This window comes from Balaenoptera acutorostrata, chromosome 4 (genome assembly GCF_949987535.1).
Source record: "Balaenoptera acutorostrata chromosome 4, mBalAcu1.1, whole genome shotgun sequence".
In the NCBI taxonomy this organism is placed as follows: Eukaryota; Metazoa; Chordata; class Mammalia; order Artiodactyla; family Balaenopteridae; genus Balaenoptera; species Balaenoptera acutorostrata.
Window position 1 is genome coordinate 140,937,687 of NC_080067.1, and position 144,179 is coordinate 141,081,865.

General features: G+C 41.3%; 2 protein-coding genes across 8 annotated transcripts; both read left to right on the plus strand.

Moving 5' to 3' along the window:
* The first annotated feature begins 12,096 nt into the window (after window positions 1-12,096).
* On the plus strand, window positions 12,097-46,238 carry SLC5A3 (solute carrier family 5 member 3). 6 transcript variants are annotated; one of them, XM_057545617.1, is made up of 2 exons: window positions 12,097-12,337; window positions 34,618-46,238. In XM_057545617.1, exon 2 carries the CDS (start codon window positions 34,957-34,959, stop codon window positions 37,111-37,113), a length of 2,157 nt encoding a protein of 718 aa, XP_057401600.1. In that variant the 5' UTR covers window positions 12,097-12,337; window positions 34,618-34,956; the 3' UTR covers window positions 37,114-46,238. The 6 variants fall into 6 exon arrangements, with proteins under 6 accessions (XP_057401600.1, XP_057401599.1, XP_057401602.1 ...); XM_057545616.1 differs by lacking the exon at window positions 12,097-12,337 and adding an exon at window positions 12,639-12,777; XM_057545619.1 differs by lacking the exon at window positions 12,097-12,337 and adding an exon at window positions 13,559-13,581.
* MRPS6 (mitochondrial ribosomal protein S6) lies at window positions 12,643-76,375 on the plus strand. 2 transcript variants are annotated; one of them, XM_057545621.1, is made up of 3 exons: window positions 12,643-12,777; window positions 61,046-61,185; window positions 75,796-76,375. In XM_057545621.1, exons 1-3 carry the CDS (start codon window positions 12,733-12,735, stop codon window positions 75,983-75,985), a joined length of 375 nt encoding a protein of 124 aa, XP_057401604.1. In that variant the 5' UTR covers window positions 12,643-12,732; the 3' UTR covers window positions 75,986-76,375. The 2 variants fall into 2 exon arrangements, with proteins under 2 accessions (XP_057401604.1, XP_057401603.1); XM_057545620.1 differs by lacking the exon at window positions 12,643-12,777 and adding an exon at window positions 13,213-13,627.
* Window positions 76,376-144,179: the final 67,804 nt, after the last annotated feature.

The window sequence follows — 144,179 nt, forward strand, 5'->3', positions numbered from 1 at the left end:
ACATATTTAAAGTGATGAAAGGGAAAAACCTATAACCAAGATTACTCTATGCAGCAAGGATCTCATTCAGATTTGACGGAGAAATTAAAACCTTTACAGACAAGCAAAAGCTAAGAGAATTCAGCACCACCAAACCAGCTTTACAACAAATGCTAAAGGAACTTTTCTAGGAAGGAAACACAAAAGAAGGAAAAGACCTACAATAACAAACCCAAAAGAATTAAGAAAATGGTAATAGGAACATACATATTGATAATTACCTTAAATTTAAATGGATTAAATGCTCCAACCAAAAGACAGAGACTGGCTGAATGGATACAAAAACAAGACCTGTATATATGTTGTCTACAAGAGACCCACTTCAGACCTAGTGACACATACAGAGTGAAAGTGAAGGAATGGAAAAAGATATTCCATGCAAATGGAAATCAAAAGAAAGCTGGAGTAGCAATACTCATATCAGACAAAACAGACTTTAAAACAAAGACTATTACAAGAGACAAAGAAGGACACTACATAATGATCAAGGGATCAATCCAAGAAGGAGATATAACAATTGTAAATATTTATGCACCCAACATAGGAGCACCTCAATACATAAGGCAAATGCTAACAGTCATAAAAGGGGAAATCAACAGTAACACAGTCATAGTAGGGGACTTTAACACCCCACTTTCACCAATGGACAGATCATCCAAAATGAAAATAAATAAGGAAACACAAGCTTTAAATGATACATTAAACAAGATGGACTTAATTGATATTTATAGGACATTCCATCCAAAAACAACAGAATACAGTTTCTTCTCAAGTGCTCATGGAACATTCTCCAGGATAGATAATATCTTGGGTCACAAATCAAGCCTTGGGAAATTTAAGAAAATTGAAATCATATCAAGTATCTTTTCCGACCACAACGCTATGAGACTAGATATCAATTACAGGAAAAAATCTGTAAAAAATACAAACACATGGAGGTTAAACAATACACTACTAAATAACCAAGAGATCACTGAAGAAATCAAAGAGGAAATAAAAAAATACCTAGAAACAAATGACAATGAAAACACGACGACCCAAAACCTATGGGATGCAGCAAATGCAGTTCTAACAGGGAAGTTTACAGCAATACAATCCTACCTCAAGAAATACGCAACATCTCAAATAAACAACTTAACCTTACAACTAAAGCAATTAGAGAAAGAAGAGCAAAAATATCCCAAAGTTAACAGAAGGAAAGAAATTATAAAGATCAGATCAGAAATAAATGAAAAAGAAATGAAGGAAACAATAGCAAAGATCAATAAAAATTAAAGCTGGCTCTTTGAGAAGATAAACAAAATTGAGAAACCATTAGCTAGACTCATCAAGAAGAAAAGGGAGAAGACTCAAATCAATAGAATTAGAAATGAAAAAGGAGAAGTAACAACTGACACTGCAGAAAAACAAACGATCATGAGAGATTACTACAAGCAACTATATGCCAATAAATGGACAACCTGGAAGAAATGGACAAATTCTTAGAAAAGGACAACCTTCCGAGACTGAACCAGGAAGAAATAGAAAATTTGAGCAGACCAATCACAAGCACTGAAATTGAGACTGTGATTTAAAATCTTCCAAAGAACAAAAGCCAAGGACCAGATGGCTTCACAGGTGAATTCCATCAAACATTTAGAGAAGAGCTAACACCTGTCCTTCTCAAACCCTTCCAAAATATAGCAGAGGGAGGAACATTCCCAAACTCATTCTACGAAGCCACCATCACCCTGATATCAAAACCAAAGATGTCACACAGAAAGAAAACTACAGGCCAATATCACTGATGAACATAGATGCAAAAATCCTCAACAAAATACTAGCAAACAGAATCCAATAGCAGATTAAAAGGATCATACACCATGATCAAGTGAGGTTTATGCCAGGAATGCAAGGATTCTTTAATATACGCAAATCAATCAATGTGATAAACCATATTAACAAACTGAAGGAGAAAAACCATATGATCATCTCAATAGATGCAGAAAAAGCTTTCGACAAAATTCAAAACCAATTTATGATAAAAACCCTCCAGAACGTAGGCATAGAGGGAACTTATTGCAACATAATAAAGGCCATATATGACAAACCCACAGCAAACAACGTTCTCAATGGTGAAAAACTGAAACCATTTCCTCTAAGATCAGGATCAAGACAAGGTTGTCCACTCTCACCACTATTATTCAACATAGTTTTGGAAGTTTTAGCCACAGCAATCAGATAAGAAAAAGAAATAAAAGGAATCCAAATCGAAAAGAAGAAGTAAAGCTGTCACTGTTTGCAGATGACATGGTACTATACTTAGAGAATCCTAAGGATGCCACCAGAAAACTACTTGAGTTAATCAATGAATTTGGTAAAGTTGCAGGATACAAAATTAATGCACAGAAATCTCTTGTATTCCTATACACTAGTGAGGAAAAATCTGAAAGAGAAATTAAGGGAACACTCGCATTTACCATTGCAACAAAAAGAATAAAATACCTAGGAATAAACCTACCTAAGGAGACAAAAGACCTGTATGCAGAAAACTATAAGTCACTGATGAAAGAAATTAAAGATGATACAAACAGATGGAGAGATATACCATGTTCTTGGATTAGAAGAATCAACATTGTGAAATTGACTATACTACCCAAGGCAATCTACAGATTCAGTGCAATCACTATCAAACTACAACTGGCTTTTTTCACAGAACTAGAACAAAAAATTTCACAATTTCTATGGAAACACAAAAGACCCCGAATAGCCAAAGCAATCTTGAGAAAGTAAAACAGAGCTGGAGGAATCAGGCTCCTGGACTTCAGACTATACTACAAAGCTACAGTAATCAAGACAGTATGGTACTGGCACAAAAACAGAAATATAGATCAATGGAACAGAATTGAAAGCTCAGTGGTAAACCCAGACACATATGGTCACCTTATTTTTGATAAAGGAGGCAAGAATATATAATGGAGAAAAGACAGCCTCTTCAATAAGTGGTGCTGGGAAAACTGGACAGCTACATGTAAAGGAATGAAATTAGAACACTCCCTAAAACCATACAGAAAAATAAACTCAAAATGTTTTAAAGACCTAAATGTAAGGCCAGACACTATAAAACTCTTAGAGGAAAACATAGGCAGAACACTCTATGACATAAATCACAGCAAGATCCTTTTGGACCTACTTCCTAGAGAAATGGAAATAATAACAAAAATAAACAAATGGGACCTAATGAAACTTAAAAGCTTTTGGACAGCGAAGGAAAATGTAAACAAGATGAAAAGACAACCCTCAGAATGGGAGAAAATATTTGCAAATGAAGCAACTGACAAAGGATTAATCTCCAAAATATACAAGCAGCTCATGCAGCTCAATATCCAACAAACAAAAAACCCAATCCAAAAATGGGCAGAAGACCTAAATAGACATTTCTCCAAAGAAGATATACAGATTGCCAACAAACACATGAAAGAATGCTCAACATCACTAATCATTAGAGAAATGCAAATCAAAACTACAATGAGGTATCACCTCACACCGGTCAGAATGGCCATCATCAAAAAATCTAGAAACAATAAATGCTGGAGAGGGTGTGGAGAAAAGGGAACCCTCTTACACTGTTGGTGGGAATGTAAATTGATACAGCCACTATGGAGAACAGTATGGAGGTTCCTTAAAAAACTAAAAATGGAACTACCATATGACCCAGCAATCCCACTACTGGCATATACCCAGAGAAAAGCATAATTCAAAGAGTCATGTACCACAATGTTCAGTGCAGCTCCATTTACTATAGCCAGGACATGGAAGCAACCTAAGTGTCCATCGACAGATGAATGGATAAAGAAGATGTGGCACATATATACAATGGAATATTACTCAGCCATAAAAAGTAACAAAATTGAGTTATTTGTAGTGAGGTGGATGGATCTAGAGTGTGTCATACGGAGTGAAGTAAGTCAGAAAGAGAAAAACAAATACTGTATGCTAACACATATATATGGAATCTAAAAGAAAAAAGAAAAAAAACGGTTCTGAAGAACATAGAGGCAGGACAGGAATAAAGACACAGATGTAGAGAATGGACTTGAGGACACAGGGAGGGGAAAGGGTAAGCTGGGACGACGTGAGAGAGTGCCATGGACTTATATATACTACCAAATGTAAAATAGATAGCTAGTGGGAAGCATCTGCATAACACAGGGAAATCTGCTCAGTACTTTGTGACCACCTAAAGGGTGGGATAGGGAGGGTGGGAGGGAGACGCACGAGGGAGGAGATATGTGGATATATGTATATGTAGAGCTGATTCACTTTGTTATAAAGCAGAAACTAACACACCATTTTAAAGCAATTATACTCCAATAAAGATGTTAAAAAAAAAAAAGGAGAATACCTGTGGGCCTGCAATAGGCAGTTGGGGATACTTCACAATAATGTTAGAGGAAAAACTAACTGCTTCTGTAAGTGGAGATGCAGGAAGTAGTTTGTCTTTTTAAAGTCATAAAGTTAAAAAATACATTAAGCATTTCTTTCCTAAAAAAAAGATATTGTGCTAAGGAGAACATCTCCCACAAACATCCCATAATTCATTTGCAGGCGAGGGTAGGCAAGGGTGCAAGTAAGAGAACATTCCATTTTAGGCAAACTTTACTTTATCTTTTTTTTTTTCTTATAAGTGGAGTCCAAATTTGAGCTGCCCCCAAAAACCCCTTATTTTTTCAAGATTAAAAAAATAACTTGTAAATTGGGGAATTAAAAGAGAGGAAAATGTTTAGGGAACTCCCCAAATGCCTGACCTAACAATATATGTAGCACACAGGATTTCATTCTGCAAGGCACACAACCAATAGCACATGCAAGCTGACGGGGTGAGAGAGGTAAAGATTAGTCTAGATATTTCCTAGAGGCTTGCTGAGAAGACAGAAAGAATCACAGGTAAATCAACAAGGCTGAAAGGATCTAAAAGGGTGGGCAAGGCTGTGGGTAGGGGGTTTAGGAAATACCACCGGTACACTGGTAAATCATTTAAAAACAAAATAAGTGTGAAATGTTGTCACTTGGGTGTGGGCCATCGGATGAGGAACAAAGGTACATATTGAGCAGCCAGGCAGAGAAACAGGATTTTACAGGTCCATGTTCCCGGAGCAATTAGCGATGGAACAATCTCAGGTGTTAGTGAAGTAAGATACAGGATGGGGAGCTCACATTTGCCAGAAATGGTGGCTCCCTTTCATCAGCGAGAAGATGATAGGCTGATGAGAGTGATGATTGACAGCCTTAAATATGACTTGATTCCACCATGGGATTATTTTCTCCGTTGATTGAAAACATTCACATTTCTCCACTTTCTGAGGGTTGTATTTAGAGACACAGGACTCTTTTTGAGATATCTTCGAGAATTAATGATCTACTGTGACTCAAGGTCAAGTCTCATTATACAGTAATATAAAATAAAAGGGTAAAGGTGATTAAACTGACGTAGGGCATAAGCTGAGGTTACTTTTTTGAAATAGGATCAGATTTTGACTTCTTATTTTTTCTTTTCTATTCCCTCTCATAAAAACTTACTTGAAAATGTATTATAATTTCTGGCTAATCAAATCTTAAACGTATACCATATCAAATCTTCAGGAGACTCTAAATTACAGAGTATTTTTTTTTTCTTATAGAACTGAAACTGTGCTCTTTGACTAACTAATACCTCCTCTTTCCCCTGCTTCTCCCAGCTCCTCCCAATCACTATTCGACTCTCTGCTTCTATGCGTTTGACTATTTTAGATGCCTTGTATAAGTGGTATCACATAGTATTTGTCTTTCTGTGTCTGGATTATTTCACTTACATAACGTCCTCCAGGTTCACCCATGTTGTCACAAATGGCAAAATTTCCTTCTTTTTAAAGGCTGAATAATGTCCCATTTACCACATCTTCTTTATCCACTCATGGACATTTAGACTGCTTTCCTGTCTTGGCTGTTATGAATAATGCTACAATGAACATGGGAGTGCAGATATCTCACTAACATCTTGATTTCAATTCCTTTAGATATATAATCAGAAGAAGGATTGCTGGATCATATGGGAGTTTTATTTTTAATCTTTTGAGGAGCCTCCATACCATTTTCTATAGTGGCTGCACCAATTTACATTCTCACCAATTGTGTACAGGGTTCCCTTTTCTCCACACCCTCGCGATACTTGTTGTCTCTTGACTTTTCGGTAACAGTTATTCTAACAGGTGTGAGGTGATATCTCATTGCGGCTTTGATTTGCATTTCCTAGATGATTAGTGATGTCAAGCTCCTCTTCATGTACTTGTTGGTCATTTGCATGCCTTCTGCAGAGAAATGTCTATTAAGTTCTTTTGCCCATTTTAAAATCAGGTTATTATTTATTTATTTAGTGCTGTGAATAGTATGAGTTTCTTATATATTTGGATATTAACATCTTATTAGATATACAGTTTGCAAATATTTGCTCCCATTCTGTAGGTTTCTTTTTCATTTTGTTGATTATTTCCTTTGCTGTGCAGAGGCTTTTTAGTTTAATGTAATCCCATTTGTCTATCTTTGCTCTTGGTGTCATACCCAAGAAATTATTACCAAGGCCAATGTCAAGGAGCTTCTTCCCTATGTTTTCTTCTAGGAGTTTTATGGTTTCAACTTTATATGTACATCTTTAACCTATTTTGAGTTGATTTGTGTGTGTGTGTGTGTGTGTGTGTGTGTGTGTGTGTGTGTGGTGTAAGACAAGTCCAATTTTATTCCTTTGCAAGTGAATATCCTGTTTTTCCAGCACTATATGTAAAGAGACTATCCTTTTCCCATTGTGTAGTTTTAGACCCTTGTTGAAGATCATCCATTGACCTTATATGTGTGGGTTTATTTGTGTGCTCTCTATTCTGTTCCATTGGTCTGTATGTCTGTTTTTATGCTAGTACTGTTTTGATTACTATAACTTTGTAATACAGTTTGAAATCAGGAATTATAATACCTCCAGCTTTGTTCTTCTTGCTCAAAATTGCTTTGGCTATTCAGGGTTTTTTTGAAATTCCACATGAATTTTAGGATTCTTTTAAAGAAATTCTCTAAAAATTGTCATTGAGATTTTGACAGGGATTGCACTGAATCTGTAGATTGCTTTGGGAACTATTGGCATTTTAACAATATTAATTCTTCCAACCCATGAACATGGATATCTTTCCATTTATTTGTGTCTGCTTTAATTTGTTTCATCAGTGTTTTGTAGTTTTCAGTATACAGATATTTCACCTTTTTGGTTAAGCTTATTCTTAAGAATCAGAGCAATTTTTAAAATTTATACATGGATACTGAAGAAATATTTTATAATTCTCAATGATGACTATACATTGCACAAAAATTTTTTTTGGTGAATTTACATTTATAGTTACAGTAGGAAGACACTAAATTTGCAGCAGCATTCTCTATGATTTTATTATTATTTTTAAATGAACACACCAGCATTCTGCAGCTGTGCTTAAAAAAAAAAAAAGTTGAAGGGGTGTAAAGTTTATTAACAACAACGAAAGATGGAACAGTAAACAGCTACTGAACATGGGATACTTCCTTATCTACAAGTTTCGTTGCAGAAGGCCTGTTTTAATCAGCATTTCAAATAATCAAAGGAAAGTTCCCTCTATGCCTACTTTCTGCAGGGCTTTTATCAAAAATGGGTGTTGAATTTTGTCAAAAGCTTTCTCTGCCATCTATTGAGATGATCATATGGTTTTTCTCCTTCAATTTGTTAATATGATGTATCACGTTGATTGATTTGCGTATATTGAAGAATCTTTGCATTCCTGGGATAAACCCCACTTGATCATGGTGTATGATCTTTTTAATGTGCTGTTGGATTCTGTTTGCTCGTATTTTGTTGAGGATTTTTGCATCTATGTTCATCAGTGATATTGGCCTGTAGTTTTCTTTCTTTGTGACATCTTTGTCTGGTTTTGGTATCAGGGTGATGGTGGCCTCGTAGAATGAGTTGGAGAGTGTTCCTCCCTCTGCAATATTTTGGAAGAGTTTGAGAAGGATAGGTGTTAGCTCTTCTCTAAATGTTTGATAGAATTCACCTGTGAAGCCATCTGGTCCTGGGGTTTTGTTTGTTGGAAGATTAGAGGGAACTTTCCTCAACATAATAAAGGCCATATATGACAAACCCACAGCCAACATTGTCCTCAATGGTAAAAAACTGAAACCATTTCCACTAAGATCAGGAACAAGACAAGGCTGCCCACTCTCACCACTATTATTCAACATAGTTTTGGAAGTGTTAGCCACAGCAATCAGAGAAGAAAAAGAAATAAAATGAATCCAAATCGGAAAAGAAGAAGTAAAGCTGTCACTGTTTGCAGATGACATGATACTATACATAGAGAATCCTAAAGATGCTACCAGAAAACTACTAGAGCTAATCAACGAATTTGGTAAAGTAGCAGGATACAAAATTAATGCACAGAAATCTCTTGCATTCCTATACACCAATGATGAAAAATCTGAAAGTGAAATTAAGAAAACACTCCCGTTTACCATTGCAACAAAAAGAATAAAATATCTAGGAAAAAACCTACCTAAGGAGACAAAAGACCTGTATGCAGAAAATTATAAGACACTGATGAAAGAAATTAAAGATGATACAAATAGATGGAGAGATATACCATGTTCTTGGATTGGAAGAATCAACATTGTGAAAATGACTATACTACCCAAAGCAATCTACAGATTCAATGCAATCCCTATCAAACTACCACTGGCATTTTTCACAGAACTAGAACAAAAAATTTCACAATTTGTATGGAAACACAAAAGACCCCGAATAGCCAAAGCAATCTTGAGAACGAAAAATGGAGCTGGAGGAATCAGGCTCCCTGACTTCAGACTATATTACAAAGCTACAGTAATCAAGACAGTTTGGTACTGGCACAAAAACAGAAACATAGATCAATGGAACAGGATAGAAAGCCCAGAGATAAACCCACGCACATATGGTCACCTTATCTTTGATAAAGGAGGCAAGCATATACAGTGGAGAAAAGACAGCCTCTTCAATAAGTGGTGCTGGGAAAACTGGACAGGTACATGTAAAAGTATGAAATTAGAACACTCCCTGACACCATACACAAAAATAAACTCAAAATGGATTAAAGACCTAAGTGTAAGGCCAGACACTATCAAACTCTTAGAGGAAAACATAGGCAGAACACTCCATGACATAAATCACGCAAGATCCTTTTTGACCCAACTCCTAGAGAAATGGAAATAAAAACACAAATAAACAAATGGGACCTAATGAAACTTAAAAGCTTTTGCACAGCAAAGGAAACCATAAACAAGACCAAAAGACAACCCTCAGAATGGGAGAAAATATTTGCAAGTGAAGCAACTGACAGAGGATTAATCTCCAAGATTTACAAGCAGCTCATGCAGCTCAATAACAAAAAAACAAACAACCCAATCCAAAAATGGGCAGAAGACCTAAATAGACATTTCTCCAAAGAAGATATACAGATTGCCAACAAACACTTCAAAGAATGCTCAACATCATTAATCATTAGAGAAATGCAAAGCAAAACTACAATGAGATATCATCTCACACCGGTCAGAATGGCCATCATCAAAAAATCTAGAAACAATAAATGCTGGAGAGGGTGTGGAGAAAAGGGAACACTCTTGCACTGTTGGTGGAAATGTAAATTGATACAGCCACTATGGAGAACAATATGGAGGTTCCTTAAAAAACTAAAAATAGAACTACCATACGACCCAGCAATCCCACTACTAGGCACATACCCTGAGAAAACCGTAATTCAAAAAGAGTCATGTACCAAAATGTTCATTGCAGCTCTATTTACAATAGCCAGGACATGGAAGCAACCTAAGTGTCCATCAAGAGATGAATGGATAAAGAAGATGTGGCACATATATACAATGGAATATTACTCGGCCATAAAAAGAAATGAAATGGAGGTATTTGTAGTGAGGTGGATGGAGTTAGAGTCTGTCATGCAGAGTGAAGTAAGTCAGAAAGAGAAAAACAAATATAGTATGCTAACACATATATATGGAATCTAAGAAAAAAAAAAAAAAGGTCATGAAGAACCTAGTGGCAAGACGGGAATAAAGACACAGACCTACTAGAGAATGGACTTGAGGATATGGGGAGGGGGAGGGGTAAGATGTGACAGGGTGATAGAGTGGCATGGACATATATACACTACCAAACATAAAATAGCTAGCTAGTGGGAAGCAGCCACATAGCACAGGGAGATCAGCTCGGTGCTTTGTGACCACCTAGAGGGGTGGGACAGGGAGGGTGGGAGGGAGGGAGACGCAAGAGGGAGGAGATATGGGAACATATGTATATGTATAACTGATTCACTTTGTTATAAAGCAGAAACTAACACACCATTGTAAAGCAATTATACTCCAATAAAGATGTTTTTTAAAAAAACAAAACAAAAACAAATAAACAAAGGAGTACGATGATGTTCCTTTTTCTGCTTTTCAGAAGAAATGGAATGAGCCCTCAGGCAGCCACCAGCTTGGGAGAGTTGGGGGTGCTGACTGTGTTGAAGCATTAGGCAATCAGGCTAATTTCCTTGTGCTACTTCTCAGGTTAGAGGGAGGAGGAGAAGCAGCAGCCAGATTCTCACTCGCCCCTGGGCACCGGGGGAAACTGTGGCGCTTCCCAGGTGGAATCCTAAAAGTTGAAGTCAGCTCATGGTATTGCCCTGGTCTTTGGCTCAGCATATTCCTTTGGGGTCCACATTTTCTCATTCAAATGGGGACATGTGATTGATGACAGGAGGGACAGTTGAAGTAGGGACCATCCTGGGAAACCTGTAACTCACTTCTGAAGGTCCAGAAAATTCCTTACTTCCTTATTTTATTTATTTACAATATTCTACTCTTTATATCCAAAGGCGAAATTACACTAACCAGGTAATTTGTATTAATACTTCTATGGTTTCTCTTCGGAAGAATACGTGTGGTGGAGTAGTCCACGAAAGGAAAATGTTAAAATCCAGGTATCACAGAAGAGTCTGTGTTCAAACCATCCTTATCTCTGGTGATGGATGGGAGGTTGGGGATGAGAAATAGTAAGGTGTCTGGATAAGGTGACAAAGGGACTCATTCTTGGTTCACCCAGAGTACATCTACTGACTAAGAGTATGAGCTCAGTCTCCATATAGTCTGGATCCAAACTTTGTCTCTATTGCTATCATAACCTTTGCGTGCCTGTATTTCTAAATCCCTAAAGTGGGGTTAATAATAGTTCTTGCCTCATTGCAATGTAAAAATCGTAGCGTGGTGCCTGATCCATAGTTAGTGCTAAGTTTCACCTATTATTAAAGCACTTAAAAGTTGACAGACATTTCGCCTACAGACCCTTTTAATGGGGCAAGCATGGGCAGAGGCTACAGTTGCAGGGGATTCCATCTCTAAAGAGTGCAGCTGGAGAAAAATGCATTTAGTACAACTCCTGCCAGGGAGAGTACAGCCAACGGCTGGAGGGAGGTGAGCTCTGCGTTCGTGCTTGCAGGGGTGAGGGGTACGCAGGATGAGGCTCCTCTCCTTCCAGGGCACGCACGATCCCGGACAGTTACTAAGTGGCTTTCCAAGCATTCAGCTGGTTCTCTAAATGAACGCCCAGTACACATTTGGGCCAAAGTCTTAGCCTATCCTTAGCAACAACACGTGGGTCAGACCGTGCTCATAAAACAACAAATGCCGGTCTGTGCAGGCATCGCTCTCAGCGGTTGAAGAGCATCAACTCACTCAGACGCATCACAGCCCTGTGAAGTAGGTGCCCTTCACATCCCCTTTTTGTAGGAGCCTGCTCAAGGTCAGGCAGCCGGCGAGGGATGGGCACGATCCGAACCCGGCGGCCCACCGCCTGCGCCTGGCGCCCACTTCGCCGGGGAAGGGGCCCCGGGAAGCCGCGCCAGCAGCCGCACTGGAACGGAGAACTGTGGGCAAGGGCGCGAGGGCTAGCCGGCCCCCCCGCCCCCGCTATCCCGGGCGGAGTGCGGGTGGGGGACGCAGACCGAAGCGGGAACGTTCTGGAACCCGGGTGCGCGGCCGGGGGCGGGGAGAGCCCCTGGTCCGGCCGAGATCCCGCAAGGAGCAGCGTAGCCACGGAGCAGGCCCCTCGCACAGAGAAGTCGAGGGGTAGAGGCGCGCGCACGAGCCAGACCGCACCGCAGCGCACGCGCACACGGGGGCGCAGGCTCGCCCGCCGCCCAGGATGAGACGGAAGGCATGGAAAATTCCAGCTGGTTCGAGAACTGTACGTAGCAAGCGCGGCGGCTGCGGCGGCGACAGGGTCGGAGGGGGCGTGCGGCTGCCGCTGGAGGCTCTTGGCCGAACCCGCGGTGCCTCCTCCCCCGCGCAGCACCTGCGGAGCCGCGGTGGGGGTCCCGGCGGGGGCCGCGGGCGGCGTGGAGCGCGGCTGTGGAGGGGGGCGGCGCAGCCGCCTTACGGAGGGGGCGTGGCTCGCCGAGGGGGCGTGGCGGCTCGTCTGCGCAGCTGCCAGAGCCTTTAAGCCCGGGCTCGCTCGGTCGGAGCGTGCTTTCGCCGCCTGGGAGCCTTCCGGCCCAGCTGCCTGTCCGGTTCCCCGCGGTCCCAGCCCTCCTGCGTCCCGGGAGCCGGCTCGGTTCGGAGCCGAGAGCTGTGCGTTCGGGCATGCCCCGCTACGAGCTGGCTTTGATCCTGAAAGCCATGCAGCGGGTAAGTGACCTTCCCCTCAGAGCCCGCCTTCCCGCGCGGGCGCCCTCGCAGCCGCTAGGCCGCCGCCCCCCGCCCTCCTCGCCCTCCCCGCGCGGCCGGAGGGGGCCGGGGCCGCGGGCGGCGGGCGGCGGGCGTCCGCGCTGAGGGGGCGCGTGGGGCCGACCGGCCCGGCGAGGCCGCGTGCGCGCGGCCGCGGGAGGGTGTGCCTCGCACGCGGCCGCCGGGCGGTCTGGCGGGCGGGCGGGGGACGGGGGGCGGGGCGGCCCGCGGGAGTCCAGTGGAAGGTCCGCGGGAGGACACGCGCCAGCGCCCGGCCCCGGCCCGGGTCCCGCTCCCGCCGTCGCGAAGCTGCCTCGTCGCCGGCCCCGCCGCTGCCGCCCGCTCCGGCCCCGCTCCGGCCCAGCTCCGCCGCCCACCCGCCTCCGCCTCGCCTCCGCCGGCCGCCCCGGAACCGTCCGCGCTCAATAAAACCTCCAAAGCGTGTTTGTGCGATTGTCTGGACCACGGTCGCGTAGAACCGGCTCTCACGTGAAAAAAAAAATCTTTGACTTCTCGTTTTCTGACTTCAGCGACAATCCTGCTCCGGGTGCCCTTAGCCCAGTTTCATTCATCCAAGTTGTGGCCTTTTTTGCGCCTTCCGGAAGAAATTTGGCTCCCTCTGCTTTTGATTGCTGTTGAGGTAGAGGATTTCAGGTTTGGAGGGATGTTAAGCGATCCTGCAGTCCGTTCACTCCAGGTAACGCTGTGGCCGAGGACAGGGACCCGCGGCCCGGAGGCAGCTCTTCGTTCTCTGTTCTGGGTCAGGTACTCCTCAAGCCGTCGCCGAAATCCCCATTCTTCCGTGAATTCGGTAACGTAGAGTGTGGTGTGTGCTTTTTTTCCTCCCCCCGCCTTCCCTTCCAGGTATAATGATAAAAATGATAATAATTCGATGTTCGAACTTTGGGAAGATAGCGTCCTACAGCGCCAGAGGCTTGGGCACATTCTATGTTTTGGGTCAGTTTTGAAAAGGAGCTGTTAGGAAGTTAAGCCTGGGGTCTTGGTCCAAGCGCTGTTGAAACGCTGCCAATCACAGAGCATTAGAAAATCGTTCCGTTCTTTGCACACTGTAAAGTGGAAAAGACACCAGTGTCTCTTGATCAGGTCTGGAGAGTCTGGTCAGGCATGCCATTGTGTCCCCAAGCTTGTTCTCCCTGAATTTGGGGGAAGGTAAGATTGCATTGTTCAGCCTCCTGAGTATTGCCGCTTTCTTGGCCCTCTTCCCTCTATACTGAAATACACTGCTTAAAGAGAATGGGAACAATGAAGAAAAGAAAAGCACAGTGTTAAAAAGGAAACATTTAAAATTATGTGGCAGTTGTTTAAGTCCTCCCTTTAAGTTACGTGTTTTAGGAGCTATCAGAACCTGGGAAATGGAGATACTGAAATTTCTTTTGTTTCACCTTGTTTTAGGGAGAAAACAAGTATCATTAAACAATGTATTTGAGTCAACGTATAGACATAGTATTTGTTCATTCCATAAACCTTTGGAATGAAAATTCAGAACTCTTCTTTGTCTTTAGCATAGCTGCCAAGTACTGTACATTTGTTAACAGAGCTTCAAGTATGTTAGTTAAATGTATTTCCTCTGTGTTCCATTTTTTTTTTTTTGGTATCCTGTAACAACCAGGATTCACAATCTTTGGTGTGGATCATACATTTCTTACTCCAGTTCAGATAAGCCACATAGTACAGTTTGGTTAAAATAATAATTCAATGAACCTTCCTTGAAATCCTGGCGAAGCTGGGCAGGGGCCCTTTGCAAATAATCAAGGTGAACTCCTCCCTGGAGGCGGAGGCCTCCATGGCTACAGATAAGGATATTGTAACAATGATGAAGTTGTGTTGAAGAGATCCTTGACCTAAATAAAGTAAGATTAAACAACAACAAATTTCTCTTTTTGTATTGTTCATAAAACCTGTTTTTGAGTAGGTTGTCAATGGGTAACGAACACAGAGACTTACTGGTTTTGAACAGTTTTGCTTGCTTTCCATTTGGGGAAATTGGATCCTAAAATAAGATCCATACTTCGGGGGAAATGAATGAAAAATGCCACCATGAGCTTGTATATCTCTGACAGGCTTTGGGGAAGCCTTCCTTCTAATATGCAGTGGTTTGCAGTTCCGCCTGCAGGTAGCCTATTCTATGTAACTCCTCAACTTTAAGATGCATATCTTTTATATTTTTAGATTCTGAAATGTATACCTCTTACGGTGTACCCCTTGATGACTTATTTTCCTTTCCCACCTTCCTCAGATCATTTATGTATCTTGGAATTGAGGAAATATTCTATGTTAGACAATTCTTGTAAAAGATGTGGAAGTTGCAGTTTTTTCTTGGATTCCCAGAGAGGTTTTCCTGTTTCTTTTTTGTGGTACTCTGTAGGCCTGAAGAGCATTCCTCCTCTCTTTAGGGTGAAAACTGAGCATAGAAGAGATTTTAAATTTAAGATGCAGGTACTGTGTTGAGGCTCTCACAGCATTTCTTGTGTTAAAGACCCACTGCATTGTAGCACAGACTCTTGTGGGAGTCCCCATTGGAAGATTTCAGGGTGTAGTATATAGAATGAATCTTTATTGAACTATATACAATTGTGTGTTAGTCACTTAGAAGTTTCAGTGCTGTCTTTTTCTCAGTTTGCAATTGGGAGTCCATTATAATGAATCGCTGCTTGTGTTGCGTTCTCAAGTTTGTGTACTTACGAATGTAGTTACCAGACCTCCAAAGAAGAAATTTATTTGCAGGTACCATTTAGCTTGAATTTTATTAAAACGTGTGTATGTAAAGTTGTCTTTCTGTATTCCCCCTATTTTTAGTTTAGCGTGAAAAGTAGATAAATGTGGTTAATTCTGAAAGTTGACGCGGTAGAGTAATGGATGTTGTGAAACCAGACTTTTAAAGGTGATGACTAAAGCTATTTGAAAAGGTGGTTGCTTAGACCAGTTGTAGATCGTTAGGTAGAAGTGCCTCCAGAATAAAAAGGTATTGAAAATTCTTGTCATAGGTCAGCATCGTAAGAGTTTTATTCCTTTCTGGCAAACACGGTTTTCAAGGCTGTAGTATGGAAGGACATAGCTGTAGAGGAAAGATCACAAGCTGTAGGGTTCCAGGCAGTCTCAATTCAGCATATGGAAAACCTTTTCTAACAACTGAAAAAGTAACGAATTGCCTGTGAGATGGTGAGTTTTCTCTCCACCTCTACCCTGACCTCTTGCAGTGGGAATGTTTAGGTAGGTAGAGGAAGAGGGCTCATGCATTTGGTAGGTGAGATATGACACTGATTTCTGAGGTCCCCTGAGAGTTTGAGAAATGGCTTTTGTCCTTTGATTTCACTTTGAAATTTGATTTAACACATTGGTATTTCATTTCAGCTAGGTAAAAGATGGATTGAATTGACAATTTTTGAATTTTAAAGCCACATACTGTGTTGAAAAGCTGTGTGAACTTCGTAGAAAATTTTGTTTGGGATAGGCTCAGGAAGAGGAATTTTGAGGTTAAAAAAAGATCTATGTAGGACATTTATATATTTTGGTTACTTAGTTTAGGAACACTTTATCATGTCTTAGCACATTTGCCCAGAGGATGATCACAATTGGCATATTTAGAGTTGTGAAAGCCCTGGGAAAATATTTTTTCCTGAAGTCTTCTCATTGCTACTTAGGAATTTTTAGGAATTAAAGGTTAATGGTTTAAATAATAATTAGTTTAATTCTAAGTGAATATAGGTGTGTACAATAAAATAGCATTTATATATCCTCTTGCATAATTTTTCAAATAGGAATAAAAGTAGATAGCTACTTAGGAAATCAAATTCTTTTTCATTAAAAGAGATTTCGCAAGTTATTTTATGTTTAATATCCTTCATTTTTAATTTCATTGAAAATCAGATTATATTTTAAATTTTACGATAACATTGAAATAGTTGTTTGTAAGTAAAGAGTTTTACGATGTACTGAGTTTAATTTATGACCTGGGTTTTATAAGTTTAGAAATAGAAGTGTAGTGATATTCCTAAAACTGTACAAAGCAGTAGGTTTTCTGATAATGCAGTGAAGAGTCTCTTCTATTTCTCCTCAGTCAAGCCTTTTCGGTTAGAAAACCTGGCAAAAGTTGTGTACTCTAGAGTTGTATCCCAGGTTTAGGATCTTGTGAAAGTAATTGCTACAAAATGTTTGCATTTTAGATACTTTTTGGAGGCATAGGGTCTAATAATGAACTCAAGTATGGAACTGGCCAACCTTAGGTCATTGTAGCTTGGCTTGCTTGGCAACATTTGGTAACTAGGAGCTAGTGATACTTTTGCTGTCAGTTGGTGGCAGACAGAAGTTCAAATGGAAACATATTTGTTCTAGTTGTCAGATGGCTAAGTTAGTCTCTTTTTCCTTCTGTGAGCCCTCCCTTAACAGCTTAGCTTGTAGCTTGTATCTTTAATAATCACCCTTTGTGTTTTGTCTACTTGAAATCAGACAACTTAAAATAGTTATCCAGTAATGAAAGACTTGAGCCTTGTGGGCAATGTTGTACTTTCACTTGGTACTAAAGTTTTCTTGGGTTACAGCTTATTGCCGCAGCAAGCGATTGAAGAAGGAGTCCTGTTCCTGCCCCTGAGCTTACAGCTAAGGTACAAGGAGTGGCTTGGGGGTAAGGAATCCTTCCTCACCAGACATGGTTTGTATGTATGAAGACTGCTTGTCAGAAGTTTGACATTCTGCACTAAATTCTTTGTTATTCATGACTCACACATTCAGTACAGCTGTTTGTTGCTTTTTAGAATCTACATGTTTCATATGCAGACTGCTATTGAATCTTCTCACCTTTAGATTATAAAATCACTTTAAAGAAAACTAAGTGTGAAAGCATTGAGGAAATTCTGAAGTAATGTTTTTCATCTGGTACCTTCACTGTATTTGTAGTTCAGGTAGAATTTATCTGTTGAAGATGAGGAATACATCTTTTTAGTGGAAGGCAGTTCTAAACCAACAAGGAATGTTACCAACACATGTAGTTAATTTCTTAGGGGAATCACATTTAAGGAATTAGTCAGATTTAAAGAAATCATTCAAATTTAATGAATGTCTGGTAAGTTATCAATTTATCTAAAGGAAAAACTACCCTCAGAAGTTCAGAAAAAGACAGTTAATCCAGTCCTGTTATCCTTGTTGTACTTAGAGCAGGAGTTGGCAAACTATATGGTTCACAGGCCAAATCCAACCTGTCACCTGCATTTGTATGGCCTGTGAGCTTAAGGAAGGATTTTACATTTTTAAATAGTTGGGAAAAAATTAGGAGTATTTTATGAAAGTTATATGAAGTTCTAATATCAGAGTCCATAAATGCAGGTGTTTTGGAACATAACTCTATTCATTTGTTTATATTTATTATCTGGTCCTTTACAACAAAAATTTGCTGACCCCTTATTTACACATAATTTCCTAGGTTCACCATTTCTCTTAGCTTCTTATATGGTGCTGTTTTCTGAGATTTCTGCTTTGATTCCTTCCTTTCCCTCTATATACTGTACCTTTGCTTTCATGTGGTTTAACCTTCATATGGTTTGCCTTTTTTTTGGTAACAAGCCAAGAACTCTGGTATTTTGTACTCTTCTGTGCTGGTTATAGCCTCCTGGATGTTCCCTTGGCTCTGCAAACTCAATGTGATTCAAACTTAATGAGTTGCCTACCCCAAAACTTGTCTAACTTATTTCTGTTCGTGGCTTCTGTTTTCTGTCACATGTGGCTGAACCAATCCAACTCTTTGTTCCTTCAGTCTCAATCCCATATAGTCTCTTCTCTGCCCTAGCTGAACTACTTACGTTTCTTGCTTGGATTCTTACAGTTTCTTAGGTGGTCTCTCTAACATATTGCTGTGGGGGAGGATAATCAATGCCTGTAAATATGCTTTTTGGAGTGCAAGAGTATAAGTTCTTGAGATACTTTGAAAGAATTAAATTGGGATGCATTTTAAAGAAAATAACACAAACCATTGTTACAAAGCATTGTATAATGATGTCTTTTTGATTACATCATTACCGTCCCATATCAGTTGATTGTGTCAACACCATTGCCAAATTACAGCACATTCAGAGATGTGCTCTTTTTCAAAGATACTCCTAATGAAGTCTGGCATCCAAGGCCACCTGTGATATGACTCCAATCTTTTTTTTTAACCTCATCTCTCAATTTCTTTCATTCTCCATTTCGTATAGTACTGAGTAAAGAGAATTGCTGTAGATCCCTATAAATACCATTCCCTTTTATTTCCTTTGGTGCCTGTGTCACACTGCTTTTCTTGTAATGCCCTCCTGTATTACCCCATCATCTCCATGAAGACATGCTTCAAGTTCATTTTAACTCATCTGGTACATGAAACAAATATTGAGGACCTGCACTGTTATGAGTATAATATTTCCTTTGGACTTGCATGGTGTGTTTCCGTGTCTTATCACATGGACCACTTTCTACTTAGTATTACAGTTAATTGGTGAATGTTTCATACCTCCTTTGGTAGGTTACATGTTCTTGAGGGTCAGGTCTGTTTCATTTCTGTCCTCTGCTCTGCTTTGCACACAAGGTTGATATTCACTTAGCTGCCTTATGGGGATTCCTCTTCTATCTGTCTAAAACAGTTCTTGAATGTGAGATAGCATGCTGACCTCTTGTGCTAGTAAGTTGCTTTCAAGTCAGTGCACTTTGCACTGAGAGAGTTGTATGCTTATCAGAAGTTGTGTTGATTTCCAAGACTATTTAATGGCAGGTAATCTTGCTTTTATAATTTAAATATGTAAACCGATGAAATGAGTGCAAACTTTTTTTTTTTTCCTGAAAACCAACTTGGATTCTTTGGAAAAACTTGATAAAGGTGAGTCACTAAAATAACGGCTGTAGAATTAGATATGGCTGTAATAACAAAGTTTTGGAGAAAGAATAACAATAATCCAGGATGATTCTGTATGTAGACTGCTTTACAAGATTTCTTAAAGCTTTCCACTTTAATGAAACTGGAATGGAGATTGTAGATGATGCATTTATAGATACAGTTTAGATCAAGCAGCAGGAACTTCGGTCAGCAAGGAGCACCACATCATTAATCCCGTTCTCCAAGTGCTTGACCCCATGTTAAGATTGAAAAATACATTCATGTGTTAAATGTAGATAAAATGTTTGTTATGTATGTATGATTTTTTGATTTCCTATTTTAGCTTTAATCCCTTTTTTACTTACTACTTTTGTATATGATTGTTTTGGATACAAAGGCTTTTGCTTCAATAAGTGCTCCGATTTTTGTTTTCTAAATGAATGGAAGAAATTAAGATCCGAAATGAAGATCCTGGTTGTGTTATGTTGGAATAAACAAAGAACTGACACTGGGACAGCAGAAAGAGCTTTAGAAACAATGAACCTCGTTTTGATTCCTGGCACCTACATCCTAGGAGTCTTAACCCTCTTGGATCCTCATTTCTGTCTGTAGGATGGGAGTGATCCCTCAGTTGGAGAGTCTTTGAAGATAAGATGGTAACACGACCTTAGAGGTAGTAGGTGTTCAGTGTGTCATTAAAGTAGCTTTGTGATCTCAGGCAAGTTATCAAACTTTATTGTGTAGTTTTCCATTATTCCCACTTTCTTAATGAAGAGACTCCAAAAGATAGATTTTTTTTATGTGTGAGCTACCAGAATCCAAGACTGAATCAAACCTGGAATATAGTACTTGCTCAGAAATTTTTGTATTGGTGAACATGAGCCATACTGCATAATAGCTTGCATGCTAATTAAGCAAGGTCTAGCTTCTGCATCCGTGAAACGTAGAATGTGTGTGTGAGGGAGCCCATGAATGAATTCCACTGCTTGGAATGGCCTCTCTGTCAGACAGATGTGCAGCGTTTATTCAGCAGCTACTGGCCTTTGCCAGGCTGAGTGCAGTGGGATTCCTCATCAAGAACTAAACTGTGTGCAACTGGGCTTTGTGTTCATCTCTCTCATCTGATCTTGTATAACTAGTACTTAGGTTTAATGTGTTTTTTAAGTGAGAAGGTTGGGAAAAGTGAAGAACAGGGAAAAATCTAAAAGAATTACTTTAGATAGACTAAGTGTCAAGGTGATTTGAGGCAGGTGGAGGGAAAACTTAGTATTTTAATCTTCAGTAAATGTTTGATTGCTAATTGCAAATTGCTAAATCTTTAGGGATGACCCTTTTTCAGTAAAATCAACACATGGAGCAGATAGATCATAGCCTAATTGATTTCTGCTGCTCCGTGATATCTTCAGTTAGTATTTTACTTTTCATTTTTGATGGAGCAATGTATTATAAAACTACATCTTTCCTTTTAATTGTTGATTTTGAGAGATTTTTTTCCACTCCTATTGGTACAGATTTTTTTCTTATAAAGGAATTAAAATACAACAGTATTATTTTATTTTTTAAGCATCATAGCATATGTTGCTGGAATGTATATGTTTCATTAACATTAACATGTTAACATTCATTAACACGCTTGATTGATTTTTAAATAATTGTCTTGTAAGCCAGGGGTACCTGTGATCCAAGTCAAAAATAAGACCATTTACAAGAGAATGCACATTTTGTATTGATGTATACTTAACTGTCAGTTTTTTAAGTCCAACTTTGTTTCAGACTTAATTTGTGACTTTTTTTCTACCTGATTATTTTACTCTGAAGCTGCATAATGAAATATTGGATGATGTAGGGTATTGGGTGCTGTATGAAGCAGGGTAGAGAAATATGTGTGTGTGTGAGTGTATAATAGTGGATGAAGAAACAAGAATGTGACCAAGAAGATCGAATAGTAATGCTGCTAACTTTGAAATCATTTTCATTGTGTTTGGAGACGGCAATGTGAAGTGTAAATATATTCATGAGTTAATGAAAGCTGTTTAACAAAGTTGCCTAAGAAATAGAAAGGTTATATGTTGAATTCTTTTGACTACGGTGTTTTAAAAACTGGGTAAGTATGAATCAGCCTTATTTTATCATAGTTTGGAGTGTTGTAATTCAAGACTGAAAGGGGTTAAGTGGGCCTGTGGTAAAATGGTAGAGCTGCTAGGGGTGGGGGGAAGGTAGGGGTGTGTGTGTGTGTGTGTGTGTGTGTGTGTGTGTGTACGTACGTGTGTGTGTGCACACATGCTGGTGGTGCTGGTGCTTACCACTACAGTCTATTATTGCCATGGGGAGTGTGGGCCAGGTTTTGCCAGCTTGTCCTTTTCTATCCTATTCTTAGCCAGAAATCCAGATTTTACGGGAAGTCTGATTTTTAAGATGTCGCAACTAAAAATATTTAAGCACCATGGACCTAAGGAAATGTATCTGTTGGTCAGGTATGGCTACCATCTTGTAATTTCTGATTTAGATGATGGGCTTTAGATGTTCTTTAAAGACATCCTTAATTGCCTTTAGAACTCTCTTAGCATTTAGGTTACAAAATTTGCTGCTCACACATTGACAGAACCCATCTTGTTAATTGGTCATTGATTTACAGTAGGACTAATAATTAGTAAATGGCAAACATGTTCATGTCTTAAAAGTAGTATCAGTTTCTAGTTCTGGACTCGTGGATTATGTATGCCCATTTAGGCTAAGTGTACGGACAGACTTCAGAGAGCTGCACAGAGACTGAGGTATTGACTTAGTGTGGACTGTCAGCGATTGGTATTCATAGTCTACTTCTTCTTTAGATGTCTGGGTGATTGCTTATTTTAAGCATGCCTTAGTACAGTTTGGTTTACACCCACTGTACTAAAGTCTTACAGGTTTGAAATACTGCTTCCTGGAAAAGACTGCTTTATCTAGAAAATGACATTTTTTTGCTCAGGGTATATCTATGAAATTCACATTAGCTTATATGACACATGATCCTTGGAATATAGTATTACTATGAAAGAAATTAGGTGCTCTTCTAGTCAGAGGATAGAACAAGAGGATGATACAATATTATAATTTTTGGCCAGGCTTCATGTTTCCATGGAATGGAAGCCAAGTCATTACCTTGACTGACTTTCCCTTTTTGTCTTTGTTACTTCCCCACTCCCACTCCAGATACATAACAGCAGATTGCAAATAAACTCAGGTCCAGTTTGTTCTTCCCTACCTTTCAAGTCCAGGGTACAGTTGATTTGTTCCCATCCCTCTCCCCCATCATTTTTATTATGATTACAGTGCCCTAGTTAAGGGAATCCTTACCCACTTTGGGAACATTTCAGTAGAGGTTGATGTGGATGAGAGCTTAAAAATGGAATTGCAAGTGAAGGTAGGGACTTAAAACCTCGACCTGGAGCTCTCAGTGCTCATAAAGTGGCATTTCCCTGCTTCTGTCCTAGCATCAAGAATACCTGGTTTTGAATTCCCTGGCGGTCCAGTGGTTAGGACTCTGTGCTTTCACTGCTGAGGGCGTGGATTCAATCCCTGGTCGGGCAACTAAGTAAGATCCCACAAGCCATGCGGCGCGACCAAAAAAAAAAAAAAAAAAAAAATTCCTGGTTTTGTCTTTGTTTAGACTTCAGTGTCTCCTTGACACCTACCTTGCCTATTACAATGCTTTAATTTTGTCAGGTGTAGAAACCCAAGTGCAGCTATAACAGCCAGATTGCTGTGGATGTACTTCAGTATGAGAACACATTGACTGTGTGGTGGTCAGGTCGTAGCTGAGCTTGGATTTCAGGTGCTGGGAAGGTCCTCGTGTGGGAACCCATGTGTAGTCTTTGCTTGTATTAGAAGGATGGAGGACCAAAGTCCCAGATACCTGTCCTGTTTTCAGTTGTTCAGGTGTCCTGTGTGCAAATTATGAATATAAGACATTGTTCAGTACTGGTTTTGATTCGGATTCAAGGTGAGTTTCTGCTGCTGAATAAAAAGCGAAATTTGGGGGTAAGATCTTTGCCAGGCGTATGTTGCAGGGAAGGTGTACTTAAGTGTCCTTTTAAAAAAACTGCTTCAACCATTATTAAGTAAATATATGACCCAGTAGTAGGTTGTTTTGATTGTCATTCTTTTGTGCTGGTATACTGCTTGCCTTCTGTTTTGTTGACAGTTACGTGAGAAAGCAGTTTCGTGAAGTATACTACCTTGAAAACCTTAGACACCGAGTTTCCATCAGGGATGATCTTTAGTCCAGCAGACTCTAGTAGCATGATTGGTCTCAGGAATGCCATTCTTATGTATAGACTGAGGGCCAGGACTTTGTGGAAATTCAGTTTAAGGAGATTAAAGTGAAGAAAAGAAATTCCTTCTAATATTTCCTTTATTAAATATTTTATCTGATTAGGATGAAATAATTGGAAGCTACTTATAATTTCAAGATCTCCTACCTTCTGACATCCAAGGAAAGCACTTCTGATCTTATTTTTCTGGATTTTTGTACCAGTCTACTAGTTCTATCTTTGAAATGTAAGAGAAAAATCCAGCTGCATTTGTAATCTACAAAACCGTGCCTCAGTTTTATGTTCACTTCTTAGGTTCAGTTCAGGGCATAATTTCTTCCAGTCCTTCCAAATTCTGTTAAAGTTATCCTGTTTATGGTCCTATTGTTTACTTCTTGAAAATCCTGTATTCCCCAAACCTTGGAGAAGATTGGAAGGTTTTAAAATTTTCTAACCAAAAGTATCTGCCTGAGGAAACATCCCAATTTCAGGATCTTCTATTTTATGACTTGGCCTCCTGGGAGAATTAGAATCTGGTCTACCAGGAAGACTCTTGTGTTTACATTTTCTGGCCTCAGTCTCATGGAAAAATGAGAAACTTCTTGGCCTCTGTTCTTCTAGGAACATAAAACTGGAACCAAGTAGGATGAGAACAGAAAACATGACGGTAAACCACCAAGTTGACCTGGTTGGGTGTCTGACATCTGTAAATCTTATGGTTTGTAATACCTAATTCTTAGTGGCTGGTTTAAGCAGGGTGTGTGTGTGTGTGTGTTACATATATGTGTGTGTGTGTATTCCCTCCACCCCTTGAATATTCAGCCATCTTAAGGGTTAGATAGTGTGATCTCCATTTTACACATGAAAAAACTGAAGCAGAAGGGTACGTGGGACCACACAGCTCAGCAAGGGGCCAAGTCAGGATCCTAAAGGCAGTCTCAAACTAGAAGCTATACTTTTGATCACTGCATCTGTAGAAAACAGTGTACACTGTACTGGTATTAGAGCTATAAAGTCCCCTTAGACTGGAGGAAGTATTTTGTATCTGTTTTGGGTGCCTAGTAGGTGGCAGCACTACCATGTGTTTGGGGAATAGAGTGGTAAACTGTAGCACAAAGTTCCAGCTTTCATAAGGCTTACATTCTAACGAGGGAGACAAACTAGCAAATGCTGTGAAGAGAAACAGCAGGATAAGGGGACAAACGTGGCCTTATATTTTCATTATAGTGCTCAGGCAAGGCTGAGACTTCAGTGAGGGAGCGAGCCATGGCCATTAACTGCGGGCAGAAGAGCAGGAATGAGTGCAGAGGTCTTGGAGTGGTTATTATTAACATGGCATTCAATTCAGCAGGCTTTTATTTTATAGGTCGTCTTCAAGCCTTTCATGAAAGAATTGACAGCATATGACAGTTTAATGCTAACTTTTTTCCCACAGGACTTTTATCTATCTTGATGAAGTTGGCTTGAGGTACATGTTTTTCCCATTTTATAGAAGTGAGAATTAAGATGTGGACTCGAGCATATGTAAAGGTGACTCCTTTAACGAATCTCCGTATTGTATCCATCACCCAGCTTCAGCAGTTATCACCGTTTACCACTCTTGCTTTATCTCTACCACCCCTTCCCTTTATTTATTTATGTATTTTGCTGGAGTATTTTATATTTTCTTAACTTTATCTTAAAATTTTAAACCTTTAGAAGAGTTACCGGTATAAGAACCATTCAGTTAACACCTGTATGCTTTTCACCTAGATCACTAATTTGCTGTATTGGCTCTTTTTTAATCATTTGAGAGTTGCAGGCATTGTTGACATGCCTTTCTTAGGAATAAGGACTTTCTTCCTAACCATAGCATGACCATTACACTCAGATTTGACATCAATACAATACAATTATAGAATGTTCAATTTGTGTTCTAATTTACCTTGTTATTCCAGTGTTATCCTTTAGTTCTTCAGTCCAGTATTCAGTCAAGGCTCATGTATTTGGTTGTTTAGTCTTCTTGATCTAGAGCAGTTCTCAAGCCTTTGTCATTAAGGAAAGTGTCACTTTGAAGAGTCCAGGCCCTCTGGTCTGGAGAATCCCTCAATTTGAATTTGTCTATCTGCTTTCTCATGATTAGAGATAGGTTAAACATTGTTGTCAGGAATGTTACATAGGGATGTCAGTTTGTCCCACTGTTGGGGATGTCAAACAATTATTTGGTTTAGGTGATATCCACCAGATTGCTTCATTATAAATGTACCTTTTTTCCTTTAGTAATTATTAAGTGATTTATGGAGTGACAAACTTGATTGAGACTCAATATTCTTTTCTCCAGCAGTCTTCCACTGGATTTAGCATTTATTGATGATTCAGAATCAGTTATTGCTGGAGTACTTTAAAGCAAATGCAGATATAAAATTTCTCCTGTGAATATTTATCATGTATCTAAAAGGTAAGGGCTTAAAAAACAAAAACAGAAAACCACAGTGCCTTTATGCCACCTCACTACAATTCCTTAACATCTAATATCCATATTCAAATGCCCTGAATTGTCTCAGTTGTTTCTCTACAGTTGATTTGCTTGAATCTGAATCCAAGCAACATCCACAGGTTGTATTTACTTGATGTTTTTGCAAGTGTTCCTGGGTATAGCATTCATGTCTGCCTTTAGAGATAAGATTAATTCTTGATGGGTGTAGATGTTGACAGCCTCAAGCATCCATTCTGAAGTTCCCATCAAACTTTCTTTCACCTAAGGGTTCTAGCATCCATTGCAATCATTGCCTAGGGACATTATTTCATTAGGGATTACGAAAGGTGATTCTCAGATTGCATCATTCCTTCTGTATCGATGAGCAGATTTTTTTCTGACCTGTGTTTATTTCTACTTTTTTATGTATACCTTCCTGGGGAGAGTTGTAAAAGGATACATTCTTCATCTTTACTTCACAGAGGATGGTTCTGGACTTCCTTAGTAATTCTGTAATATGTCCTCAATTTTCTCATATGTAAATTTGGGGGTAATTATGCCTACCTCTTGGGGATTTTGTGAGGATTAAATGGTCCGGTACATGTAGCTTAAAAATGGTGCCTGGCACTAATGTTGGGGTAAGCGCTAGTTATTAAAGTAACTTTTTCATTTAATTCTTCAAGTGTAATGGAGAGGCAGAGATGGGAGAGGTTCTTCATGTGTTGACATCAGCAGGATGCTTGAATTTGTGTAGAGTGAGCTGAGGGAAGTGCTGCTTGCGCACACCAGGCTGTCCTTTGTGGCTGCATGGAAACACCCATAATACACGAAGCGTGTATCACTGCACACTGTGCAATGGATACTGACAATTGAAGAGGTAGAATCTGGAACGCACTCTGAAATGGAGTTAGTACAATGAAGGGAAGTAGGTAGGTAGGCAGTATGAGATGGTGGCTCCAGGTACAGGTTTTTACTGTGTCATGGCCCTTTGAGTTTTTATCTGAACAAAGGGCAGCATGCTTGCCTAGTCTGATTTGTCTTGTTGTCATTCTACACTCAACTAGAGCTGTTTGAGATTGCAGATCACTTTGGTAGGGGAGGAAGTGCTTTACTTCTTCTTGGCCTTTTAATCTGCCTTCTCTTTCTGCTTTAAAAAAACCCCACTGTTGATAATTGTATAGAGTGTTGGAAGTTTAACACTCTTGATCAGGTGTTTAGTCATTAATATTTGATTCATTTATTTAAACATTTGAGCACCTGCAGTGTGCAAGATAGTGTTCTAGACACAGACCACATCAGTGAGCATCAGAGACTAGAGTCTCTGCCCTCATGGAATTTACATGTTGGTAGTGAGGTGACAGTAAATATGAGGAAGTTGTATAGTATGTTAGAAGGTGTTGAGTCCTGTGGAAAAAAATAAAGCAGGATAAGGAGAGATTGAGATGGTTAGGAAGTTACTTTTGAGCAAAGACAATGAGAGGAGAGCAAGTCTTGTGAAAATCTGGGGGTGCAGAGTGTGTCCTGCATAGGGAACAGCCAGTGTCAAGGTCCCGAGGCATGTTTGGTACATTGTGCATTGTGAGTAAAGAGGTGACTGCTTGCTGTGTTAATGCCCTGTTGTGGGCCAAGGGCCAGAGCTTGGAGACAGGTTAAGAGGCTAGGGCAGTTAACCGGATGAGATGGAATGGTGATTTGGATCAGGGTGCTAGTGGTTGAGATTCTGAGTGGTCTGATTCTGGATATATTTTTTGAGAGAAAGCTAACAGATTTTGCTAATGGATTGATTATGAGTGAGTTGAGAGAGAAAGTGAGCAAGCCCTCAGTGATGACTGATAATTTGGGCTTGAGCAATAGTAAGGATGGAGTCACCATTCTCTGAGGTGAGGAAGATTGAGAGTGGAACAGCTTTAAGGGGGTGAGCCAAATTATTCATACTCCCAAGGAAAAGGATAGGTGGTTACAAACACTTCATTCAGTAAGGACAGTGATCCATAGATTTTGCTATGAGAACTCGTATCTATAGATCATATAGCCAATTCTCTTAACCTAATGTCTTAAGGATGTAAGAGTTAGCAGATGAGGGAAGGCTGAGATTCATATAGCCTGTGGTAACAAGGTCAGATGTAGAATAGACTTTGAGACTTAATTTTTTAATTCTGACACTGAAAAAGAGAATGGAGGCAAAAGCCTTGGACTTGGAGAATGAGAAGCTGGTTGAGCCTTGATCTTCTAGCCGAATTTCCTGCTCTGTGTGTTTTTACTTACATAAGAAGCCTGTGCCTGGGACTTCTTTTTGTTTTGAATCTCTTCATTTTCTTCATACATATATTCATCACGAATGATCATACATAAATACTTCAGTTGGATTTTATCCTCTACACTCTTTGCAGTCTCTTTTGTTAACATTTGTTATATATACATCTCAGTTGTTTTCTCTGCAAACTCAAAATTTTTAAACATGGGTGATATTGAATGACCTTTTATTAATATTGTTTGTTTCTATTAATAAATGTCCTTTTCATTAAAGATAGTGTTGCATAGTGATTAAGGGAAGAAACAATTTAAACCTAGATGGGAGTGCAAATCCAGATGTAAACACAAATAACTGTATCCTGGAGTGTTATACTACCTCATTGGTTTCAGTTTTCTTGTGTGTAAAATGATCATAATAATTGTACTTATCTTATAATTGTTGTGAGGATTAAAGTAATGCATACAGCACTCTAGGCACAGTACCTACAAGGTGTTAAGACTTAGTGCCAGGTATTTATTTTTTATCTCCATTATTTATAACTCATTTATGATAACTAGTCGTTTGCAAGCAAATAGTGCTGAGCCTTTTGAATTCTTCCCATTAAAAGGTAACACAAAATGCTTAGTCATTGGGATTACATGATATGGTGTCATAGGCGCTACTACTCCGTTACTTTACGTTTTCATTTCTCTCAAAAAATATAGGTTATTGGAGTTTGCTCCATACACATGTTCTGGTATCATCCACATAAAGGTTGAAACCAGTAGTAGTTTCAAATTTACCCCCATACCCAAAAGGTCTTCATTGCTGAGACTTCTTTCGAAAAACAAACAAAACCCAAAAGACCCCTGGTGAGCCACACTTCTACATTCATAGAAGCAAATTAAAATGACTGTATCTTGGGGGATGTGTGTATATGGATGAAATGATAAATCTGGTGATTTATGAACTTTTCTAGGTGAATAAGATTTTATTTGACGAAATGGATTACTTACATGGGAAACCATCCCTCCTAACCCCCCACCCCCCAATAATTTGCTAAAAGTAGAGCCATTCTGGTTGGTAGAGGGTTGCTGGAGGGGGGCTTAAATCCCTGTTCACTCTGCCTCACCTCCCACCCCTGTGATGGGACACCCCCGTGTCCCATCTAGGAACCCTCAGAATATAGTTTGAATGCCATTTGAGTTCAATCACGGTTTCATACATTTCTTGCATACTTCCAAAAACTTGAACAGCAAGATTGTAGGTATAGTAGAAATGTTTTGCCAAAGAAATTTAAGGGCAAGCTCCTTAAATGTTTTAGGGACTATTATATGATTACATGTCTTCAGCTCCACTTGTAATTTAAAATTGGCTGGAATTCATATCTGTTGTATTCGAAACACTCATTTTCCTTTCGGTGTCACTGATAAACTGCTATCATAGCCAAGCTCTACATTTTTAAAGTTAAGCAAGGGTTGAGGAAGGCCCTGTTATGAGTATGTATATACCAAGCGCCAGTAACCTATTCCACTAGAGGAGTTTGCTTTGTTGGACTTTGAATCAAGATAACAAAAGTGAAAATGTGTCTGAAAAGTCCGTAAGTAGAATTTTATATAAATTTAGTGAGTTTTTTTGTATTTAACTTGAATGAAGTGATGTAGATAGGAGCTAATAGTTGAGTTGGTTGGGAGCCTGTTTAAAATATTTGTGACAGAACTGCATATTTAATACATTATTTTATTTAGTTCTTTTTATCTATAAATAACTTCTATGAGGCTCCTAAAACACCTGGGGTATCGTTGATAGTTTAATTTGAAAGGAGTCGATATCACCACTTCCAGTCTATGCAAGTTGTAGACAGTGAAGTGACGTTTACTGAGCACCTGCCTGTTGCACTGGGCAACACACTTTCTAGGTGTTACTTACTCCTTATTAAACCATTAGGAGCTGCGTGGTGCCTTCATTTTACAGACGAGACAGTTGAGGCTCATAGAGATTACTTGCCTAAGGTCCTGCAGTTAGGAAGTGACAGAGCTTGGACCCCCAGCCCTTCAAAGCTCGTCTGCTTTCTTGACCATGCCACCTACACATGTAAGTTTTCAGACGTGTCGGTGTGTTCTGTACCCCTTAAATTACTAGTTAGTAAAGGGAATATTTTCCATCGAATCAGAAAATGAGCAAGACTTGGCAAGCCTACTATTGACAGTAGTGGGCTCTGCCTATTCAGATTGTCCTTTTGAATGTTTGGTTTTTAAATCGACCCCAAAGCTAAAACGATTGTGGTTTGGTCACATTGAGGGTCACTTTGTTCTACTCTTTGGTAGTTCACGAGCCTCATTGAGTTTATTATGACTTGCAGCCCTGATGGCTTTAAGGTTTGTTTTTCTTGTTCTTTGTTTGGTTTTTATGGCAGATGACTTTCTTTTAAGAGTGACCATACATCCTGGATTTTACACAATGTCCCAGAATAGCTTCCTAGCTTGGAAGATAAACTATATGTTCTCCCTAGATAATAGAAGAGAGATGTTAGATTTGGTCATAACTAATTACGTTTTGATTATATTACCTGAAGGGGTTTAATAGCTGATTTAAATTTGGTCTTACCTATTTTACTCTTTATAGTTCAAACACAGCAAATATTTGTGTACACTTCTTTATTTGGATTAATTCTTTAATTGTAATTTAATTCATCCAAGTAAATGAAATAGTACTTTCATGTACCAAGATTGTATTTTAATTTTGTGCGGAACTATCAACAAAACACTGCTTTCTGAGACAGAAGCGCCCTCCTGTTGGGGAGAGTCTCTCTGTTTCACAACACCCTTGTGTTTGATTGAAATCAGCTCAATTTCTTACACTGGCCATCATAACTAGGGGACCATTTCTTTATACATTCTACGTCTATTACTCTCATTACAGAAATAATCGTTTTCTTAAAAATGCACTACCAAGGAGCCAACCCACATACTTACCATTACTATACCTACTTTATTACTTGTCCCACATTTCTCACTTAAGGGATTTATCTGAACCATGAACCAGCTTAGTCCTAGAAATATAAAAACATAAATTAAAAAATTTCATTTTAGCTGGAGAAAAAATTTTTCCATGTATATTCTTTCTAACAATAAAGGAACTCTGGATAGTGTTCGTTATATTTTTGTTGTAGAAATGTTTACTTTTTTAAAAGAGTGAGAAAAAATATGCAAAACTTGTATATTTTATTTGGAACCATTTTTTAAGAATTGCACACTTCATCTCCTAAAAGGCTGTGACAGTCTCTCTTAATGACTAGGATGTGAAATTTGGCTGCATTGTATTATAGTATTTTATATTTTTCTGTAAACTAATTTGATCTGTTTTTGTTTTTGTTTCCTTTTCCAGTCTTTACTAGGTGCTGGTCTCTGGATGTTTTTTGTTTAAATTGGAAAAATCTTAAATCTGTCCACAGACTGCTATGGTATCCAGTGAGATGGGGACTGTTGGCAGTGGCTTTTGAAGGATCTGAGGGGCAGAAAGAGCTGAGAACTCGGCCTTGAGCTAGTGTTTGGCGTCTTCCTGCTGCCTCTCCTGTGGGCCCAACATCTTTTCTCTCTAGCTTACCTGCCAGCTGTTCTAGGGAAGTTAGGGGTTAGACCAGTCTAAGCATTCATCACGGAGCGGAATATGGCTTAGGTATCTTACTTGCATCATATTTGACGATGGGAAGGTGTTGTTTATTTTAGCAGTGCTTCCTAGTGATCGGAGAAGGAAGGGCTTGTTTTGTCTCTGAGCCCTCTGCTCTTTGAATAGATAGGCTGCTGCAGCAGCCGCTGCAACACATAGCCCCTTCCACCTTCCCTCCAGACAAACATAAAAGCACTCTGGCTGTTTGTCCCTTCTTGAGGAGACAGATGGTCAAGTATTGCCGTTGAGAAGAGAGACACTTGAAATGGCCCTTCTGACCAGTGAGCTAGGCTTATCTGTGTGTAAGTTGGAACAAAATGGCAAGGGTATGGCTTGGATGTTGGATGGCAGTGGGAGCTCTGTTGGGGGGCAGGGATCTCATAATTGCCAACTACAGTTTTCTTTGTAATTGAGGACCTAACCCTTATACTGAAATGTTACAGGTACCCTTTTAAATAATTAATATTTATTAGTCACCTGATTAGATTTTATTAAAAATTTAGGTAATTCTTCCTAAATAATGTCCAAGTATTTTTTTAAATAACTTGAACATTTTGGGGTCAGAGAAAGTAGTCATAGAAATACAAGCAGCTTCAGGTTTTGGCAAGTATGAAGTGATACAAATACCAACTTTTAGTGTATTTTATGTTTTTGTGTGTGGCAGTTTTACTCATGCCAGTCATTATTGACACTGGCTTTTAGGAGGAAAGATTTTAGTTTTTTTTAGTGTAACTGTTGTAGTGCTTTATGCTTAAAAAGGCATAAAGATGGGTTTAAGACATTTCTACATGGCAGCATTATTAATTAGACCTAATAACCTAATTCGGTAGCGTGTTTATCTTTAAGCATTATTTCCAGCTCTTTTCCTTACCAGTAAGAGGTGTGTTGTTAAGTGTTTAGTACTGTGGTCTATTTGGAAAAGAGGTGGCTTTTAGTATCATTTATAGGACTTAATAATTTTTAAAGGAAAATATCTAGATTCATCAAAAAGCATCTGCTTTGTCAAGCATAAAAAAACATTTCACTCTGAGGTTGCCTTATCTCAAAAGGAGAAATCACTTTAGGAGTTAACATGTGGAAGGCATTAGGTTGAATTACAAAGTGTTTTTCATATTGGTCTTTCAGCTCCAATTATAATAACTTTGAAGATTCAGAATTTGTCTCTTTTTCCAGGAGAAAACCCGTCATATTCATAAACTCAATTTTAGGTAAATTTAAATGTCTGTTTTTCAATGATTTTCTTAATCCAGGACTGAAAAAATCTGATTGACTTATTGAAGATAATTTATTATCTAATGGTTTATAGATGTCTGTTTTGTTTAGGTTTGGAAGATATAACAATAATGACGTTATTTTTCAGTCTTCCAGAAAAATTTTCTCTTTCTTCCTCCTCTCCTTGCTCTGTATACCCTTCAACAAGAAAGCATTTAAAAGGAAAAATTATTCAGCAAAATCAAACCTTGAGTCAGTGCCTTTATCTTCTCAGAGGTTCTCTTGGAAATAATGCCTGATGAAATGGAAGGGAAGGAGATTACTTTCTTTAACATTAAACAAATCTTTTTTTCAATGTCTTCCTTCTAGCTAGCAGAGTAAAATTTTAGGGTTGTTTATAAGTTGTATGTTCCTAGTTTTTTTGTGTGGAACATCTTGTTTCCCCTTAGGGCAGGAGTCATGTCACAATTTCTAGGGTAATATATGATGACTAGCACAGAGGTACATTTGTAGTAGGAATCTAGGAAAATTTTGTAACAGTAGTCTGCACAGACTAAGCAGTACTTGGTATTGTGTTTGGGGGTAGATGATAATACTTAGTAAATACCTGTTCTGTCCAGGACCCTAACTGGCTATAAAATACATTACTCTTAGGATTCACAGTATTTGAAGATTCATTTTGGTGCCCTTATTTATTATGAATAATTAGTGTCATCCCCCCCCGCCCCCAAGGTGCGTTAAGACCTTGGTGCCTTTCCAATCTGAGACTACCACACTAAGACAAGAAAGGGCAGTGTCATGGTGGGCAGTTCTTAGTTGCCAGAGAAGTTAAGCCACTTAGTTAGGAGGTCGATGAATTTTTGTTCTTAGTTCAAAATGATAAATATTCTCCCTGACTTTAAGTATCAGATGTGATAGTATGGGTCACTCTTTCCTGTGGAACTAAAGTACATATATTTTAAAAGTTTTTTTTTTCTTTTTATAATGTCTTGTTGCGCCGTTTTGCTAGACTGAAAGTTTCCTCATCGCTTGGTGAGCCCCTCCTCTAATTCAATCTTTGTCTTTTGTCTTTGCTGCCTTGCAGGGTTGGTACAGTAGGCTTCACTAGACTTAGCTGCAACTCAGAATTTCTCCTCCAGCACCTGAGTAAATGCTGATGGTCTTGTGGAGAGTGGATTAAGAGTACGAGCTAAGTTCTCAATCCCAATTAAGAAGCGGAGGAAAATTTAAACTGTCTCCTTCAAAGTTTATCACAACCGCCACCATCAAGACAGCAAACCAAAGGACAAAGACTTTGACCTGCTGTGTTGCTCTGTGTAGTCCAGTTCACGTATGGTTTACAGACTTGGCTGGGGTTACTAATGAGTAAATAAAAAGTTGGACACTTCTGTCACTGGACACTTTTATTCACAAAGTTACCAAAATGAGGGCTGTACTGGAGACAGCAGACATTGCCATAGTGGCCCTGTATTTTATCCTGGTCATGTGCATTGGTTTTTTTGCCATGTGGAAATCTAATAGAAGCACTGTAAGTGGATACTTCCTGGCGGGGCGCTCTATGACCTGGGTAGCAATTGGTGCCTCTCTGTTTGTGAGCAATATTGGGAGTGAGCACTTCATTGGGCTGGCAGGATCTGGAGCTGCAAGTGGATTTGCAGTGGGCGCATGGGAATTCAATGCCTTACTGCTTTTGCAACTTCTGGGATGGGTTTTCATCCCGATTTACATCCGGTCAGGGGTATACACCATGCCTGAATACTTGTCCAAGCGATTTGGTGGCCATAGGATTCAGGTCTATTTCGCAGCGTTGTCTCTGATTCTCTATATCTTCACCAAGCTCTCAGTGGATCTGTATTCGGGTGCCCTCTTTATCCAGGAGTCTTTGGGTTGGAACCTTTATGTGTCTGTCATCCTACTCATTGGCATGACGGCTTTGCTGACTGTCACCGGAGGCCTTGTTGCAGTGATCTACACAGACACTCTGCAGGCTCTGCTCATGATCGTTGGGGCACTCACACTTATGATTATTAGCATGATGGAGATTGGCGGGTTTGAGGAAGTTAAGAGAAGGTACATGTTGGCCTCACCCAATGTCACTTCCATCTTGTTGACATACAACCTTTCCAACACAAATTCTTGTAATGTCCACCCTAAGAAAGATGCACTGAAAATGTTGCGGAATCCAACAGATGAAGATGTTCCTTGGCCTGGATTCATTCTTGGGCAGACCCCAGCTTCGGTGTGGTACTGGTGTGCTGACCAAGTCATCGTGCAGAGGGTCCTAGCGGCTAAAAACATTGCTCATGCCAAAGGCTCTACTCTGATGGCTGGCTTCTTGAAGCTTCTGCCAATGTTTATCATAGTTGTCCCAGGAATGATTTCCAGGATACTGTTTGCTGATGATATAGCTTGCATCAACCCAGAGCACTGCATGCAAGTATGTGGAAGCAGAGCTGGGTGCTCTAACATTGCTTACCCACGCCTGGTGATGAAGCTGGTTCCTGTGGGCCTCCGGGGCTTAATGATGGCAGTGATGATTGCAGCTCTGATGAGTGACTTGGACTCTATCTTTAACAGTGCCAGTACCATATTCACCCTCGATGTGTACAAACTCATCCGCAAGAGTGCAAGCTCCCGGGAACTAATGATTGTGGGGAGGATATTTGTGGCTTTTATGGTAGTGATCAGCATTGCATGGGTGCCCATCATCGTGGAGATGCAAGGAGGCCAGATGTACCTTTACATTCAGGAGGTGGCAGATTACCTGACGCCCCCAGTTGCAGCCCTGTTCCTTCTGGCGATTTTCTGGAAGCGTTGCAATGAACAAGGGGCTTTCTATGGTGGAATGGCTGGCTTTGTTCTTGGAGCAGTCCGTTTGACACTGGCCTTTGCCTACCGTGCCCCAGAATGTGACCAACCTGATAACAGGCCAGGCTTCATCAAAGACATCCATTACATGTACGTGGCCACTGCGTTGTTTTGGGTCACAGGACTCATTACTGTAATTGTTAGCCTTCTCACGCCACCTCCTACGAAGGAACAGATTCGTACCACCACCTTTTGGTCTAAGAAGAGCCTGGTGGTAAAGGAGAGCTGCTCCCCAAAAGAAGAACCATACAAAATGCAAGAGAAGAGCATCCTGAGATGCAGTGAGAATAGTGAGGCTGTCAACCACGTTATTCCCAATGGGAAATCTGAAGATAGCATTAAGGGCCTGCAGCCTGAAGATGTTAATCTGTTGGTGACCTGCAGAGAGGAGGGCAACCCAGTGGCTTCTTTAGGTCATTCAGAGGCAGAAACACCTGTAGATGCTTATTCCAATGGGCAAGCAGCTCTCATGGGTGAGAAAGAGAGAAAGAAAGAAACAGAGGATGGAGGCCGGTACTGGAAGTTCATAGATTGGTTCTGTGGCTTTAAAAGTAAGAGCCTCAGCAAGAGGAGTCTCAGAGACCTGATGGAGGAGGAGGCTGTTTGTTTACAAATGTTGGAAGAAACTCCACAAGTTAAACTAATACTGAATATTGGACTTTTTGCTGTGTGTTCACTTGGAATTTTCATGTTTGTTTATTTCTCCTTATGAACTTTTAAGGATATGATGAGACACTAACTTAAGAAAATACTGGTCTTTGAAAAAAAACAAAAAAACAAAAAACAAAACACCTATGTAACTGTTGCATCTCTCAGGCATTGTTTACGCTGTAGGTTTTAGCCAAATTTTACTTAGCAGAAAAATCATCTATTTGCAAGACTTTATTTTCCCAGAGATGGATGAAAGTAAAATTTCAATCTAAATGAAGTAAAACTTGTTTAACAGACTGAATTGTGCAAATGTGGTTTAAAATTTTCCATACCAAAGTAAGGAGAGACCAATTATTCTCATAGAGCACTTAGAGCAGAATATATGCTAAGATATCACGAATAAGATATACTGTCTGCACTGCCAAATCTTGGTAGGCCTTCTTACCCTGAAGTAGAAGACTTGCTCATTTTAAAGTTTTTTCTCTCTCTGTAATCCCTACTTCCGTTTTAAAAAACTGAATTTGTAGACATTGTATAATCAATTATGTACTGAAAATCTAACATGTGCTTGTTTCAGGGCAAGTTCGTTTGCCAGGTTTGTTTTGTTAGCATGAGCCTATGGATTCTGAATGCTGAAAGAAAGGAAGAAGAATGTTTTCCTGTAGCTATTCTTGTACCACCAGTATATGGAATGTTGGGAAAAAGTTTGTTCCAGTTGTTTTTTTCTTTTTTTCCTACTTTGAAGTTGAAGTGAACCATACTCAAATGACCACCAAGTCTGTCTTTATAAAGTTGTATGTCATGATTGTATTGTAAATGATTATGGGGGAGAAAATGAAGTAAACATTGCTGATGATCCCCAGATTTACTGACCAAATTAAGATCATTTATATAGTTTGGAAATTAGCATCTCCTAAGCAGCATTTGATTGACTAAGCTGAACAGATGATAGTCTAATACTAAATATCGGACTTTTTGCCGTGTGTTCACTTGGAATTTTCATGTTCTCATACTTCATTAATTCTCTAGCTTTGTTCTTGTCATTTGGTAACATTCTTTATTAGCCAGGTACCTTCCCAAGTGGATCCATTTGGAAGATATGTCCGGAAATTTGAAGAAGAATTAACTCTGCCTTTGTGCTGGGTCGCCCTACTTGATTAGATCATGAGATATTGCAGTTGAGTTTTTAGAGTGAAAATTTAATTCTCAGATCATATTGTATCCTTGATAAGTCTTTTTTCCCCGATTTACTTTTTTTTCAAAAGACTTACCATGTGTACACAGCCTCTACATTTTTGCTTAAAAAGTTAACAGTGACGTAGAGTGTGATGATATTTCGATGCAAACTGACCATCAGTAACAGAAAACTCAAGAGTGCATGCTTTGCCATTGGTGGATTGTCAGTATAGTTTTTCTGTAGAATGGATAGCGTGTTCAAGAGGTGCCATGAACAAGAACTTCTACGGGTTCAGTAGTGTGTCTTGTAGAGGAGATGACAGGACTTGCGTTAATTGTAGGACCCTCTATCTTGACATGGCTTCGTACCCACTTACAGCCTTCCTGGAAGAGAATCCATTTTTCACAGGCTGATTCCCTTCATGAGGACAGGGTACAAAAGACGTTTGAGAAAAGCTCTACAGATTAGGTAGTTCTTTGTGTGTCCTGTCCTTTTTCCTCCATGACAGATGAAGGAAACTAATTGTGTATCTACTTTGACTTTTCTGTAATCTCTGATATTTTTTAAATTGCATGATTTTATTAACCTTTATTCTTCAGGGGAAAATTATTACTTTTTTAGATATCTTTGTAGATTTTGAATCAAAACTCAGTCCTAATGACTTTAAATTTTTTTGTATTTGTAAACTAGTTTCATTATGATGGATTTGATTAGTTCAAAGTTGATTTTAGAAATTATCAGGTAGCATAATGTCTTCCCATCTCCAGGGGGCTTTCTGAAGGACTGAGTCTGTAGATGAAAAAATAATTCATGTACGAATAGTATGGTTTCTGAGAGCATATTAGAGTGCCTTGTGGAATTTTGTTCTCAATTTCATTCTTAAGGTTTATAAGCTGGGGGCCAAATAAAAATAAGGACCATCCTTTTCTTGTGTGGAGGCTGAGGCTGTGACATGTCCAAGGTTACAAAGTCTGTTGGGAAGAACAGAAAACCAGGTGTCCAAATCTGGATTCATGGTTTGTCCTCTTCTTTTCTCAAAGGAACTGTTCTTCCTTTGAGACAGCTTTTTGATATTTGGGGAAATAACAGGATCTTAGATTTTTCAAATTGACATTAAGTTGTAGGAATTAAAATTTTTCTTTGACTCTGAACACCTTGCTGTGTAACTCAGCAGTGAGGATTGACATATTGGCTGAGCAGCCTTCTTACCCCTTGTATTAAAAGCATAAATGAATAGGTGGTATTTAAGTGGATTTTTCCCCCCCTTTATTTAATGTTGACTCCTAATAGTTTGGGATATTAGCATCCCCCTGCCTTCTCTCTGCTGTTGTCTTAGTATGATACATAAAATACATCATCTTGTGTCTATTCATGTGTATATAGCAGTAGGTCAAGTTTAGAGTACTAATGTTTGTAAATAAGGAATGATTATTAGCATATCCATTAGGATTGTTTATTCTTGCCAGTATAAACATTTTATTTCGACTGAAGTCCCTGAAGCTTGCCCTTCTTATTGCTTCCCAGTAATAGATAATGTGCTTGAATAAGTATGTGAATTCCTGATTGCAACTTCATTTCAGGGGACCGTTCTTCAGTCTGTATTTCATTAGAATGATTGTTCATGGAATGATAACGTGGTCTGTCTTAAAGCTAGCAAAATAGTCATACTTTACACTAACTAAAAGGGTCCTAAATGATGACATTGATACCTAGACATTAACATGTATATGTTTTCATATTGGCTCAAGCTGAAGTTCAGAATTGGCTAAGAGTGATTGACTACAATAGTTAGCTGCGAGTCAAAATGAAGCGAGGACACTGGTGTTCAAAGGTGGAGAAAAATATTGTCTTATCTGCTGTTAATGGTATCCCCAGTTCTTAGATTTTTGTCCTCTCAGGCAATCTTAGTCTCCAGATCTGATGAGAAGAGCTTATTACCCTGACATGCAGAATGATTATTGGTTCCTTTGTGGGACCTCTAATTTCCCTGTTCATCTAAGAATATTTTGTCCTCCTACCCAAGACAGTAAACGGCTTTTGAAACAGCTGAGCCAGTCTTTTTCCCCAGCCTTTCTTTCCTGGTGAGGTTATCACTCTTATCTTTTGGTTAGAGAAGCATCAAGCAGTAGCAATGGTGCTGTGTCCTTTGGCCTAAATCCAGCAGATCTGATCTCCCAAGCCTTCTTTTTCACTTGGCTCAAAGGATCCATTGTCTTTTTGCACAAAGAGGCTGGCCTGGGTCACAAAGCCCTAGCTCTTGGGGATGGCAAGTCAAGTAATTAGTGGGGGCCCATCACTCCATGAAACTTCACATTTTAAGAATTGAGTGGGAAGGTTGTTACTCAGTTCTCCAACCTGAGGCTAAGTGGGGGCTTGAAAGTCTTGTCCAGGGTGATTAGAACCTTTAAGTCTCTACATTTCTCAGTCCATTGCTGTCTTCCCTATATTGGGTGTGTGGATCTTCCCCCTCTCTCTTTAGATATCATTTAATGTAGCGTATGGGTTATTCTCATTCTTTACCACACTATAGAGCTGCTATATTATTAACTATTAAAAGGTTAGACCCATCACTGTTCCCACTTGGCAGTATTCGGCTTACTTGCTTTTCTTATACTTTACTCCCATGTGTCATTTTCATCTGAGGTATGATGGCTGAAAATGACCACATGGGTATCTAGTAGTGACACCTCAGCATTTCCTGAGTTTGGGTTGAGAGATGTATAAAGACCATTGTTAAATTACGTGAGTACGGAGACTTGCCAGGACAAAATTTTCTTATGAAGTCAGAAACACTATTAAGTGAGATGCTGAGAAGTACCTGGGTGATGCAGACTTAACAGAAGACAGAATTAGCTTAAAATGTGTTAGATGTAGAATCATATTCATTGAACCCTAGAACTTGAGGCATCTTTGCTATCAGCTAGTTTAAACCCCTCCGCATATAGATTAGGGTACAGTGAATAAGATCAAGCTTGTTAAACCCTGGTTTGATGTTGAATATCGTAAAGTATGAGTTTATTAACATATTTGAGGTTAAAATGACTGATATTTCATAATGATACTTTAGTAGAAAAAAATGGTTTTAGGCTTCAGTATTCATAAGATTTATCATTAGCCAGGTGTTAAATTGTTCAAGTCATTTTAATGTTGACATTAGCCTGAGCAGACTTTACAAATGGGATATATTCCTATTTGTGTGTATGCCTACCTACCATTCAGAGAGACTGGTTTCCCCCTTTATTTGTCTTCCCTCACATTGCTTTAATTATTCACCTATTCTTTCAACACTTAACAGATTCCTATTTTGATCTTTTGTCAGCTTAATTCACTTTCTTTCAGGCTTATTGTCATGGTGTGCAGAAGTGCTGCTTTGCCCCATATTTGAAGGTCTGGATCCAAATAGTGATTCACTAAATATAGTTGTGTTTAAATATACTAAATTTCTATTAGCTTAAACTGTTCTCAAGAATTATTTTCTTAGACTTTGTGTTCACTAATAATAAAAGCCCTTAAAAATTCATCAGTATTTTATTCTCGAAACTCATTTTTCAAAAATTAGGAGGCAAGAATAGTTAAATTCACACCAGTCCCTTTGAAATGATGGTATCACAATATAGAGAGGAATGGAGTTTGTTTTGATGCTGAAAAGCCTTGTTCTTGCAGTAATTAAAGGTAAAAAGTTGGAACTAGTCAGTTGGCATATAGAGAAACCCTTTTGTACTAGTTAGGTATGAAGCTGGATTACATAAGAAGTAATCTTTTGATCACTACGTTTGGTTTTCTTGGTTGACTTAACTCAGGGCTGCAAACCACTTTTCCTCCATTAAGCTAACTTCTCTTAATTTGGTATGCTTTTTGTCAAACTCTCACCTCTGTTGGAAGAGTAGATACTCAACTACTTTGACTCCAGAACAGAATTTAGCTAAGGTTCAAAATAATTGATGGGCTTTGCCAGCACTGAGTCCCACACCATTATTCACGTTGTCATATAAATGTTTTTATTTAAACTTCTCTCTCCAGTGCTGGGAATAATGCTTTAAACTACTGATTCACCTTTAAAGGAATGTTAAGAGAATTGATATAATTAATGTTTGTTTCCATCTCAAATCCTTTATAAAAGATAGGATTTAGCTTATTGTTTTGGGTTAAGCACCCCATTTATCTGGTAACTAACAGGCTTAACCATTGGCATATAGTCTTTTACTCAGAAGTAAACAAAAAAGGTTTGATGTATCTGTATCATTACTCACCTCGTGCACTTTACTTTTTTGGGGAGGACCATAATCTGAGACTTGACTTAAACCAATAAACTTAATTTATGTAATGACTTTTAAAAGTTTGGTTTGGTTACCTGGATATATAGCGTGTTTGAAGAGAGGGATGCTAGAATAAGTCAAGACAAAGCACAGTGGTCTCAGATTCTTGTTAGTGTAGGAGCAGTGCTTTGCTCTCCTCAGAGAAGCACTGTATTATAATTGTTGCCCAGGATAACGGAGCCCCCCACCCCAGTTCAAGACAGTTTACAGTAAGTGAACTCTGTCATTGAGGGAAATACATTTTCCAGTGATTTCGGCAACAGCACAAGTTGACAGTAGATAACCACACCTTTGTTGGAGACTTATGTTGGAAATTCACCTTGTACCCTAGTGCTGCTGGATAAAGGAGTGTTTACTTTTTTTTATTGCCTCTGGACAAACTACTCTGGATAATTTTCCAATATATCAGTGTAGCCTATACCTCCGTAAGTGGAATGTTCCTTAATAACTCACTTTTTTGTTATTCTAGTTGGAAACTGAAATTAAGCTCATTGCTATCTATATTATTGAAACCCCCAATTGGCAAAGGCCATTCTGTAGGGTATTCCATAATATAATCATCTTCTGAAATTTATGTTTTGATTAGTGCCTTCTGGTTGCCAATATTGAATCCGCTAGTTCACACCTTTCCCTTTCTTGATAGATAACTCTTATTTGTTACAATTCCTCTTTTTAAATATTGTTATAGCTAGTGAAGGAAATACATTTATATTTACATACTTTATATGCAGTCTCTGTTTAAGTTCAAGGAACCAGGTAAGTCTGGTTTGTGTTGCAGCTTAAATGTTATTTATTCATCTGTATTTGTTTCTTTTATATCCTTAATTAAAAATTTAAGGTTACTTATTCTGTGAGTGTATTTTAACTTTATCATTTTCCAGTGTAGGTTGGATAGGCATATCTGAGAACATATATGTGACAACAGTTTCACATTCCATGATAAGGAAAAAGCTGAAAGTAAGCGTCCATAGAAAGCACAAAACCATGTTCCCTCATATTTGTAACTCCACATGTAGAAAGCACAAGACTAACAGTATTCTCATTATCCCACAAGTGCCAGGCATAAAAAGCCCACCATGGGTTTGTCTCGAGTTGTCAGGATGAGGACCGCAGTACTGAAAGCCCTAGACAGTGAGGTACCTAAGATAGGGGTCCTAAATCATAAGGGATTCAGCGTTCTAATCTGAGTACGTTTGTACTGCTTTGGTGGAGGAGAGAATACCAATGTCAAGAATACTGCAATTGTATTGGGGGGTTACTAGCTAAAATGGGGTCTGTGGGCTCTTTCCTACAATCTGGAACTTGAGAAACAGGGACAGACTTCTAGGTTTTTGGTGGGTGGAACATTTTGACAGACTTCTGCTTTAAGCTGTAGAGCCATTGGATTTTTTTTTTTTTTAATCATAAATCTTTAGGAAATTTTACCTCCCGTCAATAGTACCCTGAAAACATGGAGAAATCTCACATTTTAATAGGGCAAATACTAATCTTTAATCTTTGTGTAAATTTAATCTAAACTTAATGAAGTTTTTTTTCATATGCTTCACTGCACTTCATTTTAATAGAGCAGAATTTGATCCAAGTGTTACGAGCATCAAACTAACTGAGACAGATCTGCCAAATGAACTACTTTGCTTTTCACAATGGTTGTAAGAGTCTAAAGGATTCTTTTGCCTGTCTCATTACCCGCTTCAAGACTAGATTAGATGAAATCTGTGAATATGCATGCAAAAGAAGAAAATAATGTGTTTTCTTGAACTCGACATTATCCTTATTTTACTCGTCACTTTCTTCACCTGAATAGTCCCTGTTTGTAAACAATGAATAAATACATCTGTGTCTTGGATTTTGCCTGTATGTCAAAAGATGGAAGGACTCTAAGGATGGAGAGATGTGACTATCTTTGTTCCCACTCTCCTCTATTTTGTATGTTTATCTTCTTAGGGATAATCAACTTTAATAATATATGGAATGAAGATTAAAGCTGGTGTAGACTAATGGAACATGTTTTAGAAGAATTAACCTGAGCACTTTGAGGGAGAGACTTACCCCCTCTAGCCAAAAGTCGCCAGGTTGTGGACCTACAGCATTTTTTTAAGAATGTAAAACCTCAGGCTTCGGTGGGGTTACTGGAGAGGAGTACCAGAAATGCAGGAGAAAGGAGAGGTTTGAGGAACATCTTTGGCTTAGCAATATGTGATAAGGCAAAGCAGTAATAACCTGTTAGTCCTGTGTAGAATGTGTTCTGTACCTTTAAATTTTGTTTTAAAATTTAAAATAGTTTTTAAGAACTTAAAGGATGCTTTTGAAGATTCCTTTGACAGAATATCTTTCATCTGTAATTCCATGGAAAATTGCTTTAATTAGTCTAGGTGAAAGTAGTCCTAGCGGTGTAAATATGTATAAATAGAATTTTCTAATTTCACTGTGAGATCTCTAACTTTTGAGTGGCAAACAGATCAACAAGTCTTTTGCTCATGGACTTTTCTGTGGGGTTGTTAAAATGCAAAAGCTTTATTTTTTAAATAATGACATATTACATTAGTGTCAGATGATGGTATGGAATCTGTTGCCCTGCTTTCCCCCACCAATATTGCTTCAGTTTATAGATTGCCAACAGAGTTCCAAAATAAAGCGAGGATTTACCCATTCTTTGCTTGGACATCCCATTTTCTGTTGCCTGGACCTATGTTGGCAATCACATATGAACTATGTTAGGCTTCTCAGTGCTTCTTCTTCTCCTTTTTTTTTTGATAAGGTGGATATCAAAAATAGTTGCTGTGCAAAAGTTAGTAGTCTTCTTCAAGAAGAAAACCAATTCCTTTTCTAATATCCTGTGAAATTGCTTCATTCATTCCTTTATTTTTAAGCCAAATGTCAGCAGAGTACTGCTGCTTTTATCTAGTAATTTTGATATGTAAGTATTAATGCATTTTTAAAAGATGTCTACATTGAAAAATGTTTTTCCCAGTGTCCTGCCTCTTAAGCTTTGTTCAGATGTTCTGTGAGAGACCAGTCTGTGCACTGGGGTTGTGTATTGTATACATGGATTGTTTTGTCAGTTATGCATTGTAGACCAAATGTGATTTTAAATGAAGTTGTTGGGTTATTGGTGAGTTTTTTGAATTGTAAACTGATTTCCAGGGTACCTTCATTGTCCACAGCATTTTTTTTTTTTTTGTAAGGTTTGACTGATCAGGTCCATCTCACTGTACAATGTTTTAGTTGCAAGCAGAAAGTAGAATTTGGTATAAACCAGGTTACTTCCATATTGAAAGGAATGCAATTAAAATTGTAGATTTAGGATTGTTAACCATACATGACAATTCTAACTTGACTTATTCTAACCTATTGTATACAGTCTTATTTTTTAAATTGTAGACATGTATGATCTTGGTTTAATGTGTTTTTAAAAGTGTTACTGTTTAAAAATGAAAAAAAATGAAGCGAATCTGCTAAAGAGCTGTCAGTTTTCATTACTGACTCTGTAAAATACACTGTTCTTTGTGTACTATGTGTTATTTTGCCAGCTGCTGCATTAGCCTTTAAAAGTATTTGGAAATTTAAGATGAACTACATTTCTTGCAAAGTATATTCCTTTCTGTGGTATTTTGTCCTGTAACTGAAGTATAGTAATTATTTTATGGAAATGTTAGCACTTCTGTACCAACTTTGAATAAAATGAAAAATTTACACTTCTGTGACTAAGTATTTTCAATATGAACACATGTCTACCCTCAAAAGGTTGTATCTCAGTTCCTTTTCTCTTGGCTCATGAAGAGTTCCAGTGGGTTTCCCCCACCAATTATTGCCATTCTTTACCTTGGTAAACATGGACTTGCAAATACTGACTGAGAATTGAGTTGTATATGAAACATTGAATAAATAAAAATATTCTTAGTGTTTTCATTCCTAATTTTGAAATAATTCCAAATTATAGGAAAGTTGCAAGAATAGTTTGAAGAACTCAGGAATCATTTTCATCCAGATTCATTGTAGTTAACATTTTGCCACAGTTTCTTTGTCATTCTCTCATTAGACACTTTCCTGAACCGTTTGAAAACGTAAGTTGCAGACATCATTCCCCTTTACCTTCTAAGTACTTAGGGATATATTTCTTAAGACAAGGATAATCACAATATAATTATCAAAATCTGGAAAGTAACTGGTACGATATTTTAATCTAAGGTCTTTATTCAAATGTTGCTGTTTCAATAATGTTCTTTTATAACAACTTTTTTTTTCAAGTTTGGAAACCAGTTCATTGCATTTAGCTCTTATGTCTATCTCCTTTAGTCTGAAATAGTTCCTCAGCTGTTCTTTTTGTCTTTTGTGGTATTGATATTTTTGAAGTTTAGAGGCCAGTCATTTTGTGAATGCCACCCCTATTTAGGGTTGTTTCCTCATGATTTGATTCACACTATGCATTTTTGGCAGGACTACAACGTAAGCAATAATATGTCCTCAAAGCCTCACACTGAGAGGCATGTGTTGTGTTGTCTCATTATTGTTGACATTAACTTTGATACTTGATTGAGGTGGTACCTACCAGGTCTCTCCACTGTCTAGTTAATGTTTTCCCCTTCGGTAATAAGTAAATTGTGGGGAGATAGAGTTTATGTAAATAACTTATTCCTCATCAAGCTTGAATCCCTAGTTTTAGCATCCATTGATAATTCTTTTTTTTTAAAATAAATTTATTTATTTTATTTATTTTCGGCTGTGTTGGGTCTTCGTTGCTGTGTGTGGGCTTTCTCTAGTTGTTGTGAGCAGGGGCTACTCTTTGTTGAGGTGCTCAGGCTTCTCACTGCGGTGGCTTCTCTTGTTGTGGAGCATGGGCTCTAGGCGCGTGGGCTTCAGTAGTTGTGGCTCGCGGGCTCTAGAGCACAGTCTCAGTAGTTGTGGCGCATGGGCTTAGTTGCTCTGTGGCATGTGGGATCTTCCCAGACCAGGGCTCGAACCTGTCCCCCCTGCATTGGCAGGAGGATTCTTAACCACTGTGCCACGAGGGAAGCCCCATTGATAATTCTTGCCTGAGTAAGTTATTACTGTGGTGGTGTGAAACAGTGATTTTTCTAACTTTTTTTTTTTTTTTTTTACTATACTGAAATCAAGAGTTAAACAGAGGTAAACGTGGTCAGTGTACAGAACTAGGAAGTTCACGTACACATCTACTGACGCCTCCAGTTGTAAACCAGCACCAGCGGTTTCTTTTTAGCCTCCCCTTTCTATGTTTGTATCTCCCTTCTCCAACAGCAAGAAATCTGATAATACTGACACATTTACTTATTTCTTTTCAATTTTACAGTGCCTTAGAATTAAAGTTTTTGCATGTCTAAAAGTGTTTTTATTCTACTCATTTGTCTGAAAGTTTGGCTGAATATAGAATTCTGGATTGGGAAGTAGTTTCCTTCAGAAATGTGTAAACATAAGACCATTCCTTTCTAGCTTCTAATCCCTGTGTTTTAAAATTTCATGATCATGTGCCTTGAAGAAAGCTTTTCTTTCACTTGTACTGGCCCTCAGTGGCCTCTTTCAGTTTGTCAACCCCGTGTCCTTCAGTTTGGGGGTAGTTTTTCTCCTCTTTTGGAACCTCTTTTGTTCATGTCTTGGATCTTCTGGACTGGTCCAGTTGGTTTCATACAGTCTTTTAATTTTCATCTTTGTCCTTTTGGTCTTTCTAGAGGTGTATCTAAACTTTATCTTCCAACCCTTCTGTTAAAAAAGAATTTCTTTTAAATTTCTGTCAGGTTTTTAATTTTTAAGAGATCCTTTGTTCCCCAAATCTTTCTTTTTTATAGCCTTGTTCTGTATTTCATGTATGCTGTATTTTCTCATCTTTGAAGATGCTAAAGTTTTCTCCTTCTGCATTGTCTCCTCCAGTTTTTATTTTGTTTGTGTTGGTCTCACATGTTAAAGGCTTTTCACAAATGTGTTCTGATCTTTGGTGGTTTGCTTATGTTTAATGGGGTGGACTAAAAAATGCTCTGAGTGTGTGGGTGGAGTTTGTCGGCCTCATTGTCAGGCCTTCAGGGCCTGGCTGTTGGTTGGATGACTCCTGCAGTCTCTTTAGAACAGGTCAGATTCCCCAAAGAAGGTTTTTTGAAGGATAAAAGGCCTTGGGCTATCATTCTGGAAGCCAGTCGGGAGAAAGAGCACAGGGGTCTTCAGCATGCAGTGTGCCTTTTTTTCTTAATTCCTTTTTGGTATAAAATCTCCTTTTACAGCTGTGCCTGTGTCCTGCAGTCCGTGTACTTCTCTGTTTTACCCATTCCAGAGAATCAACCTCCAAACATGCAGCTAGGGGTCCAACCAACTTTCATAAACTTTCAACCAACTTTATTTTAGTCCCCCACTCACCCGCATTTTCAGAGGTGTACTCAGTGTTGCCAGTTTCCAGATCTTTTGGGGAATTCTGCAGTGTAAATATGGTTGACTCTTGGTTTTCCCCATTGCTGCTTTTCTCCATCTGCTTTCTTTTTTTCTAAAATTAAATTGCTGTTTTCCCCTCCTTTCTCCCTCATTCTTGCAGAGTTGTACGTTAAAAACAAAACAAAACAAAAAAAACACTCCTTTACAGTAGTTCTAGTAGGTTTTCAGGAGGGAGCATAACATGCTTATGTTGAATACTCCAACTTACCGCGAAATCCTCGTATCCACTCTTCACTTAGCATTTGAAGCTTAAAATTTCAGAGCCTGTTGCCAGTTGCTGCCTTATCCTAAAAGAACATGTTGTCAACCAGAAGCACAGTGGGAGTTTAAAAATTCTGCTTATCTTAGGAGTTAGACAACTTTTATATGTGACCTCCAAGTTTGAATGCAGTACTCCAGGGTAGATGCTGCTGATTTTAGACTGGAAGGAGAAATAAACACAACAAAATGAGGGCTATCGTTACTTTGGGTTTTACTCTCCTTCCAATTCTAATTTGAAATTTTATTGTCATGCCCTATGGCAGATTATCTGTAAAATATTATTGTCTCTACATGAAGCTTGCTGACTCAGTTACCAGAAGTTTTCATAGGTTTTTGGAGGCTGAGTTTTTTTATATTCTCTTGTACACTCTAGGAGTCGAATGTCCATTGGTTTTATTAGTCCCAAGAATCTTTAGAAGTTTGGAGGCACCTTTACGTGTCTCCCACTATGTTTTTTTTTTTTAATTAATTTATTTTTGCCTGAGTTGGGTCTTCGTTGCTGCACGCGGGCTCTTCTCTAGTTGCGTCGAGCGGGGGGCTACTCTTCGTTGCGGTGCGTGGGCTTCTCATTGCGGTGGTTTCTCTTGTTGCAGAGCATGGGCTCGAGGTGCGTGGGCTTCAGCAGCTGTGGCTCATGGGCTCTAGAGCGCAGGCTCAGTAGTTGTGGCACACGGGCTTAGTTGCTCCGCGGCATGTGGGATCTTCCTGGACCAGGGTTCAGACCTGGGTCCCCTGCATTGGCAGGCGGATTCTTAACCACTGCGCCACCAGGGAAGTCTCTCCCACTATGTCTTTATTTCCACCTTCCACCTGTTTGTTCCTAGTTCCTTGACCATGTACATCTCTGTTTTTGACTAACAGGATATGCTTAACTTTATTATGTATCTCTGCCTTTATATATATATATATATATATATATATATATATATATATACACACACACACACATTATATATACGCATTATATATATATATATATATATATATATGCTGTTTTCCTTTTTGCAATGAAGATCTTATTTCTCCTTGAATTTTATTTCATTTTTTGGTTTAATCCTTTCTTCCTTTCTAGTTGAATTAAGTAGAGTTAGTAACTTCCATCTCTCATCTATCTTTCCATTTATTCTTTGATGTACGTATTCATCAAACATTTATCGAATGCATCCTGTGTGACAGGTTCTTTTCATCTCCAGCATCTAGCAAAGATGAATAGGAAGCAACCTTGAAGAGGCTTTGTTAAACAGGAAGGACATGTACTTCTAAATAATTACACTTGCAAGATAGGATTAGAGGAGGAAAGGCACACTTTTGCTAGGAAGTAGCTGAATCTCGAAGGGTGTTTTGATCCCTTCAGTTCCTCTGTGCTGTTATGCCCTTTCTCCTCCCTGCTCTTTGGAGCAGTGTAGTCCCGTAAGTACCTTCCTCCCACCACTTGAGTTAATACGCACCATTGCAGTGGCTTAGTTGGTGAAGACACTTTTGGTCTGTTGTTCAGCAAGGTATGCAAATCTGACTGTCTTGCCAAAGCCCAAGTTTCTGATTCTTTCTAGGCATATTTTAAAAAAATTTCTCTTAACCCAGTCAGACTGATATTTTTGCTAAACCCGTACACTGATGCTTAGAAGATTCACAGAATCTAAATCGGCTTTTCTCATAACCCTTTTGTCTCTACTGTCAACATCCTTTGCTGATTCTTACCTCCTTGGTCTCTCTGTCATTCCAGTGCTGTCCCCCTTCTACTCTCTGAACAGGATGAAATATAAGGCGGAGGCAGTGAACTGAATTGTGCATGAAGGAGAGCAATCAACAAGACAGGTACAGCTCCATGATGTCTACCTGATGCCTGCTCTCACTATCAGTTTCATGAGCTGTGGCATTTCATTTACTTGCTGCCATAGTAACCAGGACTCCTGCCAATCTTCTTGTTTCCCATCTTTTATTCATCTCTAAGTGCATCTGGAGGGGAATGAGGAGGAAAGAAATGGAAATCTCCCAGTAAAAGGATTGTGGATTTTGGAATGTTCTCAGAATAGCAAACATGGGTACCTTAATTTTGGCATTTTCCCAGCTGTTCAGGCAGTATTAACCACAAGTAGTCACCTATTGTGATTGTCATTTCACATTCAGGGAGGGCTCCATTATTACTGTGAGAAAAGTGGAGCATTTATGTTCCTTAAATTAGAGTTGAAGGAGGTCATTGCTGAAAATCCTTTATAAACTACAGTTCAGCCAGAATCATTCATCTTTGGAGTGATGAGAAGCTAGCCAGCTTCCTACTAGAATGTGGTTTTCACCTTTGTCCACACCTGGGAACTTTGAAAAATCCTAGTGCCCAAGATTTTTGAATCCCCAATAGACCAATAGAATCAAAATATCTGAGGATGAGACATAGGCATCTCATTTTAAAAGCTCCCCAGATGATTCTAATGTGCTCTAGAGGAATGCCTTGGTAATTCTGCCCTTTTCTTTGACTTACCCGAATCACAAAGGGAATGGTTGGTTATATGCAAATGAGCCCCCACTTTCGGCCTTAAATGGCCTCTGAATGACCTTCTTTGAGTTGAGACCTTGGAAAGAAGTGGGTTTATTAAGGAATAAAACTGCATTATGGTTGAACTACTCATGTTTACTGATAACCTAGGCACATAAGTAATTGACAACTAGTAAATTCACGTGAAGTTGGATCTCATGTAATCATGACTTCCTTCTTGCTCTCTGTGTTCTTTAAATTTATTCATTTATAGCCTTTTGATACCAATGCCAGTATTTATGTCTCTGTGTGGACTAGCTGCAGGGGTCCCTTGGATGCCCACTGCATTTAAGGTAAGTCCAGTTAATGATTTAAAGACATTCTGCCTACCTTGCAGCTGAAGTTACTTTACCGATCATCCTATTATTTTTATATTTGCGAATTCAGCCATGCTACGAACTGTGACTCTACTTCATTTGCACTTTGCTGTTGGCACGGCATTAATCTATGCTGAATCTGGCAGTCGTTGGACCCTTATTCCTCTGATTTTTTTCTTCCATTCTTCCCTGGGTTCTTTTTATTTTCATCATATCGTCCAAAGAATACATTTTTGTGTCAGATTTCCCAGATCTCAAGAATCTGAGTCTTGGCTGCATGGCAACAGAACGGGCAGGCTCCTCTTACTTTTCGCATCATCTTGCTTTCATTGGCTGTTGTGTTTTCAAGGCCACAGTTGGCCTTTTCCTATCACATCTCTTTGGTCTGCTCTGATTCTAGAAGCAGAGATCAGAGATCTCTGGGCTCCTGACTTCGAGATTCCAGTTTTTCCTCTGATTCCCAAGAGACAGAGCAGCCAGTTGTAAGAGCTCATGATGCTGGAAGTATAACTTACAAGGCTCTTTCATTAACCACTGAAAAGCTCTCCATCTATACCTCCCTGATTATTATATTTTTTAAAACGTATATGGATATGGAATCAGTATGGATATGGCATGAGTTCTAAATGTTGAGGCATAGTTTCAGGGCTTTGACACAGAATTCACAAACTGTGGCATCTAGTAAGATAGCAATTGGCATAGACTCAGGGGAAGAAATTCTTCTTAAAACAGAACAAAACTGAATTCGCTCCCACTCCCACCCCAAAAGTTTTTAAATCACCTTTTCGTTGCTCATTGTGAGAGAAATCAGATAAAGTGCAGAAAGAAGAGAATAGAATACTCCTCTCATCTTACTACCTAAGGAAAACTGGTATCGTTTAGCTGTATATTCATCCAGACTTTTAAAATATATGTATCTTAGTACTTTTTTTCTTTTGGGAAAAACTGGACTGACCCTACAAGCTGGGTTTTTTCTTTATTTTATTATTATAATATTTTCATGTCAGTATGTAAGGATCAGCATTCCTGTTGTTTTAATGGCTGCATAGTACTTGTTCAATCAGTAAAAATATTTTATTGAACCAGACTCCTATTAATGAAGAACTACATTTCCATTTATTCACTATCCTAGTAATTTTGTGGTATTTTCATAGCTAAATCCTTGTGCGTGGGTATGACAGTTTTCATAGAGCAATTTCCTAGAAGTGGCTGTAGCATTGAAGGCATACATATTTTAAACTAATATATATTGCCAAATTGCCCTCCAGAAAGTTTACATTTTTACCAAAAGTGTGTTTGAAGAAACTAAATCTTAATGTTCTAGGCAAAAAAAAAAAAAAATTGCCACGAGTGGAAAAAAACAATGGCTTCTACCTGTTCCGAGTACAGTGTCCACATTGATTCTGCCCCAAATATAAATTCCATCAGAACCTTCTTAATCCAGACCTGCTCTGAGAGGACCCTAACTAACGCTCCTTCTACCTCTTGAAGAGGTGTTCTTCAGCCTTTAGAGTCTGGCTGAGGTCTGCCATCTCCAAACCACCAGTCAGAAGTGTTTCACCCTCCCTTTATTAGTTACTTATGTGTGTCTGCATATCTACATCACAGACTTCCAAAGGGCAGGGACTTTGTGTTTCATATCCCCGTGGCTATCCTTTTGGAGGTGGATTTCACAGTGAGCAACTTGGAAATACTTGTCTTGAGGGAGGCACTTTGAGAGGAATGTTTGTGGATAGCTATTAGGTTGAGTCTTAAGAAATGGTCAATATTTGGATTGTTCTTGATCCTCCCAAATGGCAGTTTCATAAGGTTCAACCTATATTTCTGATACCCACAGAGTTTGGTATATTTATAAGAAATCATCCAGTTTGTTCTCACTCCATTTCCAGATGTGGATGTATACTATACACCTTCTCTTTTACAGCTGATTTATGCCATTAAGATTATTTTAAAATTGTTCTGCAATGTAGAGTTCTAGATGCCCCCCCATAATTGTTTCTCATGAAGATGAGTGTGTAAATTGAATATCATATTCATGAGTGCTTTTCACTTAGTACATGCTTCAGCAACCCTTAGGGCTCTATTGCTTTAACGGTTAAATGACCACTTGATATGTCTGAACTGTGAATTTGCAGTATTTAACATTATTTTAAAATTTTGAGATATTTTCGGTTTGCAGAGTACACAACAGTGGCTTATAAAAAGAAACAGTTTTTCACCTCATTAAAGTATTTGTTACTTTCCCAGTGCACTTGATGTGTATTGGTTGCCGTCTCTTCTTCTCCTGTCCTCTACCCCGCTTTTTAAAGTCTGTTAAGTCTTTGTTCATAGTTATTTTATATTTTTAAAAATAAATGGTTTAATGATTCATGGGCAAAGTAGTAGAGCAGTTAAAAGATCTCAAGTGTTTTCTATCTTTGACCTTTAAAAAATCTTTGAGTTACTTTTCTAGTCACTTACCTACAAGTTATATAGTGTATAATAGTCCATTATAGGTAAGTATAATCATGTTCCAGCATGTATTTATGTATCTTTACTTTTTTTAGTGTTCTAGGCTTGCCCTTACTGAATTTTATTCTAATTTTTAAAATAGCTTCTGTGCTTAGTAATTTTTATCCTTAATTACTGGCAGGACTGCAGCTCCTGATTCAATAAATTGTGGGGCAAAGAGGTTCTACTGAGTCATAAAAATATTTGATAAAACAGTTCCCACGGAATCATTCCCGAAGTTGGGCTCTGTAGATGTTAGGCAGCGCTGGCACCTCACACGTTTTGAGGTAGGTGGTGTCCATTCTCTTCTTCCAACTGAGGTCTGCTAGTGACAGAGCGTTCCCTGGAAGCTGGTTCTTCTGTTGAAAGCTGTGCTCACAGATTTTCTTTTTCAAATTGCTGTGAGACTCTCAATGCAGAATTTCCAGGTACATTCTCTCTATTTGGAAATGTAAATTTCAAGGAGATAAACCTTGGAATTAAGATGCAGCGTCGATTGGGAAAGGCTTTTACATTTACATTTTCACAGGTTTTGACAGTTTTCTGACCTGGCTCTGCCTTCCCTAAATCCTACTTGCTGCTGGGAGTTGCACTACTCTTTGTAGAGTGAGAAGGGTGAGGTGTAGGTAGATGCTTCACGCCATTAAATGTTGTGGATTCTATGTGGTTTTCATTTCCTGGTGGGCCGTGAGGGCGTTGTAGTGATAGCTGGGTGCACCCGAGGGCCACTGGTTCAAAACTGTCTTTGTCAGAGAGTCTAATTTACAAGATAATTTTGTTGCAAAGCTTCTCTCCTGGGATGAAAATAAGTTTAATTAGATTAAACACTGGTCATTGACCGATGGTGTTTATGATATTCCCATGAATTCTTAGCTTAAATAACCTTACTGAATGGGGATTTTATTTGAGGGGCAAGTAGAGATGTCCTTCCTTTTATTTTCCTCACCTCCTTGCTCTTTATTCTTTTTTATAGAAACTTTGCCCATTAGAATCCCTAGAACTGCAGTTTGCCAAATGTGATCTGAGGAGCCTTGGACTTCCCAGAGACCTTTTCAGGGGGTCACTGCAAAAGCAATAGTGGGTAAAACAGCTGGTGCCTTCACATAAATCTAGGCACCACCACCAAACTTTACTAGTAGTGTATTGCTCACCACCATGCAATTGTAGTGTTTGTAAAAAGGCGGTTTCACTTCAGAATGTCCTTCAGAATGATGAGTGGAGCCAGAATAGTATTGGAATTTAATCTCAGCAGGGGCTTTAGAAGTCGAAAAGTCTAACCTCCCACCCGGTGCAAAGATTGATATGATGGTCATCCCATATCTTTGCATTTCGAGTGATGGGAAGGTCAGTTCTTTACAAGGCAGGCTATTTCACTCTCATATAGCTGTAATTTTCAGAAATGTGTTCTTGTTTATACATCAATGCTCTGTCTCTGTAATTTTTACCTTTTGATTCCAGTTTCTCAGTGTCCAGTCAAAATAAAACATACCTATCTTTTACATAGTAGCCCTGCAAATATTTGAAGTTAGCTGTTGGGTTTTCCCTAAGTCTTCTTTTGTAGCCTGAACACCAGTAGGTCCAGTAATTAATAATAATAAGATCAAAATTTGGTTTTAGTTTTGTCTAGGATGAACTTTCTTTTTTTAAGTATTGTTTACTGTAAATTCTTTGGATAGTATTATGTCTTATCACAAATAATTAGAACAATCCAAGTTTAACATTTATGTTTATGTATGTTTGTACTTTATATTTCTGAAATACATGAAATATTTAGTTTCACTTCTATTAGATGAATTCTGGATTCTTTTGAACTGTAGTATTGGTATTAACAGCGTTTTGGCACTACATGAAATAAACAGAAAAGCGCTAGTACTGTAATGTTGCTTCAGTATTACGGTCACTACCCTGATAGTGAGGTATGTTGTATATGAAAAGTGGCTTCAAATTGTATTAGAGAAACGAGGAAACTTCCAGTCCCTCAGGGGGGAAAATGAGAGTAAGTAAGCAAGAGACCCTCTTGGGGAGGTACATTTGATACGCTAATTTATTCAATGACCATTTCTAGCGCCTGCTCCATGATATGGACTCTTGTAGATTTGGGGAGTACGGTTGTGTACAAGATAGACAAAAGTGCTTGCTCTCCTGAAGCTTACATTCCCGTGATGAAAGGATATTCATAAATTGCTGTGTAGAAGTAAATGAGAATGACATAAAGAGTCCCTAAGGTGGGCGGGGCACTTTGGGGTGATGAGGATATCAGAAGAAAAGAGAGAGACTTTTTAAAAACTTTGTGCCCCCAGGATATTTTGAGAATTGTGACATAAATGTTATTTGTGAGAGGCTTATAGAGACAGAAAATTTGTTGAGAACCACTAATTTAGCACATGAGGAAACTGAGGCACAACTTTTAAATGGATAAATTTTAATAAGTTATTATTAAATTTAATAATTTAAAGAGTTGCATAGCATTAGTGAAGGAGCTGCGACTGGAGTCCAGTTTTCCTAGTTCCCGTTCACATTCATTCACTGTTTCTTTTCCATACTTTTTTTGTCCAAGTGAACGTTTTTGGCTCTCCAATCTGTGCTGTAACAGAATTGTGTTTCATTGACATATGGTGGGTTGGAGGAAAGTCTTAAGGAGCTGCTTTCAGATGGGGTGAGAGAAGCCCGTAAGGAGCACATGCGCACAACCTCTCTTAGAATAGCTGGAATTAAAGGGTTCAGAGACCTTGTAAATGAGAATTACGCCAGCAAGATCGTGTGCTTCCTGCAGACCATATGTTTTTACAAATCGAACATTGTGCTGTGTTGAGCAGAGCTTTTTTTTTTTTCTTTTGGAAGCCTAAAATTTTTATTTTAATAGACTTAGAAGTTTCACCAGTGAGGGAAGTTGAAAGCCTGGATTGATTAGATTAGGAGCTTGGTGGGTGGAATGGTGATTTTGTAGAATCCCTTCTGAATCCTGTGTTGATTTGAACAGTCAGGCTGATGTTCCTTATTAGGTTGGTGCCCTGTGTTTCTACCTGAGGACCCATCCCATGGGGAACTCACTGTCTGTAGCTCAGTGGCCCAGGCTCATGGTATTATCTGTGGTACATTTTAGGGTGAGTGGATTGAGGTCTTGCCAGCTTCCCTCAATCCATTACACTGTAGAGCAGAGGTTGGCCAGATAGTAACTAGTGTAGACTTTGAGGGTCACATAGTCTCTGCTGTAATTTCAAGTCTGCTTTTAGCATGAAAGCAGCCATGGACACTATGTAAATGCCTGAGCTGGCTGTGTTCCAGTAAAACTTTATTTGCAAAAGGAGGTAGTGAGCTAGATTTGGCCCACGGGCCCTGGATTGCTGACCCTTGACTTAAGAGTTATGTGGTAGGTATATGGGACAAGTTGAGCAGCTCCCTTAATAAACAGGAAGTCTTTTAACCCCTCCTTCATCTTTTTAAACTTTTGGGTAATTTGAATTACAGTGAAATGAATGTGGCCATTCAGTCTGCAATTTGACCTTGACATGCCGAAGTTAAAATGTGTTTTGATATTTTCCCAAGTTACATTCTTGTTAGGTAGCCTTTCCCCTTTTTTGGACAGAAGCAAATCTTTTATTATACAAGCTCTTACTTCAGAAGAGCATGCTCCATGTTTCATACTGTAAACTCTTCAGTTGGAATTTAAACAAGAGGCATTGAGATATATTCCTTTTTAATCAGGCAAAACTGAATTAAAATTTATGATTTGGGTAGCTAATCAGCAGACTGTAATCAAAGTGTGTGTGTGTGTGTGTTCTCCCTTACCCATTCTTTATTTGGATACACTGTTCATCTACTTATCATAAGTTTATTGATGCAATACCGAGTCAAGAAATAGCATTTTTAATGAAATGAAATATTACCCTGCTGTTAGTAATGAGGTTTCTGCAAAATACTGAAATGTCTGTGAACTAATGAAATGTGAGAAGAATTTAGGCTCTGTTTGATTTAGAACTATATAAAAATATTTGTTTACAATCATGAGAAATTGCCATAGACTTTTTACCTAGTTAGTGTTAATACAAAGAGATTTTGGCCCTTATTTTTGTTTTCAGGAAGTTTCTGTTTATCATAAGGCTGGTTAAATATATAAATACACATAATTTTCAGTAGGAATTTAAAAAATCCCTAGTGGGCTACAATATGAAATAAAAGTAGAAATTTTATTTCTAAACCTTAAACTAGTACTTAGTGCATTCACAGCATTTTAGCAGTATTTGTCAGAAAGAAAATATACAGGTATATAGTGGATTTTCTTCAGTTACTAGAGTGCACATTGAAAATTGTTCTGCAGTTTTCTTTTCATTTGATCCAAAATGAGCCACTGGAAGGTAGCCTTTTCTTAAGTTCACTCCTGCATTGAAGATTTCTCTGCTTGCATTTCTTCATTTATGTCTGAGGAGAAGTACTCTTTTCCTTGCCAAGGTGTCCTCTGGCCTCCTCCCCCGATTTGACTTTTGTCAGTGTTCCTTTTCTTTGCATCAGGCTCTTCCACTTGTTAACTGTCATGTAATCTCAAAGTCAGGACATCTCTCAGAGGCCCAGTTTCCAAATCTATCAACCTTCTTGGCTCCCTTTTTTTGTGTGTGGTGAAGATTAAATATGTACCAATAAAACACTAGATCTGTGTTGATCACATAGCAGTTACGCAGCAAATCATGTTGGCCATCGATGATGATATTTAAAACATCCTACATTTTATCCTTCGACTGGTTCATTCCCCTTTAACTGCTAACTTCCTTGTGTTTTCTCTCTCCTCAAACATTTTACTCAAATTTGTTTGCCCCTCAGGCTCTAGAACTTTCTCTTTCCTTCACCTCTACCTTTGCAATCTAGCTTTTAGCCCCATCTTGCTAAGTGACCGTGCAGTCACCGTGCTGTGGTTTTTTCTTCATCTCCATCCTGTCATTCTGGAGGCTGCCTCTTTCCTTAGTTTCTGTGACAAGGCAGGTCTGGTTTTCCTTTTGCTGTTTGCTTCTCTGACTTTGAGTCCTCTTGCCCGCCCCCAAATGTTTGCACTCCCCCGGGTTCTGTTGTTGGTCTCTTTTCTTCTCACCCCACACCCTCCCTCAGTGCTCTCACTCCTCCCAGGGTTTCAGATAGCCCTTCTCTGCAGATGACTGTTAAATGTGTAAATTCTAGCCTGCCCTGTTGTTTTGAGCTTAAGGTTTATATCTTGAGAGGTCAGCCTGGAGGAACTGTGGGCATCTCAGACTCAGCATGTCCTAAACCAGAGTCATCTTTTGTGTCCCCAGCCAGCTTGTCCAGATTTCCCTTTAGCTGTTAATAATAACCCCATTCTCCCAGCCACCATGTTTGGTGCCCCTCTTTTGCCACGCCTCTCCCTCATTTTCCACATTCTGTTAGTTGTGTCTTCTCAAGTTTACCCCTATAAAGCGTCTTTTCTTCCAAAAGTTTTTGGTGTATACATGTGCATAGAGGGCTATCTGGAAGGAAATACACCAAAATATTTAAAGTCTTTTATCTCTGGATGATGGGATTTTATATTGTTTCAATTTTGTTTTTTAGTAACAGATATTGATTGTTTATATACTTGGACCCAACCTACAATCTTAACTTCTCAGTCCTCCTTGTCCTGAACTTCATCGGATGGGACTCCTAGCTGTTTCCTCAATACTTTCTTGTCTCTGCTCTTTTACTCGATGCTTGGTTGGTTTGTTCTTTGCATCTCCCGCTGTCATTTTCCAGGGCTCCCCTTGAGACCGCTTTCTTTAATGGAACCCTTCTTCCAACTGAACGTGCTTTCTCTTCTCATGAGCTCTCTGGTCCCTATGTCACTTCTGGTGTTCTGCTCTGGTCCCTGTGTCACTTCCGGTGTTCTGCCTTCTGGTCTTCTTACGTGGGTTTTTGAGTTCATGTCTTTATTAGATTGTAAGCTCCATGCGGGCAGAGATTGGGTCTTACTCATCCTTTCTCCCTTTTGGTTACAATCTCTCAGTTTTTCTTTGGGAGACAACCCCTTTTCCCACTGGCTGTCTATGGTTTTGGTGAGATGGTCAATCAAAGTGTCCTGCCAAGAGGATGCTCTTTCCCTGGAATTTGAATTTTGAATCATGGGCTACAAGGACTGACAGTGATTGGCGCTGATTCATCCTGGCCAAGGTGCTCTGAAGACAACACTCATTAGTTCCTGCCTCCCAGATCCCTGGAGCTGCTCTGGTCCCTGAACTCTCCGAGGCCTGCTGCTTCAGATTTTCCTTCGTATCTGTGAGCTATCTCATATCCTTATGATAAATGTGTCTTTCTCTCTCTCTTTTTTTTTTTTTAAACTTTAAGTTAGCCAAAAGTAGTTTCTGTTGCTTTTACCCAAAGATCCCTACCAATAGAGCTGTTATGATTGGAACTGACCACACTTAATCATTCTAGTTCTTACATTGATTCTGATGTGTTTTTTTCTTCTTTTTAAAAACAAAAACAACAAACAGCCAGAGACCGCTGCTGCTTTGAAGCGTACACTAGAAACCCTGATGGACAGAGGGGCTGTGGTGAGGAACTTGGAGAACCTGGGCGAGCGTGCGCTTCCTTACAGGATCTCCGCCCACAGTCAGCGGCACACCAGGGGAGGGTAAGTCCTTCGTGAGTCACTGGACACGTGCCTTTGGTGGACTCCGTAAGGAGCGCTGTGTAATTCATCTCAGGAGTTATTAGACACTCATAGTCAGATCCCCACTGTGCCAGGTGGTGTGCAGGTACGTACCCCAGCCATGTTGTGTTGCAGATGGGATGCATTTATGCTGACCCACAATAAGCTAATCAGAGTCCCAAAAGAGGTCATGCCAGCAGTAACACATTATTTATAAGCTTTTGATTGTGGGAAACTTTTCTCGTCAACTTAAGCACTGTTTTCCCCTGGCATTTCTTTAACTTTCACCTTTAAAACACCTCATTGAGCAATGTGTTGTCCACCTACTCAGTGCTTCCTTTGTAAATATGAAGGTTGCAGATAACAAGCAAAATGTACTTCTTATTACTAATGTGTATAACCAGAGCCTAAAATCCCCAATAGGAAAATGGTTTTACCTATTCCAGCCAATTTTAATCACAATTTTAATCACAAAAGTAATGGGACTTTTTTCTCACATAGTATATAGCAAGTTCCTCAAACACGTCAAGGATTTGATTTTATAGTGATACCTATCTTTGTAGAAATTCTTCGAGGTCAGTTTGTTTGTTGGGTTGGTTTGCCGCTTCTCTAAACTTATGCCCAAGGTTTCTGGTTTGGAGGAAGAATCTTATTTTGTTGGGTTTCCTAGAAGTAGGTGATAGAGAAATGGGAATCAGTTTTTAGCATAGCAGGGAAAGTCCAGGACTAGGAGACTTGATTCTCCTTCTGGGGCTCCCAGCTGTGTGGCCTAGACCAAGTCACTTAGCTTCCTTGGATACTGAACTCAAGTGTCGTTCTCCCATCCACTTTGTCACAGTGATCAAATAAAATAACCTCTGAAGATGTGCTCTGCGGACAGTACTGGGTGTTGTATGATGCTGCTTTTAGTCATGTGGGGCGAGCAGCCTTGTGGAGGTTTGCTACATGTGATGGGCCCGAGTAAAGTCACACCTCACGCCAGGCTTTCTTACTGCTTGTAAACCTTCTGCCGAGATGTGGCACAGACTGCACGTTTCCTTTTATTGCTTCACCTTGTTTTGTGCTAGTGTTCAGCTTCTTGAGAGCACCTCTGAAGAGTGTGCCTGAGGTGTTGCTAGGCAACCTGAAATGCTCGGTGGCTTATTCCTCTCCACAATCATAACAACAGTAAGCGATGGAGACTGTGTGTATAACATTTTTTTAAAACTTAAACCAAACAAAGGGGTTTGGTTTTAATAGCAAGGCTATGAATCCTTTTGCCTTTTTTTTTTTTAAGAGAAGCATATAAACTTTGGCCAAGAGTTATTAGCCAGGTTCTGTGATGGAAGGCACTGAACAGGGAGAGAAGGCAGTTTCCTCATTATGTGCTTTCACGGATGCACAGTAGGAATGCTTTCTTCTGCCCCCTTTCCAAGTAGAGGATTCGACCTTGTTGAGGGCTAGTGTGACCAGCATCCTGGAATTTGCATTTCTCACAGTGCGTGGGTAGCGCTGCTGCTGCTGTGAGGGCCACGCTTTGAGAACTGCCGCATTAACTCATCTAGTTTTCAGGCCTCTGTGTGCAGTGCTGGGATAGGGTGGTACTCTTTCTCCTTTATGGATGGAATAAACTCAGATCTGGGAAGAGCTCACCTGGAATCAAGCCAGAGCTGCTGACAACACCAGACCTACATTCCAGATTCCTGACAAGGTGCCGGTGCCCCACCAAGGGCTGTGTTGCCGTCACTTAGTTCATTTATAGTTAAGGATTTTATTTCTGGGTGGTTTTTCTGTTTGTTTGTTTTTTTACTTTCAGACTCCTCAGAGAAGGAGAAGCAGCATCCTTAAAATATATCATACTGTGTCTATTATACATCAACAGAAAAAGGTGGTGCCTAGCCCCAGTGTGGGAGGTTCATGTTTTAAGTTTGCTTTTCTGAGGATAAATCAGTATCTGGTATTTATTTGCTTGAGGTAGTGTTTTCCAAAGTGTGGTCTCTGAAATGCTAGTGATACAGATATGCTCCACCAAAAATGGAGGGTGTGTGTGATCAGTCAGATGTGGGAAGCCTTAAAAAAAAAAAAAAAAAAAGTGAAAAAAAGGGACTTTCCTGGCAGTCCAGTGTTAAGACTCCGAGCTTCCGCTGCAGGGGGCGTGGGTTTGATCCCTGGTCAGGGAACTGAGACCCCACATGCTGCACATACCGTGCAGCGCGGCCAAAAAAAAAAAAAAAAGATGTGGGAAGCCTTGCATGATCTAATCCTTCTGGAAATTCACAACACACCTTAGTGTATAAATGGTGAGAAGTCCTTCCATAAGATGCCCTAGTTTGTCAATTTTACTTGACCATGTTACTTTTGTTTTTGTAACACTCATTAATGTTCTTCACAGTGGCTTTTGGTAAATGAGACGAGGGGCTAGTATAGTTGGGAGTTCCCTGGTTTGGAGATTTAAAATTGAGTGGCGTGTCAGATGGCTGCGTTGTGGAGCTTAAGTTTAGTCTGATATTCCCTTAGCTGCAGCCGGTCCTCCCATGGTCACTAACCCCAGTGATGTTTGTAGTAGGCGTTCTGTTCACTTGTCAAGTTCTTTTTGTGCACTGACATAGCCACAGAAGGCATTACAAGCATGTATGAAGGAGACTATGTACCAGGGTGTGTTAGGTGCTGGGAAGGTTCACTTTTATGAAGTGGTTGAGAAGAAACAGGGTGGACTTGTGTGTTATGCATTTATTAGCGTTCAGAAGTTTTTGGCTCTTTTCAAACAGCCCTGGAGGCCATGAAACGTATCTGTAATTGTGGTGGGGCACTGGTTTGACTCCTGAGGTTGATATGTTGGGAGCCAGTTTTTTAGCTGGCTAACGAGTGAGCCCTAGATGCCCTCCATGAATCCACATTGCACTGTGGTGCTGTTGGTTTTAAGTGTTGCTTTTACATTTTGTGGGAAGAAGTGGTATATCCTGGTGGTATTCCTAGGTCTCAGGATGGTTCTTATGATCGTTGTGGTTCTTGATCTCAAGGAGTTTTCACTTGAATCAAAGACATGCCTGCATATGGCTAACCTAGGCACCAGCCAAGCGGGTGTAAACACAGGGGCCCAGCACGGAACGGTCCCTCTGACCGAGGCTGACAACCAGGCGTCTCTCTTGCAGTTACTTCCATCATGTTGAGTGATTGCCTCCCATCTCACCTCCTTCCCCCAAATCCATACCCCTGCTACACACATGCCAAGTAGGCCTGCCCGAAAGAAGAATGGACTGAGAGAGTGCTTAGGTAGGAGAGATAGTGCTACTTTAGGGTTATTTGGGAAGCTTTCCAAAAGGAGGAGGTGGTACCTTGAAAGTGGTACCTGGTGTTTATTATTATATCAAGTCTGTTACCAGTTTATGCCAAAAAAATATCATCATTATATTCCAGATATTAACTTAGTCAGTCCTGACTTTGGGAACAGGTTACATTCCAGGAATTTGTCTGTAGGTTTATTGTTTATAACTGGGAACCTATTTTCCCATTGGAACAACTTGTTCCCAGGCTGATCCACAGAAACTTACTTAAACTCATAATCTCTGAGGGTCAATAGAATTGGACGAGTCATTTATGTCCCCTAGGGACAGGGAAGAGTTGACCGGATGCCCTGTTGCTGTTTGGGCCAGGTTGGGATGGTTGGGTCTTCGGACCGTTTTTCCCGATGGAGGCTTCTGGCCTCACTCACCACCCATTTCACGAGGCAGCGCCTGGAAACCACTGGAGCATGATTAGGAGCTGGGGGTAGAGTGGGGGGTTGGGGTGGGGATGGTCTTAGAGGGGCTGGGATTTATTCTCAGCTCTGGATTTGCTTTGGTCTCCTGGGGGCCCCCCCAGATTATCTTTCCTTTGTGCTTTCACATGCTCACCTTTGTACCCTCATCAGCTCTCTGGGAAAGGCAAGGTTGTTGCTGTGGAAAATTCTTTCTGTGTCCCTTGGTGTCTAAAAGGGGACAGTGTTACATAGGCAGAAAGGAGTAAGTGCTCATTTAGACCCTTGCTCAGAAGGGGCAGGTTTTTACTGACTCATAGTATCAGTCACCCTCTGCCAGAACTGCCTCAGCATCTGCCTCCAGGGCTGCACAGACTGGTTTAAGGCTCTCTTTCCACTAGATGGGGCTGGACTGAGACTAAGAGGGATTTCTGGTGCAGGAGGGGGAACCTTAGAAGAAACCGTAGTCTATGTTGCAGCGATGGGCTTGTGCCTGTTTGTAAAAGGATGCCCCAGATTGCTTTGACTGTTTTTACCACCTCTGCTTTCACTGCAGTGCGATTGGGCTGACTTCAGAATGTATGTGTATGAGAACTCTTAAGTAGTGAAGGAGGTTTTTCTTGCCTGTTTTGTCCCTCCTTTGTCTGCCCTCATGCATTTAAAATGTGAATAGGTGCTTATAGCAAAGATCTGCTGGTCTACATATAAGACGCCCTTCTGTTTACGGGTAAGCAGAATGATAAAAATAACTGGCTCCGTGGTGAATCAGTGGAATTTTACTGACTTGCTCTCCAAATGTGTCTGCAGCTAACTCCAAGAGTGCTGGCACTCTCTCTAGAGGAGACTGATTCTCCTCTGTAGTTTTCTCGTTAGCTAACGTTTCCATGTTCTTGTGCTTTCCTGCCAGCATTAAGTCCAGGCCAGCATCCTGACGCCATTCTTGTGTGTAGGTGCTTCACGATGGGGTTTCAGGGCAGGGCTGCTGTGTGGCCTTGGAGGTTTCTTTTTAGTGGCAGTGTCCCAAGATTTGTAAGAATTCTGCAGCAGGTTTGGTGGTTTTTAAAATGTATGAGACCCAATGGATTTTAAAAAAGGAATGGGGCTTTTCCATGCAGAGGCTATCTTGGTTTTAAGGAGAATAATTCACTGCTTCAGTGAAGCCTGAATCCAGCAAGGTTTAACCGATACAGTCTAGGAACTGGCATTCAAACGGATCTGTTTCCTATGTTCCAAAAGGCTTGAAGAGGCTTGCTGGCTGCAAATCCCTCTCCTCTCCCTCCCCCACCCCACTCACGGGGAGCCACTGAGCGCTTCAGTGGAAATTTCCACTCGTCTGCGAGGGGGAGGGCGCGGCTGTGAGTGAGTGTGTGACGGAGAGAGACAGACAAAGAAAACTCACATTCAAGCAGGCACTTTCTATGGACAACTTGTAACTGTAGGGTGAAGACAGAAGTGAAATAAAAACCAAATACAACCATTAGCGTTTAGGAGCGTTGCAAGAAGCCACTCGGGTGGGTGAGGGCTGGCAGGCTGCAGAGCCTTGTGTCAGGAGGCCACTGAGTGGTTTGCTGGTCTTGTTGCCCCGAGAGGAGGGCAGAAAGGACGCTGAGGGCTGCTGGCTCCCTCGTGAAGCCGAGCTGGGCGTGGAGAATGCTTGGCGGCACTGGGCTCTGTCTGTCCTGGACGAGCCCTTTCTCTGCGTCTTCTCAGATCTCTGGGGGGTTTCAGTCATGCAGTGGAGAGTTTTGTAGTGCGTGTCTTCAGAAATACAGAAAGGGTTAACTGCCACCTTCAAGACCACATGGGCAGTTCTGCCTACGAGATGGTTCCCTGTTCCTCCAACTTTTGAACATGGGACTCTGTGATGAGAAATGCACTAGTGTACTAAACCTTTTTTTTTCCTTTCTCTCCTTGCCGGTATCCATCATTTCCTTGCTTCTACTCCTGCAGAGTTGGTGCCACCTAAAATCCAAGTGCTTTTCTATAGAAAAGAGAGAAGCTGATGTCTACCTTGCGGGTGAAGTGATTCTATAATGAGAACCACATGTGGGACAATACACCTTGAAATGTCAGCACCACTGGGTTTTGTGTTGAAGGCGAGAGCAGTGCTTACCCTGGCTACCTGGTGTGCAGAACCATTTCACTGGTGCTACTGGACATGTGGTTGAAGGTGCTGGGAATGTAGACTGTAATTAGATTTGAGATTGCTAAACTGGATTTCTCCAATATGATTGGTTCATATATTGATTTAATCACTGATTAAATGTGGAGATTGGAAAACTGGCTGTTTGGAGAACTTGATTTTTTTTTTTTTTTTCCTTATTGGAATGTCAGCTTTTGGGCATGTCTAGGCAGTTGCAATTATAGTCATATTTGTAAACTACCTTGAGTGAGGAGCTCATCCTGAGAATGCAGATACGAGTCTACATGTTAGACGTGTGACGACGTTTGGTCTTGTGTGTTGATTCTGCGTAGCTAGGTTAGGGGGAGAAGCAGACGTTGTTACCTCATTGTGGGATAAAGGTGGAGCAGATGCCTCTGGAGATGCCGAGCCCCCTTTTGGCCCCCTTCCTTTGAACAGCAGCTCGTCTGAATTTCAGAATGGCTTCTCCATGGCAGATTTCAGTGGGATGTAGGGAGTTCCGAGGTCGTTTTGTCAACCTAATTCCTATTTTTACAGGTCTGTTATGGACCTGTGCTGTCATGGGAAAGGGATCCTTGCAGGCATCAGAAGCTGCCCAGACCTACAACTCCAAGCAGGCTGTTTCTGGGCTTCACTTCTCATTGTCATTCCTTAGGTCACCTGTGGTTAGAAAAACCCACTAATATGTATAAAATAGATAACTAACAAGAACCTGCTGTATAAAAAAATAAATAAAATGAAATTCAAAATTTCAAAAAAAAAAAAGAAAAAAGAAAAACCCAGTAGCTAGGAGTCAGGTGTCCACGACCGCCGCGTCATTTCCACAGTCTCCTGCGGGACTGGGAGACGTGTGCAGGTCTTGGAAGCCTGGGTTTCTGCTAGCACTGTGGCCCTTGTGACTTCTCTCCCCAGCTGCACTCAATGTTCCAGGGGGTCAAGGCCATGTGTACCTCATCTTTTTAGTCTCCTGAGGTTTGCCCGTAGTAGATGTTCATTGACTGGTTAAGTTTGCCCAAGATAAATCAGTGAGGAGAAGAATATATCCTGGCAGTAACCAAGAATTGGTCAGTGTATCCCTGTGTGGGAAGGCCATAAAGGACTACTGACCTGTGTGCTTGGGCTGCTAAGGCAGCAAGAGATTGTCCTGGACTCCTGCTTGTTTCTCTCACAGTGGGGAGGGACAGCTTGGTTCCCTGGGAGGGAGATGTGGAGGTAAGAGGTTAGCTATTTTTTTAAATTAATTTATTTTATTTTATTTATTTTATTTTTGGCTGCGTTGGATCTTTGTTGCTGCGCCCGGGCTTTTCTCTAGTTGCAGCAAGCAGGGGCTACTCTTTGTTGCGGTGCGCGGGCTTCTCATTGCGGTGGCTTCTCTTGTTGTGGAGCACAGGCTCTAGGCGCGCGGGCTCAGTAGTTGTGGCTCGTGGGCTCTAGAGTGCAGGCTCAGTAGTTGTGGCCTTAGTTGCTCAGCGGCATGTGGGATCTTCCCGGACCAGGGCTCAAACCCGTGTCCCCTGCACTGGCAGGCGGATTCTTAACCACTGCGCCACGAGGGAAGTCCAAGAGGTTAGCTTTCAACTGTGAATGTAAGGTTAGCTTTCAACTCTGAATACAGTAAGATCTGCCCATCTCTGAGCCACTCCTAGCTCCTTCTCTGTCTTGGTGGTGTTTCCTTTTTGTGGAAATTTCCACAGTGCAATAAGGAGCATGGGAGTAGAAGCAGTCTTGCCCACATGAGCCCCAGGCGTAGATCAACAGTGTGATAAGCATGAAGTGACTGTCACAGCTGTGGTTGTGGGCACTAACCCATTTGCATCTTGGCCAGTGCTTTTGTTTGGGTTTGGTTGCTGGATGAGTGTTCTGACTGGTAGAGGGAAGGCAGAGTAGCTAAAAGAAGGTAAAGGCTGGAGGGGTTTTGGTAGTAACAGAGCCTCCTGAAGCCAAGCTTAGGGTTCCCAGACCTTTTTCTAGTGCTTTTCTTTATCCTTGAGAAACTGCAGAATGCCAGTTGCTGGCTAGCAAGAGGTGTGTTTGACAGAGTGGGAGCTGAGGGGTCTGCAGTCTGGATCCTGCCTCTCCCTTTGTGACCTGGTGCAGATCACTTCCCTGGAAAGCAGCGGAAGGGGTTGGACTGCGTCGTCTTCACGGTCCTCTCCCCATTCACTGGGGTTCTGTAACCCAGTGATCCCAAAGTTCTCTGTGGCTTCTTATGTCCTGGAGTCAAAAGACGTACTCTTAGAATCCTGGCTGAGGCCACTTAGTAGCTGAGTGACCTTGAACTAATGACTTAATCATTATCAAATTCAAAGGAGATAATGTGTAGGAAACCACTTTGAAAACTGCTGGTTGTTGCTGGGGAGAAGGCTGCTGGGCCCACACCAGCACCCAGCACCACTTCCTCTTGCACTTCCTGAGTTGCCACATGGAGTGGAGCTTCCACTTCCTCCTCCTCTTCCTCAGGAACTGTTTAAAAGAAAGTTCTATCTGAGACACTTGCCTTTTCATTTCTGAAATAATATCTGGCCTCTAGTTTCCATCCTTGGGTATTCTTTTTACCCTTATCACAAAATGGTATCCAGAAAGTTTTGGGTTATTTCTTAGCATTATTTGGTGAATGCCAGTGTATGGAGGGTACTGCTCAGGAAGACTGCACGAGAATTGATTTGTGGGCAGATGAGTTGTTGGCTATCGTAAACACACTCTCTCTTAGAAACATGTTTAGACTCAGAGGCTAGCCCACAAAAATACCTCTGTGGTGTAGTAGAATGGAAAATGGAAGAAGACAATGCTTGCTGAACCCCAGATATGGTATCTGAGTAACTTGAATACTTGACTGTAAAGAGGGGCAGGCTTAACTCACTAGAGCAAGAGACACCTGTGTACTCTGGAGGGAGGGGATGTGGAGCATTTACAGGGCTGGCAGTGGTAACTGCCGGGGTGGCTGTGTGCCCAGAGCATGTCAGGCCCTCGCTAAGCATGTCCCTCCATATATTACCCTGTGTAATAGATGGCATTTCACAGTGCACTACCTCTGGCTATCAGGGCTTTAAGTGGAGTAAAGCAAAAGAGGAAGACACTTCTATGGAAACTAGACGAAAAACAAGGAAAGAGGAAGGAGCTCAGAGAGGATGTATATGTGTTTAAAGAAAAACTGCCGCTATAGAATGAAGTATTGTGGGATGTTAACAGACAGAGGGTGAGGTCATAACTTGTCCATGGTAGCTAGGCAAGACATTTTGATGTATACTGGATGAAAGAACAAATGGATAAAAAGGGAAGAGAGATGCTGGAAGCCATGTTGAATGAGAGCGTTCCCAGCCCTGGCCACCAGGTGGCCATAATTATTGGGGGTTGGAGGAGTGGGAAAAGTGCTGGGGGTTGGCAAGGAGAAGGTAGTTTAAGGTCGATTACACTTATTTTTTAGGCTCTAATTCAGAGCCTTACACAAGGTAAGTAATCAATAATTAACCATTGAACAAACGAGCAGTTCTTAAGTTGGGTGATTGCAACCATAGTGCCTGCTTTGTGGAGTAGAAATAAACAAGTAGAATTAAACCTTGGAAGATTTGGCCAGGTTGGTGTGTAATTTTCAGAGTAAGCCCAAATGGTGGTCTCATCATTGAGCACACGTGCAAGGCAGTGATCAAGAAGTTTGCCAGGTCGTGGAGGAATTGGCATTTTTATTTCATTTCTTGAAAAACCCTCGGCGTCTTCATCAGCTGTAGTTACTCCTCATCATCACCACTCTGTATCAAGTCATTCACCAAGTGCTGCTCATTCAACTTCTACACACCATTTTAAAATCAACAGCTTTGTGGAGGTATAAATGACACACAATAAACTGCACATATATGTAAACCCATGAAATCACCACAATCAAGATGATAAATTGGTCACCCCTAAAGTTTCCTCCTGCCTCTTGTGATCCTTCCTTCCACTTATCCGCCATCTGATCTCCTTTCTTTCACTATAGATTAGCTTATATTTTCTAAAATCTTACTTAGATAGAATCAGACAGTATGTACTCTTTTTTACTCTAGTTTCTTTTACTCAGCGAAATTATTATGAGATTCATCAGTGGTATGTATTAATAGTTTATTCCTTTTTATTGCTGAGTAGTGTGCCATTTTATGGATATACTACAGTTTGCTTATCAGTTTACATGTTAATGGATATTTGTGTTATTTCCAGTTTCGGGTTGTTACAAGTAAAGCTGCTATGAACATCGATGTAGAAGTTGTTCTGTGGGCATATGCTTTAATTTTCTTGGGTAAATCTAGGAATGGAATGGCTTGATCATAATGGCAGGTGTATGTTTTAACTTTTTAAGAGACTGCCACACTGGTTTCCAAAGTTGGTTGTATCAGTTTGCATTCCCACTAGCAGTGTATGAAAGTGTCAGTTCCTCTACATGCTCACCACACTTGGTATGGTCATTTTTTAGCCATTCTAGTAGGTAACTCTTCGTGGTTTTAGTTTGCATTTCTCTAATGACTAGTGGTATTAAGCCTCTTTTCATATGCTTCTTCGCCATTGTATATCTTCAGTGAAATGCCTTTTCAAATTTTATGTCCATTTTTAAAAATTGGTTTTTTAATTAAACTTTGAGAGTTTTTAATATTCTAGAAATAAGTCCTTTATCAAATATGAGTTTGCAAGTCCCAGTGCATGGCTTGTCTTCTTATTATCTTAAGAGTATCTTTCAAAGAGCAGTTTTTAATTTTGATGAAGTCTAAAGTATCAAATTTTTCTTTTATGGATTGTGCTTTTGGTGTCATGTCTAAGGAATCTTTGCTTAACCCAAGGTCACATTGATTTTCTACTGTGTTTTCTTCTAGTTTTCTAGCTTTGTGTTTTATGTTTAGATTCGTGTTCTAGTTTGAGTTAATTTTTGTGTATGGTACAAGCATGGATCAAAGAGCTCATTTTTTTTGCCTATGGATATCAAATTGTTCCAGCATCTTTTGTTGAAAGGACTATCCTTTCTTTACTGAATTGCCTTTGCACCTTTGTCACAAATCAGTTGTGCATTTGGATCTATTTCTGAACTCTCTATTCTATTGATCTATTTGTTTATCTTTATATAAATACCATACTGTCTTGATTACCATAGCTTTATAGTAAGTCTTGAAATCAAGTAGTGTAGTCCTTCAACTTCATTGTTTATCAAAGTTGTTTTGGCTGTTCTTGGTCTTCTGAATTTCCATATGAACTTAAGAATCAGTTGTCAGTTTCTAACAGAAAAGTTTAGGATTTTGACTGGGATTCTTTTGACTCTTTACGTCAGTTTGGGAAAATAGACAACTAAACAAGTTGAATCTTCCTACCCATGAACAAGGTATACCTCTCCATTTATGTATGTTTTCTTTAACTTCTTTCAGCAATGTTTTATAGTTTTAATTTACAAGTCTTTCACATCTTCTGTCAGATTTATCACTGAATATTTAATTTCAAGGTCTGATTATTTGTTGGTAGTATATAGAAATACAGTTGATTTTTGTTTATTGATCTTGTATCTTGCAACCTTGTTAAACTTACAGTCTGGTATCTTTTCCATAAGCTTCAGATTTTTCTGTATATACGATCGTGACATCTGCAAATAAAGACAGTTTTACTTTTTCCTTATCAACCTGGATGCTTTTTACTTCTTTTTTTCTTGCCTTATTGCACTGGCAAGGCACTTCAGTAAAATGTCAGATAGAAGTAGTGAGAGTGGACGTTCTTGTTTGTTCCCGCTCTTAGGGGGAAAGCATTCAGACTTTGACCAGTTAGTATGATGTTAGCTGTAGGTTTTTCAAAGATGCTTTTTATAAGGTTGTAGAAGATTCCTTCTTTCCCTAGCTTGCTGAGAGTTTTTATCAGGAATGGATATGGGATTTTGCTAAATGCTGTTTTTTGCATCTATTGGAATGATCACATGGTTTTTCTTTTTTAGTTTGTTAATATGGTGATTTTCATTGATTTTCAAATGTTAAGCCAATCTTGTATTCTTGGACTAAATCCTACTTGGTCAGGATATATTGTCCTTTTTATATATTATAGTAGTCAATTTGCTAAAATTTTGTTTAGAATCTTTTCATTTATGTTTATGAGGGATGTTGGTCTGTTTTTTTCTTTTCTTTTAGTGTCTTTGTCTGGTCTTGGTACCAGGGTAATGCTGACTTCATAGGAGAAGTCAAAAGTGTTGTCCTACTTTCCAGACCAATTTGTATCAGAATTGGTATTTTTTTCTTAAACATTTGGTAGAGTTTGCCAGTGAAACCATTTGTGCCTATAGTTATCCTTGTGGGAAGGTTTTTAACTACACATTTAATTTCTTTGATAGATATAGGGCTATTCAGGTCATCTATTCCTTCTTGAGTGAGTTTTGATAGTTTGTATTTTTCTAGGAATTTCAGTTAGGTTGTCAATTTATTGCAAAAGTTTTTTTTTTAAATGATATTCCCTTACCATTCTTTTAATATCTGTAAACTTTGTAGTTGTTTCACCTTTCTATCTGATTGGAATTGTATCAGTTTTATTGATCTCAGTGAACTAGTATTTGGTTTCACTGATGTTCTCTATTGTTTTTCCTGCTTCAGGGATTTCTGCTCTGATTTTTATTATTTTCTTTTTTGGTCTTACTTTGCATTTAATTTGCTCTTCTTTTCCTAGTTTCTTAAGGTGGAAGCTGAGGTCATTGATTTGAGGCCCTTCTTTTGTCTTATGTAGATGTTTAGTGCTGTAAGTTTACTGCTAAGTACTGCTTTAGTGGCATTCTCCAAATTTGATGTGTTGTTTTCATTTTCATTCAATTCAAAGTATTTTGTAATTTCCCTTTTGATTTCTTCTTTGACCCATAGGTTATTTAGATGTATGTTTAGTTTCCAAGTATATGGGGATTTTCTCAAGATTTTTCTGTATGACTCGAATCCCTTTAGATGTATTGAAACTCATTTTATGGCCCAGAATATGGTCATCCTTGGTAAATGTTTGGTATGCCCTTGAGAACCAATATGTATCTTGCTGTTGTTGGGTGGAGGGGTCTATAAATGTCAGATCCAGTTGGTTGAGGATGGTGTTTGCTTCTTCTGTAACCTTGCTGGTTTTCTGTATACTAGGTCTTTGATTACTGAGAGGAATGTTAAAAGTTTCCACCTATAATTGTGGATTTGTCTCTTTCTCTTTTCAGTTCTGTTAGTTTTTACTTTCTGTATGTTGTAGCTCTGTTATCTGTACGTACACGTTTAGGAATTTTGTGTCTTCTTGGTGAGCCCATCGTTAAGTGTTGTCTCTTTTTTCCCCTGATAATTTTTTTTGCTCAGAAGTCTCCTTTTTCTGATATTACTGTAGCCACTTCAACTGTCTTTTGATTAGTGTTTTTGCATGATATATATTTTTCTGTGCTTTAACTTTTAGTTATTTTTACTTGAATAACTTTCCCACTAGGCTTGTGAATGGTCACATGGGAAGTTGGGAATTTTTCTTACAAGTTTTGAACCCTCTCCTTGTGTAGAATTACACAAAATGCCATACTTTTTCTAATAATGTTCTTCCTTGCTGAATTTGTTCATTTTTAATTTGGTCTTTCCTGCTTTCTGTGAGAATTCCACGTTTCATGCCAACACACCACTGTGAAATACTTACTGTGGACCTGATGTACGTTAGCCTATGCTCAAGCTGCTGGGGATGTAGCAACAAAGTCCTTCTTCTTAGGGCAGTTATATTTCAGTGGAGTGAGACAGACTGTAAACAAATATACACTGTGTTAGTGGTGATAAAGTGCTATGGGGAAAAAAATAAAGCATTAAGAAAGGGAGGTAAGAGGGATGAGGCTGGGTGGGCGGGGCAGAAGGGCTCTCTGACGAGGTGACTTTTGGACAAGACGTGATGGAAGTGAGGGATGAACTCTGTGGAACTAAGGTGAAGAATATTTCTGGCAGAGGCACAAAGAGTGCAAAGACCTAGGATGGGAATATGCTTGGGAGAAGAGTGTGGCTGGAACCAAATAAGTGGTGTCAAAGGTCATCTGAACCAGCTGGAACATTGTAGAATTCTGAAATACTGCCCTGAAAACTGTCCTTTAACAACACCGTGGTCCAAACCAAACAGTACAAGTGAGGCTTCAACTTTTGCAACAGAGCACGGGTGGGGTGGGCAGGGAATAGAGACACTTCTTCCTTTGCATTGGCATACGGCTAACTACTGATAAAGTTATTAAGACTGAAGACCAGTAGCTGTATGAGATGTCTGTCTGTATTAGTCTGGTCTGAGTAGATGAATGTTAAATTCTTTCTGTCACCCAAGATTCAAGTAGTTTTCTTTTTGTTCCTTGTCAGTTCTTGAATGTGCTGGATAGTCTTGGATGAGTCCCAGGCCTTTCTTAACCTTTTTCTAGTTTATGAAGTATGGCTGATGGTTCTTACTCTATCTCTTAGGTGCATTAAGTCACTTGTAAAATCCTTTGGAAAATTAGAAGACTCATAGATGTTTTCACAAAAAGCATCAACTAATGGTTTGAAAAATTCAGTGGAGTGTAATGGGAAAGGCCATAGGAAAAGGGAGGTCGGGCACACTACTACACTTTGGTTTAGCTGGTCAGCTGGCGGTTTCTATTTTGACAAAGATGTGTATGTGTGTTTGTGGGTAGTTGATGTCTGTATGTGGAGAGGAGTAAAACAAAAACATTGACCAAAATAGTGAGATTGCTGTATTTCAGAATGCAGCATATTCACAAATTTTTATTTTATTGCAGGTATTTCTTGGTGGATTTTTACGCACCGACAACAACTGTTGAAGGCATAATGGAGCACTTGTCTCGAGACATTGATGTGATTAGACCAAATATTGTAAAACACCCTCTGACCCAGGAAGTGAAAGAGTGTGAAGGGATCATCCCAGTCCCACTTGAAGAAAAGCTGTATTCCACCAAGAAGAGGAAGTGAGAAGATTCACCAGATTTTAGCCTTCTATTTAATTCTCTCACTTTTGAGCACCGTGAATTAATAACTTACCAGCTTGATCTTTATGTAAGAGGGTGCTTTCAGTGCCCTTTGATTTTCTAAGGTACTTTTAGTTCTTGATCCCCTTTGCTGTGAGAAGTCGGGGAATGGCCTCCTTAGAGCCACTTTGTAATATATGGCATCAGCGCTCCCTGCTCGACTGCGTTTCACGAATGTAATTTGTCAGTGAGGACTTTGCCCCGCAGCAGCACTAACACCGCTTTGAAGAGCAAAGATTATAAAAACCACTTTGGATTGCACGCTAGTCATTCAGACTGTATACCACCATGCAAAATAAAAATTTAAGACCATCGTATTATATGAGTAACTTTTGATCAGAGTGAAAGTCTGTGATTTTAAAGAACTTTCGCCTCTTCACCTCCCCCAGCACCGTGCCCCATCCGAGGCCTCACAGCTCCAGTCTGCCCAGAATGCCGGCAGCGTGTGGGCGGGGCTCCCGGTTACCAGCGCAGGTTCAAGACTGGGAGAAGCCAGGGTGAGGGCAGGTGGGATGAGTCTGCCCCTTGACTCCTGGGCAGGCGCTTTCCCTTTCACCTCACAAGTAACTTGTCCTTGTGGTGGGTGCTGCTCTTGGTAGGGGGGCGTGTGTGTGCTGTGGCGGTTGGTGGTGGCACCGCTTCCTGTCATTCCTCTGCCAGTAGCACTGCTTCCTCACTGTCCCTCGGGCCTGCAGACCTCTTTGGGGAAGCGGCCACCTTTGAACTCTGCACCTCTTCCCTTCTCCCCGCTACCCTGATGAGTCGGAAGCCAACTGCTGTTGAGTTGGGGATGCCCGAAGAGCTGGCTGGCGCCATGCCTGTGGCTAGTGGCGTGCTGCGCTCGTAAGTTAGGGGGACTTGTAAGAAGAGACATCTTTTTGTTTTTTTAAAGTTTATCCCTTCATTTTGGAAGGCCTTTTAAAAAAATTTATTTATTTATTTATTTATTTAATTTATTTATGGCTGTGTTGGGTCTTCGTTTCTGTGCGAGTGCTTTCTCCAGTTGCGGCGAGCGGGGGCCACTCTTCATCGCGGTGCGCGGGCCTCTCACTATCACGGCCTCTCACTATCGCGGCCTCTCTTGTTGCGGAGCACAGGCTCCAGACGCGCAGGCTCAGTAGTTGCGGCTCCCGGGCCCAGTTGCTCCGCGGCACGTGGGATCCCCCCAGACCAGGGCTCGAACCCGTGTCCCCTGCATTAGCAGACAGATTCCCAACCACTGCGCCACCAGGGAAGCCCAAGATACATCTTTTTTGTTGTTGTTTTTATTTGATACTCATAGACCTATTTTTAAAAACGACATTGTCCTGGAAATAAAAAGATAGGTTTTGCTTTGAGAGATTTTTGTGTTGGCAGGGGAAAAGTTGGGTTTGAAATGTTGTTATACTTTGAGACTAAGAAGCAGCTAGTCTTTGCTTAAAATTGATTTAATTAGGGTTATCATATTTAGCAAATAAAAATGCAGGATGGCCAATTAAATTTGAATTTCAGATAAATAACGAGTCAGCTTCCTTATAAGTATGCTCCAAATATTGCATGGAGTACACTTATAGCAAGAAATGATGCATTGTCTATTTGACATTGAGATTTACCTGGATGTCCTGTATTTTATGTGGTAACCTTGGTATAACTCACATAAAGGAATAAGCAATACCAAGCCAGAGACAGCAAAGCTGAGAAGGAAATAAAGTCAACATCCAGCATCCTGGCTTCAGCTGACTACACTGGTAACGAGGCAAGTTATGGAAGAGAACGCAGTGGGTGTGCTCTAATGTGCCCCAAACCCTTATTCCCTCAACCTACCAGAAAACTGATCTAGAAACCAACTGAAATTTCATTTCTGGTCAGTGCCAGATAATCTGTTCTGTGAGCCTGAATTTACACCACAGTCTGAGAATTCTCTTTTAAGAAGTTCCATATGTGGTCTCTGCCCCAGGCCTGGGAAGCTGGGGACCTCGGGTCCCTGGCAGTGGGATGGCTTCTGTGGTGGGTGAGGATGAGGCTTTTTCCTGCAGCAGTCACTGGCATCTCCTCCTCAGTCTCCTCAGAGCTGGTGAATTGGAAGAAATTGGCCTTTCCATCTTCCCACAGCGGGGCCCTGCACGGGGTGTCCATCAGCAGCCCAAACGACGAAGCTTCTGCACACAAGTTGTTGGGGGAAGCTCCAGTTACTAAGTCGAATCTCTGTTTGTACTAATTACACAGTCAGATCATGTCGAAGCAGGAGGGGGCCCAGAGATCTGGCCTCTGCCTCTTTTTAATTGTGAGACTGAAGCACAGACAGATGTGCAAGAGAGGTGCCCCAAGAGCCAGGAGGAGCCCAGCTCCAAACTAGTCCAGGGCTTCCTCCCTCCGTGATGCTGCCTGTCTCTGCCCTGGACGATGAGATTCTGCACTTTGCTTATTCTTAAGAGCCCGGGCAGCATCCAGCTTCAACTTCCTCCAGAAGCAAAAAGCTATTAAAAAGTCTCTTTGAAGAGCAATAGTTCAGTCAAGAGGGTCATTAAGAACTGTACACTGGAAATAAAAGGGATAAAGTGGAGATTATCGGGGAAAATATGCTTCTTCCTGTTTCATTAGGAATTTCCTGAAAGCACAGGCTCTCAGCCAGGGCTCGAGGGAGCACAAACTCTTCCACCAAATGGCTTGGGTCTCGATGTACTTTCACTCAGGTGCTATCTGAGGTGCGTCTTGCGTTTTCCTTACAGTGTATTATGTGCGTGCTGCGTGCCGTATGCTATGCTGCGCACAATCTGTTACCTCATTTAGCCCTTTCAGCAGCTCTGTGAGGGAGTGGTGTTATGCCCTGTTTTTTGCATGAGAAAACAGACTCCAAGAGATTTGAACTTGACCCCACAAGTACCGAGTGACAGCTGGGATCTTGAGCTGGGGACCCTGACGCCATGGAGTCTTTTCTATCCGGTAGCACTGAGGTTGTCACTGTCCTCTCTGGTTAAACAAGGCACCTGGGTGACAGGGGTGAGTTAGTGTCAGTCAGAGAGTAGCAGTTGTCCTCGTGTCCTGAGTGTGGTGCTGGCACTTTCTTTTGCTGCACTTGCTAGCCCCTAGGAAATCGACGGACTCTGTCGGGCATTCCAGGTCATCGAGTGTTCAGAATCCTGTGGCACAGTTTAGAGCGGCTTAGGAAGGAGGCTGGCTAAGTAGGACAACTGTGCTGTGTGCCAGTTCCCCTCCAAAATGAAGCCACTGTCCCTTCCCCCTGAGGCGCTGATTCATAGCTGGACCTGCAGCCACGAAGGGGCCCTTGCCCCCTTGCAGCCTGTTGGGATGCCAGGGTTTGAGCAGGGCCTATGTGCAGGTCACCTCCGGGCTGCATCTTTGCCCTGGGTCCCCTTGCCCGGGTTGGCGGCAGGCAGAGGCACTGTTTGGGTGGTCTGCCCCTTCAGTGGACGGTTGTCAGTGAAGTGCTGGGAGTAGAGCAGCGGACAAAGACAGTCCTGGGGGGCTGATAGCTGGGAAGGCAGAGTGGCGTGGGTGTTGCCACATGGGGGGCGCTGCAAAGGGAAAGAGCAGAGGACGTGGTCGGGAGGGGACAGGGAAGCTGAGACCTGCAGGATGCGGAGCCAGTCCCGTGGTGTGATGGTGTCGGCAGATGGCACAGAACGTGCAGATGCCTCGAGGCCCTGAGCTGGAGACCAGAGGGTGGAGCGGGCAGGATGAGGAATTGGGGGGCCAGATCTGGGAGACTGGATGGAAACTCCCGAGAATAAACACGAAGGGATAGGAGTCTGCTGAAGTGAAAGGAGACGCAGAAGCACAAGAGGCCAGGTCTCGGGGTGAAGCAGCAACTCCAGAGCGCTCCCTTTGGGGGCCTCTTAGATTTGTTACCCTATTTGTGGTCCACTTGGAACAGGGTTGAGCTTCCAGAAGTATTTTTTTTTTTTTTTTTTTCTGCATAAGGTGGGCTCAGGAAGGTGGAGAAAGATGGAGGCTGTGGACCCAAGAAGCTAGTCCCAGGGGTGCCTTGGAAGCTGCTTCCTGGAGACGTTGTCAGGTCACGGAAGCATCTGAATCCGAGACGATGAAGTCCTGTCCCGTGGAATGTCCACAAGGAAGGACCACTAGGCTCAAGAGAACCTTTTGCTGAAAGACCAGGTTTGTGTTGATTGAGATGAAATACCAATTAAAAGATAGAGGAGCACTGAAAGCATGATCTGTATGTCCATGCTTCTGGTTGAGTCTAGAAGAGTAGTTATCCACCCTGACACACCTGAGGGATACCACACACACCTTCAGCAAAAGTTCAACATGGACATTATGCCTTTCCCCTCCTCACAACTCCCTGAGGCCAGTATTATACCCATTTTACAGATGGGGCACCCAAGTGCTAAGAGAATATAAGTGACTCCTCCAAAGCTACCAAGGGAGGAGTTGGGATTGGGGATTTGAATGTCCACTTTGGGCACACTGCACCCTTCTAGAGGTGGCCCCTGCCCATCCCTTCAGCCTGGGCCACGCTGACTGACCTGTTACCCTGTGCCCTTCCTGTCCAGCACCTAGACCAAGACCCCGGGCTTCATCACTATAGGAGGGGAGACAGGGGATCTGGGACTCCTTGGGAGTGTTTTTAATCTCAGGTCCTCAAAGGGAAGTCCTGAGAACACCGGAAGAAAAGTTAGTGTACCCTGGAGAACAGGCCTCCTATTGTCATGGTTTTCCAAACTGTTCCATCATTTCCCACAGAGCTTTTTTCTCTCCACATTACCCCAGGGGTGTGTTTATAGGGCACACACACGGCAGGTGCTGCCCTGGGCAGGATACAAAGACGAATGGGCTGTGTCCCTGACCCTAAGGCTCTCACAGATGGGGGAGGTGGAAATATTCAGCCATCTGAAGACAGGCCGTAATAAAAATAATCACTGAGGTTCATACCAAGTGCTGTGGAAATGGAGAACTGGATTCGTTAGTACTTGGAGTGGGGGGGGAGATGGGAAGTTTTCAGCAGAGATGGCGTTTAAGCTGGCATGGGAGCAACTAGTGTGGAACATGGGTGGTGGGAGATGGGAGGTGGCTAAAGTGTGTTTTGGAAACACCTGGGAGCGGGCAGGTATGGTGTGATGGAGGGAAAGGGCTTGGGGTGCAAGAGAGCCTGGAAATTCAGGGAGGGTCCAAGCTGCCATCTGTTGGTGAAGAGACATTTTGTGGCTGCTAAGGGTTTCTTGAAGTGAAGGGACCATTCTGAAGAACCAAGAATGGTACTATGCATATTAACTTGTTCTGAAAGGTGCCTCCTAATTGACCAACCCCCCATGCTGCCCACATGTTCTTGAGAAAGAAAGGATTATACAGACTCATCATGGAGAAGTACAAAGAGGGCTGAGGCAAGGTTTCCAGATGTCCACCAGCAGTAGACAGAGGGGACTAGACAGTGTAGTGCTTGCCCCGTGGCCCCTACCTGACCTGGGGGTGCTCTGAAATGGTGTGAGGGAGCATTTGGAAAGTACGCACCATCCTCTCCTTGTTGTGGTCTGGGCTGTAACCATTTGTGTTCGGAGGGCTCAGCGAGAGATGACTGCACCTGGCATCCACCTGGAAGGCCACCTGCCACCCCCTGCCCTGTTTTCTGCACCCGGAAACAGGCCAGTGTGGTGCTGATAGTGGGGAGTTTCCAGGGCAATTTGTGAGATTCTCAGTCACCTTGAAAAACACGTAGTAGTGGGATGAGCGTAGAACTTTGGGTCAGAGACCTCCTCAATGGACCACATGATCATGGACAGTTTCTTATCTTCTCTCAGCCTCCAGTGCACAAGCTGGTCTCAGAGAGCCTTTCCAAGTCTATCAGGCCCTGGACCAGGTCCCACTGTGCCCACAGTTTGCTGGGGTTTTGGGTGGAGGGTTATTCAGCCATCCTGCTGGTTGGCAGGATAGGGAGATGGGGAAGGGTTAAGAGAATTTCTCAGCGGCTTTGCACACTCTTCATCTTCTGGTAAGGATAGCTGTTTCCACAGCCTGCCAGGGGGTTCTGTGGGGCTATCACTCTAATTCTAAACAGAATAGGCGCTGTACTTGATCACAAGAAAACAGCAAAGGGAGCTCCAGAGGCCAGCTTGGTCATTTGCTGAGCTTGAATTGCCAGCATTCTTTTTGCTCTGAGAACAAAGTTTTAAGGCATGAGGACTTAGACCAAAACACAGGCACGAGGCATCCTGTGAGTCCACAGGAGGAGAACGGTGTGGTGACCAGGAAGTTCTTGGGTGGTGGTGAGGTCTGGTTTTTGGAGAGCTGCGCCATGACCCCAAAAATCAGCCCCTAAGTTTATAGTAACAGCAGCAATACCTAGATAACCTTGCACACTCCCAGCTCCCCGCAACCCAACAGGGAGATTAACAAAAGTCAAACTCCTGAAGCCAGACCGAGTGTCCAAAGTGCTCAAGACCTTTGGGTTGCTGCAAAGGGGCAGAATTGTCTGCGTACTGCAACTGAACCCTTTTCTCCAGAACACCTGGGGCTAAGCCGTGTCTCCTCTGGGGAAGGAAATGTGATTTCACTTCATTTCCCAGAGATTTGCCCCGAGATGATTGCATTGTGAGTGGAAAAGACAAGGATACATTGTTCAGTGGATAATGCCAGAAGTCAGAATTGTGCAAAATGGGCTCTTGACCTCTCCATTCCAAATAAGTGGGCGACTCCATTGTTTCCATAAACTTGTATTGAGCTAAATGACGTGACTTGGATGTAGCACTGTTTGTCCATGTGGATCCCAAAATGTGAGCACCTCTTTGTGGAAGATTAGATTTTGCTTTTTGGACAGAGATTAACTGGTACTGTTAACTGGTACAGCGAATTCTCATTATTCAAAGATTCTGTTTTTGTGAATTTGCCTACTCGCAAAAATTTATCTGTAACCCCCAAATCAATACGGTGTCTTTGCGGTCATTCACAGATACAGAGGCAAAATTTTGAGTCTCTGGTGAATCTGTTTGCAGCCAAGGATGAACAAGGCGACTTCTCATTTCAAGTCTTAACACTGTACACAAGTGTCTTTTTTTCAGTCAATTTAGTGTCGTGTTTTTTGCATTTGCGTGCTTTTTGTTGGTGATTTTACTGCTTAAAATGCCCCTACCCGTGTGCCCCGCCCACTGTGTAATGCTGAAATGCTGTCTATTGTCCCTAAGCACAAAAAGGCTGGGATGTGTCTTACGTAAAAAATACATGTGTTAGGTTAGCTTTGTTTTGGCCCAAGTTATGGTGCTGTAGGCCTTGTTCAATGTTAATGGATCAACAATATATATTAAGTAAGGGGTCATTAGAAAGAAACACACAGATAAAGCAAGATTATGTATTGACGGGTTGACACAGATGTTGTGTCAGAGGCTCGCAGGAGCCTAACCCTGTATTTCCTCTAGGAGCAGTGGTTTTATTGTTCTCTAAATCAGCATTTGCAGCAACTGTATATGACAGAAGTATCAGGCATGACGAGAATTGACTGTATTTGACGTGGGTTTTGTGCTTTGTTTTTCTGCTGAGCACCTCTTTGACATCTTCCAATAATTCTCCAACTTTTATTTGCAACAGAGATTTTTATTCCCACCACTGTTCTTATTCTGCTTGTCCGGTTTGTCTTTCACCATCCTGCCTCCCCCCCGTCATCACTTTCATTCTCCTCCACCAGCTCCCATCCACTAGAGAGCCACGTGTCTGCATGAGCCAGGGGCCTTCTCTTTGAGGGGAGCACAAAGAACCTTGACAGAAAGATTTGGTGATGGGGCCAGAAAGAGCCTGGACACCGTCCACTTGTCTCCCAGCCTTAGGAGCAGGCGATTCAGTGGGTTTAGTTAAGGGATAATTAGATTAGCATTGGAGCAACCCCTTCCCAGGACTCTGATATCTCAAGGGTTTTCATAACACTCTTCAAATACTTTTTTTTTTTAAAGATAGCATTTTAAAAATTATTTATTTATTTACTTAGTGGCTATGTGGCATGTGGGATCTTTTTTTTTTATAAATTTATTTCTTTATTTATTTTTGGCGGCGTTGGGTCTTCATTGCTGCGTGTGGGCTTGCTTTAGTTGTGGCGAGCAGGAGCTACTCTTCATTGCGGTGTGCGGGCTTCTCATTGCTGTGGCTTCTCTTGTTGCAGAGCACGGGCTCTAGGCATGCAGGCTTCAGTAGTTGCGGCACGCAGACTCAGTAGTTGTAGCTTGTGGGCTTTAAAGCGCAGGCTCAGTAGTTGTGGCGCACGGGCTTATTTGCTCTGTGGCATGTGGGATCTTCCCCGACCAGGGATCGAACTCGCATCCCCTGCATTGGCAGGTGGACTCTTAACCACTGCGCCACCAGGGAAGTCCAGCCACTTGCCTCTTAATGGGCATGTCTAAGTTTACAGTGTTTCAAGCAAAGCTCTAGTGAACTTGCTGGCAGATATCTCCTAGGGCATACATGTGAGTATTTCACTAGACATTGAATTGCTGACTTATTGGGTATTTCCATTTTCATCCTTACTAGTTATTGACAAATTTCTCTCCAAAGTACCAGTTGACACACCCAACAGCCAGATTTGAGAGACCCTGTTTTCTAACATCCCCCAATACATGGTATTAATCATGTTATTTTAAAAAAACACAAAAACCAAAAAACTTTACCAATCGAGTGTCGAGAGCTGTCTCTCTTTTAAACTTACATTTTTCTCTATTATTAATAAGCATGAGCTTATTTTCACGCTGATGGTCATTCTGTTTTTTCCCTTGTTAATTGCCTTTTTATATACTTCGTTAATTTCCTTCCTGGATTGTTCCTTATTTTTCTAACCTAAGAAACCAAAGGCAATGCTTTCTATACAAGTGCAGTTCAAAAGAAGGCCTAAGACCCCACCCTGGCTTCACCCCACCACTGGCAGGAATGAAGAAGGGCGTCCCACATCCCAGATTCTACATGCTTCTGGCAACACCCGCATTCATTCTTGCCTTCCCCCTTCCTCCCCTCCCCCCAGCCTGGCTCTGCTACTGCCTTGAGAATTTGGGACTAATATTACGATGCCCTTTATTCTGGTTTATGAGAGTCACCGCGAGCAGGCTAGGATTTCCAGATTGTCCCTCACCCTTGGCAACCCAATCCACATTTAGCTCAGGACGTACTGTCTTTCAACTGTCTCTCTCTCCACTCTCAAAACCTGTTCTCTGTGCCCCTGGGACTCACAGTCATCAGTCAGATCTCTTATCTCTTCAGCTTGTTCTAAAACATCTCTTTTTTCTTGTTGCCCCAGCTGAAACTGGGATCGCCCCTGAGCCCCTGCTTCCCCTGGAGCCCTCTCAACTGTGACTGTTTTCTCTCCCATCACCTCTTTCCCACTTGGCCTAGAGGCAGAGCAGCCATCCTCCTTGGCTCTCTGCCCCATCCAGACCATTGCCCGTCTTGTCCTAAACTCCCTAGACTTCTGTCATCTGAGGACCCCAGGCCACACCCTCTTGTTCCTTGACGACTTCAGCTCCTGGCTCACTGTTACTCTTTCCACCCAATTTCATGAGATTCTGGGTGAGTTCAGTATCCACTTAGGTGATCCTCTCTAATACGCTGGCCTCTCCACTACCTGATCACCTCTGCTCCAGTGGTCATACCATCCATCTTCCCTTTGTCACCTGCTCCCTGGTTATACCTTAGACCTTGTCATTACCAATAGTTACATCACCCAACATCTCAATTTCCCTTTCTTATCTTTCTAGGTCACTCCCTCTTGAACCGCAGCTCCCACAATCCATTCTGTCAACCCCACCGGGACCTACCGATCCTACCATCTTTTCTTTGTGTCTCGTCTCCCTCACGCCATCACCTTCCTCCCTACTCCAGCTTAAATTCCATCGCTGTGGTCACCCCTCAACTCTCTAGATCCTCTCTTGCTGATTACAGTCAAATGCTTCACCCATTCTGTGCCTGCACCTGTGCAGCTGAATGTGGCTGGAGAAAAACCCATCTCTGCTGACCGGTCTCAGAGACCACCCGTGGGCCTTTGGTGCCTGGCACAGCGCCACACCCCTAGTCCATTGACTCTGCACCCCCAGGCAAATATTTCCTTCCTTCCCTTGTCAAACTTCCAGTATCCTTTTGGCCCAATTTCACTCTCAGCTGATGACCTCACTCCCTATTTTACTGAAAAAATTAAGGCAGTTAGAAGAAAAGTTCCACAGATGCTCAAACCACACCTACTGTCCTCCCGGCATCTGTAACCACATCCTCCAAGCCCTGTCCTGGGTGGACAGCCCGTGATGCTACAGAGGGCTCACGCCTTCCCTGTGCCCAGAGTTCTGTCCCCTCGCACCTGCTGAGGCATCACCCAGCAAATTTCCCCCCTCCCTCCTGCATCATCAGATTTCTCAGTCTTCTGGTCATTCCCATCAGCAGAAACATGCTGTTAATTCTCTCCGAAAAAAACTTCTCAAAAGAGTTATCCACATTCGTCCTTTCTTCTCAGTCTCAATGAAGATAATGGTGAAAGGAGCAAGAAGAAGCTCAGCCCTTTTGTATTCAAGTACATCCCCCCCCCCAACCCCTTGAACTCGCTTTTGCCCCCTGCCCCACTCACTGCTCCCCTCAGCCCTCATTTCACTCTCCCATCAGAGGCACTGGCACAGTTGCTCACTCCCTCCCCCTTGAAAAGCCTTCCTTGCTTGGTTTCTAAGGCATCACAGACTCCGCTCCTCCTGACTCTGGTCTCCTCCGCGGGCACTTTGCTGGTTCCTCCTCAACTTCCCTGACTCAGCGTCAGGCTGTTCCAGGTTCAGCCCAGACCTCTCCTCCAGCTGCTCTCACGCCCACACTTCCAGGGTGATCTCACCCACGCTTCTGGTGTTAAATATATATTCATCTCTATACCTCGGAATTATCCTGTACTCCTCGCTTTTCTCCACATCCCCTACCCAGTCCCCGTCCTCTTTTCTCACCTTCAAAACGTATCTGGAGTCCAACCAGTTCTCATCTCCTCCACAGCCGCCTCCAGGGTCCAGACCACATCATCTCCCCGCTAGACCACAGCAAGCAATTCCTTGATTCTTTTCCTGGGGCTGCTGTAACAAAGTACCACAATCTGGGTGACTTAAAACAATGGAAATTCAGTCTCTCACAGTTCTGGAGCCTGGAAATATGAAATCAAGGTTTGCAGCTATTTTATTGACAAGTATACATTTAACACAAGGAAATAAACACCGATATATGGAAGCCTAATTAATAACTGTGTAGCAATAGGTATCATTTTGATGATTACATTATTTTAAACAACAAACTGCACTGAAAATGAATGTGATAAAATTCTTGGTCATAATGTTATTAAGAAATAATATTAAGAAATATTGTTAAGAAATTATATACTGGTTTCAATATATAAATTGAAAATACGATTGCTTAAAATGTGACTCCCTCCGAAGGCTCTAGAGGAGGATCCTCTGCTCCCAGCGTCGAGTGGCTCCTGACGTTCCTTGTCTGTAGCTGCATCTCTCCCATCCCTGCCTCTGTCTTCACGGGGCCTCCTTCCCTGGGGTGTGTCTGTGTCCCCTCCCCTCCGCTTAGGGTACCGGATTTTGATTTAGAGCCCACCATTTAGTCTAGGGTGATCACACCTAAAGATCCTTAACTACATCTGCAAAGACGATTTCCAAATAAGGCCACATTCTGAGGTTCCGGGGGACATGCATTTGGGGAGACACTGTTCAATCCACTCCACCTCGTCTCGGGTGCCCTCCTCCTGCTCAGCACCTCCTGCTCTGACTTGCAGCCCACAGCCTGGGCACATGGCTCCTCGGCTTAAACCCTCCAGAGGCTCCTGTTTCATCGGAGTAAAGGCCAGTGTCCTTCTAATGGTCTAAAACCCGACCTCCTTCTCTTCCCCTCCCCCACTCCACTTTAGCTACACCAGCTCTGAGGCCTTTCCTTCCGGCAGTGCCCTCTGCCTGCCTGAGCCCTTCCTCGAATCTTCCTATTTAGCAGACACGCATGTAACATTTATTATACGCCAGGCCCAGTTATAAGTATTTTATGAACATTAACTTAGTTAATTCTTCTTGTTCTCTGAACATCCCTCTGCCGTGGGGGCTGACACCTCTCATTTGACAGTGGAGGAAACCCAGGCACAGAGGAGTTAAACTGCTCTCTCAAGGCCACACAGCGTGTGTGAGTGATCAGAGTGCGTGATCCTGATGGGGGCACAGCACCACCTCTCTTTGAGGGGTTGGCCAAGTATCACCGTCCCAGCGGGGCCTTTCCTGACCACCCTGCTTTGAAATGCAGCCCACCTCCGTCCTCTGCTGTATGTTTCACCACTGCACGTGTTTTGCCATCTGATACGTGTGTTATTTACTTGTATCTATAGTGTCTGTCTCCTCCCAGGTGGGAATGTAAGCTCTGTTGGGGTATGAATTTTATCTGGCTGGTTCACGGATGCATGAATAGTGCCTGAAGTGGTGCCTGGCACATTGCCGTTGGATGAACGAAGAGGAATTTTCCAAGAGAACATGATAGATCTAAAGTTAGTGTCCTAGACTTTGAAACCTCCCATCCTAAGAGAGCCAACGTCAGTGGCCCTGTCTTCCGTGTGTCCCAGGGGGAGAATGGATTGGTCAAAAACTGGATAAAGATGAATAAGGATGAATACAGCAAAATACCTGTGGATGTAAAATCACAAACTACCAAGAGTAAGTTGGCAGTAGGTAACAAAAACCACCAAAAAATGCATGGCCTGTGGCCCAGCAATTCCACTTGTGGGCATTTGCCTTGAATCATGATTGGCGCACAGAGTTAAGGTATGAGGATGGTCACCATATTGTTCTTTGATAAAATCAAAAAGTTGAAAATCACCTAAATGTTCTACAGTAGGCGACTATTGAAATAAATTATGTATGGACATACTATGCCACCATTAAAAAAATCAATATATAACAGCATGAGAAAATATTTATGACATATCAATAGGAGTAAAGTGAAATGGTATCTTAGATACATAAACTTAATATGAAAATAAAACAGATTTGCCCCAAAAAAGAGAACCAGATTTACAAAGATAGGAAAAAATACATAGATGTGTCAATATAATATCAATGAGATCTCGTGGATATAATAGAAAATCGGTGTCTGGTATAATTGTGAGCACAGAAACAGCATTAGGTTGGCAACCAAATTGGAAGAAAAGCAAACAGCATGAGGGTCATCCACAAGGAAGGACTGCGTGGGCATTCAGCAAACTAGTCTAGGACGACAGCCAACCCTTCAGCAGCAAGGATCCACTGGTGCTCATGTGAAGGCCCTTAGGTAGCAGCCCGGTAAACCCACTGTGGAGACCAGAGTGCCCCGGAGAAGGTCCCTCGTGTAAACCTGGGTGGACTCAGAAGATGGAACAAAGGAGAGGTTTTGGTTTGAATAAATATCTCAGCCCAAGTCTTCTTGAGTGCTTGCTGGTGTTTCCCTCCATGTACTGGGCCGGTTCCTCTTCAGGTTAAATAAATAAGTGTTGGTAGATTCATTTTATTTTGCCTCCTAAGCCAATCTGAACTGCTGCTAGGACTGATTCTGAGACTAGGAGCTGCTTTTGTGTTGAAGCGGGTTGTAGTGATGGTGACCCAACAGCCGGGAAAGAGTGAGATGGCCCTGAGCAGGGGGAGAGCGTGGGACCCCGTCTGTTATTGGATGAAAAAAGTAGCTTGAGAGCAATACAGTCCAGTCTGATCTCTTCTTAAAAAAGAAAAAACTCAGGATAAAAGACCGAAGTGCTGAGTACCACGCTACCAACTGTACTTGTCTCTGAGAAGTGTCATGATGGTATTTTTGATTTTCTTTTTTTTTGTTAACTATCATTCCTAATTTTTAAAAAACGATGGCTATGTGCTGAAGAACACAGTAGAAATATTTCCAAGAACAACGAAGAAATACTGAGCAACCAAAACAGCACGAGAAACAACCTGAAGGGTCATCACAGCGACTTTCCTACTCTGCAAATATGATTCAGAGAAAGCTCATATGGCACGGAGGATAGTAGAACTGGTTTGTGAAGTCATCGTCTCTGGGGGCTTTATTAAGCTCTTCCTGGTCTTAGGAGAGACCCAAGAGGGCTCAGCAAACACAACTAATAATAGAATTAAGAAGATAACAGTTTGGATTATTTAGCATAAAAGAAATTGGGGCTTAAAAATTGTGAGTAAAGAGGTTTTAGATGAAGACACTGATCAATTATGAATCATTTTCACAGAGGACAGAAGAAGAAATGGCCTTAAATTGATTAAGAGAGAGCTTGAAGAAGAAATCCTTGCTAGGGAGGCTGTTGAGAGCCTGGCATGGGCTGACCTGACCGTGGGCTTGCTCAGTCCTGGGAGGACTAAATATAGGAAACACCATCTGTCCTAGAAAATCCAGGGAGACTTTCCAGAAGGTTCCTTAAAGTTCCAATCCTATGATGTCTCAATGAAGGTATAAGCTCACCCAATCCATTCTTGAACATCCTATCCTGGAACTCGAAGTGTCCGTGTTCTTGGCCAGGACTGGTCTTGGGAGAGCTGGTGGCGATCTCATCTGTGTGATGAGAAGGCTGCCAGAATACCAGTCCTCCCGCTGAGTCATGCTGTCTGAAATTCTACCAGGTGACAATCATTCTTTGGTCATCAAGAGCCCAATGGAATGTGAGTGATGCACTTAGGGTTTTCTTTTTTTCTATTCTTAGGTTCAAGAAGGAATAAATGTGGAGATTTTGAGGTAACTAGTTTAGAATTTCTTTTAGGGATTGTTAAGAAAAATTATCCCAAACTATTTGCCTAGAAATAAGGCAAAAGGGCATGTCCTGTCCACGTCACACAGAGGCATTGTTGAATAGGCTTACCCAAGGATTACTTAATTCTTGAGGAGAATGTACCTGTGTTTGACTTTACTATTTACTAGTTGACAAGCCCAGACACAGTAAAGTTGCATGTTAACTTGTCAATTTCTGTCCCTTAGAAAAGATAACCACGAAAGTTATGGTTTTATTCTCACATAGGGCGTTAACCAGTTTTGTATCTAACAAATGATCCAGCCATCATTCTGACATTCTGTTTTTAAAGGTCAGTAAGTTCCACACATGCTCTTTGAACCACCTTTCCTGTTCTACTGGTTGGCTCATTTTCACGAGTTAAATAAATCTTGGACACATGTTCATTCTATGTCTTTATGGGAGTCATGGGCTTAACTTTTTGAAAATCAATACTTTGATAGGAAGGAGGAGAGGTAACATTAGGAGAATAGCTTTAGGAGCATGACACTGATTCTCATCTGTATAGATGTTTCTATGGTCATTCTTGGAAGGAAAAGGATTCGTCAGTTGCGTGTAATCCAAGATGAGACAACCCTTGGTGAGCAAGAGGTAACTGGATTTTTTCCAGCCTTAACAGCTAGCTGAGAATGAGGTCTGCAGGATTGGGTGTGGGGAATTCTGCGCAGTAGAACGGTTAGGGTTCTGAAATGAATACCCTGGTGGATGCAGACGTCAAACTGGAGAATAAGATTTCAGAGGCAGAGGGATTCAGGGGAGGTCAAGGTCCTGATGTGAGTGTGGGAGAAGGTGGCTGAAATTCACCGGAATCAAGGAGTTCAGGCAGAAGGTGGCCCGGAGCCAAAGGAGCCACCTGTGGGGATGTTGAACTCCTCTCTGATGGTGACAGACCCTGGCAGTGGCAACAGGAGCACTGGCCCTGGGATGCTGGAAGGGAGTGGGGTACCTGGAGGAGGGCCAGGCCTCAGCCGTGGCCAGAAGGTGGAGGGACTCAGGGGGGCCGAGGATGACAAGGAAAGGCCCCTTTAAACAGAATGGGGGCGGGGATGCTGCAGAGCTGTGTAGGGGGATTGAGGGACCAGTAGAGAACTGGTGACCGGAGGAATAACAATTCGGGCCATACCAGCAGCTCCGGGGGTGAGGGCGGGAGGGGAGGAAGTCTGCCATGAGCTGCCCAAGCATCGTAAAAACTGTGTGGGTGGGCTTCCCTGGTGGCGCAGTGGTTGAGAATCTGCCTGCTAATGCAGGGGACACGGGTTCGAGCCCTGGTCTGGGAAGATCCCACATGCCGCGGAGCAACTAGGCCCGTGAGCCACAGTTACTGAGCCTGCGCGACTGGAGCCTGTGCTCCGCAACGGGAGAGGCCGCGATAGTGAGAGGCCCGCGCACCGCAATGAAGAGTGGCCCCCTCTTGCCGCAGCTGGAGGAAGCCCTCGCACAGAGACGAAGACCCAACACAAAACAAAAAATAAATAAATAAATAAATAATAATTAAAGGTGCTAATAATTAAAAAAAAAAAAAAACTGTGTGGGTGACACAGCGGGGCAGAGTGTCCAAGTGAGGTCGCTGCTGGCCCTGCCCCAAGGCACAGACGCAGGTAAACCTCAGACACCACCTTGTACGGTGTTGACATCTCCTTCTAGGCCTTTTTCAGAAAACAGCCTCCTTCGTCTCACAAGGGTCCACGGCTGGGGAAAGCTGAGGAGGCGCTGGCCCACCCTTTCAGGCCTTAGAAGGCAGCACACAGCAGCTGAAAGCTTTGGACCTGCAGGGCTGGGTTTCACTCTGGGCTGGCAGTTACGAGACTCTGTGCCCCGCCCCCCATGCTGGGGCTGCTCATCTGGTCCCTGCCTGAGGCTCAGATGCCACGTCACACAGCGGGTCTCAACTGTGGAGTGTCTGGGGCCCCAGCTCCAGGGGTCGGAGCCCTTCATAGGCATCTCCCGAATAAAACAAAACACCACACTTCTGCGCATTCATTGTGTGTGGCCTGTTTCACCCCATGGGCGTCTCTCTTCACAGCTGCAAATTCCAGGTTTATCTCTGTTCTGTTTTTGAACCTGTTTGCTTTTGATTACGATTCGGGTTTGAAAGGGAAGAGGCACACACTCTCCAGCTCCCTGTTTTCTTTCTTGGATGGAATAACACAGCTTATTTATAGTGGGATTATTTTTTCCATTATGGCATATGTACTTTTATTACTCTACCATCTTATGTTTTGAATTGCATGGGGAAAGAAACGCATCAAAGAATACTCCATTGTGTGTGTGGTTTTTTTTCCCTCCTGTAGTTGATGGTGGAAAAAAGTGTAGCATCCGATTATTCATCCTGTATCATGATGGTTTTTCGCCCCGACCAGCAGAATTATATTTTACACTCGAAAGAATTCTCTGTAGGAACGCTTTCGATTCAACATGGGAGGAGATAAGATTCAAAGTATGGCCAACCCCATGCATCACACCCAAAGTCCATTTCTTCTATGGTTTAAAAAAATTTTTTTTAAATTAATTAATTAATTTGTCTGCCTTGGGTCTTAGTTGTGGCGCACAGGCTTCTCTCTAGTTGTGGCACTTGGGCTCCAGAGGCACGGGCTCAGTACTCACGGTGCATGGGCTTAGTCGCCCGCGGCATGTGGGATCTGAGTTCCCCGACCAGGGATCGAACCCGCATCCCTTTCTTTGAAAGGCAGATTCTTAACCACTGGACCACCAAGAAAGTTCCTCTTCTGTGGCTGATAATGCTCTCCAAGGATGCAGTGCGCTGTAGAGCATGAAGGTTTAGGCTTCTGCAGAGAAGTCTGGGCATGCTATTCCTTTTTTCTTTTTTCTATTCAAACCTGTTGAAGACATTACTTAACTAAGCATTTTGCTACTGCCCTTTGCTTATAGCCACCTTGGCTCTCCAGGTCACTTCTCCATCACCCTGGTCTTTGCTTTCTTAGGCCTGGAAGGAGGATAAGAAAAACTTCTCTCCTTGGAATCAAGGAGATTCCTTCATTGCTCAAGCAGGCTTGCAAAAGATCTGTTTGTATGTCACGTGAAGCCTTGTTACATGTTCTAAGTCTTAGGTTTCAATCCTACCATGTTTTCTACCTATTTTGGACTAAATAGGTACCTTAATGAGATGCTTCTGCCTCTGTCTTCATTTCTAGAAGAGAAAACGGAATCACAGGGGAGGGTGCTTGCCTTGCCTGGAATCCCCACAATTTAGGAGAAAGACTTTGATTGAACTTTACTATTTCTGTTTCAATTTATACAAATAAAAGGGAAGCAGATCTTTACCAACTTGTGATGCTCTCAAGGAAAGAGGTGGGGATGCTGAATATCCCATCTTTCTGTAGTTCATTTGCTCTCTGGTTACTTTAAAAAGCATCCTGCTGACATGGAGAAATTGGAACCCTCATATACTGCTGGTGGGAATGTAAACTGGTGCAGCCGCTTTGGAAAACAGTCGCAGTTCCTCAAAAAGTTAGACATACAGTTACCATATAACTCAGCAATCCTAGTCATAGGAATCTACCCAAGAGAATTGAAAAACTTATATCCACACAAACACTTGTACAGAGATATTATAGCAGCATTATTCATAATAGCCGAAAAGTAGAAACAACCCAAATGTCCTTCAACTGATGAATGAATAAATAACATGTGATATATCCATACAATGGCATATTATTTGGCAATAAAAAAGAATTTTAGCAAGCTATGTAAGCCAAAAATAAATCATTGGGGCAATTTTTTTTACTTCAAATCAAGGAACCCATTTATACCTAAACACCTAACAATAATCATGATAATAAGAATAATACTCATTTGTTTACTATAGTTACTATTCTACATATCTCACTTGATTCTCATGATAACCTTCAAAAATACGTATTATTGTTCCCATTTTCAGACGAGGAAACTGAGGTTCCAAGAATACTTTCTGCAGCCCCCAGCTCTTTTATCTCCAAAGCCCTGCCCTTCTTAGAGTTTCTGAAATGTCTGTCGCCTGCCACAGAACTGGCACCAATGGTGGCATTTTCAGAAATGTGACATCTCCTGCAGGATGCACTTGACCTCGGACTGGCAGAGCAGCACGGAGGTAATGATGAAAAGAACCAGTTACAGTGTGGTTTCATGTTTTCCAACAAATATTTCTTGGGGTGAAGAAGCAAGACACACAGACACATGCAGTTTCTGTAGTTCTGATGGGTACAGGTCCAGTTGGTAATTAGGTAAAAGATTCAGGCACCAGGAGGTAGTTTTGCACCTGCACCCCAATAATGAATGTGGGAGCAGTTCTGAGTTCATGGACAGGAGGAAACTTTGTAATATATTCATTCATTCACTCCAATTACCCATGGGTCACTGTTTTCCCATCCCTGGCTTGGTCTGGCTCTGAGGCAAGCTTCCTGGATCCATGGGTAGAGAGTTCTCTAGTTTGGTTTCTGGAGACAAGTCACTCTTGGTAACTCCTGGTTTCATGCTGGCGGCTCCTCCAGCTCCCCACCTGTCCTGACCCGGCAGCCTGGGCTCCTCTTCCAGTATGGTCCTCCAATCCCAGCCCAGATGTCCAGACCTATGTTTGACTCTGGGAGGCCTTGGACTGTTTTCAATACTTTTGCTATCGCTCACTGCTTTATGTCACCCTCTTTTTTCTGGTCTCTGTTTGGTTTCAAGCTCAGCAATGTAACAAAATTCTGTCATATTTCCATCCATTTGGAGCAGGACATTCTTTCTCATCATCTCAGGCTTCCACATTGAACAGAATGTTTATATCTATTTTTACCTTTTCCTTTGTGGCCTAATTGTTATGGACTGAATGTTTGTTTCCCCCCAAAGTTCATATGTTGAAGCCCTAATCCCCAGTGTGATGGTATTAGGAGGTGGGACCTTTGGGAGGTGATTAGACCATAAGGACAGAGCCTTCTTGAATGGAATTTGTGCCCTTATAAGAAGAGACAAAAGACCTCTGTCTCTCTTTCTCTCTTTCTTCCTCTCCTACAATGAGAAGACAGCCCTCACCAAGAACCTGACTGTCTGGCACTTGATCTTGGACTTCAGCCTCTAGGACTGTGAGAAATGAATGCTTGTTGTTTAAGCTGCCCAGTTTGTGGTATTCTGTTAGAGCAGCCTGAAATCATTTATGAGTGTTTGAAGAGAATTTGTTTTCTAAATTTAGTCTGAAGTTCTACGCAGATGGCATTTGGCTTATTGGTTACTCAGTGTCTCCACGTCTTCACTTCTTGTTTGACAACTTGATCTGGTAATTTCAAAGAGAGCTGTTAACCCTATAAGGACTGTGGATTCATCCGTTTCTTTTATCTTGGAAAAGTTTTGCCCTATGTATTTAGAAATAATGTCATAAGGAATATATAATGGTTCATGACTCTTTCTATTTGGAGTTGTACCTATTATCATTATAAAATATTGCTTTTTGTCCTATTTAAAGCTGTTGGTCTTAAATTCCACTTTATCTGATCTCCATGTTGCCTCCATTCTTTTGTTTACTCTTGCCCAGTATATTTTCCCATCTCTTTCTTTTCAAGCTTTCTTTATAATTTTGTTTGGCTGTTTCTCATAAATAGCATATAACCAATAGTGCTTTAAAACTCTATTTTAGAATATTTTTCATTCCATGGAGGAATTTAATCTAGTCACATTTATTGAGATGTCTAATATCTTTGGTCTTATTTTTTCATCTTACCTCTTTTTTTTAAAGATTTATTAAAGTTTCTTCTTGTGTCTTATTTTTACTTTCCTTATTTTTCCTGGATTAGTCAATGTTTTTGTTTTTATTTTTTAATCCTTCCTACCCATCTTGTCCCCATCCTCATTGGTAATTAGAAGTTCAACTGTGTGTCTTCTTTTATGATTTGATTTTTCCTAATCCCATGTACTCCTAGTCTTTTCTTAAAAATGGAACATGGGTAGAAATTTTTAAAATCCTTGCAAAGTGCCAAAGTGTCTTTCCCTGGCCTCCTGTATGCATGATATTAGCCAGGCAGAGGGATCTTGGACCAGAGCCTTATCTCTCAAAAGCTGTAAGTCTGGCTCCACTGCTTGGGGGCTCGAGCTACTTCCAGTGAGGATCCGGTGCCATTCAAATTTCCTTCCCTATGTAAATATTTGCTTTTGTTCTCTAGCAGCTGGAGTTTGGGAATTCACCAGATTTTGTCCGGGGCGGGGGGGGGGGGGGGGGGGGGGGGGGGGGGGGTGATTTTTTTTTTCTTTTCAAATTATTCTTATTTATCTTGCTTGGTGCTTAGAGTGTATTTACATTCGGTCCAAAAATTGGTCTTTATTCAGTTAAGGGGCGTTTTCTTCTATTTACTTTTCAAGTTTGCTTCTTCATATCATTTTTCTCTCCTTTTCTGAAACTCCCAATATTCAATAGCCAATATTCTCCCAGTGTGCAATATTATTGAAAATGTACTCCCCAGCTCTCATATTTTATTCATGATTTTCATTTTATTGAATTTGTACTCTATGTTCTGGGGTCAATCATATCATTGATCATTCAGATCAAGTTGTTTACTGATCACCATCATGAGAAAGTAGAAGGCTGAGGGATGGATAGAAACTGTTAGCAATTTTTATACTAATTGCTTGGGGATGGTTTATACCTGGAAGGCAGGAGGATCCAAAACCCCTTGATGGGGAGACCACATCAACAAGGGGGCAGCTTCAGATTCGGATGTCATTTTCAGTCTGACCAAACCCAGGATGAATCCAGTTTCTAGAGAAAGTATCAGTGTTGACAGTTTTGAAGTTGAGTTTATCCTTTGATCTTCTTAATTATTTCCTGGAATCATGTCATTTCTCCCTCTGTGCTCTGCTTATGGGCCCACAAGCTTGCTCATAACCCCACCCTGGGTTCTGAGTATTGTTATCCTTTGTTCCTGTGTCAGCTTCCTCCTGAGCCTATGTCCTCTGTTCACCTCCCACCTGTATTAGTCAGCTCAAGCTGCCACGACAAAGTACCACAAACTGGGTGGCTTAAACAACAGAAATTTGTATCTCACAGTTCTGGAGCCTGGAAGTCCAAGGTCAGGTGTTGGCAGGGTTGGGGTTTGGCAGGCCTCTCTCCTTGGCTTGCAGATGGCTATCGTCTTGTTGTGTCCTCACAGGGTCTTTCCTCCTCACATGGTCTTTCCTCTATGTGTGCATGTTCCTGGTGTCCCTTTTTGTGTGCAAATTTCCTCTTCTTTTAAGGAACCAGTCAGATTGGATTAGGGCCCACCCTAATGACCTCATTTAACCTTATTTACCTCTTTAAAGGCCCAAACACAGTCCCATTCTGAGGTATTAAATATTAAGGCTACAACATATAAGTTTGGGGGACACAATTCAGTCCTTAACACACCCCTGGACCTTAGTGCAGGCTCGGTCTGTAGTAGATGCTCAGTTAAGTTTTGTTTATTGCTTAAATGAAAGCCTCCCAGTGTGTTCTCTTTCCCTATTTTGATTTTCAAGCAGGTTGTTATGCATGAGATGGCAAATGCTTTCTTAAGATAAATTAAATGAATTACCTCTTTATTGTCTATTTTATCCTTAGGCAGTCATATTTTATGTAAAAAAAACTCTATAGTGGCATGAATATACGGTCCTTTCTTTATTTTTTTCTTTTCCCCAAAATATCCTGCTGTTGCATGGTAATGAAATGAGCTCTATGCCTGAGGTCAGATTCAGCCCATAGTCTCTGTGGCAAAGCCACTAAATTTCTCACAACAGGCCTGTGTTTGTCTGTGGGGATTTGAATCTGTGTTATTGAATGCTGGATTTACCTGCCTTGGGAATTTGTTTCCTTTTTTATTTCTTGGCATACTTTCTCTGTTTCATCATATTTATTTCCATTCTCTGCCCCCAGCTCTGACAAATCTGAATTTTTCAAAAAGCACAGAGAAATGTATTATACTGATTGTGTCAGTTATTTGTGGTTGTTCTTCGAGTTTATAATAATGAAAAGATGGAATTTAAATTTTTTCCTTTGGCTATTTTATTCTTTTGCATTCTTAATTTTTGTATTTTGCTTTCAGTCTCCTCACTGAATTTTTGATCTCTGAAAGAGCAATTTAAAATAGCCATCCAATGGTATATGTATCCACAACAGAGGTTGTTGCCAGGCATACAAAATGAATGGATTCCTTATTGAAATGTGAAATGCCTACACAGCAGAGTCTATGTATAGAACTGAGACGGAGATTTGGAATTGGATTCTACCATGGGTATCATCAGGATGACAGCTTCCAATGGGCTTAGAATTTCATTGAATTTAATAGTCTACCAATGCTGTCTAATGAAACAATGTGATTTTCTTCTGCCATGGTCTCAAAAGCCAAGAAGAGTTCATGTCCTGGCCATTCTAAACTACTCGCTATGACCCACACTTTCCACACTCTGGTTCTTTTCTGGCTCATGAGCATGACTTTCCATTTGCTGAGAACACTCTTCCTCCCCTGCTCACTGGGCAGCCTTTCCTGATCCCAAACTAGCCTATGTGCTCTCTAAGGGCTCCCAAAGGTCCTAGCTGCTCCTCCTGAGCATATATAATGCTGATTTGAAAGTCGTTGCTGACATGTCTGTCTCTCCCTTTTGACTAAAAATCCTTACTATGCCAGACACCTCTTTGGAAGCTGATGTGGCCTATGGATCTTACCTCAAAATTATGTTTTAAGTGCATGAAATAAAACACATTGGGTTCTGATTCAGGGCAAGATGGAGTAAGCACGTTCCAACCTGTCTGAAAAGCAAACGGTAGTTTGCAAACTGGTGAAGAAGACAGAATCTGAAGAATCCCCAAACTTGTGGTGAGTTACCATTTTTTCCCCTCCAGAACCCCCCCAGCCTAAAGTCAGTACAGCTCTAAACCCAGAAATGGGCACTGGTGCCTTTAGAGAGAGTCCCACTCAGGTCCTGCCCTAGGGAGCAGGAAGGAGGTCTCCTAATACTGAGAAGTGGTGGAGAAATCCCCTGTTTTGTTTTCCTTTTCTCCATTCTCTTGTGCCCCAGACTCCAAGCCATCCTGTGGTGTCAGGGGCATGAGAGCTTATAGGATCCTAAAACTGAGGGAGGAGAATCATCTCTCTGATCAGAAGAGCTGTGGTCCCAAGAGCATAGGGCAAACTCCCAATGCTTTTTTTTTTTTCCCCCTTTCTGCTACCACTACTGTCCCTGGACACAGATGCAGTTGTGGAAAATGCATAGAAGAGCAGGCTAAGTAAAGCCCCAGCTTTTTGGCCAGGGGACCAAAAAGTTGAGCCCCTGGGAACTGGAAAGTACCAGAGGGAAGGAAGAGCTAGGGAAAGCAACCTCAGAAAGTTGTTTATGAACTTCTGGGCTCACCCCTGAGATGCACAAGAATAGACCTGACCTCAAATAGCACACCATAAATTTTGAGAACTGAACTACAAAATAGACCACTGCCTAGGTTTCAGACTGGCTACTGAATAGTGTACACAGGCCCAGATCTGAAATCTTGGAAAACAGGACTTATATTAGAATCATAACCCATGGAAGACTGGTTGGAACTCAACCTGGTAGACTCTGATGAAAAAAAAAAAAAAATCAACATTCTCCATAGGATTCAGATAAAATCTAGAGTCTTGTAACATAATCATCCAAATGTCCAGGAAACAATTAAAAATTACTCAGCACATATGAAGAATTGGGAAAATCTCAATTTGTATGGGGAAAGACAGTCAACAGAAGCCAATACTTAGATGACACAGAATTTAAAGCAACTATTATAAAAATACTCCAACATGTAAGAGCAAACATTCTTAAAATGAATGAGGAGATTAAAAGTCTCAGAAAAGAAAAAAAGATATAAAGAAGAACCAAAAGGAAACTTTAGGATGGAAAAATACTACAACCAATATAAAAACCTCACTGGATATGGCTCAATAGCAGCAGAATGGAGATGACAGAAGAAAGAGTCAGTGAACTTTAATGTAAATCAATAGAAATTATAAAATCTGGACAATACAGAGAAAAAAACATTAAAAGTAAAAAAGAACAGAGTATCATCAACTGGTGGGAAAGTATCAAATATTCTAATGATCTTATCCTAGGTGTCCTAGGAAGAAAGGATATGGTGCATAGAAAATGTATGAAGAAACAATGGCTAAAATCTTGCCAAATTTGTAGAAAGGCATAAATCTACACACTCAAGAAGTCTAAGAAACCCCAAAGAAGATAAACCCAAAGAAATCCATGCCCAGATATATCATTACCAAACTGTTGAAAACTAAAGAAGAAAAAACAACATGTAGAGCAACCAGAAAAAAACAACACTTCACTTATGGAATAAAATGATTCAAATAGCCATAGATTTCTCCAGAAGGAAATGGAACATTTTTAAAGAATATTTTAAAAGAACTGTCAACCAACAATTCTATATGCAGTAAAAATATCCTTCAGAAATGAAGATGAAATAAAGACATTCTTAGGTGAAAGACACACAAGAGAGACTTCATTTCACCAGCTCTATTGCTTCAGGATGAGAAATGACACCAGACGGAAGCTGGAACATCAAAAATGAAGGAAGAACAACAGAAGTGGCACATACCTGGGTAAGTATGACAGACTATTCTTCTCCTCTTGAGTTCTTTAAATGTGTTTGATGGTTAAAAACCAAAATTATAAAATTGTCTAGTAGGATTTCAGTGTATGTTAAGGTAACAAATACGACAATGGCAACATAAAGGAGGGAGGGTAATGATGCCTACATAGTGGTAATATATCACTTGAAGTGGTAAATATTGATTCTACATAGACTATGAAAAGTTGAGTATGTATATTTTAATCCCTAGAACAGCAGCTTAAAAATTACACAAAAGAATGGCACATGGCCCCAGCCATCTTGAATGGCAGTGTCTCCACAGCACTTCTGTGAGCTGAGGTATCGGGCATAGATTTTCGCTCAAGGATCTTTGGTTTGAAGCTGAGGGCAAGACCTCTGTACGCGGTACCCTATGAGCAAGTGAAACTGGACTAAGCGCAAATGAGAAGAAAAAAAAAGGAACTCATGTTCCCTTCTTCCTGCTGGTGTTCCCTTCTTCTGTCTGTGGTACTACAGTATCTGGTGCTACAACAAGTCAGTCACTGAGCTCTCACTGGCTGCCGGCAGCCAAAGTACCAGGTTACCCATCAGCACTCTAACTCAGGAGGACCTTCAAGATGGAGGAGGAGTAAGACGTGGAGATCACCTTCCTCCCCACAAATACATCAAACATACATCTAAATGTGGAACAACTCCTACAGAACACCTACTGAATGCTGCCAGAAGACCTCAGACTTCCCAAAAGGCAAGAAACTCCCCACGTACCTGGCCATGTGGCTGACAGGGTCTTGGTGCTCTGGCCGGGTGTCAGGCCTGAGCCTCTGAGGTGGGAGAGCCGAGTTCAGAACATTGGACCACCGGAGACCTCCAGGACCCACATAATATCAATTGGCGAGAGCTTTCCCAGAGATCTCTGTCTTAACGCTAAGACCCAGCTCCACTCAAATACCAGCAAGCTCCATAAAGACTGAAAGTGAAGGGATGGAGAAAGATATTCCATGCAAAAGGAAATCAAAAGAAAGCTGGAGTAGCGATTCTCATATCAGACAAAATAGACTTTAAAGTAAAGACTATTACAAGGGACAAAGAAGGATACTACATAATGATCAAGGGATCAATCCAGGAAGAAGATATAACAATTGTAAATATTTATGCACCCAATGTAGGAGCACCTCAATACATAAGGCAAATGCTAACAGCCATAAAAGGGGAAATCGACAGTAACACAATCATAGTAGGGGACTTTAACACCCCACTTTCACCAGTGGACAGATCAACCAAAATGAAAATAAATAAGGAAACACAAACTTTCTATGATACATTAAACAAGATGGACTTAATTGATATTTATAGGACATTCCATCCAAAACAACAGAATGCACTTTCTTCTCAAGTGCTCATGGAACATTCTCCAGGATAGATCATATCTTGGGTCACAAATCAAGCCTTGGTAAATTTAAGAAAATTAAAATTATATCAAGTATCTTTTCCGAGCACAACACTATGAGACTAGATAGCAATTACAGGGAAAAAAACGTAAAAAATACAAACACCAGGAGGCTATACAATACGCTAATAAATAACCAAGAGATCACTGAAGAAATCAAAGAGGAAATAAAAAAATACCTAGAAACAAATGACAATGAAAACACGACGACCCAAAACCTATGGGATGCAGCAAAAGCATTTCTAAGAGGGAAGTTTACAGCAATGCAATCCTACTTCAAGAAACAAGAAACATCTCAAATAAACAACCTAACCTTACAACTAAAGCAATTAGAGAAAGAAGAACAAAAAAACCCCAAAGTTAACAGAAGGAAAGAAATCATAAAGGTCAGATCAGAAACAAATGAAAAAGAAATGAAGGAAACAATAGCAAAGATCAATAAAACTAAAAGCTGGTTCTTTGAGAAGATAAACAGAATTGATAAACCATTAGCCAGACTCATCAAGAAAAAAAGAGAGAAAACTCAAATCAACAGAATTAGAAATGAAAAAGGAGAAGTAACCACTGACACTACAGAAATACAAAGGATCATGAGAGATTACTACAAGCAACAATATGCCAATAAAATGGACAACCTGGAAGAAATGGACAAATTCTTAGAAAAGCACAACTTTCCGAGACTGAACCAGGAAGAAATAGAAAATATAAACAGACCAATCACAAGCACTGAAATTGAGACTGTGATTAAAAATCTTCCAACAAACAAAAGCCCAGGACCAGATGGCTTCACAGGCGAATTCTATCAAACGTTTAGAGAAGAGCTAACAGCTATCCTTCTCAAACTCTTCCAAAATAAAGCAGAGGGATGAACACTCCCAAACTCATTCTATGAGGCCACTGTCACCCTGATAACAAAACCAAAGATGTCACAAAAAAAGAAAACTACAAGCCAATATCACTGATGACCATAGAGGCAAAAATCCTCAATGAAATACTAGCAAACAGAATCCAACAGCACATTAAAAGGGTCATACATCATGATCAAGTGGGGTTTATCCCAGGAATGCAAGGATTCTTCAATATATGCAAATCAATCAATGTGATACACCATATTAACAAATTGAAGGAGAAAAACCATATGATCATCTCAATAGATGCAGAAAAAGCTTTTGACAAAATTCAACACCCATTTATGATAAAAACTCTCCAGAAAATAGGCATAGAGGGAACTTACCTCAACACAATAAAGGCCATATATGACAAACCCACAGGCAACATTGTTATGAATGGTGAAAAACTGAAACCATTTCCACTAAGATCAGGAACAAGACAAGGTTGCCCACTCTCACCACTATTATTCGACATAGTTTTGGAAGTTTTAGCCACAGCAGCCAGAGACAAAAAGAAATAAAAGGAATCCAAGTCGGAAAAGAAGAAGTAAAACTGTCACTGTTTTCAGATGACATGGTACTATACATAGAGAATCCTAAAGATGCTACCAGAAAATGATTAGAGCTAATCAATAAATTTGGTAAAGTAGCAGGATACAAAATTAATGCACAGAAATCTCTTTCATTCCTATATACTAATGATGAAAAATCTGAAAGTGATATTAAGGGAACACTCCCATTTACCACTGCAACAAAAAGAATAAAATACCTAGGAATAAACCTACCTAAGGAGACAAAAGACCTGTATGCAGAAAATTATAAGACACTAATGAAAGAAATTAAAGATGATACAAACAGATGGAGAGATATACCACGTTCTTGGATTGGAAGAATCAACATTTTGAAAATGACTATTCTACCCAAAGCAATCTACAGATTCAATGCAATCCCTATCAAACTACGAATGACATTTTTCACAGAACTAGAACAAAACATTTCAAAATTTGTATGGAAACACAAAAGACCCCGAATAGCCAAAGCAATCTTGAGAACGAAAAAGGGATTTGGAGGAATCAGGCTCCCTGACTTCAGACTATACTACAAAGCTATAGTAATCAAGACAGTATGGTACTGGCACAAAAACAGAAATATAGATCAATGGAACAGGGTAGAAAGCCAAGAGATAAAGCCACGCACATATGGTCACCTTATCTTTGATAAAGGAGACAAAAATATACAATGGAGAAAAGACAGCCTCTTCAATAAGTGGTGCTGGGAAAACTGGACAGCTACATGTAAAAGAATGAAATTAGAACTCCCTAACACCATACACAAAAATAAACTCAAAATGTTTTAAAGACCTAAATGTAAGGCCAGACACTATAAAACTCTTAGAGGAAAACATAGGCAGAACACTCTATGACATAAATCACAGCAAGATCCTTTTTGACCCACCTCCTAGAGAAATGGAAATAAAAACAAATATAAACAAATGGGACCTAATGAAACTTAAAAGATTTTGCACAGCAAAGGAAACCATAAACAAGATGAAAAGACAACCCTCAGAATGGGAGAAAATATTTGCAAATGAAGCAACTGACAAAGGATTAGTCTCCAAAATATACAAGCAGCTCATGCAGCTCAATATCAAAAAAACAAACAACCTAATCCAGAAATGGGCAGAAGACCTAAATAGACATTTCTCCAAAGAAGATACACAGATTGCCAACAAACGCATGAAAGGATGCTCAACATCACTAATCATTAGAGAAATGCAAATCAAAACTTCTATGAGGTATCACCTCACACCGGTCAGAATGGCCATCATCAAAAAATCTACAAACAATAAATGCTGGAGAGGGTGTGGAGAAAAAGGAACCCTCTTGAACTCTTGGTGGGAATGTAAATTGATACAGCCACTATGGTGAACAGTTTGGAGGTTCCTTAAAAAACTAAAAATACAACTACCATATGACCCAGCAATCCCACTACTGGGCATATACCCTGAGAAAACCATAATTCAAAAAGAGTCATGTACCACAATGTTCATTGCAGCTCTATTTACAATAGCCAGGACATGGAAGCAACCTAAGTGTCCATCGACAGATGAAAGGATAAAGAAGATGTGGTACATATATACAATGGAATATTACTTAGCCTTCAAAAGAAACGAAATTGAGTTATTTGTAGTGAGATGGATGGAGCTAGATTCTGTCATACAAGTGAAGTAAGTCAGGAAGAGAAAAACAAATACCGTATGCTAACACATATATATGGAATCTAAAAAAAGAAAAAAAAGGTTCTGAAGAACCCAGGGGCAGGACAGGAATAAAGATGCAGATGTAGAGAATGGACTTGAGGACACGGGGAGGGGGAAGTGTAAGCTGGGACGAGGTGAGAGAGTGGCATTGACATATATACACTACCAAATGTAAAATAGATAGCTAGTGGGAAGCAGCATATATACACTACCAAATGTAAAATAGATAGCTAGTGGGAAGCAGCCGCATAGCACAGCGAGATCAGGTGAGTGCTTTGTGATCACCTAGAGGAATGGGATAGGGAGGGTGGGAGGGAGACACAAGAGGGAGGGGATATGGGGATATATGTATACGTATAGCTGATTTACTTTGTTATACAGCAGAAACTAACACAACAGTGTAAAGCAATTATACTCCAATAAAGATGTTTAAAAAAAATTAAAAATATAAAAATTAAAATGAAAGAAAATTACACAAAATAGTAAAAATGCAATAGATAAATTAAAATAGAAAACTAAACAATGTTTAAATAACCTAAAAGAAAGGAAGAAAAAGTGAAATACAGAAACTAAAAATAGACGAAGAGGAAACAAATAATAAAACGGTAGACCTAAATCCTAAATACCAGTAATGACATAAAATGTAAATGAACTGAACACACTAATTAAAAGATGTGTTGTCAGAACAGATTTCAAAAATGACTCAATTATATACTGTTTATTAGAAACTCATTTCAAATATAATGACGTAGGTAGGTTACAAGTAAAAGATGGAAATATATATATTTCACTATTCCAAAGAAATCTGGAGTGGCTAGAGTAATATCGGACAAATCAGATTTCAGAACAAAGATAATTACCAGGGATAAAAAGGGACAATAGATAGTGATAAAGGGGTAAATTCACACAAGAAGTCACACAATCCTAAATGGATACGTACCAAGTAAACGAGCTTGAAAATGTATGAAACAAAAACTAGCCGAGCTGAAACAAGAAACAGACAAATCTACAATAATAATTGGAGACTTCAACATTCGTCTCTCAGTAATCAATGGAACTGGCAGACAGAAAACCAGCAAGTGTATAGTATACAAAACTGAGCAATACTATAAACAACTGGTTCTAATTGACATTTATAGAACACTCCAGCCCAAAACAGCAGAACATACATTCTTCTCAAGTGTACATGGAACCTTTACCAATATAAACCATATCCTGTGTCATAAGATAATTTTTTTAAAAATTTAAAGAGTTGGAATCATACAAAGTATGTTCTCTGACTATAATGGAATTAGACTAGAAATCAATAACAGAATGACTGGGAAAATTCCAAACCCTTGGAAATTAAACAACACACTTCTAAATAATCCATGAGTCAAAGAGGAAGTCTCAGGGAAATTAGAAAAATATTTTGAACTGAATGAATATCAAAATATAACATATCAAAATTTGTAGGATGCAGGAAAAGCAGTGCTTAGAGGGAAATTTATACAATTAAAATGCTCGTATTAGAATAAAGAAAAGTATCAAACCAACAGCCTAAGCTGCTACCTTAAGAAATTAGAAAAAGAAGAGTAAAATAAACTCAAAACAAGCAAAAGGAAGGGAATAATAGAAGTAAGAGTATAAAGCAATGAAACTGAATAAAATTTAAAACACAATAGAGAAAAATCAGTGAAATTAAAACTTGGTTCTTTGAGAAGTTCAATATTATTGATAAATCTATACAGAAACTGCAGAGAAAGAGAGTGCAAAAATTACCAGTATTAGGAATGAAAGAGGAGTTACCACTACAGACCTTGGTCATAAACTTGACAATTTAGATAAAATGGACAAATTCTGCCAAAAACACAAACTACCAAAACTCACTCAAGGTGAAATATAGATCAGTTGAATAGCCCTAAAATTATTTTGAAGACTGAATTTGTAGTTTAAAACCTTCTGTAAAAGAAATCTCTGGACCCAGACGATTTCACTAGCAAATTCTATCAAATATTTAAAGAGGAAATACAATGCATTCTATACGGTCTCTTCTAGAAAATAGAATAGGAGGGAACACTCCGCAACTCATTTTATGAGGCCAGCATTACTTTGATGCCAAAACCAGACAAAGATGGTACAATAAAAGAAAGCATATGGAACTATATCTCTCATGAACACAGATGCAAAAATTCTCAACAAAATATTGGCAAATATCCAGCAGTACATAAGCACATGAAGAGATGCTCAGTATCATTGACCATTAGAGAAATGCAAATTAAACCCTGAAGAGATATAACTACATACCTAGAATGGCAAAATAGAATGGTGAAAATTAAAAACTACAGGCAATACCAAGTGCTCAGGACGATGCAAAGCAATTGGGACTCTCATATATCACCAGTTTGGAAGGCCAAATTGCACAACTACTCTGCGAAACCACTTGGCAGTTTCTTATAAAGCTAAACACACACTTAGCTTATGACCCAACAATCATACTTCTAGGGAATTAACCAAGTGAATGGAAAACGTATGTTCACACAAAAACCTGTACATGAATGTTTATAGCAGCTCTACTCATAATCATAAATACCTAGAAACAATCCAAATGTCTTTCAATGGATAAATGGGTAAATAAACTGTGGTACATCCCTGTGGAATACTACTCAATTTAGCAATAAAAAAGAATGACCTACTGACACACCCAACAACTTGGACGAATCTTGAAGTTGTTATGACGAGTGAAAGAAGCCAATCTCAAAAGTTCTACATACTGCATGATTCCTTTTAAATGAAATTCTATGAAGAATTTTATATGAAAAAATAAAACAATAGTGATGGAGACAAATCAGTGTTTTCCAGCAGTGAGAGGTTAGTGAAGACAATGTTGTAATTTTTTTTCCCATCCAAGTTCATGAACCACTTTGGGAGAGGGTCTGTGGGCTCTAGGTTAAAAACCATTCTGTGCTATATACTGTGTGGAAAAGTGTCTCTTTTTTGTTTATCCTTCTATGCCCTGAGCCTAGTAGAGTGGACTGGCATACAGTAGGCATTCAGTTATTTGGAGAATAAAAGAATAAATGAATGAACAATCTACGAAATGACTTATTAAACATAAAATGATGCATTGAGAGACTCTAAAGACTTTAAGAAAAATGGACACATTTTGTTTAACCCAACATATGCTCACTTTTGATAACTATGCCCTGGACCCTCTCCAATGACTCTCCTGTCTTGTGTTGTGGTACCTGCACTGTTTCTGAGCATCTCCTGCTTCCATCCTGTAGAGGGACCACAGTTAAATATACAAATCCTTTCTCCAGAATTATGCAGCTGTTGTCATCAAAATGGTAAATAACTGTCCAAAAAAGGTACACATGGGAACTTCCCTGGTGGCGCAGTGGTTAAGAATCCGCCTGCCAATGCAGGGGACATGGGTTCGAGCCCTGGTCCAGGAAGATCCCTCATGCCACGGAGCAACTAAGCCCGTGCGCCACAACTACTGAGCCTGCACTCTAGAGCCCACGAGCCACAACTACTGAAGCCCGTGTGCCTAGAGCCCGTGCTCTGCAACAAGAGAAGCCACTGCAATGAGAAGCCCACACACCGCAATGGAGAGTAGCCCCCGCTCGCTGCAACTAGAGAAAGTCCACGCGCAGCAACAAAGACCAAACACCACCAAAAATAAATAAGTAAATAAATTAGTTAATTTTTGAAAAAGTACACATGGGAATTGGTGTTTGAGATTTCTCGTGCCCTGTAGGGCAAGACTTGGTAGGTGCAGTGTTGAGATAATAATGCAAATGGGAATCATTCAGGCTTAACAGGGAGTCTCAGGTGAGGGGCAGAACTGAGCAAGCACACATGGTACTTTGCATGAGGGGTTCCAATGGGAAACTTATGGAGACCTGAAAGCTAAAGTTGGAATTGGAACTGGACAGCCCTTCTGCTCAGCCAGTAGCAGGGGCTGGTAGAGAACTCAATCACCAGAAGGTTCTGGAAAAGTTGCACAGACTGGATGAGTTGCTACACTTCACTGACCCTATCACGTACCAACACTCTCCTTGGTGATCCATAGACCTGAATAAAAGATTGGGAGAGTCTAATACCTCATTTCATTAAGTCAAGTCTAAGATGCCCTTGATTGTAAGCTCTACCATCATTTTATGCACCAATAAGAGAGGAAAAACACTTCCAATAGACTATGACAGGTGCCTTTAACAACAGTCCTGAGAGACATATGAATCAATCACATCAGATTCCTTTGAAATTAATCTTCCTCTTCTGAAGGATTTGGCAATGAAGCAAATATTTTGATAATAGAAAGTAACACAGCTTCCCTGACTTTGTGGGTATCTTCCTTCCTGTGGTTTCTAAGGCACTTGGTTGTTCCTTTACAAGAAAATGTGGACTTGTGATCATTCCTCTATGACAAATACTCACTAATATCACATTGACATCCTACTGCTTGGCTTCTGTGCCTTTCTGAGTACAAAATAGCTTGTCATTTCAATGCTGAATCAGTGAAAATTTTTTTGAGGACATTCTGAATGACAGTTAAGTGCACAAGTTAGCAGATGCACATACCTCAGCTGAAGTGACGACAGTGTAAACGGCTATGACCAAGTGGATGCATACACAAAGGCCACGGCCTCCATGTCATGACCGCCAGGTGGCTGATGGCTTTTGAAAGGCACCATTGACTCAGATGCACCGGATTCCAGAGATGTTAAATTTTGCAAAACTGTATATCTTAGAATCAGTAGAATACAGCAATTCTGTTAGATTCCATGATTTGGGAGAGTTCTGCCCCTAAGACATGATTCTTTTTTTAAAAATTATTTTATTGAAGTACAGTTGATTTACAATGCTGTGTTAATTTCTACTGTACAGCAAAGTGATTCAGTTATATATATATATACATTCTTTTTCATATTCTTTTCCATTATGGTTTATCACAGGATATTGAACATAGTTCCCTGTGCTATACAGTAGGACCTTGTTGTTTATCCATTCCGTATATAATAGTTTGCATCTGCTAATCCCAAACTCCCAATCCATCCCTCCCCCACCCTCCCTCCCCCTTGGCAACCACAAGTTTATTCTCCATGTCTGTGAGATTGTTTCTGTTTTGTAGATAAGTTCATTTGTGTCATATTTTAGATTCCACATATAAGTGAGATCATATGATATTTATCTTTCTCTTTCTGACTGACTTAGTAAGATAATGTCTAGGTCCATTCATATTGCTGCAAATGACATTATTTCATTCTTTTTATGGCTGAGTAATATTCCACTGTGTATGTGTGTATATATATATATATATATATATATATATATATATATATATATACCACATCTTCTTTATCCGTTCATCTGTTGATGGACATTTAGGTTGTTTCCATGTAAGACACATTTCTTGAATGTCCTCTGCCAGGAAATGTTCTAGGGCTACAGTGGAAGACAGGCTAGATGACTCCCTTGACCACAAGGAGCTCACATTAAATAGGGAGAGCAGACAATAAATGAATAAGCAGAAAAATAATCACATTTTTAAAGTGCAACGAAGGAAATAAACGGGGGGGGGGGTGCTGTTGAGATGGAGACTCACGGTGGGGTGTGGGTAGGGTGTAACGTGCATTTGTAATGAGCTCTCTGAGATCTTGCTGAGTTCCAACTAAGTCAACATTTGAATTTTGGTCTCTGAGAGTCATTGATAGCCTGCAGGGTGATCAACTGTTTCGAGGTTTGCCTGGGACTGACTGGTCTCCTGGGATATGGGAATTTCAGTCCTAGAGCGAGCATTCCCAGGCACACTGGCAAGGCTGCTCGCCCGATAGAACCCAATAGGGGTTCTAATTCTGTTTCCTTTTAGCTTAATATTTGCATTACTATTTCCATGTCTAAGTTTGATACTAAACCTACAACTGTGGCTTTTATTTTCTTTCACTTCCATCTCTCCTATTTTCATAGAAAGAGGTTAATTTGACAAACATGACTTAAATCTTAGAGTTACTAAATCCATTCCATTCAGTCACTCAACAACACTGATTAAGTTCCTACTTAAAGCCCTGTAGGGGGCTACAATGATAGGTCAAGGTGGCTGCCAGGGGTGAGAAGACCTGTTCACAAATGGCTGGAGGAAGATAAGGTGGTAGCCTAAGAGAGCATCCACCACAGTCTCCAGAGGTTAAGAGAAGGTGGGTGGCTGGTAAAGCAGAGATGAGGAGGGCAGGGAAAGCTGCTTTCATTTTGTAATTTTATTTTACTTTGGATAAACAATACAAACCAACATCTCTGAAGAAAAGTAATTTTCTTTGCCTTTGAAATGAGTTAATGGCAAAAACAACTCCATTCTTTCATGTTAGGAATCATTTTGGTGTAGCTTTCTGTTTCTCAATTAAAAAGCTAGCTGAACTCTGGATTGCAAATGCTTTCATGATTATTGGAAATATATATATATATATTTTTTTTTTTTTTCTTTATAAAACAATGAAACATATATTCTTGGCTTTCCCTTCCAGCAAGGGGCCCTCACATGGAGAAGTCATTTTCATGTCCATATACAAATGGGGTGATTAGGTTGTCAGCGATATTACAATCCTTATTAGTTTTCACAAACCCTCAGTGAACTTCATGTTTGATCTCTGCCTTCAGTTCAGGGTTGACATGTAATGACTCACACACCTGCTCGAATATTCCAAAACTACTGTATGAGTCCTTTGCTCCCCTCTTAGCCCTCTGCATCTCATTTTCCCATCATAGCTCATAAACATAGTCTTTAACGACTCATTGCATCAAATGCCATGACCAGACTTGGAAGCGTTGTAGTCTGAATGAAGCAATCAAACTCTCCACTTGATCACTCCTGTTTATTGTTATTTTTTTAAAGATGAAAGTTGTCAGATAGAAATGGGGGTGTTAATTCCTTATCCTATTCTAAAACTTTTGCTCAGATATGCCAAGAAAAGAGAATGTAAGTGTGAGAGTGTGTGTGTGTGCTTGAAGCAATAGCTTAGAGGAGACCAAAACACCTTAAAGTAAAATTTGGAATCAACATTTAAATTAGGTATGCTTTACAGGCTGATGTTATTTGAAATCTGAAAGCTGATGTCAAAAATAGATTTCCCTTTCTTTCCAGAGTGTGGCAAAAAATAACCACATGCCTTCTTGGACTCCTGACTCTCACCCCAAAGGGTTTTCTTGTATAGGAACCAACAATTCCTTGGATGGAAACACTGGATAGGCTAGTCATTATTTTGAGATTCAGAAGATTGCAGATTCTTGGCAGACCTCGGTTGTTTTTCTAGTAGTAGGCAAGTGGTTGGACAAAAAGCAAGAAACGGATCCATGCTGCTGGCTTTGGGTTCTTTGAACAAATGAGACAGGTAAGTAGCTGCCTTGCTCATCCCCCCTCTTTGTTTGGAGAGGAAAGGTCGTGGTGGCTCCGATCCTGCCGTGGGATTTTGGTTTCCTGGAAACAATGGGTCCCTTCCCCTTTGCCTTTGGGGTTACCGGCCACTTGAGGAAGACCTAAGCGATGTCTGCCTTTGCCAGCACAGCTCATGGAGGGGTTAGAAATAGTAGGATTGCTTGTGGAGGGAGAACAATCACTCCATTGTCAGATTTTTTTTTTTTTTTCCTCACTCTTCATCCAAAAGCTGGATTGCTTGTAGCGCAGTTGGAGATACTGTGTTGAGAAGCCTTTGCTCATGGCAACGTTTCCTCTCTTCGTTTTCTGCTGCTTCTTGCATTGGAAAATTCCATGCTTTAACACTGGGATTATATGTCACCATTGCTGAAATCATAGACAGAGTCCACTTAATTGGCTGCAAGCACGAGAGATAGCCAGAGAGAATGGGAGACGTAGAGCGTTCCCTTGTATAAAGAGAGGATTGAACGAGGTCAGTGAACCAAAGAACCAGCAGGTCACAAACCCTCAGGGGGTCATGAAAATCTTCCCGGGTTTCCTGTCTTTAGAAGCAAAAATGATGCCTGTTAAAATTTTTTTAAAAAGAAAACGTATTTAAGGTTGCCCATAATCGAGGTGGGTGAGGTATTTGAGGGCCCATTATTCTAATACTTTGTATATTTTTGAAAATTTCAGTGAGAGGAAGTTTTTAGAAAGTATGTAAATACTTCTATTTTTCATCTCAGAACGATCTCAGAGCCCGCGGGTGGGTATCAGGTACACATGCGCGGCAGGGAGGGGGGCTCGACTGAGCATGCTCCGGAGTGGCCTCGGCCGATTTCACGGGGGGCTGAATCCCCCGCTCCCACCCCAAGGCTTCTAACGGAGGTATTGATACGGTTTCCAATGGCCTTTATTCTTCGCCATGTGTTCTTTGGTCCATATCCTGAATGGATCCTTTGTTAAAGACTAGAAGCATTAGCAACACAGATGCTGAGATTCATGTTAATAATTCAGTAAATTGCCTGACGATAATGTTCACTTTATCTAAAGATGGTCTTTTTTTGCGTCAAAATCTGTCCCTCTGAAGAGGCCCCTGGACCTCAGCAACAGTGTTACAGAAAGAAAAGACAGTGACAATTATGTCTAAATTTGGTTTTCACTTAATCAAGAACAAACTACCATACAGAAGTGATTATAAATAGCAACTAGTTGATTTTTTAAGCACAAAATATAAGAATTTCAGACATGAGGTCATGAAAGCAAGTTTTGATGCTCCAAACCTATATGTTAATGTTAGTGCCAAACAGCTAACACAAAGTAACTCTTTTATTGACTTCCTCCTTGTATCTGATGGCCTCGATGGTGGTGATCATAAAACGTACTGTTTAGTCAGTGTTTCCTAGTGACACTGGGTGCAGAAATGGTACAAGTTTGCGCTAGAAATAGGGCATGTAGGCACGCTGGAAGGTTTCTGGGTTTTAGACACACTCCTGAAATCCAGTGTTAATCCTCACACTTAATTAAATGTTTAAATATGCTGAATATTAAAGATTATACTAATAGGAGATTTATAATGTATGTGGATAAAATATAAACATTTTTTGTTTACTCCTAGTTTCTTCTTTTCGATAGTACACCATCTTGGACATCTTCTGTGCGTGTCTCTCACCTTCTGGCCCACCTTTGATGCCACCTGTTGCTGGGGAACCAGCTTTGTGCAGGTGTAACCAGTCTGTGCCTTGTTTCAGCTGCACCCTGTGTTTCCCTTTCAGCCCTGGCCTTCTCTGGGACGGTATCCTGATACACATGTGTGTGCAACCTGGAAGTTGTGAGGGTGTCAGCACTTCATGTGACAATGCTCCGAAAGGGAATAGGAGTCTATGGGTTAATGCTTCTCTTTTTCTTCCATCAGGCTGAAAATTCTGATGTGCATTCTACACAGCTTCTCAGAGGGTCCTCGCCAGAGATGTGATAGATCACATGACCACCTTATCTCCCCCCTTCCCCCCCTTCACTCCCTCCTGCCCTTGACTCCTGTCTGCTGGGATCACTCTCCAAAATAACCTTCCTTTACAAAAGCTCTGCTTTCTGTAGGGAACCCAGGGTACAGTAAGATGCTAGGCTACACTAGAATGAAGACAGAAGACGAATTGCTAAGGGATTGGTTGGGTTCTCTATGTCTGTGAATGGGGTTCAAAGAGAAATCTGGGAAACCCTGGACCAGATGGCCATTGGAATCATGGCATGTAAAATAAGAATTGTCAGGTCCCCATCCAGCTCTAACAGGTTCATGAGTGCCTGAGTCTTCCACGAAGAACAGTAGGAGAAGATCCCCAAGCCTTGTCAAGCCTGTTGAACAGCTGTGAGTATGTGTGACATCGAGGAGAGGCAGAGAACAAAACCAAACAGAGCAGAAACATTCAGAAATCCCACTACCCTGGGAGACTTCTGCACTATTACTAGATCTAATTATACAACTGCAAGTGATGCTGGCCTATTAGAAGGAAATTGTTGATCTCACTCTAGGCATGGTCTCTGTCTACAAGTAAAAGTGGAGGAGACCCAGTCAGGGAGGGCTTCTTTGCTTCTGTCGTGATCCATTCCAGGGAAGCGTGGCCTTTGCATCAGCCAGGTTGTTGGCTGGACACTCGGGATTCTGAAAATCTAGTTACCTCCCTGTACCTGTATGATCTAATACAGTACTTCTGACCCCTGGATGAGACGGTCTTTTTCTGAAGGCACATTTCCACATGAGGGAGGTTAAAAATTCCACTTCTTGGATCCCACCCCAGATCTTCAGCAATCTGTTCTGATAAGCCTTCCAAGTGATTCTGATGCCGGCTCAAGTTTGAAAACCATGGCCCCGGGTCTTTCCCTTCACACCCTGGCTTTCGAGCTTTGGTGGTCTTCAATATTGATTTCACACTCCTTCCCAGAGAATGGGCTTAGGGAACAAAAGATTACTTGATTAGCCAAGAGATCAGAAAGGGGCTAGGACTGTGTAGGCAGCTACCCAACTTGCAGATTATGTTCTGGACTTTGGAAGTCAGCTGCTTGGAATATGAGCTGTCTTCCTGGGAGTGATAGATATATTCCCATGCCAACGTATTTAATCCTGAATCCAGCTGAAATATTGCTGCATCACAATGAAATAGGGCAGATCGCGATGTACCTGTAGAATTAGAAACCAATCAAAACAGAATAAGGCAATAAATGAAACAGGGATAGTATTTTCTTTATGCTAATATTGGTGGTGGAAGGAAAGGTTGATTTGGAGGCGGATGAAGAGGTAAATGGGGATTTGTCAAGATTATGACGGAGTGGCTGGCCTTTCTCTTTAGAATGTCATGAGACTAATTCCTTTCGTTAGATTTGCCTTAAACGTGGTTCTGGACTGTTAATTTATCTTTTTCTGAAGTCAAATTTCTCACTAGGAGGGAGATAAAGAATGCCGAGACAAGTTGGCAAGAGTTGAAAAGGAGAGGGGAAAGAGAAGGGAATCAAAGAGAATGTGGGCTTGTTTTTTATTAACACGAGCGTCAACGGAGACAAAATTAACTTGTGAGCAGTGAGAGATGGATGGGCAGAGAGAAGACAGAAAGCAGACAAACTGACCACACAGTTTGGGAGCTCCTGTTCTGGAAGTGTTCCCTCCCGTCATATTGTCCTTAGAATTGGCCCTTAATAGTTACATTTCATGTCATCTTGTTCCCTCTCTAGCCACAGATGGGCGGCTGACCAGAGGCCTTGACAATGACTACTGATATGGTGCAAGAAGATGAGCTGGACCAATCCGGTGTCCCCCTTTTTCCTTCTGGGCATTCGAACTCAGAAATAGCCAGAATGTTTGTCCAATCCTTGATGGAAAGAAGTACATGGCTGGCTGTGAGCACTTTACATGTTCTCAAATCAAATGCGTCTAGCTAGGTTTCCTGTGGTGGCTAAAATACTTTCTTTGGGGGTTCACTGTGCATTTATTAACCATTCTATTTTTGTACCATACAAATTATCCTTGCTGATGGTTGAATGGCTGGATTTGGGGAAGGGTGGTAGCCCTAATAGAATTAATTAATTGAATAATATTGCCTGACAAATGGCTCTGTATACCAAAGAGGGATTGAGACTTAATTACTGATGTCATTTATCTCTCTATTTGCACCCCAACAATAAGTGACTCGTTTCTCATTAACGTTGGGTCATCTTCCAAAAGGAAGAAAAAAGGCCAAAATATCAGGGAGGGAAAAAAAAATTCGATGTCTTTGTTCCCCACCTCATTATCCTGATAACTCATAACAGACTCTGTTAATTAAATGGGCAGCTTTAACTGGCTGACTCCTGTCCAGCAATTACCTCAGAGAGAAGCACCACTGGGGGCATTTCCTTCCCTTGGGAGGATATGAAAGGAAGTCTGTAACAGAGGAAGGGATCGTTTCCCTGGCCATGCTGGGGGGATCACAGTTGTCAAGGCGAATTTCTGGACTGAAGGGCTGGAGCTGTTTCAGGGGTGTCCCATTATGGTGACGGCGGGGTGTCTGACGCTGCCCTCCTAATCTAAGGCTTAGGTCGTTGTGCCCGGTGCCTCCAATCCCCCCGGGAAGATTAGAGCCTAATTAAACAGGGGAACAGGTGTAAGAGGGCCTGATTTAATCTGGCCAAATTAATTGCTGAGATTGGGCTTGCATTTGGTAACTGGAAACAGTGAATTAACTACAGCTGGAATACAGCTAATCCCTCAGTATTGCTGTGTCTGTGTGTAAAACAGACTGGACTTGCTGGAAACACAAACAAAGAGGGATTTGAAGGAAAGGTACAATGCATCCTTGCCTGGGAAAGGCTGGATAATGAGCCTCGCCACAGACGGTGGCCGTAAGTCTCAGACTGCGTGCCTAGGACAGTCCTGGTTTATGCCTGTTGTCCCTGCAAAATTATTAATGGTGCCCCCCTTTCATTCTTATAAAACAATCCCAGTTTGGACTATAAATAAATAGTTACCGTACTTCAATGTCAGTTTTAAGCTGCCTTTTATTTCTCTACCCAAAGAGTTATGTTATAAGTTGAATTGTGTTCCCCCAAAAGATGTTGAAGTCCTAACCCTTGTACCTGTGAAAGTGACCTTACTGGGAAATTAGGGTCTTTGTAGATGACCAGCTTAAGATGAGGTCATCTGGGTGGACCCACATCCAATATGACTGGTGTCCTTATAAAAAGGGGAAATTGGGACAGAGACAGACGTGCACACTGGGAGAATGCCATGTGATGATAGAGGCAGAGATTGGGGTGATCTTCTACAAGCAAGGGGTGCCAAAGATGGCCGGCAAACCACCAGAAGCTAAGGGAGAGGCCTGGGGCAGCACCTTCCTGTGGTCCTCAGAAGGAACCAACCCTGGGGACACCTTGATCTTGGACTTCCGGCCTCCAGAACTGTGAGCCAATCCATTTCTGCTGTTCTAAGCCATCCATCTGCGGTATGTTGTTATGGCAGCTCTTGCAAATGAATTCAAGTGGGTACTGGTTTCAAAGCATCTGAAAACCCTCTCATTGTTCTTAGTGTTTACAGTTCATAGACATGAGCTGTCTTGGTGGCAAAGGCTGGATGCAGCTCTAGGCTGAGAAGTTGGTCAGTGAACAAGCACCGATGTCTCAGGGCGAGGTGCTGGGGAGACGGTGAGGGAGACAGACCTGGTTCCTGGCCTCTGGGAGCCAGCAGTCTGGTGGGAAGGGAGGCAGCGCGGATGACCTTGTACTTGATTAGTTAACTATGAATATCTATCGAGTGTGCAGAGGTGGGGAGGAGGCACATACCTGGGGGAGGCACCCCAACCTGGGCTGGAAAGAAAAAGGGTCCCTGAGAAAGGGACATCTGATCTGACCTGCGAAGCAAGGTTACTTGGATAAAAAAATGGGGGGAGGGGAGCACACGTGAAGGCTCTTGGGCAAGAGGGAGCAAGAAGCGTACCCCGCATGTCCAGAGAAATCCAACAGCAGGAGCAGAGAGAGGACCCGGGGGAGGGCTAAGCTGTTCTTCATCTCAGCGTTCACCACCTCATCCATCACAGATTTAAGGCACACTTACCTGTACCAGACCCCGAGCTAGGGGCTGGGGGGTTCCAATGGCAGAGCCCAACATGTGAACGGCCAACCAAGCAGTGGACGGCCCATGGCTGGGGAAAGAGGTGGGAACAGCTGGAGAGAACAAAGCCATGACTTCTGTCAGGAGAGCTCAGAGCAGTGGAGGAGGCTGCCTCTGAGATGAATCTTCAGGAAAAGCCTCATGCAGTGGCTAGAAGCAGAGATGGGAGAAACCGAAAATGTTAATCCCGGGTTCAGAAGAGGAGGACCCTTTGGTCCTGGATCTCTCTGGCCAGTAGTTTTCAGGTGACTGAACTTGGAGAGGTCACATGTCATGTCCAGAAACACTAATTCTTTCTAAGTGTAGAATTTGGGTCGCTGCTTGTCTAGGTTACATTCAGGGACATGGCAGGACATTTCAGAACATTCCACAGAACACCTTTGCGATGGTTCCTTGTCCCTGAGGCCTCATGCCCCACATCCTTGGACCTGGATTCCCAGGACGTATGATGGACGCCATCTTGAATTTATGTTTTTGTCCCCTTGGCCAGAGTCTGAGGAAATAATTGAATCTATAGACTCAATCCACACTGTGCCTGTATGTTTGAACTCTTAGCTTCGGCAGTTCTAGTGCAGCCCAATCAAAAGGGGTCATTGAGAGTGCCATTTTCAAGGTGGATTTCTAGATTGGATATTAAAGGCACTGTTTGTCTTCTCTAGTTGACTCCAATTATCTGTTTCTGGTGGGCCCAGGACAAAAAGTTTTGGTAAGGCAGAACTGGGCTCCAATTTTGTAGGCATGGCATTTATTATGTAAGCATACAGGTCTGCATTTCAAAATGAAAAAAACAATAATAATTAAAGTTTCTCTAGGCTTCTCGTGTCCAAACCACTCTTGCAAAACCACCTTTGGATGAGCTTTAAGTGTCAAAAATCAGAAACATGTGGATTTCATTTCCTTTGAAATACACCAGGGGGACAAGGGGTGGTGGAGCTTGGCAGCCAGCTTCTTAGGGTTTGCCAAACCCCAAACATCTCACACTCTGTGAGAGCCGTCCTGCTGGCCCCCAGCAGTCTCATCTGGCCGCTCCAGCCACTGCATTTCTTGCTGTACCATCTAGGTTTTCTCTAACCATTAGGCCGTTCTCTTGGTCCATTTTAGCTGCCAGAAGGATGCTGTTAACACCACCCACATGCTTAACAGGACTTTGGAAGAGGGACCAATCCTGCAATGAGGTGTCAGGTTGGCTCCGGTCTTATCTGTACCAACAGGCCATCTTTGCAGCCATTACTGTGATTTTAAACTCCAGACCAACTGTGAGAGAGGTTTTCCAGCTTGGTTTCTGGATGGGAAAATATTTTGCTTTTATGGAGGATGATGGTATCAGGTCCCAAATGTATTAGGTTTCCCTGTCATCCAATACTTACATATATCATGTAAAACATGTACATACTCTGCAAAGACCACAGCCATCCTAACATTAGGCTCCATGGTAAATATGAGCCCACAAGCCTCCTGGGGGAATAAAGAATTTTCCCTTCAGGGAGAGGAGCCCCACAGTCCAGTAGGTCTGATGTCTCCCTGAAACCCCCAGATCCTGGCCTACTAATTTAACAGTGAAGATATGCTGACAAGGCCTGTGTTATTCTTCTTTCTTGATATTAATGCGTCTCTTTTTCCTCCTATATGTTCTATGTCCAACAGTCTCTTTTGCCTAAAATAATAATAAACATTAAACGTAAAAGACAAATCGAACCTTTAAAAAGTACCTTTTTGCATCCAAAACAACTAATGCGTTGGTGCCTGCTATGTGTCATGTACGTACATATGCTGACTCTTTCGTTACCCCCAACTTCCCAGAGAGGCATTGGAGGCAACCCCGGAGAGACTCGAGTAACCTACAAATCACACAGCCAGCAAGTAACAAAGCTAGAGCTTGGCCTTGGGCTGTTGGGCTCCAGAAACGGGCATTCTTTCAGTACTCATGCTGCCTTTTACTCCATTGTGATGGTTCATTTTATGCATCAACCTGACTGGCCCACAGGGTACCCAGACATTTGGTCAAACACTATTCTGAGTGTTTCTGAGAGGGAGTTTTTGCATGAAATCAACATTTAAATCGGTAGATTGGGCAAGAAGATTGCCCTCGCCGGTAGGAATGGGCCTCATCCGATCAGTTGAAGGCCTGAATAGAGCAAAGAAGCTGATCCTGCTCTGAGTAAGAGAGAACTCCTCCTGCCCGACTGCTTGAGCTGGAACATCAGCTCTGTCCTGCCTTTGGACTTGAACTGAAACATCAACTCTTCCTGGGTATTGACCCTACCGGCCTTTAGGCTGGAACTTCACCACTGGCTCTCCTGGTTCTCAGGCCTTTGGACTTACACTAGAGCTACACCATGGGTATTCTTGGGTCTCCAGCTTGCCAACTCAGCCTGCAGGTCTTGGGACTTGTCAGCCTCTATAATCACAGGAGTCAATTCCTTATAATAAATCTCTCTCTCCATCTCCATCTCTATCTCTATATCATCTTGGTTCTATTTTTCTGGAGGACCCGAATCTACTCATTTCTTATTTGATCTACCAAACAATCCTGTGAGGTGCGTGGGTCAGGTACTGTCACCTGGAAAGTGAACATGAGTGCATGCAGGTTCACACGTACACGCACACACACGTACGCAACACACTTCACACGTACTTTGGGACACAGATCAGAATCCAGGTCTGCTCATGCCTTTTCAGTGCTTCATCCCCAAGGCATCCACCTAGCAGCCATGGATGGCAAAGCTGGGTCACTTAGAGTCATTTTATCTCCAGACTTGTGACATCAAGTCCTCTTTTATTCAGAAAGATCTGCCGCTGAGTACTAGCCTTACAAAGGAGCCACTGCAACTTTTTTGTTCTTCAAATTCCACATTGTAAATTCCAGCTACAGAAAACAGTGCAACAGGTGAGGAATCACACTTCCCAACTTCCCACCTGGACACACACAGTAAATACAGGGAAAGGATGCTGGAGAATAAAATTACTCTCTGAAAAACTGAGTCCCAAGTGGGACATGGATATCTGACTAGTAGAATTTCTGTGTAGGCGAGGACAAACTCTCATTGTCTTTGTTAGTGGATGTAATCTCCAAGGCCATTCAATGTATCATAGCCTTGATACCACTGGCACTTAGTGAGTACTCCGTCCGTTCTCTCTCAAGGCTTTCTGTTTTATCAAGCCACCCCTGTCTCAGAGTGAAGGAGAACTCAGGTTCTGCCCCCGCCCCCTCTTGCCTTTACAATGTCCATGCTGGCAGTTGAGCTGTTAAACTTAGAAGATGTATCCTGACTGTTCACTGAAGGGAAGATTGGTGAAGGAGTGTTGTTTAAACATCTTCAACTGCTCTTATCAAGTGGTCAAAAGTTCAGGAGGCGGCAGCTGTGGCCTCTGACTGCTGTTTCTGAGCAGCAGAGGGGAATTCTGTTCTGGGCTTCAGCAGCCACAAGATCCCCGCACAATCCTCTGACCCTCCCCCTTTCTCCAGCCTCCCATCGCAAGCATGTTTGTGTTGACACTTCTGCAGGAAATGGATGGGGGAATGGTGCACCCCCGTGAGGCGTGCAACTCCCCTCACACACCTACCTCTTGTTCTGCAGGAGCCGAGAGGCTGGTGGCAGAGAAGGATGGCTGGGAAGGAAGGGCTGGGACAGATACTGCAAAGATGGGAGAACAGGTGGGACCCGGTGCCTGCAAGCAGGAGCTTTGGGGTGAATTCATGACGTCTGGCAAGTTCGCACCTGTGGACAATGAATGCAGGAATCCCTGGACTGAATAAGTGGATGGGATTCAGTCTGGCCAAGAGGACGGAAGAAAGTTCTCATCCTTTGAAAACCTCTGTCTCTCCCAACCCCTTAGTCCTAGAACAGTATCATTTTCAAAAGGTCTGGTTTGGGCTTTATACCGGGAACTAGTTGCTGTGAGCAGCAAAGAAGAGCATTTTCCATTTAGAAAATGAGCCTCAAACTCTAGTTCTGCCTGAAGCCCAAAGCTCCTGACTCCCACCAGCTTCCCTCTAATGAATAATGGGTAGTTTTTCATACTTTGAAAATCGCTGCTATTTTCTCTGCCAGTTTAGTAAGCTCTCGTAAGGGGGGTTGAACAAGAATTGCTGTCTCATGGAAGTGGTTTTATTTCCATGATACCCACATACAAGCTTGTTTAGAGTGACTCAAATGTGCTGGACAATGTACTCTGAATCGAGGGGGAAATGGAGACCACTGAAACATTTGCTTCGAGGGAAGAAACCAAGCAAAGAGATCTATTCATTCACATTGACCTTGGAGATAGATATCAAGTAATGCTGTTGTTCCGCCCTGATTATTTGCTGCGGGGCAAGCAGGGCTCCTGTTCCATGTGTTGTAGCTGTGATCCTCTCCCATGGGGAGCCTCAATGTCAGATGCTGTTCCCAAGCCGGCCGGGATGGTCCTGGCACTGCCTGGTCACATTCCATGTCGGCAGAGTTGTCCTTCAAGCCAGCCAGCCCTGGTGTCATGGGTAACAGCACAGAATAACATGTACCTGGCTGTATAAAACTGGTGGCTTTCTACCTGGTTCCCTTCTGGAATATTTGCAGCCTGCAAAGGGGTCTGATTGCCCTCTAGATGAACCTAGGTAGCCTATAAAAATATTGATTCAAATTGAAATCACCTAAAAGAAAATTCAGATGCCTAGCCCCACCTCAGATCAACGGAATAGAATCACCTGGGAATGGGGCCTGGGCATGAGCATTTCAAAAATCTTCTCAGGTGGAGGCTTGTAAGGTGCCAGGGCCAAGAACTCCTGAGCTTGAGACGTGGAAGCTGTCTCTCGGCTGTGTTTCCTGGGATCCTGGGTCTCTTGTCTCTGCAGGTGGTGCTGTGATATTCGTCGGTGTGGCATAAGGGCCACTAAAGCATGGTCATGTCCCTGGGATGGGGCTTCACTGTTTTCAGGTCCTGTTAGGGAAACAGGCATTGTGAGGGCTAAGCCCACCTGGCAGGGGACACACACACACACACACACACACACACACACACACACACACTCTTCCCAGGTTGAAAGGTCCCGCATTGGTCACCTGGCTGGAAATGCAGGTTATCCAGTAACCATGGGAACTGCACTCTTGTGACCTCAACCTGTAATCTAGGGAATGTTTCTCACCCATATTCTGGTTTCTCATTCATGAAAAGGGTACCTAAGTACTATGCAAACTCAAAGCATACATAGAAAGCTCGTGTGGCTATCTTAGGATCCAGCAAAGTAGGCTTCAGGATAAGGAGTATAGACAGAGGTAAGGCCCCAGAAGCTCCCTTCCCATCCCCCTTCACCCACCCCACCCAACCCTCACTGCTTTGGCACTGGGTCCTTCAGACCCTGCGGTTCAGCTGCATCCACAGGGACAGGGATCTGGGTAAGGGTGCCTGGGGCCACCCCTCTGACCGCCCCCCCCCAGGACCTCTGATGTGTCATCGCCTCCCCAGACCCCTCAGCTCCTGCTTGCACGGCCCCGCTGCTCTGGATTCCTTCTGCTTTTTCTCCCTCCTCTCATCCTCCAGACCCTTGGCATCATCTCATCCAGGGGTTTAGCTTTTACAAAAGCAGGGAAGAATCTTTTCAGCTGGCCCATATCCCCGAAGCCAGGAAGCGTGAAGCTTGGCTACCAGCTGGAAATGGGTGTGGGTGGGGAAGAAGGGAACCAGGCTCAAATTCGTATTTTAACAGCCGATCCTGCCGTAATGTCGTGCCACTATCCCCAGGTGCCCACCAGCGGCTCGCAGGGTTTCTGCTCTGGGCTGTTCCAGTCTCTGGGTCTCTGTTTGTTTGGACAAGAACTGCAGAGGTGATTGAGTGTCTTATCCGCCCTGCCCCCTCCCACCCTGCCCCCAGCCCCCAGCCCACTCAGACTTTAACCTGTTTAAGGCAGCCCTCACTTTTCCCAGGACCTCCCAGCTCACTCAGAAACCTCCTGTTGAATTGAGCAGAACTGAGTTATTCCCTCTGCAGCAGTGTATGGGTGTAGATTTGACTTGGGGACCAAATCCCCACTGGAGATGTTTGGTCCTGACCCTTCTCTGCTAAGGGAAGGGAGCTGTTCTTACTCAAGAATACAGATGTATTCTGTCTTATGATGAAATTGCAATCCTGGGGCGACTAGGAACTCACTACTCAAAGTGAATTCTGTGGACCAACAACACTGCATCATCTGAGAGCTTCTTAGTGATGCAGATTCTCAGCTGACCCCAATCCTGTCTCATAAGAACCTGCAATTTTAATAAGATCCCGGGTAATTTGTACACACGTTAAAATGTAAGAAGCACTGCTCCAGAGCATTCAGGTCACATTGATAAGAATGGAAACAAGATGCTTCCGTTGTTGAAAAACATTTTTTGCAATTAGGAAAAACAATCATGAAGAAATTTTGCTTATTAAAGTAACAAAGATTCAAAATAGAAAGAAATTATACCAATATCTTTGTTACTTTTGTTACCAATACCTTCACTGGGAAGTTTTAGAACAATCCACAGAATTGTTCTTTAAGGGAACAATTTCATTTCTGTGACTTGATCTTGTTAAAATTTAGGTTGTGATGTAGCTTCAAGGATATAGCAAAAAAGGATTTTCAGACAACGGTTCAGTTGTTGTTCTCGTCTTCTTCCTTAGTAACAGAACCCCAGTTTTGGGGGGAGGAGTGTGGTGCTTAGCTAAAAATGTTTTTTGGACTCTTTGCAAATAGAGGTGGACGATGAAATGTAAGCAGACATCATTCAGAGGCATCTCCAGGAAAGCTCTTTATGAGGGGAGTCAACTCAGTTGCCAGCCCCCTTCTGACCTATGACTTCTGTCCCCCTCCCCCCCTTTTATCTTGCCTGGAACTCTGATGGGATTTTGGGGACCCATTACCCACTAACCTGATGTCAGCACTTCCTCCTTCCAGATTTGTCGTTACATGAGGAAAAAAATCCTAATTTGTTTAAGTTGTGGTGTCTCAGGCATGTGATATTTGCATCTGAACACAACTCCTAACTTACATGCAACCTAACTGTCCAAAAAGAGAGCTTTGGTTAATACATTATCATTTATCCACGCAACGAAGTGCCGTACGGCAAAGTCATGTTGAACTGTGGTTCCAAGTTATTTCTGGTAGTGGACACCTCCTCCTTTTAATATTCAGCCTTTCATAGGATCCTAGTATACAGAACTGAGAAAAGTAGACTATTCTGGGTGAACCGAGGGTGGGAACTCATATCTTCTCTTCCACCTGCAAAATCTACTCTCCCTTCTGTGTGGCCCTGAAGCACCTTCACTGTTCTCTAGCATTTGAAAACCATTGTTATAGTTATCTCTTTATCTACATGAAAAAAATACGAGGTCTTGTTAGACAAAGAAAACCGTTCACCAATCAAACCATGGTATGATCCAATTTCATATTTAAAATATACTTTATATTTATATACTATATAAATAAACACACACACACACACACACACACACACACATATATATATATATATAATACATATACACTAATTTTCGCAGGCTTCACCGGTCTTTGGAAAAAATGAAGTCACGTTAATCATAATTACTCAGATTCCCCTGGCTGGTGACCTCATTTGCATAATGGTAGCACCTTCCTCCTCAGTCTCCCCCAGTTCTCTCTGAGCGGGCTTAGGGGCGTTTCCCACCTAGTAGGACCACGAGCCCTAAAATTCTCTCTCTGGCCTCTTGGTTTCCATCATGTGCAGAGGGGCACGAGGACAGTCCCAGCCCTCACTCTTGCAGCTGGTGCCTCAGAGAGGTCTGCCACAGATGCATGCGTCACTCTGCTGCACACACTTGCCTTGGTCCTGTGCAGGGTGGCTCAGATGCATTCTGCAAAGAAGGAGGAAGATGAACAGGGGCTGTTCCACAGGGCTGAGCTGTGGTTCTGGGCAGGCTGGGGACCAGTGGCCATGCCAGCAGTCACGCCGGCCTCATTTTCTACATGCTGGCTGACCCCATGCCCCCATGCATCTAGCACCAACCTCATAGCTCTCTCCACGCCCAGATGAGCTCACGGGGGCCCCCAAGCTCATCCTTCTCAGTCGGTCCCCCATAAGCGTGAAAGTACATGTACATGCATGAGAGTATTATTAAAGCAATGTAAATTAGAATTTAAAATTTTAATGGTAATAATTCCCGAATGGCAAGATCAGGGTGCTTAAATGTTTAAAAAATTTTTCTCTTGCTTACTTGTGTTTTTTGAATTTCTACAATGAACATGTATTACTTACTTTGAAAAAATTAAGATGCACCTGAAATCAGTTATGACTCCAAATCACTGAATCCACTTAATTGCTTAGTACATTTAACTGTGAGTTTCCTGCCATCCCAGGCAAAGTACTTTCCCTGTGTCAATGTTAGAGGGATGGGGTAGGACTGGGGAGGGAAGGGGGGGTGGCAAGGGGTGGCAGGGTGGCGGGAGGGGAGATATACAATGGGCATAAAAGAATCATGTGGAACTGTGATTTCAAATTATTCCTAGTAGCAGACACCTCCCCTTTTTTACATTCAGTCTTTCATAGGCTCTCAGTATCTATATACTGTTAACAGTTAACTGTATTGTGTTCCTATATCTATATCTTTTTTCTGGCTTTATTGAGATATAATTGACATATAACATTGTTTAAGTTTAAGGTGTGCACATGTATTGCATTGATACACTTGTTATCTCTATCTCTTATCTTTTTATCCATGTGTAGACAAAAAAAAAAAAATGTTGCCTGCCATTTCAGTAAACAACGACTATTGCCAGCCATCAAGCCATCAGCCACTGCAGTCACCCCATGGTGCACCCTGAGGGGCATTCAGGTTGGAGAAAAAACAGGATACTGGCCCTAGATACTTAACATGCATATCAAAGGAATAATTTTGATGAGCCCAGACTCTTACATCTTCCCATACATAGAAAAGCACCAAAATTATTAACTTGGATGTCTGTTTGTGATTAGCTGTAATCTTTTGATGTTCGACTACTTGTTTTTTCCAAAGATATAAAAACTCTTATATATCCTGGCTCCTCCCTTACTTCTTCAGAACGGTTCCTCAGAGCCATCTGAGAGGCTGTGTCAGGGGCTATAGTTCTCAGTAAGCGCCCCGAATAAACCACAACTCTCAACTTTTAGGTTGTGTGTTTTGTTTTGTTTTTTTCAGTTGACACATGAAAGGCTGAAGAAAGGCTGAAGACAATGCTTTCCAACAAAACCCAAACGTCGCATACTTTGGGGGATTGGTGACCTGTTTTCTCTGGAGCGCCGGTTCACTGGGTGCCCTGCCCTACGACTGGGGGGGAAGTGGGCTTTGGGGACACAGGCTGACCACGCTGTATTGCAGGCCAGTGCTTCCTTTGGGGCACCCCTGGATTCTCACACTGACACATCACTGACAGGTGGGCCAGGGCAAGAGGCCTCCAGTTACAGTGAGGGAAGCAGGACGATGAGGGCCATGGCTAATGTCAGGGCACCATAGAAAACCAAAAAATGTTCTAATTCCCATTAAATTCTGCTCCATGCAGCCCTCCCTTTTGCTGCTGAAGGCTGGTTTGCAGAAAGATTCACTCTCATGATGAGACTTTCAACTCTGGTGGAAACAAGATGAGGAGTTCAGGGACGCCTGCATGGCGGGACTCTACTGAGTTGAGTTCATTAGTGGTTTTCCTCTGAGGGAGCCCGTTTGGCACAGCTGATTCTGCTTGGAGAGCTGCACTTTCCCAGTGCCCTGTTGCAAGGGACAAAATTCCAGTCCCCCTCTCACTGTTAAAACAGAATAGCCAGTCCCATGCCCTGTGGAGACGCCTGAATTTCTGTGTCATCCCCACTTCTGAGCCTCTCCCAGTACTGCCAGCTCCTCCTTCCTTAATTTTCAGAATAATCCCTTTGATGCTCGACTTCTCCTCTCCCCTCTTGTCATTGTCCTCTGTCCCCCAATTTCCCCTACTCCCTTCCACCCGGCAGTTCTGCAAATTGCTTAAAGCAACTTCAAAAACAACTTCAAAACGCCCCCTTTTGCTTTAAGTGCTCAAAGCATCCCCTTGTCTTCCTCATCCCACCAGCTCCCCAACAGGGCCCACACGCCCAACGTTTCTCGGTCATTGCTTACCATTTCCTTGCTAACATTTGTTGAGCATATACTCTATTTCCAGCACATGTATTAATTCACTGACTTCTGACAGCAGCCCTATGCTAAAGGTACATCAATGAGCCCCGCTGTTCAGATGAGGAAACTGACTCTTGGCAAAAGCCTTCCTTAGCTGGGGGTCCCACGCGTGGGCAATGCGAGGGCTGGCAGCTCAGGCCACTAGGCTCCCAGCCTCAGTGGTGAGACAGCCCCTGTTCTGTGGTTGTTCCTCTGAGGCACCTGTGTGAAAAATTTTAAAGACTCCAATCCTATCATTCAGCATTCTCGGTGTTTTGTTTGTTTGTTTTTGTATTTGTTTTCTGAAGTATAGTTGTGCTAGTTTCAGGTGTGCAGCAAAGTGATTCAGTTATATATATTCTTTTTCAGGTTCTTTTCCATTATAGGTTATTAAAAGATATTGAATATGATTCCCTGTATATATGCAGTAGGACCTTGTTCATTATTTTATATATAGTAGTGTGTATCTGTTAATCGCAACTCCTAATTTATCCCTCCTCCCCTTTCCCCTTTGATAACCATAAGTTTGTTTTGTCTGTGAGTCTGTTTCTGTTTTGTAAATAATAAGTTCATTTGTATCATTTTTTAGGTTCCACATATAAGTGATATCATATGATATTTGGCTTTCTCTGTCTGACTTACTTCACTCAGTATGACAATCTCTAGGTCCAACCACGTTGCTGCAAATGGCATTATTTCATTCTTTTTTATGGCTGCATAATATTCCATTGTATATTCCATTGTATATATGCACCACATCCTTTATCCATTCACCTGTCAATGGACATTTAGGTTGCTTCCATGTCTTGGCTATTGTAAATAGTGTTGCTATGAACACTGGGGTGCATGTATCTTATTGAATTATAGTTTTCTGAGTGGGACCACTGGCAACTCTATGTTTAGTTTTTTAAGGAACCTCCATACTGTTCTCCATAGTGGCTGCACCAATTTACATTCCCACCAACAGTGCAGGTTCCCTTTTCTCCACACCCTCTCCAGCATTTATCACTTTTTCGGTGGTTTTCATGGTCCCTTGAGGCTTTCCTGCCTGCAGGACAGACCGTTGTGGAGCCTCCACACCATGAAGCCCCCTGTTCTCATGGATCCACGTGACCCAGGGCATAAGGTAGAGGGAATCAAAGAATAAGGTGTTTAACTTGCTCCAACATCTCTCCATAGAAGTCACACTTAATCCTCAGTCAGGTTTTCTTACATTAGCCCCATTACATTTTTTGTATCGAAGTGAAATTCATATAACATAAAACTAACCATTTGAAAGTGAACATTTCAGTGGCATTCAGTACATTCACAATGTCGTGCAACTGTCGACTGAGAAAACAAAACACCCCACACAACCTAAGAGTTGTGAGTTTTGATTTATTCCAGGACCTTCCGAAGAACAGAAGACAGCTTCTCAGATGGCTCTGAGCAACTGTTCTGAAGAGGCAAGGGAGAAGCCAGGATATATAGGAGTTGTTGCTGAAAAAAACCCATGTAGTGGAACATCAAAAGATTACTGCTAATGACCAAAACCAGACATCTCAAGTTAATGATTTTAGTGCGTTTCTATATATGGGAAGATGCAAGAGTCTGGGCTCATTGAAATTACTCCTTTGATATGCATGTTAACTATTTAGGGCCAGTATCCTGTTTTTCTCCAACCTGAATGCCCCTCAGGGTGCACCACTGGGGTGACTGCAGTGGCTGATGGCTTGATGGCTGGCATCACTCCTTTACCAGAATAGCAGGCAACATCCTTTGTTTACTGAAATGGCAGGCAACATTTTTTTTTTTTTGTCCATACAACCACCACCTTTATCTAGTTCCAGAAAATCCCATACTCACATTAAACAGTTATTCCCTATCCCTTGCTCCCCAGCCCCTGGCAACCACTAACTGCTTTCTGTCTCTGGATTGATCTATTCCGAACATGTCATATACATGGAATTGTATAGTAGGCGGCCTTTTGTGTCTGTCTTCTTTCACTTAGCATAACGTTTTCAAGGTTCATCCATGTGGTAGGGTGTATCAGTACTTCACTCCTTTTTATGGCGGGGTACTATTTAATTGTTTGGACAGTCCTCCACATTTTGTTTATCTGTTTCATCCATTGATGGAAACACTTGGGTTGTTTCCACTTTTTGGCCATTGTGTGACTAATACTCCAATAAACATTCCTGTACAAGCACCTCTTTTGAGTACCTGTTTTCAGTTCTTTTCAGTATATAACTAGAAGTGGAATAGCTGGGGCAAATGGTATTTCTCTACCTAACTTTTTGAGGAACCTATTAGCACCGTTTTAAAAGCAAGGAATCTGAGGCTCAAAGAAATTGAGTTGCCTGAGGTCACACGACTAGTAAATAACACAACCCGCACTAGGACCCAGAAGCTCATACTGCTGTCATTCTAAGGACCAGGACTGCAGGGAACATCATTCATTCACTCACCAAACATCCATTGAGGGTCAGAGCTGGCCTTTGTGGCAGATTTAACAATAGCTCTCAGAAAGAAGCTTCCTAATGCCAGACTAAAGGAGAAAACAAAACAAGGGGAGTATTTTAATCATAAATCAACACAAGGAGCTCACACATAAATCCCATTATGAGAACAGTCTATCTGAGCACAGCGACAGTCTCTCACGTCTTGCTGCACATTTTAATGTCAGTGTGGGGAGTTCATGCTGATTCTCCAGCAGACAGAAAGGAGTCACTCACTATTTCTGTCTTTCGCTGTCGGCATTTCTTGACTGACCCCCCGGGTGGGAGGGCGGGCGTTCGTGGAAACTGATTTGGTTCTGAAGTTCTTATTGGATGGGGGAGTCTGTGAAAGTCACCGTCCAAAGAGAATCTCTTGACGGCATTGCTGCTCAAAGGGTTAAATGCCATGGCCAGACTGAGACTAAAGAGAGGGGCGGGGGCGGGGGCGAGGGATGGGGGAGGTGTCTGGATTTGGGCATCTGGGCATTTTCCAGTGGTTTCTAGGGGAATTTTACTATGCAGAGGCAAATTCTCATATCTACCCTCGACTGTTCCCGGCTCACTGGAGCATTTTCTGCGTAGAAAGGTGACATCCAAAGGCCGGAGCTTAGCTGGGTTTGAAAACAGACGCGGTCTGCTCCCGCCTCCTACCCTCCCCTCGGCTCCCCTCCCTGGCCCCGCCGACCTGATTAATCAGAACCCTGCCAAGCCCACTGAGGAGGGCTCCCAGGCTAATCTAATCTCCGTCCCCTTGCGGGGACAGACACCCCCGCTCGGCCAATGAGACGCAATTGTGCAAGCTCGGCTGGGCGGTGGAAAATTCCACGCTCCGGGCGGGCGACTGCGGCGGCCCCTGGCGGCGGCGCGCGCTCCGCATCCTGCAGCTCCGGGTCCCCAGGTCCCCGGGCCCGGCCCGCTGCTGTGGGAGGCCCCGCCAAGCCGCCAGGTTTCGGGGCGCTGTCACACGAGTCACCGTGCAGGAGCTGTTTTTTCTCTTGTTCTCGCCACCTCCCTGCGAGAGATGCTTTCAGCAAATCAAAGAAAGTCTGGCGATGCCGGGATCGTTGCGGGGTTGGGGGGGAGGGGGCTCTGATGGCATTTTCCCCTCCTGTGATGTGTGTGTGTGTGTGTGTGTGTGTGCGCGCGCGCGCGCGTGTGTTATAAACCACCGCCCCCAGCACCCTCCTCGCCCACCCAAGCAGTGAGTCCTGTCCGCACTTGTCCCCCCCACTCCGCCAGGCTTTGCAACCCAATAAGTGTGCGGAGAATGAATGAGCGGGACTCCTTTCTAGATCTCTCCACCCGTGAACTACGGTGCCCTTTTAGAAGTGGCCGGTGGGTCCTAGCGAGCGAAGGGTTAGGAGTCAGCAAAGGTGTGTATTTAATGAAGGTGCGCAGGGAGACCCAGCTGCAACGGAACCCAGTACAACAGGATCAGTGCCCTGATCCAGAGACGCACAGAAAATTGCAAGGCCACAAAGGAGGGACATCTTGCTCCGTCTGCCATTGCGGGGGGAGGAAGGGATGCAGGTCGGAGCTGGAAGGAGAGAAGTTAGCCAGACAGAGAACGGGGAGGCGCCGGGAGCCTGTGTTCCAGCCCCCCGGAGTGAGGCTGCTGGACAGGCCTCTGCGTTTCCATGCAGCTGGACTGTGTTACGAGATCCCTTCCTTAACTCCACGTGAATTATTGCAATAAATCCCCATGATTTCAGGGGATCCAGGCTTGTTTCGGCTCCTCGCAATGTAAAAGAACCTAGTGAACAGAGTCCAAAAATCAGAATGCAACCTTGCCCAAGAGCGCCTCTGCCAGAAGACAATCACAAAGGCTTCTTCTGGGATTGGAAAGGGGGAGGGGGTTAATGGGCCCCAGCGATCTGGGAGGGGGAAAAGAGAAGGAAAGGAGAAAATGCAGGTTTTTCTTCTTAAAGGAGAGTATGAAGCTTTAGGAAGAACCCACAGAACAGAGAGGTAAGAAGGGGCCATCCTGGGTCCAAAAGCCTGAGGTAGCTGAGCCGATCTGAGCTTCAGGAGACGGGAAACCGGCCGCCCCAGTTCTGCTAGTGACCAGCTGACGGTCCTGGAAAATCTCCTAACTTCCCTGAGTCTTAGTTTTTACCTCTGCAAAATCTGGATAATAATTCCTGAGACTAAAAGAAAATGAAATGATGTCTATAAAACCGTCAAGAAATCTATGCAAGTGTTTTTTATCCACATGCATAAACAATAATATGTTTATCTAGTTGAATTAACTTTGATCAAGAGCCATGGTTAGATCAATCAATACATGTATTAATATAGTCGGTAAATACTTACTGAACACCTACTATGTGCCTGGGGATACAGCACTGAAGAAAACACAACTACCCTGCTCTTGCGAAGCTCCCATTGTCATGGGGGAGACAGGTAAGAAAATAAATAAGAAAACAAAAGAGTATTTTTGGTGCTGAGTGATATGGAGAAAACTACAACAGGTAAGAGGGATAGGGGGGTGATTTTGAATAGGGTGAGGGGGAAAGGCCTCACTGAGAAGGTGGTATATAAGCAGAGACCTGACAGGGAGGTGAGGGGGTGATTTCTATGGATTTCTGGGGGAAGAACATTCCAGGTTGGGGGGTGCCAGAGGGTGCAAAGGGCCTGAGATGGGACTGTGGTCCTCCCTGTTGGAGGAACAGGCGCTGTCCCCAGAGGGGAGTGAATGATGGGACTGAGGTCAGGGGCTGGCCGGGTGGAGGTGGGGTTAGGAAAGGCTCCTAGGGCTTTGAAGGTGGCCCTGGCTTTCACCATGAGGGTTCTGGGCAGTCATTGGACAGCACTGCTGAGGAACCACCTTGGGTCTTAACTGATTGCAATGCAACTTGATTTCTTTTTTTAAAGTTTTTTAAAGTTAATTAATTAATTTACTATTTATTTATTTTGGCTGCGCTGGGTCTTCGTGCGGCACGCGGGATCTTTGTTGTGGCATGCAGGATCTTTAGTTGTAGCCTGCGGACTTCTAAGTTTTGGCATGCATGCAGGATCTAGTTCCCCGATCAGGGCTCTAACCCAGGCCCCCTGCATTGGGAGCGCCGAGTCTTACCCACTGGACCACCAGGGAAGTCCCGCAACTTTATTTCTAATTTGGACACTGAGAAGCCACCAGCAAGCATTCATCAAAAGCTCTGCTGTTTTTGAGCATGCTCTGGGGGTCTGGAGAGCACAAGGAAGTAGAATGCAGAGGCATGCTTTAAGGAGGCCACAGTCCTGGCGGCAATATAGTTTAGCTGCAAAAAAACCAATTAGTGATCAATACAAGACAGTTTCTCATACTTGCTAAATTGTGTGGAGGGACCCTGAAAACAGGAGGAAACTGGCAGCTTTGGGAACCCCAGGGGCACCCAGGGATTGTGCTGGGATCATAGTAGGTGCCCAGGGATGGTTTGTGGACAGAGGGAGTGCCTGAAGTTGAGAAACAGGTCTCCTCCTCTCCCACGTCGGGATGGCCTGCAGCCCCCGGCAGCCCCTCACATGCGGGCCAGTGTCGCCCGCCCACAGTCGAGGCTGCTTGGATGGTCCTCCAGCTACAGGGTGAGAAAAGGTCTCAAGAAGAAGTCAATGACCATGCTGGTAACTGGATGGAATCCCCCCAGGGAAATTACAAAATGGAATAAGGTGTCCAGGCTGCAGCCTCCCGTCTTTAACTAGGCCAGTCCTGGGTCCTGGGCCAGGGGCCTGTGGGCAGCTGCATTCTGCTGACAGGCCTGTCTGCTATCCAGGTCTCTGACCCTCCTTGCTTTTGTAATTTTGTCCAAGGCCTCTTACCAGGCGAGGAGGGTGATCAGGGATAGAGAAATTTGATGAGGCCAGTTCAGAAAATCCCACAATGCCTTGCCACTCCTTGCAGAACCAGCCAACTGGCCCAGTGCACCCTCCCAGCAGTGGCGGTGGCCCCTCACAGGTGCTTGCCTCCTCGCCTGGGGGTCGGGGGCTCCGTTCTGAAGTCACAAGATTCATCACTGCAGAGTGCCCCCGCCCGGGACTTCTAACTCTAGCATCACCCTTGACCTCCCCGGACATGCCTGAGCAAGTCGTACGTAGGACCTTTAGAGACTCAGCTGCGTCCTCCCGGGGCTGGCTTTGTGAGACCAAGACAATCATGCATATGCTCATTCCTCAGCTCAGCCGCAGCCCAGCTGCTCTGGGGTGGCAAGAGGAAGAGAGGGGGGCTATTGTCCTCTATCTCCTCATAGCTAAACGTTTTATTTACTTAACATTTTGAATAAGTAATATAACATATGGTTCAGAAAATCAACAGTTATAAAACATTACACAGTGGAAAGCATACTTTCCCATCTGCTCAGTTCTTATCTCTCCCACACCCCCACAAAGGTAGCCACTGTTATTAATTTGTTGTGTACCTTTCTAGAGATCCTCCCCCTCCCCTCCCCTCCCCTCCCCTGTCCCTTCCCCCCTCCCCTCCCCTCCCCTCCCCCTCCCCCTCCCCTCCCCCTCCCCTCCCCTCCCCCTCCCCCTCCCCTCCCCTCCCCCTCCCCCTCCCCTCCTTTTGCATACACAAGCAAATTGAATACATAGTCTTCCCCAACTCTCAACTCTTTTCCCACTTGCTTGGTAGTTCACAATCCAGCATTCTGTACCTTGTTGTTTTCGGTTAACAGTATGTCTTAGACATCTTTCCATCATGGTACATAAAGCGTGTCATCATTCCTCTTTACTGATGGTTACTATCCAAAGTGTGCCAAAACAATCTCCTATAGATGGACTTTTAAAGTTGTTGCAGTCTTTTGCTTTCAGACAGCATTGCCACGGATAACTTCGTAGTTCTTCATGCAGCACATGATTATGTTTATGCAGAAGGTAAATTCCTAAAAGTGAAATTGCAGAGTCAAAGGGTAAATGAATCTCTAATGTGGACAGATGTTGCCAAATTACTCTCTGCAGGGGGTATGCCAATTTCTGCTTCCAGTAGCAATGTTGGAGGGAGAATGCCTGTGTCTCCCAGCCCACCAACAGAGTTTGTTTTCAAACTTTTGGATTTTTGCCCTTTCTAATAAATTTTAAAAAATCAATGTGTTTTTGTTTTGTATATTTCTTAGTATGATTGACATTGAGCATGTTTTCATATGTTTACAAAACCACGTATATTTCCTGTAAACTGTCCTTACCCATGCCCATCATTCTATTGGTTTTTTGGTCTTTTGTCTCATCAACTCATCAATTTGCAGGAGCTCTTTATATAGTATTGGGGAAATTAGCCCTTTGTGATATGAGTTACATATAGCTCTCATTTTGTCATTTACTTATTGACTTTGCTTCGGGTGTTTTTAAAAATTAGTTTGCTTCCTGCCATGCATAAGTTTTTGATTTCCATGTAGTCGAAATTGTCAACCATTTATTTTGTGGCTTCTAGATTTTGAGTCATAGCAAGATCTTCCTCATCTCCCATTTCTGTTTTAGTATTTTTATGTTTTTCTTTTTTATATTTAAATCTTTGATATAACTGAAATTTATTCTACTGTAGATGTAAAGTCTATCTAAAAAAATGTTTGATATCATCACTTATTGAATAATCCATCTTTTCCCCATGTATTTGAGATGCCACCTTTATCTTAAACATCATTTCCATACGTATTTGGGTATTTTTCAGGATTTTCAATTCTGTGCCATTTGTTAGTCTGACAAATCATATTCTACTAGTACAAAGTTTTAATTATTGAAGATTTTAAGTATATTTTAATATATGGTATAGTTATTCCTTCTCCTTTTCTTTATCAGAATTACCCAGGCTATCGTTTATTTTTCCATGTGAAAGTTAGAATCACCTTGTATAGATAAAAATGTCTTTTCTTATTTTTATTGGGATAATATTTATTAATTAACATTTATATGTTAAGGAAATTGACAAAAAGCTAAGTTTTCCTATCCAAGAACATGGTATGTCTTTTCATTTATTCATCTCTCTCTCTCTCTCTGTTTCTCTCTCTCTTTTTATTTCTTTTATGAATGTTTAAAAGATTTTGTAGGTCCTGTGTGTATCTTTTAAGCTTATTTTAATTATTTTTTCTTTTTTATTGTAAATGAGGTATTTTCTTCTATTATATTGCCTAACTGGGTTTTGTTTGTATAAACAAAAGCTATGGATTTCTGTATATTAATTTTACATATCCTCTTAAATTCTGTTACTGATTGCAGTAATTTTCACACATTTTTCTTTGGGTTTCAAACTATAAAACAAATCACCTGCAAATAGTGATAGTTTTACCTCTTTTGCTCAATTTTTATTTTGTTCTTTTTCTGGTACAAAATCAAATGATGTAATAGTGAGCAAACATTTGTCTCATTTCTGGCTTAAGGGTAGAAGCCTCTAGTATTTCTTAACTAAGCACACATTTGGTTTTGAGGTTCTATATATGGTTTAAATGTATCTGTCTATTCCTGTGTTATTGGCTTTGAAAAATCAAGAATGAATTGTCAAATATTGTCAAATACTGTTTGAACATGTATTGAGGTGACTGCATAATTTTCTCCTTAGAATTAAGTGGATTTCCTAATGCTGAATCATCTTTGCATTCTTGGAACAAGCCTCATTTGGTCATGAAGTACATTATTATTTTTACCTGCTGACAAATTCTGTCTGCTAATATATTTGTTAGCATTTTTATTGATAGTAAAAGTGCACAAAACTTATGTGTACACAAATGCACAAATCTAAAGTGTATAAGTAGATGAATTTATATATGTATGTATATGCAATATATACATTAGAATCTGCATGCAAAAAATATATAATTAAAAAGCTAACTGGTGAGAAAAGTGGAATGGAAGAATGCATGATTAATCCTCAAAAAGGCAGAAAATGGAAAACAAAGGAATAGAACAGGTGGAACAAATAGAAAATAAATAGCAGCATGGTAGAATTTAATGTAACTATATCAGTATGTATAGTATGTATGTATATATATATATATGTATATGAAGTATAAATATGAAACACATAAAAAAGAATAAAGTAGTCAGACTAAATCAAAAGAATTGAGACCCAAGGGTATACTTTTACAGTGAGCATATATGAAATATAAGGATAAAGTTAAGGGGCTTCCCTGGTGGCACAGTGGTTAAGAATCTGCCTGCCAATGCAGGGGACACAGGTTCGAGCCCTAGTCTGGGAAGATCCCACATGCCGTGGAGCAACTAAGCCCATGTGCCACAACTACTGAGCCTGCGCTCTAGGGCCCGCGAGCCACAACTACTGAAGCCCACACGCCTAGAACCCATGCTCCACAACAAGAGAAGCCACCGCCATGAGAAGCCCTCACACTGCAGCAAAGAGTAACCCCCACTCGCCGCAACTAGAGAAAGCCCGTGTGCAGCGACAAAGACCCAATGCAGCCAAAAATAAATAAATAACATAAATAAAATTTTAAAAAAATTAAAAAAAATAAAAAGAATAAGGTTAGGATGAAAGCAAAAAGATGAAATGAGTTATACCATGCAATACTAGCAAAAAGATATTTGGTTGGCTACCTTAATATCAGACTACACTTTAAGACAAGAAGTATTACTAGAGGGAAAAGGAAATGTTTTATTGAGATTATGATGACAGGGTCAATTCAACAAGAAAACCCAAGAATCTGAAATTTTATGCACCTAATAACATTGTTTAAAAATGGAAATTAACCGAATTAAAAGAAGAAATAAATTAACAATCATAGCTGAGAATCATGTATTTTCCTATTCCATTTTCTCAGCTATTAGCTTTTTACTTATACATTTTTTGTGTGTGATTGCCCTAAAGATTTCATTATGCATCTCTCACTTATTGCCTTCAACCTTCAGTTGGTACTTTTCCCTTTTAAATAATAATGCAATATCCTTAAAACAGTTTAAGTCCATTTACTCCATCCCACACTTTAGGATATTGTTGTATAGTTTTACTTCTACGTGTGTTATCAAGTTCACAAGACATTATTATTTTGGCTTCAAGCAGAAAATATTCTTTTCTCTCTTCCCACATATTTATTCTTTTCAGTGCTTTTTGTTCCTTCCTGAAATTCTGTGCTTTCATCTGGGAACATTTCCCTTTACTTGAAAAAATGCACTTTAGTATTTCATGTAGTGCTTCTCCACTGGGGATGAATTATTTCAGGTTTTGTTTGTTTGTTTGTTTTGCCTGAAAAATTTTTATTTTGCCTTCATAGTTGAAGGACCTTTTGCTGGATATAGAATTCTAGTTTGTAGTGTTTTTTTTTTCTTTCAGAATTTTAATATATCACTCTATTGTCTTCTGGCTTTCACACAATTTTTTTCCTTGACAAGAAAATCCATAATCAGTTTTACTATTGCTCCATTGAAGATTGTGTACATTTTTAGAAAGATGCCTTTAAGATTTTCTCTTTGTCTTTAATCTTCAACTGTTTCTTGATGCATTTTTCTTTTTATTTATTTTCCTTGAGGTTCACTGAGACGCTGGATTAAAGGATTGATATCTTTCATAAGTATTGGAAAATTCTTGCCCATTATCTCTTGAAGTATTGCTTCCACTCTTATCTCTTTGTCTTCTCTTTCTTGACTCCAATTATAAATATTTTAAATCTTTTGGCTGTGTCCAATATATCACTTATGCTCTATTCTGTTCTTTCCATTAATTTTTCTCTCTGTGCTTTGTATTGAATATTTCTATTGATCTATTGTTGAGTTTGCTAATCCAGTCCCCTGCTATGTAGAGTCTTCTTTTAAAACTGATAAGTTCTTTTTTCTTTTATTGAGTTTTATTGAGATATTGAGATATAAGTGATACACAGCACTGTATAAGTTTAAGGCGTGCATAATAATTTGACTTACATACATCATGAAATGATTATAACAGTAAGTTTAGTGAACATCCATCATCTCATATAGATGCAAAATTAAAGAAATAGAAAAAAACATTTTCCCTTGTGATGAGAACTTTGAGGATTTACTCTCTTAACAGCTTCCATATGTAACATACAGATGTGTTCAATTTACTTATCATGTTGTACATCACATCCCTAGCACTTATTTATCTTATAGCTAGAAGTTTGTACCTTTTGACTACCTCCATCCAATTCCCCCACCCACTGCTTCTAGTAACCACAAATCTGACCTCTTTTTCTTTGAATTTGTTTGTTTCTTTGTTTTTGAACTATAATTGCCCTGCAACACTATGTTAGTTCTTGTTACACACATAGTGATTCAAAATTTCTATACATTTCAAAATGATCACATGATAAGTCTAGTTACAATCTATCACCGTACAAAGACTTTACATAGTCATAGACTATATTCCCCACACTCTGCATTTCATACCCATGACTTGTTTAATTTGTAATTGAAAGTTTGTACCTCTTAATCGTCCTCATGTATTTCTCTCCTCTCCTCTCATCTGGCAACCACCTGTTTGTTCTCTGTATCTATGACTCTGATTCTTTTTTGTTATTTTTGTTCATTTGTCTTGTTTTTTAGTTTCCACATGTAAGTGAAATTATACAGTATGTGTCTTAATCTGTCTAACTTATTTCACTTAGCATAATACCTTCCAAGTCCATCCATATTGTCACAAATGGCAAGATTTCATTCTTTTTGTGACTAAGAAGAAAATATAGGTAAAGAAGATATAGATAGATAGATAGATAGATAGATAGATAGATATCTACCTATAGACTCAGAAGAAGATATATATCTTTTTTAAACATTCATCTCTTAAGGGACCCTTAGGTTGCTTCCACATCTTGGCTATTATAAGTAATGCTGCAGTGAACATGGGGGTGCATATATCTTTCTGAATTAGTGCTTTTGTTTTCTTTGGATAAATATCCAGGAGTGCAATTGCTGGGTCATATGGTAGTTCTATTTTTAAGTTTTTGAGGAATCTCCATACTGTTTTCTGTAGTGCCTGCACCAATTTAGATTTCTACCAACAGTTCATGAGGGTTCTCTTCTCTCCACATCCTCGCCAACACTTGAATTTGTTGTCTTTTTGATAATAGCCATTCTGACAGTTGTGAGGTAATATCTCATTGCGGTTTTGATTTTGATTTGCATTTCCCTGATGATTAGTGACGTTGAGCATCTTTTCACGTGCTTGTTGCCCATTTGTATGTCTTCTTTGGAAAAATGTCTACTTAGACCCTCTGCCCATTTTTTAACTGGGTTGTTTGTTTTTTGATGTTGAGTTATATGAGTTCTTTGTATATTTTGGCTATTAACTCCTTATTGGATAAATCTTTGCAAATATCTTTGCCCATCCAGTAGGCAGCCTTTTCTTTTTGTCGATGGTTTCCTTGGCTGTGCAAAACATCTTAAGTTTAATTAGGTCCCATTTGTTTATTTTTGTTTTGTTTCTTTTGCCTTAGGAGATAAACCCAAAAAATATTGTTATGATTTATGTCAAAGGGTGTTCTGCCTATGTTTTCCCCATGAGTTTTATGGTATCCGGTCTTACATTTAAAGTCCATTTGGAGTTTATTTTTGTGTGTGGTGTTAGAGAATGTTCTAATTTCATTCTTTTATATGTAGCTGTCCAGTTTTCCCAGCACACTTATTAAAGAGACTGTCTTTTCTCCGTTGTATATTCTTGCCTCTTTTGTTAGAGATTGATTGCTCATATAAGTGTGGGTTTACTTCTGGGCTCTCTATTCTGTTCCATGATCTATGTGTCTATATTTGTGCTAGTGTCATACTATTTTGATTACTGTAGTATTGTAGTCTAAAGTCAGGGAGTGTGATACCTCCAGCAATGTTCTTTCTCAAGATTGTTTTGGCTATTTGAGTTCTTTTGTGTTTCCATACAAAATTATAAATTATTTGTTCTAGTTCTGTGAAAAATGCCATAGGTATTGATAGGGATTGCATTGAATCTGTAGATTGCCTTGGGTTATATGGTCATTTTAACAATATTAATTCTTCCAATCCATACACATGGTATATCTTCTATATGTTTGTGTCTTCTTCAGTTTCTTTCATCAGTGTCTTATAGTTTTCCAAGTATAGGTCTATGACCTTCTTAGTTAGATTTATTCCTAGGCATTTTATTCTTTTTGATGCAATTGTAAGTGGGGTTGTTATGCTAATTTCTCCTTTGGATAGTTCATTGTTAGTGTATAGAAATAGAACAGATTTCTGTATATTAATTTTGTATCCTGCAACTTTACCAAATTCATTGATGAGTTCCAGTAGTTTTTTGGTAACATCTTTAGGATTTTCTATGTATAGTATCATGTCATCTGCAAACAGTGAGAGTTTTACTTCTTTCTTTCCAATTTGGGTTCCTTCTATTTCTTTTTCTTATCTGATTGCTGTGGTTAGGACTTCCAATACTATGTTGAATAAAAGTGGCAAGATTGGGCATCCTCGCCTTGCTCCTGATCTTAGAGGAAATGCTTTCAGCTTTTCACCATTGAATATCATGTTAGCTGTGGGCTTATCATATATGGCCTTTATTATGTTGAAGTATGTTCCCTCTATACCCACTTTTTTTGAGAGATTTTATCATAAGTGGATGTTGAATTTTGTCAAAAGCTTTCTCTGTATCTATTGAGATGATCAATTTGTTAATGTGGTGTATCATATTGATTGATTTGTGGATAATGAACCACTTTTTAATCTCTGGGATAAATCCCACTTGATCATGGTGTATGATCCTTTTAATGCATTGTTGAATTCAGTTTGTCAATATTTTGTTGAGGATTTTTGCATCTGTGTTCACCATTGATATTGGCCTGTAATTTTCTTTTTTTGTGATATCTTTGTCTGGCTTTGGTACCTCATAGGATGAGTTTAGATGCTTTCTTTTCTCTGCAAATTTTTGAAATAGTTTGAGAAGGATAGGTGTTGACTCTTTTTTAAGTGTTTGGTAGAATTCACCTATGAAGCTTTCTAGTCCTGGACTTTTGTTTGTTGAGTTTTTAAATTACTAATTCAATTTCATTACTGATAATCATTCTGTTCATATTTTCTATTTCTTCCTGGTTCAGTCTTGGGAAATTGTGCCTTTCTAAGAATTTGTCCATTTATTCTAGGTTGTCCCTTTTATTGGCATACAGTTGTTCATAGTAGTCTCTTATGATATTTTGTATTTCTGAGGTGTTGATTATAACTTCTCCTTTTTCA

Bases quoted from the DNA above. Each gene is read 5' to 3' on its own strand.
- MRPS6 (XM_057545620.1), top strand. From the start codon at position 13,481: ATGTTAAGCGATCCTGCAGTCCGTTCACTCCAGGTAACGCTGTGGCCG. The intron at 13,628-61,045 runs GTAACGTAGAGT...AACAACAAACAG, and splicing joins CCCATTCTTCCGTGAATTCG to CCAGAGACCGCTGCTGCTTT. The intron at 61,186-75,795 runs GTAAGTCCTTCG...ATTTTATTGCAG, and splicing joins CAGCGGCACACCAGGGGAGG to GTATTTCTTGGTGGATTTTT.
- SLC5A3 (XM_057545617.1), top strand. From the start codon at position 34,957: ATGAGGGCTGTACTGGAGACAGCAGACATTGCCATAGTGGCCCTGTAT.